This window comes from Nomascus leucogenys, chromosome 18, assembly GCF_006542625.1.
Source record: "Nomascus leucogenys isolate Asia chromosome 18, Asia_NLE_v1, whole genome shotgun sequence".
NCBI lineage: Eukaryota > Metazoa > Chordata > Mammalia > Primates > Hylobatidae > Nomascus > Nomascus leucogenys.
The window spans coordinates 100,424,211-100,546,106 of record NC_044398.1 but is presented as its reverse complement, the minus strand read 5'-3'; the positions used below and the strand labels follow the sequence as shown (position 1 = coordinate 100,546,106).

The 121,896-nt window shown below is 52.7% G+C and overlaps 2 protein-coding genes across 5 annotated transcripts; one reads left to right on the top strand and one right to left on the bottom strand.

The window, feature by feature from the left end:
- The first annotated feature begins 1,628 nt into the window (after positions 1-1,628).
- On the top strand, positions 1,629-73,428 carry LOC100593010 (3-phosphoinositide-dependent protein kinase 1). 4 transcript variants are annotated; one of them, XM_030798915.1, is made up of 16 exons: positions 1,629-1,799; positions 29,183-29,443; positions 32,981-33,023; positions 33,271-33,408; positions 37,337-37,481; positions 38,141-38,238; positions 49,516-49,591; positions 53,375-53,443; positions 53,687-53,783; positions 55,511-55,684; positions 58,786-59,003; positions 68,351-68,408; positions 69,708-69,860; positions 70,237-70,253; positions 70,601-70,809; positions 73,062-73,428. In XM_030798915.1, exons 1-16 carry the CDS (start codon positions 1,776-1,778, stop codon positions 73,148-73,150), a joined length of 1,869 nt encoding a protein of 622 aa, XP_030654775.1. In that variant the 5' UTR covers positions 1,629-1,775; the 3' UTR covers positions 73,151-73,428. The 4 variants fall into 4 exon arrangements, with proteins under 4 accessions (XP_030654775.1, XP_030654772.1, XP_030654773.1 ...); XM_030798912.1 differs by lacking the exons at positions 70,601-70,809; positions 73,062-73,428 and having other exon boundaries at positions 70,237-70,563; XM_030798914.1 differs by lacking the exons at positions 1,629-1,799; positions 70,601-70,809; positions 73,062-73,428 and adding an exon at positions 15,960-16,041 and having other exon boundaries at positions 70,237-70,502.
- Positions 73,429-88,516: 15,088 nt separating this feature from the next.
- LOC115831277 (putative 3-phosphoinositide-dependent protein kinase 2) lies at positions 88,517-115,699 on the bottom strand. The gene is given in 11 exon segments (XM_030798916.1): positions 88,517-88,749; positions 88,751-88,956; positions 90,677-90,773; positions 91,016-91,084; positions 94,863-94,938; positions 106,223-106,320; positions 106,980-107,124; positions 111,060-111,197; positions 111,445-111,487; positions 115,011-115,089; positions 115,091-115,699. Coding segments are annotated over 11 exon segments (1,161 nt in total). The 5' UTR covers positions 115,210-115,699; the 3' UTR covers positions 88,517-88,658.
- Between the last annotated feature and the right edge of the window lie 6,197 nt (positions 115,700-121,896).

Genomic DNA, 121,896 nt, shown 5'->3' with positions numbered 1-121,896 from the left:
GCACCCCTGTTCCCTCCCTTGTGCCATGAGCGTTGTAGAGGCGAGTGAGGAATGCGTAGACGCAGCACAGTGCCACACACGAGGCAGCTTTCCAGCCACTCCCGGGATGGTTGTGGTCATTTTCTTGCCCCTCCCTGGATAGACCATGACCTCACAACGTCAGGCCAAGTTATTGCATTCTTGGCCTCAGGTCATCCATTGGCCATAGACAGAGGTTCTGGGTAGGAAAGGGTGAGATAAAGAGAGGGGTCAGTCTCCTTCCTCCAGCCTAGGTCGGGAGAACCGTGCTGAGCCAGGTGAGACATCCGCTGTCTGTGTGGTGTCCTGGGATGAGCAGTTGGACCTGACCCAAGGGGAGATTTGTCTGTGTCGCCAGAGGGCGAGGGGCTTCCTGGTCTAGCTTGCCTTGGACTTGGCCAAGCATGCTGGCTGCCACTGGGGCCCCCAGGACAACTAAGAACTGTCCTTTCTTCCTTGACCTTCAGCTGCTCCTCTCTCCCCTGCTCCCTGGTGCCTGCTGAGATGCTTTCTTGTTGTGACCCTTGACCCTTGGCTCCTGCCCCTGAGGCTCCTCCACGCCGGGCTCTGTGTTCTAGAGTTCACCGTGTACTAGTTCCTCAAGCTGTTTGTCCTTCACTGCTTCCGTTTTTTCTGTGCATTACTCAAGAACTGCATGGGCATGTGTCAGTATAAAAAAAGTTGGCCAGGCGTGGTGACTCACGCCTGTAATCCCAGCACTTTGGGAGGCGCAGACAGGCAGATCGCTGGAGTTCGAGACCAGCCCCTGGCCAACATGGTGAAACCCTGTCTCTACAAAAAAAATACAAACATTTGCCTGTGCGTGGTGGCACATGCCTGTAAGTCCCAGCTACTCGGGAGGCTGAGGCAGGAGAATCGCTTCAACCTGGTAGGCGGAGGTTGCAGTGAGAAGAGATCGAGCCACTGCACTCCAGCCTGGGCAACAGAGCAAATTCCCATCTCAAAAAACCCCAAAACCCAAAACAAAAAATCCACAAAAACATCACCGACATTAGCAACTACAAGGCGCCTGGCTAATTTTATATTTTTAGTAGAGGCGGGGTTTCTCCATGTGGGCAGGCTGGCCTCGAACTCCTCACCTCAAGTGATCCGCCCGCCTCGACCTCCGCCTCCCAAAGTGAGCCACCGCGCCCGGCCATGAATGTGACTTTATAGCCCAGATTTCCTTCCGTGAACGCTTGTTAGTTGTGAAACTAGCAAAGTTGCGCCTCTGAGTTTACGCAGAGCCGGCTCCGGAATCCGAGTTCCGGGTTCGAGCACAACTCCGCCGCTACCTCGGGCGTGACCTTGGCCGGAGCCTGGTCCCTTCTGAGCCTCAGTTTCCCGGTCTGGGATCCCGGAATGACAGCTCGCCCCCTGCCTCGCCCAGCCCCGCCCAGCCCCGCCCCGCAGGCCCTGGGATTGGTTCGCGCGAGGTCCCCCTCCCCAGGCGGGGCCGGGCCTCTCCCGCCCGCCAGGCCCCAACCCGGAAATGCAGCTGGGGCGGAGGCGGGGCCCACTGAGGCCGCGGCGGAGCGACGATGGGCGCGGCCAATGGGCGCGGGCGTCGGCTGCGGCGCGACGGAAGTCCTGCCCGGCGTCGCGCGGGGGCGGGGAGGCGCCGGGGGCGGCGGGCGGCGGGGCGGGCGCAGGATGAGGGCGGCCATTGCTGGGGCTCCGTTTCGGGGAGGAGGACGCTGAGGAGGCGCCGATCCGCGCAGCGCTGCGGGGGAGGTGCCCGCGCCGACGCGGGGCCCATGGCCAGGACCACCAGCCAGCTGGTGAGCGCGCGGCGGCGGACTGGGCGCGCCGGCTTGTTACCATGCCGGGTCCGGCGGCCGCCCGGGTCCGGCGAGGCGGGGCGGCCCGGGGTCCCGAGGGCCGGGTGCCTCCTCACCTGCAGCCGGGCGGCCGGGCCGCGGATGGCGGGCGCCGGCCGAGGGCGCTGCTTGGCTGTGGCAGGGAGCCCGGGCCTGGGTTGCGGCGAGCGCCGGCCTGGCCGGGGGCGCTGACAGACGCGCGGAGGGCGGGGGAGGCCGGGAGGTGTCACCCGGCCCAGCGGGGTGGAAGTGCCTGGAAAGTTTGTTTTCGGCTCGGCGCAGCCTGGAGCCGAGCCTCCAGGGTTACCTTTCGGTTCTGTCTGTAGAGGAACCGCCCTGGGCTTCCACCTGGAACGGGGTCCCTGCGTCTCCGCCTGCGAGAGAAGCAGAAGGTGCAAGTTCTTGCTGAAAGCACCTGATGCTACTGGGCCCCCGTTTCCAGATTCTTGATGACAGTGGTCGGGAAAACTCTCCTTTCACGGCCCGGCCAAGGGGCATTTGGGTGCTTTTCCTGCCCGTGGCTGTGCTCAGCGTTGTGGGAAGCCCCTGGGAGGCCGAATGTGCAGGATCACCGAGGGGAAAGTGAGCTTGACAGGTAGGAGGGATTTTAGGGGAAGGACCAAAACAAACCACTTGTTGGGTGAAATGTTTTGCTGAAAGTGTCGCTGATGTTTCTATATTTTCTCTCTGTCGCTAAAAGTATCCCTTGTGTTTTTATGTTTTCCATATGCTAAGTTCTACAGTCTGGGGACGATGGTTTAAAAATTTATGCCTTGTATGCGATGTGCAGTGGTGGGTGATGGAAGAAAGTCTACATAGCTTTAAAATTTGATTTAAAAGGCAAATATTTTAAACGAAGGAAAACCCAAGAAATTTAATTGATCCCTTATCTTCAATTTTTGATGGAGTCTTGCCCCCGACGCGCAGGCTGTAGTGCAGTGATGCGATCTCGGCTCACTGCAACCTCCACCTCCCGGATTCCAGCGATTCTCCTGCCACAGCCTCCCGAGTAGCTGGGATTACAGGCGTGTGCCACCATGCCCGGCTAATTTTTGTATTTTTAGTAAAGAAGGTGTTTCGTCATGTTGGCCAGGCTGGTTTCGAACTCCTGACCTCAAGTGATCTGCCCGCCTCGTCCTCCCAAAGTGCAAGGATTACAGGCGTGAGCCACCACGCCCGGCAGATGTGGCTTTTTGATAGGCGTTCTTGATCTTTTTTTTTTGTGGGGGTGGGGGTTGTGAGTCTGTTTGAGAACCTGAGGAAAGGTATGGGCCCTCTTCTGAGAGAAATGCAGAGTGACACTGAATTTTCTAACTACGTCAGGAGGCTCTTGAACTTTCTGCAGCTCACTCCTGGACTTTGTAGAGATGAGTGGTAATCTGAAGTGTTAAGGAAGAAGGTTCAGTTGAGAAAAATGTTGAAGGGTTGAAAGGGATGCCTTTCGCTATTTCGACATGTGTGGCTGTACCCCAGAGTGGCCCGGGTAACATAAAAACATGAATTAGGTGGCTTGGCGAGCTCAGTGGAGGCTGGGGCCGAGAGTCATGGCGAAGTTTGTGAGGTTAACCTGCACCCAGTGACAGTCATGGCGAAGTTTGTGAGGTTAACTCGCACGCAGTAACGCTGTTGCAATGCAAGGTGTGTATTTGGTGTCATCCACGGGAAGAGGAAAGAGCAAATTTTCTCATGGCCTTGGCAGTTCCACGTGATGGACATTTAATATCTGCAGTTTTCTTCGCATAAGACGGCTTTTTTGCACAGAAACACTGGAATCCAATGAGCAAGAATGATAGAATACAAGATAGATTTCCACATGAGGAAGTGTCACGAACGAGGCTTTTGCCTCTCTGTCAGCTGGATTCCCCCATGTGTACGTGTGTGAGAACATGCCATGTTTCCTGTCCGTAATGGTAGAGGCAGCCCTGATACTGGATTTTCACCTGAGGATGGATAGACCTTCAGGATTCCAGTGGGTTTGCATCTGGACTTCAGGGTGGCCCTGTAGGCCCTTTGTGAGAAGCCCCCTTCCCAGTGAACTTTCCCGCGTGTGTACGCGTGGACAGCCAACAGGGGGAGCAGTGCGAGCGTGAAGGCAGACAGTGGCCTGGCCCAGTCTGTTGCTAAGTGGGCCGGAGGCAGTGAATACCATTTCTTGAGCTGACTGCTCAAGACAGGCGCTTCCCTAGGTACTTTCACACCTCATTGTGAGGTAGGTGTTGTTCCCATTTTACAGGTGCAAAAGCTGAGCTGCAGAGGCGTTAAGTACCTGCCTCATAAGTGGTAGAGACCCTGCCCCTCACGTTCGGAGCCCCTGAGGGAGAGTCTGCCGGGCAGCTCAGCCCAGCACTCTAAGGAAATCTTCAGTGCCACTGCCCAGGATGTCTTCCCGGGGATTGGGCCTGAATGTCTTGACCATGCCATGTTGGAGGCAGGAGGGGTGTCTTCATATGGAAGAACTGTACATATTTCTTTGGCAGATGGCTGAACTCTGTGACCCCGGGGCCTGTTTCAGCCTCCTGCTGTCAGAAAGCAGCTGTTTGGAAAGAGGCTGTGATTTGGCCTTGTTTGAGGGCCGATACGCTGAATGGGTGAGGCTTGGAATCCTCCCTTTGGAACAAAGAAACATGTAATGATTTTGCTGAAGGTAGAATTGGGGGACTAGGCAGAGTGGCCTCCTGCCCTCCCTAGGGTGGTTCTGTCTTTTGCAAAGGTGGCTGCATCCTTAGGGGAAGGTGAGGGGAGAAGCAGGGAGCATGGAGAGAAGTGGCTTTCGATTTTCTCCCTCCTTTTGGGGAGTTCCTCCTTATGTGGCTGGTCTGGTGCATAGTGTGATGTATTCGTGTCCCCAGCAATGCCCCGACAGCCAGTCCAAGCTGAGTCCAGAGCTGGCAAGGTGAGGTCCCAGTAGTAAGAGGGAAGTGGTTTGTTCTGCTCTTCTGAGATGTGTTCTTCTGAGAAGGATCCAGCAGCAGCCTGCAGAGATGTGGGGCCTGAAAAGAGGCCTTGGGCAGCTCTTCTTGACAGGTCTTGGCCCTCTAGACCGCGTTCAGCACAGTTTTGGGGAGAAACAGGGCGTGTTCCTTTTTCATTCTATGTGCTCATCCCCCGAGGCGCCTGACCCGGGGTTGAGATGCTCCAGGGCAGCTGATTGACACCGGTGGGAGATGGAGTCCGGCAAGCAGGTGATGAACTGGGAAGCGCTGCAGAAATGAGGGGGCAAGCGTGGCCAGTCCCTTCTGAGAGGATGTGTTTGGAAGAGAGTGGGCACTGGCGTGGCACTTTCCCCTTCTGAAGAGGCACCTTCTGTGGAAATGGACTTGGACAGGATGCCACATGGTGCTGCAGTTCTGTGTGGGGCAGGTTGTGGCTGCAGAGAAGCACTGGGTGCAGAAACAGTCCCCCAAGCAGGTGCGAGGGCCAGGGTGCTGTGTGCTGCTACACACCTGCCGTGCGATGACATGTGGCCACCAGGCTGCCCAGCACAGTTGTTTAGAAAGCAGGTTCAAAGGGCAGTGTGCCGGGAGGAAGTGCTGGTGTGGAAACTGCAAGTTTTGGACATGAATTGCTCAGGTCTTTTCAGCCGTGCATTCTTCTGTAACAGAATTGCATTATTCACTTGCTCAGTGTGATCCCATGTCCTTTAAAAAATTATTTGAATATTGAGAACAGGTTGTATGTTCCGTCTTTAGCTGTTAGATCACAGGCAGGGCACATTTTCTCAAAGAGTAACGGGGCATGGGTTCTGTCTGTTCTCTTCTCTCTTAGTGAGGAGAAAGGCCTGTTTGGGTTCATGGTGATTGTTGGGGTCTCTTTTCTGTACCTGATGTTGGTTGCACAAAGTCCGTTTCCATTCTCTTAGTCTAGACAATTTTCGTGATATTTAAACTGGAATTTTTGCTCCAAGAAATTCCAGGTCATTTAGAAAGTGTTAAGCTTGTGTTTCTGGGCTACACATCCCTTGTAAGAGTGCCTGATTCTGGTTTCTGTTTGTTTATTTATTTTTTCGAGACAGTCTCGTTCCATCACGCAGGCTGGAGTACAATGGCATGACTTCGGCTCACTGCAGCCTCCGCCTCGTGGGTTCAAGTGATTCTCGTGCCTCAGCCTTCCAAGTAGCTGGGATTACAGGCACGCAGCACCTACATTATTTATTTATTTAATTTATTTATTGAGATGAGGTCTTGCTATGTTGCCCAGGCTACTCAAACTTCTGGGCTCAAGGGATCCTCCCGCCTCGGTCTCCCAAAGTGCTGGGATTACAGGCACGAGCCACCGCACCCAGCCTGTTTTCTGTTTAAAGAGTTGGATTATACAGGGGCCCACGGAATTGAGAACTGACAGTACTGTAGAGCCTGTGTGTGAAGAAGATGGACAAGCCTGACATTAGCAGCTCACTGTTGAGCACACGGCCCCCTGCAGAATAAACAACTATGTGGTTTCCATCTGATGAAGGTGGGCATGTAGTTCCTGGACAGTCCAGTGACTTCTGTCATTCCACAGACAAGATCAGATGCCGTCTCTACCAGCCACTGTGCTGGGGACCGGCCCAATCTGTGTTTCAAATCAGCTTGTAGCACGCAGGGATTCGAAATATTTAAAGATGAGGTTGGAAGGTATGTCTGGAGACCAAAGACGTTAGTTCTGGAGGTCCCCGTCTCCTGCGTGTTTGCCGAGCTGGTGACAGTGCCCCCTGCCCGTGCTGGAGAGGGCTGAGGAGAGGCTGTGTGTCTCAGCAGGATGCCAGTCAGGATTCTTCTGGCTACGGGCTTATTTTTTACAATAAATTCATCGTTAAAGTCCCATTCTTTAACCTGTTTTTTCCCTTTTGGAATTAATTTGACTGCAGTAGGAGGGGTTGTAGCTGAAAGTGACCGCTGTGCATTGAATGCCATCAGAAAAGGCTGATGAGATTTGCAGGGAAGACTCGAAGCCTCCCTGAAATGCTCCTGGTGTGCATTGACCTTTGCAGTGGAACATGTGGGAAAGGGGCCCGCACTCACTGTTCAGTTCTGCCTCGGTGATTCTAGGAGCCGCAGGGTTGGGAGCGGGGACAGGACCTTGCTCCTGAGTCTTAGGTGTGGTGTCTCTCGCCCCTTGCTGCATTGGTGGGACCCTCAGTGCTGTGGCCTCAGTTGCATGGCGGCCAGGGCTGCTCCGTGACGGAGGCGCTCACTCCATGGAGCTGCAGGATGCTGCATTCTCCTCACTCTGGCCATTGCCGCTGTCCTTCCTGCTTCCCATTTTCTGGTGAGGGAGGGCTCTAAGGACTTGCTGGCTGGTCCCTGGGTGCCAGTACTCCTGCACCTCCCCCTCCTCTCCTGGCCTGTCACTTTGTTCCTCCTCCATGAGGGGCCCAGGCTCGGGTGCCCTGCCAGGGCCTCTCTTTCCAGCCTGTGCGGCCCAGGTGGGTCCAGGATGTTCCCTGCTGCCCAGTTCTCAGCAGTTCTTGTCTTCTTCAGGCTTTTCCTCCTTGCCTGGAGAAATTTCCCTACATGGAAACCCCTGTGGCTGTACAGTCTTTTCTGACCAATCTGCTGGGTTTTTTTTTTTGTTTGTTTGTTTTTGAGACAGAGTCTTGCTCTGTCTCCCAGGCTGGAGTGCAGTGGCACGATCTTGGCTCACCGCAACGTCCGTCTTTCAGGTTGAAGCAATTCTCCTACCTCAGCCTCATGAGTAGCTGGGATTACAGACACATGCCACCACACCCGGCTAATTTTTTTTTTTTTTTTGTATTTTTAGTAGAGACTGGGTTTCGCCATATTGGCCAGGCTGGTCTCAAACTCCTGACCTCAGGTGATCCGCCCACCTCGGCCTCCCCGAAAGTGGTGGGATTACCGGCGTGAGCCACTGTGCCCAGCCTGCTTTACTATACTCTTTAGGGAATAATGACAATAAAAAAAAGTCTGTGCATGTTCAGTACAGATGCAATTTCTTGTATTTCCAATATTTTCTATCCACTGTTGGCTGAATCCATGCATGTGGAGTCAACCTATGGATCGGGAGGGCGGGAGGGCGGACTGTACTTTCCTGACAGGTGGTTACAAGGTGTTTCTACCCGAAGAGACCTGGTTGCAAAGCAGCATGCCCAGGGTAACTTTCCTCAGGCCCAGGAAAAAGCTTGGAGGGAGGATCCCGCAGAAATATTAGCAATGGTTCCCTGGGCCAGTGGGATGAGGACCACGCATTGAGCTAGCAGTGGAGAAACAGTGGTGAATAAGGTAGGTCTGGCTCTGTCTCCTGGAACTTACTGGACTGAAGATGAACCTTTCTCCACTAATTTTTATTCTGAAAAATTTCAAAACTAAAGAATAGTTGAAAGCATAGTACCATGAATATCCCTAGCCCTTTCACCTGGATTCTACCAGTTGTTAACCTTTTCCATATTTGCTTGTATATGTTACCCCTCACCTCCCAAAAATTTTTTTTTTTTTTTTTTGTTTTTGAGACGGAGTCTCGCTCTGTCGCCCAGGCTGAAGTGCGGTGGCGCGATCTCAGCTCACTGCAAGCTCCGCCTCCCGGGTTCACCCCATTCTCCTGCCTCAGCCTCCCGAGTAGCTGGGACCACAGGCGCCTGCCACCACACCCGGCTAATTTTTTTGTATTTTTAGTAGAGGCGGGGTTTCACCGTGTTAGCCAGGATGGAGTCGATCTCCTGACCTCGTGATCTGCCCGCCTCGGCCTCCCAAAGTGCTGGGATTACAGGCATGAGCCACCGTGCCCGGCCCAAAATTTTTTTCTATTATTTTTATTATTTGAAAGTAAGTCACACACATGATTGCATTTCACCCCAGAATCCTTCTCCAAGTGCCTTCTGAGCTCAAAAGCTGTCTCCTGTACAACCTCTATCACATCTGAGATAGCATTAACATGGCATGTTTTTTTTCTTTTGTTTGAGATGGAATCTCATGCTGTTGCCCAGGCTGGAGTGCAGTAGTGTGATCTTGGCTCACTGCAGCCTCCGCCTTCTGGGTTCAAGTGATTCTCCTGCCTCAGCCTCCCAAGTAGCTGGGACTTACAGGTGTGTACCATCAGTCCTGGCTAATTTTTGCATTTTTAGTAGAGACGGAGTTTTATCATAACATGGCATGGCATTTTCTAATGCAAAGGTGACATGCAGCCTTCCTCAGTGGTCACCCGTCCTCCTCAAAGCCCTTTCTTCTTCTTCTTCTTTTTTTTTTTTTAGAGACGGAGTTTTGTTTTGTTGCCCCAACTAGAATGCAGTGGCATGATCATAGCTCACTGCAGCCTTGAACTCCCTTGGGCTCAGCCATTTTCCAGCCTTAGCCTCCTGAGCAGCTGGGACTATAGGCCTGTGCCACCACACCTGGCTAATTTTTTTTTTTTTTTTGAGACGGAGTCTGGCTCTGTTGCCCAGGCTGGAGTGCAGTGGTGTGATGTCGGCTCACTGCAGCCTCTGCCTCCTGGGTTCAAGCAATTCTCCTGCTTCGGCCTCATGAGTAGCTGGGATTACAGGTGCCCACCGCCACACCCAGCTAATTTTTATATTTTCAATAAAGACGTGGTTTTACCATCTTGGCCAGGCTGGTCGCGAACTCCTGATGTCATGATTCACCCGCCTTGGCCTCCCAAAGTGCTGAGATTACAGGCGTGAACCACCACGCCCAACACTGGCTAATTATAATTTTTAAAATCTTTTGTACAGATGGGGTCTCGCTTTGTTGCCCAGGCTGGTCTTGGACTGGATTAGAGTTATCCTACCACCTGCTCCTCCCAAAGTGCTGGGAATACAGGCGTGAGCTACAGCAACTTGGCTGGCATTTCTTAAAATACGAGACTAGTTGTCTCGTATTTTGTATAAATACAGGATTCACAATCTGGATTTGTCTCATTGTTTCCTCGTGAGATTAGGTTCAGGCTAAGTATTTACGGCAAGAATACTGCTTAGGAGATGATGAGCTAAAGGTAATTTTTTTTTTCTTTCTTTTGTTTTTTTTTGAGATGCAGTCTCACTCTGTCACCCAGGCTGGAGTGCAGTGGCGCGATCTCGGCTCACTGCAACCTCTGCCAGCCGGGTTCAAGCAATTCTGCTGTGTCAGCCTCCTGAGTAGCTGTGATTACAAGTGCCTACCACTGCGTCCGTCTAATTTTTGTATTTGTAGTAGAGACGGGGTTTCACCATCTTGGTTAGGCTGATCTTGAACTCCTGACCTCGTGATCTACCCACCTCAGCCTCTGAAAGTGCTTTGAGACAGAATCTCGCTCTGTCGCCCAGTCTGGAATGCAGTGGCACAATCTTGGCTCACTGCAATCTCCACCTCCCGGGTTCAAGCGATTCTCCTGCCTCAGCCTCATGAGTAGCTGTGATTACAGGCTCCTGCCACCATGCTGGGCTAATTTTTGTATTTTTAGTAGAGACGGGGTTTCACCATGTTGGCCAGGCTGGTCTTGAACTCCTGACCTCAAGCCATCTGCCTCGGCCTCCCAAAGTGCTGGGATTACAGGCGTGAACCACCATGCCCGGCCTTCCTTAGTGGCCCTTCTAACCTTAAGCTACTTTTCCTTCCTGACAGCAGGGCCCTGGTCTCATAGTCTCTTTCCTGCTTGGGCAAGGTGCCAGGGGGCTTTTTCTAGGCCTTGACTTTGCTCTAGTTTCTAAGGTGTCCTGTGGTGGTAAAAGGGACGTGTGCTCTGTGGGTAGGTGCAGCCACCTGTAGAGCTGCAGCTACATCCCCAGGATGGTTGTGTGACTGATGGTCCTTGGGGAGCCCAGCAGTGAGGATCTGAGGAGCCCACCTGTCTTGGGGTCCCCGCTGTGCACCCAGGCCCAGGCCCAGTGCTCAGTGAGTGAGAGCTCTCCGACCTCGGGGGTGGGCGGGACTAACTGACCTTCAGACCCACCGTGTGCCACTGCTGGCTGGCACACAGCACTGGTTGGACCTCCCCTGTGGGAAAGGATGGGGATAGATCAGTCTTTGAGTGCTGGCTTTACTCAGCCCTGTTCTTTGGAAGGTTTGATCTGGAGAGCTGCAGCAGCCAGACCTTGGGGAGGCAGGTTAGTGAGCAAGCTCCCAACTTAGGAGCTAGGAAGCCTGACGGCTGCTCATTTCCCCGCATGTGGACATCATTGGGGGTCCTTCCTGAGGGTGAGCACTAGGTTCATCTGCGTTTCTCTCTCCCAGTTGGGCCTGACTCTGGACGCGAGGCTGAGGGAGTACACAGCTCCTTCAGAGCACAGGCTCAGACGCTCAGATGCTCAGAGCGCTTCCGGCTGCTTTTCCATTGGTAACTCACGTGTTCTTCCTGCAGGTTGGCATTTTTCTTTCATGGGTTTTTTTCATTGGTCAGAATTATAGTCTTTTGGTTGTATGTACGTAGCTGGCTATTATCAGATATATAGTTTTAAAATGTGCATCTAAATACAGATTTTATTGGTGAATGCATTGTGTTCTCATTCCGTAAAAAGTCTCAAGCTCAAAATGATGCTTAAAAAAAAAATCTTAGCAAGCTCTCCTGTGCAGATGCTGCTGGCGCTGAGCTTTGTGTCTGGGGCAAAAAGGGTGAGGACGGGCCCCGACTGGTTTAGGAGAAGTGGTTATGTACAGAATGGGCCCCATGCTCCTGGCCCAAGGAAATTCTTGTGTGAAAAAGGTTGCTTCTGCAGCTTGAAGGGGGACAGTCCACCTGATGCTCCTGTCCCTCTCTGAGCCCCAGGGGCAGAAGGGAAACAGTCAACAGCACGGCCATTGCAGATGGTGCCCAAAGAGGGAGGGTAGTTAGTGTCTGAGCAGGAGAGGGTGGCCGGCCTTTGTGGGGCTGCTTCAGAGAGCTGGGCAGAGTCTGGGCCCCAACGCGGACTAGCAGGGGAGGAACTCTCCTGGCTGGGGTGGCCACTCGGGGAGGTCTGGGTTGCCTGAGCAGGGAATCAGCCTCCTGTGGGGGAGGTTCTGAGTGGGAGGCGCTCTTCGTGTGGGCCTGGAGGACCTCCAGGCGGCCTGCACTCGCCTGATACAGCTGGCTTCTGCTGGGAGGCTGGGTTTGCATCCAAACTCTGAGACCTTTTGGACAAAACATGCCAAAGAAGTTGGTGGTAATAAGAAATTCATACTAAACTTGTTCTGTTAGGGCTTTTTTCCTTTCAAGTATATTATTTCCCTTCAGTAGCCCTACATTTTGCAAGTTAATGTTGTGCATTGAGTTAGAGTCAGGTTTTGAATGACATAGGATGTTTTCAGATCCTGTGAGTTTACTTGAAGCTCTCAAAATAGCCTCCTAACAAAATTATTTAAAACATAAACTATTTTGGAATACTTTTAGGTATGTAGAAAAATTGCAGACAACACAGAATTTGCATAATTTCCCCCAGCCAGCTTTCCCTAATGCTATGACATGACCATGATACCTCTGTCAAAACTGGGGTGTTCACACGCACCACACTACTCACCGAGCGACAAGCCCGTTTTGGATTTTATCAGTTTTCCCCCTGATGTCCTTGCTGTCCCAGGACCCCGCCACCGGTGCCGCATCGCATCGCGTTGTCCTGTCTCATTCTCCCGCTCTGGTGTAGGATAGCTGCCGTCCTTCCCTGTTTGTCATCACCTTGGTACTTTTGAAGAGTCCTGGTCAGGTATTTTGCAGAATGTGCCTTCATTTGGGTTTGTTTGATGTCTTGTGGTTGGACAGGTTGTGGGGTTAGGAAGAATCCCACAGAGATGAGTTGCCCTTAGTGTGTCGTATTGGGGTACATGACATCCACGTGACTCATCACTGGTGACGGTAAACAAAATTACTTACAAAAGTTTTAAAAAATTATTATTGTTTGCTTTAGAGATGAGGTCTTGCTCTGTCATCCGGGCTGGAGTGCAGTGGTGGGATCATAGCTCACTGCAGTCTCCAACTCCTGGGCTCAAGCGGCCCTCCCACCTCAGCCTCCTGAGTAGCTGGGACTACAGGTACACTCCACTGTGTCTGGCAAAATTAGTTTTACTTTACTAAAAGGAGGCACGTAAGCCTGCCCTGCCCTCTGCTACTTGCGGGTTTTGTGTCATAGATTGTAGGACACTCGCGGTAATTTAATTTCGGAAGGGACCTTCTTGCTCACCCAGTTGGATCCTTCCAGTTTCTAAATGAAGACACTTGGGACCTGGAGGCCTTCTGACTTTTGGTTCAGAGCTGGCATGGAGTCCAGGCACCTGCTGCTCTGACCACTTTCTGCAGGCATGGATGCTCCTGGGACACTCTGCAGGGACAGAGCCGTCCCCAGCAAGGCAGACTGACAGGGCTGGTTTCCAGTCGGGTGGGGCCGCATCCCTCCAGGGGATGTGAGGCAGGTTTGAGATGAGTTTGCTCCCCTTCTGCCTGCTGCGCCTGTCTTTTTTTTTCTTTGTCTTTTTCTTTTTCTTTTTTTTTTTTTTGAGACGGAGTCTCACTCTTTTGCCCAGGCTGGAGTGCGGTGGCGCGATCTCAGCTCACTGCAACCTCTGCCTCCCGGGTTCAAGTGGTTCTCCTGCCTCAGCCTCCGGAGTAGCTGGGACTACAGGCATGTGCCCCCACACCCGGCTAATTTTGTATTTTTAGTAGAGACAGGGTTTCTCCATGTTGGTCAGGCTGGTCTCCAACTCCTGACCTCAGGTAATCCACCCGCCTCGGCCTCCCAAAGTGCTGGGATTACAGGCGTGAGCCACCGCAACTGGCCTAGGAGTAACTTCTCAATGAATGTTTTAGTAATATAAATCTTGGTCTGAATTTCTGACTGTGTTGCCTAGATGCCATGTAGGGGAATTGGCAGGAAAGAGGGTGTGGCCTGTGGTGTGGCGAGGCACTGAGGATTAGGTGCTGCAGTTTTCCTCCAGCCCCTCCTGGTTCCCTGGTGAACACACATCAGCCTCACATGGGCGACCCCCTACTCACAGGAGGGCTGGGAGTGTGGGCTCTGTAGTTGGATTCTGCTTCAGAATTGCGCGTGACCTCACTGTGGAGTGTTTGACTGGACAAAAGCCGGCTGTATAGTCAGTGTCCCAATCTGTAGAAAGGATGCTGATGGTACCCACTCCCAGAGTTGTTTTGAGGACTAACCACGATAATACATGTAAAATGCTCAGAAGAATGTGTGGCAAACAGCAAGCAGTTAATAAATGTTTTTTTCTTAGTATAGAAAAATGGCATTTTATTTATTTTAAACAACACCATTTAAAGTTATATCTATAAGGGGCACACAGAAGATATATGGAGAGTCTAAAGAATGAAAATAAACTCACATGTGCCCACCACCCTACCTGAAAAACAGGATTTTACCAGAAGGCTCGAGTGGCCCTCCAGACTGTAGTTTCTGGCCCCTCCCGTTCAGAGGTAACTGGCATCCTGGTTTTCATGTTGATCAGTGGTGTTTAAAGTATACCTGTAGGAAGCTCCAAAGTGCAGGAAGTGAACAAAGCCTCCTTGCGGAGAAATCTTGTACTTTTGGTGTTTCATCATATGTTTGTGTGACAAGTGTACAAAGTTAATGTTGAAGATGTGGGTTAGTGAAATTGAGACCTGGCGCTTCCTGAGGCTGGCAGCCCGTTTGAGCCTGAGGACTAGACTTGAGGCAGTTGGCAGTCCCCGCCTCGTTGCCCTCTGTCTGCCCTGGGTAAGTGAGAGGCTCCTTGGGAGGCCAGTGGAGATGGCTGTGGGAGGACAGATTGAGTAGCTGTCCTTGGAGCTGCTCCTCCCTCCCTTCGTGGAGAAATAGAAACAGCTTTCCTCCGGCCCTCACCTGTTGCCAGGGCTCCACGCTGGTGGGGGCGAGCTGCGTTTTGCTGAGTTGCACCGCGGGAGAGCATTGGTGAGCACTTGCCTGCTGTGGGCCAGCTCCCCGTCTGCCCGTGGTCAAGGACCAGCGTGGGCAGAGCCTTTGGGCACGGGTTGCTGGTACGAGCACACCAAGAATCCCCTCCGCCACAGGGCCTGCCCTGTGAGCTGCCCGCCAGACTCCACAGAGTGCTTCATACTCCTGTCTGGTGTGGGTCCCGCAGCCCTTGCGAGTGGGCCCATGTCATTAGCCTCATTTTATACAAGAGTCTTGATGGGTCAGAGAGCAGTGGCTTACCCACAGGTAAGCTGTAAGCCTGGAACTCGACTGGGGCATCAGTTTTGCTAGTCCACCACAGTTGTCCTTGGTGGTGGCAGCCTGAGGGGTAGGGGAAGGTGGCGGCTGTCCCTCCCCAACACCCCCTTCCTCCACGTGGTTTTCTGTGCTGGGCCTAGCTTTGGGGAGTTTTCTGGGGTGAAAGGAGGTTTTTACCAGACTGTTCTTTGCCAGTGAGCACAGCTGACCTGAGGGCAGTATCCCTTTGGAGATGAGCTGGGTGGATTGTGGCAGCCTCCCACAACTTTGGTCCGGGGGCCTGGAGAGAGCAGTTCCTACTTGCCGCGTGTGAGAGTGTGCGGGCGCTGGCTGTACCTGTCGCACTGCATTCCCAGGCTCCAGAGCACACACTGCCATTTAAAGGTAGCTTAGCTTTCTGTTTGGGATCCTTTCTCTTGCTGGCTAAAGTGTTCATCTGCGTGACAGCATCTTGACCATAGGAGGCGCCCTGATTTCCATCTTTTTTGAGACAGAGTTTCGCTTTTTTTACCCAGGCTGGAATGCAGTGACGCAATCCCTGCCCACTGCAACCTCTGCCTCCCGGGTTCAAGCGATTCTCCTGCCTCAGCCTCCCGAGTAGCTGGGATTATAGATGCGCGCCACCACACCCAGCTAATGTTTGTATTTTTAGCAGAGGTGGGGTTTCGCCTATTGGCCAGGCTGGTCTCAAACTGCTGATCTCAGATGATGCGCCTGCTTTGGCCTCCCAAAGTGCTGGGATTACAGGCATGAGCCACTGTGCCCGGCCAAGACAGTATCTGTTTTTTTTACTTTAAAAAAGATGGGGTTCTTAAAAAGAGATGGGGTCTCACTGTGTTGCCCAGGGTAGTCTTGAACTCCTGGCCTCAGGTGATTCTCCTGCCTCAGCCTCACTGGTAGCTAGGACTGTAGGCACACGCCACTACGCCTGGCTACTTTTTAAATTTTTTTTTGTAGAGATGGGGTTTCACTATATTGCACAGAGTGGTCTTGAACTCCTGGACTCAAGCCATCTTCCCACTTCGGCCTCCGGAAGTGCTGGGATTACAGGCATGAGCCACTGCGCCCTGCCTGATTTCTACTTCTGAGAGATGGAGACTGCTGAACTTCATACCCAGAAAAGTTAAAGAAATTGAAACTGTAAGTTCTTATATACATATTTTATGAAACAAAATCCTCAGAAAATGCCCAGTTTACCCATGGGCTACATTTTTACAAGTTTCAATTTGTTTAAAACTCAGGTTCGTTTTCCTATCAGAGGTGTGGTTGGGGGCTCGGGCTCGGGCTGGGGCTGGCTGAAACCTGAATGCCTGCTCTGGAAAAGAGCAACAGGACCCGCACCTGGTGGTCCCATCTGCCTGTGGGAATAAGTAGGGGGCAGTGACTCGTCATTGAGTGGCGTGGGGGGATGTGAGAGCCCCTCTTCCAGAGACTTGAGGGATGGCACCTGGTAGCTTTAAGGACCTAACCTGTTGATGGTGCTCATTCTCCCAGCCACATTCCATTTAGAACATTGGCCCTTCCCTGTTCTCAGTAGACCTGTGCCATGGCACGTCTTTCACGTTTCTCAGCACTGATGAAGTCACAGGAGCTTGTCTCGACAGTGGTGTAGAAGAGGACAGAGGGGGTCCTGTCCTGAGTGGGGAGATTGATTGATTGCCAGGACTGAGAAGGGGGTGTGGAAAGACGTGGTTGGCAGGAGGCTCCTGGTGGGAAAGAAGCCGCACTGACCTGGGCAGGCCTTGGCCACGAGGAGCCCCAGGGAGCCAGTGTGCGAGGCTGCTGGCGAGGCAGGCCACAGCTCCCCGCCTTCCCTTGGGTGTGGTGCATGCACCTGTGTGTTTGTAGGAAAGCCCAGTGATCAGATCATAACCAGGGAGTGGGGGCCTTGCGTGGTGACCCCACACCTGTGGGGTGGGCACTGGTGTTTTTGGTGGACTTCTCTTGTGAGGAGCTCCTTTTTTTTTGTTTTGTTTTTGAAGATAGAGTCTCCCTCTGTGGCCCAGGCTGGAGTGCAGTGGCGCAATCTTGGCTCACTGCAAGCTCCACCTCCCAGGTTCATGCCATTCTCCTGCCTCAGCCTCCTGAGTAGCTGGGACTACAGGCGCCCGCTACCACGCCCGGCTAATTTTTTGTATTTTTAGTAGAGATGGGGTTTCACCCTGTTAGCCAGGATGGTCTCGATCTCCTGACCTCGTGATCCACCCGCCTCGGCCTCCCAAAGTGCTGGGTTTACAGGCATGAGCCCCTGCACCCGGCCAAGCTCCTTTAAAAAAAAAAAAAAGAGAGACAGAGAGAGAGAGAAAGAGCCTTGCTGTGTTGCCCAGACTGGAGTACACGGTCTCGATGATAGCTCACCTCAACCTTGAACTCTCAGCCCAAGTGATCCTCCCACCTCAGCTGTAGGTGGAACCACAGGTGCACACCACCGTGCCTGGCTCTTTTTTTTTTTTTTTTTTTGGGACGGAGTCTTGCTCTGTCGCCCAGGCTGGAGTGCAGTGGCGTGATCTCGGCTCACTGCAAGCTCTGCCTTCCGGGTTCACGCCATTCTCCTGCCTCAGCCTCTCCAAGTAGCTGGGACTACAGGCGCCCGCCACCACGCCCAGCTAATTTTTTGTATTTTTAGTAGAGACGGGGTTTCACCGTGGTCTCGATCTCCTGACCTCGTGATCCACCCGCCTCGGCCTCCCAAAGTGCTGGGATTACAAGCGTGAGCCACTGCGCCCGGCCTCTTTTTTTTTTTTTTTTTTTTTTTAATTTTTACTTCTTTTTTAAAAAGAGACAAGGTTTTGTTCTGTCACCCTTGCTGGAGTGTGGTGGTATGACCATGGCTCACTGCAGCCTCAGCCTCCTGGGCTCAAGTAATTCTCCCACTTTAGCCTCCCTAGTAGCTGGGATTACAGGTGTGCGCCACCACAGCCAGCAGATTTTTTTTTTATTAGAGGTGAGGTCTCGCCATGTTACCCAGGCTGGTCTCCCAACACCTGGGCCCAAGCAGTTCTCCTGCCTTGGCCTCCCAAAATGGGGGATTACAGGCATGAGCCACCACGCCTAGCCCATTGTATTAGGAAAAGGATAGTAGACAGGTGCACCTAGGGTCTTATTGCTGTAAATCGTTCCAGAGATTTAAATTTCAGAAGCCATTGAGTAACCGGAAGTGTTTACTTGCTACAATTTGGGGTCACCAAGTGGGTGGCAGATTGATTGGGCTGTGCAGGGGCTGAAGGACTCAGCTCCAGGCCCAGAGTCGCTGGCCTCCTTGAGGCTGTGCTGCCTCCATGGGACTGAGTGCTGGGACGGGGCATTTTGGGAGCCTGGCAGGACCCTACCCTGCACGTGGGCCCTGGCAGTGCGTTTCCTCCAGATCATGGCAGGCGGTCTCGGGATGCTGTTAATGCAGTTTAATCACCACCTAAAAATGCTGCCATTTACAACAATAGTAGTACAAATAAATATTTAGACACTTCACACTCAAAGAGGGCTTTTGCTCGGGCTTTTTATTTCACAATTGATGCTTAAAAGTGCTTTAAAAGGTAATACTGCAACTATCTATTTATTTTTTTTTTTTGCTGCAGAAATAAAGTTATTTATTAAAACACACCCATGGTAGCAAGTTCTGATGGGCCTGAAGAGGAGGCAGGAGCACTGTGTTGAGCTTCTAAACATCGTCCTGCCAGGGAGGGACCCTGACAGGTTCTTGGCTGACATGCTGTGGCCGAGGCAGGAAGGAAGTTGCAGAATTCCACGAAGGCAGAAGACTACCAGTAGACAGGCCCCATGTCATCACACCCATGAGAGTGGCAGTGGTCCGGTGGCCACAGAGATGTCTGACAGCGTAGGTCTGGAGCCGGCGATTGGCTGGCTTTGAGAGGCTCCTTCGGGAGGTGCCTGGGCCCTGATGGACAGCCCCAGGCCTCACACTTCCCCTTTGAGGTTTGCAGAGGGTGCCAGAAGTGACCCCAGAAAGGGTACTCTGAGGTGCTGCTGTCCCTACCCAGCAGCCAGGGGCTCTGTCTGGAAGTGGTCGTGTGGTGGCCGTGCTGAACAGCTGTGAGTCCAGAGCTTCCCCTGCCTCCTCTGCTCTGCCGGGAAGGCTCTGGGGCTCTGCCCACCGTCTCGAATCTTTGCTCAGATATCACCTTCCCAGCAAAGGCTGTCTGATTATTTGAATTTGCACCACCCTCATTCAAACAGTCCTGTCTCTTTGCCTGCTTTGTTGTTCTCTTAGTAATCATCAGCATCTGACACGCTGTGCATTTTCCTGCTCTGTGTTTTGAAGTCTGTCTGTCCCGCTGGAATGCAGGCTTCTGTAGGGCATGGTCTTGGTTTCGTTCTTTGCTGTACTTCCAGCGCCCAGGACAGTGCCCAGCATGGAGTAGCTGCTCAGCCAATGCTGTGGTCTTGATGGGACTGCATTCGCTTTACATGATTGAAGCTCCTGGCGTGGAAGCTGTGCCGTGTCATGTAAAGCATGCGGTGGGGTGGGGGCGTCTTTGTCTGTATTACATCATCTGTTATTGCCGTTTCAAAAATCCAGAGGCCTTTCTGCACTTCACTTGGATGTTGATTTCAAAATGACTGATGTTTCTTTCTGGCTCGTGAAGGCTGCTGTCTTTGGAATCTGACATTAGGGGGAAGCAAAACTTTACAATGTGTGGGGCAGCCTGGTGTGGTGGCTCAGGTCTGTAATCCAGCACTTTGGGAGGCCAAGGAGGGCGGATCACTTGAGCTCTGGAGTTTGAGGGCAGCCTGGGCAACATGATAAGACCCCATCTCCACAAAAATACACAAATTAGCTGGACACGGTGGTGCACACCCGTGGTCCCACTACTCAGGAGGCTGAGGTGGGAGGATCGCTTGAGCCCAGGAGGTTGAGACTGCAGTGAGTTATGATCATGCCACTGAAGTCCAGCCTGGGAGACAGAGTGAGACCCCGTCTCAAAACAGAAAAAAGTGGCCAGGCATGGTGGCTCATGCCTGTAATTACATCATGTTGGGAGGCTGAGGCAGGCAGATCACTTGAGCTCAGGAGTTTGAAACCATCCGGGACGACAAGCAAAACCCCATCTCTATTATTTTTAATTTTATATATATAAAATTTTTATATGAAAACTGTGTGGTACATGTTTAGCTGTTTTATGTTTCACTTTCTGGACATAAGTGTGATCCTCCCTGCTCTTACGGTGCCATCTAAGCCGTCATCACTTTTCCTGGGTGAGTGATGCAGCTCCCCAACTGGTCTGTCTGACCCCCTGGCCAGCCACGGGGCTGCCCTTGACTCTCCCAGCACCTGCCCATCTCTGCATAGCCACGCCCACCACTTTAACTGCATGGTTCTGTAGTGAGGTCAGGCTGGACATCAGCTTTCTGTGGGCAGGGACCATGTCCTCTTACTGGCTGAGTAATTGGGTCCATAGTGTAGTTAAGTCACCTCCTTTAAGAGACTTTGGTAAACAAAATAGTGAATATATTCTTTTTATTTATTTACTTATTATTTTTTTTTTTTTGAGGCAGGGTCTCCTTCTGTCATCCAGGCTGGAGTACAGTGACGTGATCTTGGCTCATTGCAGCCTCGAACTCCCTGGGCTTAGGTAATCCTCCCACCTCAGCCTCTCAATTAGCTGGGACCACAGGCACATGTCACCATGCCTGGTTAATTTTTATATTTTTAGTAGAGATGGGGTTTTGCTGTGTTTGCCCAGGCTGGTCTTGAACTCATGGGCTCAAGTGATCCACCCACTTTGGCTTCTGCGCCCGGCCTATTTTTTTTTTTTTTTTGAGATGAAATTTCACTCTTGTTGCCTAGGCTGGAGTGGAATGGCGTGATCTCAGCTTACTGCAACCTCTGCCTTGCAGGTTGAAGCGATTCTCCTCCCTCAGCCTCCGAAGTAGCTGGGATTACAGGCATACGCCAACAAGCCCGGCTAGTTTTTTTATATTTTTAGTAGAGACGGGATTTCTCCATGTGGTCACGCTGATCTCAGACTCCTGACCTCAGGTGATCCACCCGCCTCTGCCTCTCAAAGTGCTGGAATTAGGGGCATGAGCCACTGCACCCGGCCTTTTTTTTTTTTCTTTTTTGAAGACAGTTTTGCTCTGAGGCCCAGGCTGGAGTACAGTGGCATGATCTTGGCTCACTGCAACCTCCACTTCCCAGGTTCAAGTGATTCTCCTGCCTCAGCCTCTCCAGTAGCTGGGACCACAGGCACATGCCACCATGCCTGGTTAATTTTTATATTTTTAGTAGAGATGGGGTTTTGCTGTGTTTGCCCAGGCTGGTCTTGAACTCATGGGCTCAAGTGATCCACCCACTTTGGCTTCTGTGCCCAGCCTATTTTTTTTTTTTTTTTTTTTTGAGACGAAATTTCACTCTTGTTGCCTAGGCTGGTGTGCAATGGCGTGATCTCAGCTCACTGCAACCTCTGCCTTGCAGGTTGAAGCGATTCTCCTCCCTCAGCCTCCCAAGTAGCTGGGATTACAGGCATGCACCAACAAGCCCGGCTAGTTTTTTTGTATTTTTAGTAGAGACGGGATTTCTCCATGTGGTCAGGCTGGTCTCGAACTCCTGACCTCAGGTGATCCGCCCGCCTCAGCCTCCCAAAGTGCTTGGCTTACAGGTGTGAGCCACCACACCCACCCTCTTTTTAACTTTTGTTTATTTTGAGATCATGTCTCACTGTGTCACCGAGGCTGGGGTGCGGTGGTGCAATCTCAGTTCACTGCAACCTTGACTTCCTGGACTCCAGCAGTCTCCGTGCCTCAGCCTCCCAAGTAGCTGGGACTACAGGTGCACACACTACACCTGGCTAAGTTTTGTGGAGACGGGTCTCACTGTGTTGCCCAGGCTGGTCTTGAACTCCTGGGCTCAAGTGATCCCCCCCACCTTGGCCTCCCAAAGTGCTGGGATTATAGGTGTGATCTACTGCGCCTGGCTAGATTGACTATGTTCTTACGGCTTTGGAGAGTGTGTTGTGCTGCAGATGTCACTGCACGTCCTGCACTGTGTGCAACTGAGCAGGATAGAGCCTCATGTCTCCCCATAATGCCTCCAAGACTGTGGACTTGGGGTTGCCAGATAGGCCGCGAGCTGTGCGAACAACACAGATGTGCCTGCCTGGTGGGGGCGGATGCAGGGGCTGGAGAGGGTCCTGAAGTGAAGACAGTGGGGTCCTGGGAATTCAGGTGGAGGGCTGTGGAGTCTATGCTGGAGGCGCTGCCCATCTGGTGGTTGTGAACTTGTCATCTTCTCCATGCCCCTTCAGCTTGGCCCGGTCCCCCGCATCTCCCCCATCCCTGCATCTCATGAGTACACACCCTCTGTCCTCTGACTCTGGCTGAGCCTTCTAGCTCATATCCACCAAATCAAAAGCAGGCCAGGGCTCAGCTCAGGCTCCAGGTCATTGTGCACCTGCCCACTGCATGCTTATGGTTTCAGACAGGTGTGCACAGCAAAATAAGACAAGTAAGTGTTTATGTTGATGTGTCCTCAGGTGGCGGGTACTCCTGTGGGGAGAAGCTTATTCACACCTTTGAGTCTTTTGGGCTGGTTGATGTGGCCAGTCATCTTTTAAAAATAAGATTTAGAGCTGGGCCCGGTGGCTCACGCCTGTAATCCCGGCACTTTGGGAGGCCGAGGCACGTAGATCAGTTGAGGTCAGGAGTTCGAGACCAGCCTGGCCAATGTGGTGAAACCCCATCTCTACTAAAAATATGAAAATTAGCCGGGTGTGGTGGTCGGTGCCTGTAGTCCCAGCTACTGGGGAGGCTGAGGCGGGAGAATCACTTGAACCCCAGGAAGCAGAGGTTGCAGTGAGCCAAGATCATGCCACTGCACTCTAGCCTGGGCAACAGAGGGAGACTCTGTCTCAAAAAAAAAAAAAATTTAGCATTAGGTGCATTAATGTTTACAGATAGGAAAAAACCTGGCTTAAACCTTTCTCTTGTGACAGGCTCTGGGAAGTAGATAGAACACAATGTTTTTCTAACTACTGTCTCAAATCACCGATCCGCCATGGGGTACAGTGCTAAGAATATACCCAGGGTGCGGGAGGTGGAGCTTCATGCTCCTTTATCTGCTGCTGGGGTGGGGTGCGTGGGGGTGTGGCTCCTTCCGTGAAAGATGACACTATCTCCTAGCCCGGCAGGGAACAGGCTGTAGGTCAGATACACCCAGCGGATCTTGTTTCCAGTGCTTTCCTGGCCGGAATGGCTCTCGCTCTGCAGTTGCGTGCTGCACCGCAGAAGAAACAAGGCGTTCTTCATGGCAGTCAGACCTGGCTTGCTAGATGTGTTTTTCATCCCACTTCTGTGCTGAGAGTTTGCTTAGTTAGTTAAAAAAAAAAAAAAATCAGAGAAATTACTGGGTATAATCCCACAGCAAGTGAAATGTCAAAGGCTGACATTTGGAAACAGCATTGTCAAGCAGAGTTTTAGCCAAAACCTGTGCTGTGACAGCTGAGCCCGGAGTCCAGAAGAATCTACCAGGGGGAGGCGGCACTTGCTGCCGGAGTGTCCGCCAGTGTCTGCGAGGAGGATGGATCGCGGGCACCTCTCACCAGGAAGATGGGCTTCTGCCCGGATGTCGGGATTAGTGGCATCGTCCCACAGTAGGGGTCTCACCCTCTGCTGCTGAGGAAGTAGCACTGTCACCCCGTAGGGGTGTGTCCCCCGCTCCTCTCATTTTCCATGCACTGGCCAGTCTGCGCTGCTTTCCTCCCCAGACGCCCTCCGTTCCCTTCGGCCCCTTAGCTCCTGTCTGCCGTGGACTCACTGTTCCATGGGGCTCTTGGTCCCGCTCCAGTACAGTTTTCTCCATTTAAAGTCACGTCGCCTTGTGGGGAATCTCACTGCCGTTTCACACTGTGTGTATTGTGGAAATAAGGTTCTTCCTGTTGCCCAAACATAGCATGAGGATTTTAAACTACGCTTCTTCAGCCTGGGCCCTTCCCCCTCTGTCCCAGGCTCCCTGTGCCCGTGCCTGTGTTTCTGTCCTCCCCCGTCCCAGGTGAGGCTGCAGGGCCACGTTGCACACGTGGCCCACTCTGTGCTGAGCGCTTGGAGGGAGGCCACTAAGACTTGGTGGGTTTCTTTCTGATGTGGGGGTAGAGTCTATGAAGACAGAGCAGGGTTTCTCAGCCGGGAGTGGTTGCCCTGTGGCCTGGGTCCCTCCGTTGTGTGGAGACCTGTTCCTGGTAGCATGTTGAGCAGCACCCCCACCTCTACCCAGCAGGTGCCAGTAACGCTTTCTCTCCTGCCCCGGTTATGACAACCAACAAGAAGCAAAACTTAGACATTGCTAAGTCTCCCTGGGGTCACAGTCGCCCTGGTGAGAGACACCAGGATAGACTGTGTGCCAGGGCCCTGCGTTCCCCAGACTGGGCACCCACGCTGTGGGTCGGGTGTTAGCGCGGCCTCGTGGCCAGCAGCTCCCAGAAGGAGCCCACGTAGAGGCAGCCACACGACGCTGCCTGTGACTGGCCCAGCCAGCGGTCTGTTCTCACACTGCTGTGGACACGACACATCGGGAGGAGCTTTGATACCACATGTGAGCTGACCAAGTGTTTTGGGGACTGGGCTGGGAGTCCTCTAGTGCCACAAGGGATGCTCAGATGCACGTCTGCAGCGGATCTTCTGACTCATTTATGTCTCCCTCTGACACTCCATAGCCGACAACACTAGTACTAGCAAAGCACACACTTCCTGTCCTTCAAAACTCAGTCCTCAGGGCGCCTCCTGTCTCCTCTCACACCTGCTCAGGTGGCCTGGGCGGCCTGCGTAGCCCTTGGGGTCCCTGTGTGTGGACGGTGTTGAGGGAGTGAAGAGACTTGTCCACACGATGCTCCACGTCTCCCTGAGCTGGGGGACAGGGTGGCTCAGTGTCACAGGGTCCAGCGGTCAGGTCGAGTCTTGTCGTGATAGCCTGTTGGCTTCCAGTGTGCCTCGTGGTCTGCCTGGCAACCGCCATGCTGCCCAGGAGCCGCAGGCCATACTGCCTGGCTGGTGTCTGGAGCAGGGGCTGGGTCAAGAGCAAACTTGTACTTTCCAAGGGGCAGTGCTCCCCTTTGAGCATCTGCCTGGAGACGGTTTAGTAACCACGGAGACCGCTTCGATGAAAAAGAAAGGTCTCCAGAACACACGTTTGAATGAGTGTCGTCAGACTTGACCTCAGTCGTCTGTTGTTTGGGGGTCGGCTCTTCAGGAGCTGAAACTCTTCTCCAGTTAGTGGTTGGGAGGTTTGAGCTGAAGGTAGCTTTTCTTGGAAAGTGTTCCTGACGGCCCTGGCCGCATGCTTTGCTGTTTTGTGTCCCTCAGGCAGTGCTTGATATCAAGGTCCCCTTTCCCTAGAGCAGCCCATTAGATGGGGTGTCAGCTTCCCTTGCGTTCTGTGGTTGTGGACTTCTGGTACCTCCGTGGCCCTCCTCAGCCATGGCGCTGACTAATGGGAAACCCAGCTGTTCTTGAGTGTGGCTTAACGGCGCCTCTCAGGTGAGGTCCTTTTCACCGTGGAGAAACAGTGCTGCCCCACTGCCTGGCCAGGAGCTTCTGAGTGACAGCTGTGTCGGCACCTTTGCCGGACTTGTTGGGTCTGGAGGAAAGTCAGTGTACAATTATGTTTTTCCAGGCCCATGAATTAGCCTCTCACATTTTGTCATTTAAAAAAGCATTCGTGGGCCAGGCATGGTGGCTCATACCTGTAGCCTTAGCAACTCAGGAGGCTGAGGCGGGAGGATCACTTCAGCCTAGGACTTTGAGATCAGCCTACGCAACGTAGTGAGACCCCATCTCTACAAAATATTTAAAAAGCAGCTGGGAATCCCAGCACTTTCGGAGGCTGAGGCAGGCGGATCACAAGGTCAGGAGATCGAGACCATCCTGGCTAACACGATGAAACCCCGTCTCTACTAAAAATACAAAAAATTAGCCGGGTGTGGTGGCGGGCGCCTGTAGTCCCAGCTACTCGGGAGGCTGAGGCAGGAGAATGGCGTGAACCCAGGAGACGGAGCTTGCAGTGAGCCGAGATGGCGCCACTGTACTCCAGCCTGGACGGCAGAGCGAGACTCAGTCTCAAAAAAAAAAAATGTAGCTGGGTATGGTGGTGTGTACCTGTAATCCCAGCTACTTGGGAGGCTGAGACAGGAGGATCACGTGAGCCTGGGAGGTCGAGGCCACAGTGAGCTGTGATTGCACCACTGCACTCAGCCTGAGCAACAGAGCGAGACTTTTTTTTTTTTTTTTTTTTTTTTTTTGAGACGGAGTCTCGCTCTGTCACCGAGGCTGGAGTGCAGTGGCACGATCTCGGCTCACTGCAAGCTCCGCCTCCCGGGTTCACGCCATTCTCCTGCCTCAACCTCTCTGAGTAGCTGGGACTACAGGCGCCCGCCACCACGCCCATCTAATTTTTTTGTATTTTTAGTAGAGACGGGGTTTCACCGTGGTCTCGATCTCCTGACGTCGTGATCCGCCCGCCTCGGCCTCCCAAAGTGCTGGGGTTACAAATGTGAGCCACCGTGCCCAGCCAGAGCGAGACTCTTATTCAGTCAGTCAGTCAGTCATAAATAAATGAATGAAACTAAAAACATAAAATTTGTTCACGTATGAGATTTTACTCAGTGGCTCACTTGTCAGTTTTTAATAAAGCAGTGTGTTCCCTTGAATCTCTGCTGAAATTGAAGCATGTCATGCGTGCTGTCCTCTGGCTGGCCTCTAGCTCTGCACCCCACAGGTGCTGCTCTGCATCTGGCCTTGGAAACCAGGTCTGGGCTGGCGCCTGCCTCTGGTGGACACGCAGCTGGAGCCCACCTTGCCGGAGGCCAGAGTTTGCCACTGTCCTGTACTCCCCTCTTGCTGTGTCCTTGATCTGTGCTTGGGGGCTGGGCACACAGATGAACTTACGCCCACGTTGATCAGATGCACATGGTGGTGGGACAGGTGTGGGGGGGATGGCGTGGCAGAGACAGGTGGTGCTCTCCCCTCCCCGACCTGTGTAACACTGATGGCCGCTTATGGGAGCGGCCAAGTTAATTTGCAGCAATGCTGTGGTGCCTGGGACGGTGCAGTGTGAAGTGCCGGCTCCTCCTGTCTCCCTTCCCTTGCGCGGATCCCTACAGATCAGTGCAGTCCTTCTGTTCCACAGTCCAGGGCAGCCTCGGAGCCCCTGTGCTGTGTCCAGGTACGCCCATGGCTAGCCAGCCTTGCGAGGACAGCCCAGGCCCATTACGGTTCTTGCTGGCCCCGAGCCTGGTGATTATGACCTTTTTCCCACTGAGTCTTGATTCAAGAGTTTACTTTGTTCTTTGTGAGCCTGCGAGGCTAGAGGGTTCCGTGCTTCAGGGAAGCCAAAGCCTGGTGCTTGCTCCGGCTGCTCAGCCAGCCTCTCGGACACATGAGAACGTTTCTCCACCCTCAGGGCTGCAGCCCACCTTCTATAGAGCTGGCAACCTTAGGCTTCACGTTATGTTTAGCCTGGATTTGTGTCATAGCTGGGCTCGATGGTGCAAACTTGTAATCCCAGCACATTGGGAAGCTGAGACCAGAGGATTGCTTGAGCCCAGAAGTTCGAGGCTGTATTGAACTACGATCGATTGCGCCACTGCACTCCAGCCTTGGCAACAGAGCAAGACCTTGTTTCCCCGCCTCCAACAAAAAAGTTGTCATAAAAGAAAAATCCATAATCCCGATACTTTAATGACCATGGTTTCATGTTGTGGTTTTCTTGTCTCTTCTGTAGCCATGCCTGTAACACTTTTCCAATGTTAGTATCTGTAACAGTTTTGTATTTTTGTTTGTTTGTTTGTTTTGAGACAGAGTCTCCCTCTGTCACCAAGGCTGGAGTCGAGTGGTGTGATCTCGGCTCACTGCAACCTCCGACTCCCGGGTTCAAGTGATTCTCCGGCCTCAGCCTCCCGAGTAGCTGGGACTACAGGCATGCGCCACCACACCTGGCTAATTTTTTTTTTTTTTTTTTTTTTTTTTTTTGGGATGAAGTCTTGCTGTTGTCCTCCAGGCTGGAGTGCAGTGGGGCGATCTCAGCTCACTGCAACCTCCGCCTCCCAGGTTCAAGCGATTCTCCTACCTCAGCCTCCTGAGTAACTGGGATGACAGGCGTCCGCCACCATGCCCAGCTAAATTTTGTGATTTTAGTAGAAATGGGGTTTCACCATGTTGGCCAGACTGGTCTTGAACTCCTGACCCTGCCTTGGCCTCCCAAAGTGCTGGGATTACAGGCATGAGCCACTGTCCCGGCCCAATTTTGTATTTTTAGTATAGAAGGGGTTTCTTCATGTTGGTCAGACTGACCTTGAACTCCTGACCTCAGGGGATCCACCCGCCTCGTTCTCCCAAAGTGTTGGGATTACAGGCATGAGCCACCACGCCCGGCCGTTTTTAGTGTTTAAAAGGATTGCAGCTTGGCTCGTGACAGTCCCTCTGTCCTGGCACAGACGCAGGAGGAGACCCTGTGTCTTCAGACATAGCATGGACTTCAGGACCCTACTGAGAGATGCAGTCAAGAGCTCTCCAGGGTTCTGAGTGGGGAGTTGTATCAGAAACCACCATCAGCGCACCTGAGCTCGCCTTGCGTTGTTCTTCTGTAGTGCTGGGGGCCACTGCCACCACCGTGAGGACACGTTGGGGTCTGGGGAGGGATTGTTGTGGCTGTGGGTGCACCTTGCACGTCTTGCCGACCTAGCTTTGCATGCTGATCTTCCCTCCGTGCCCGCTTACATTGTTAACTGGGTTTCTGCCCTCCCTCCTCTCCTTCGTATTTCTGTGTCTCATTGACAACTGTTCTGTAGTCGCTTTGTTGACAGTTGCCAAACTGCTTTCCAAAAACATTTCCACTGCAATCCCGGTTTTTGGTGCCAGCCGCAGTGGTGTGAGTATGCTCGCTTTCTTATAGTCTTGCCAGCACTGGGCGTCTCTGTGTATTGTAAACACATGCGATCATCACTCTTATCTCTCCATCCCCCCCACAATTAAAGATGTGCCGTGCTATCTCTGCTTAGGTTACCTTGGCCTTGGGATGAGTTGGCTGGAGGCTCAGGCAGCGCAAGGGAGAAGAGGAGGGCGAGGCGCTGCCCGGTGGAGTAGCGGGCAGCCATGGCGCGGGCAGGACTCGGGAGAGGAGGCCGGCAGCTCACAGCGGACTGCGGGGCTCAGCTGGCCTGCCCTGTGCTTGGGGTTTGTTTTTGAGCGTTGAGATGAGGTCCTTACACCTTAGTCCGTGCATTGAGAACAAGGCAGCTGCCTTGAGCCTTACCTCCTTTTCCTCTTTTTCGCCTAGTATGACGCCGTGCCCATCCAGTCCAGCGTGGTGTTATGTTCCTGCCCATCCCCATCAATGGTGAGGACCCAGACTGAGTCCAGCACGCCTCCTGGCATTCCTGGTGGCAGCAGGCAGGGACCCGCCATGGACGGCACTGCAGCCGAGCCTCGGCCCGGCGCCGGCTCCCTGCAGCACGCCCAGCCTCTGCCGCAGCCTCGGAAGAAGCGGCCTGAGGACTTCAAGTTTGGGAAAATTCTTGGGGAAGGCTCTTTTTCCACGGTGAGTATTTGCTGCTGCTGGGTGTCAGACGCATGTGATTTCCTTGGGGAGGCTCACCTTCCTCGGGGCTTGCCGGAAACTACAACCAAGGCTGGTGTCCTTCCCGGCAGGAGGTCTCGGGCCCCTTGAGGGGTGTCACCTGTTGTGAACGCCACTTGAGTCTTTGGGGGCTGGGTACCCCCCAAGCAGATCACGTGATGAGTGGCTAAATATTTAACCCGGTTTTGTAGATGAGAACGTTAGACACATCTCTTGATGGTCTGCGGAGGTTTTTTCTAATGTAGTTAACTTCATTTTAACCTGGCATCAGCAGGTTACATTCTGTGTCCTTGTGTCTCACTGGCAGGGCCCTGGGAAGCTGTTCTTGTTCTTAGATTGAAAGTTAATATCTCTCCAGAGGTTTTTGGGGACATTTATTGACCTTTTTTTATTTCTCTGTTTTGTTTTTTTAAATACATAAAACAGTACGCTCTGGACATTTGCTGGAGACACAGCCTCCAGATTCTTGTGTCCCGAGTTTCACGAACAGAAGTATTGTCGTAGTACTGTCAAGTCACACTTGTTACCTGTCTCGGGGTGTTTTTTCCTCTGAAAGCAAAGAAATGAAGGTTCAAAGCAGCTGACATGGGACGTTTTGCTGACGTGGGACCCATGAAGCCGTGTGTGGTTGTGGATTTAGTGAAGGTTGTAACAGGTTCAGGGGAGGCCTGAGCAACTCGGGGTGCACTGTCTCCATCTGGGCCTCTATAAAGAGACAGAGTCCCGTGCTGCCACAGTCGCGTGGTCGCCAAGGTGGCCACCATGTGTGTGTGCTAGGGCCATTCCAGGGAGCCCTGGGGGCACCTCGCTCTGGAGAGCCTGGGTGAGTTCCTGAATAATTCTTTCTTGCCTGGCCTTTGTGAAGAAACTATATGTGAGGTTTATTTTCCTTTTTTTCTCTTTTTTACATATATGAAATTTTGCACAATGCAAAGAAAAACATGAAATATAGCTTACCCATATTCCCAACATATTGTTTTAATTAACGTTAACTTTTGCTGCCCTTACGCTTTAGATTTTTTCAATTGTAGGTTTTATGAAATAATTTTTTTATAAAAGGATTATGCCCTCATGAAAAGTCCCTTAACCATGAGACTAGTCCCCAAAGTGTGGGGACTCAGATCCTTTCAGAAAGAAGAAACTCTTTGGAAAACCTTGGGCACTGTGCATGGCTGCTTACAACCACGCAGTGAAAGAGGAGGCCTCCTCTTTTCTCAGCTTTACTTGTTTTTTGAGACAGAGTCTTGCTCTGTCGCCCAGGCTTGAGTGCAATGGCATGATCATAGCTCACTGCAGCCTCGACTTCCTGGGCTCAAGTGATCCTCTTGCCTCAGCCTCCCAAGTAGCTGCAGTTATAGGAATGCACCACCGTGCCCAGCTAATTTTAAAATTTTTTGTAGAGACAGGGTCTCACTTTGTTGCCCAGACTGGTCTTGAACTCCTAGGCTCAAGTGATTCTCTCTCCTCAGCCTTGCAAAGTGTTGGGATTACAGGTGTGAGCCACTGTGCTTGGCCTCAGTTTTACTTCCATATATTTCTCTCTTTAATTCAACTTTATTTTATTATGTATGTATTTATCCTTTTAGAAACAGGGTCTTGCTCTGTCACCTAGGCTGGAGTGCAGTGGTGTGATCATAGCTCACTGCAGCCTTCACCACGTGGGCTTAAGCGATCCTCCTGCCTTAGCCTCCTGAGTAGCTAGGACCACAGGCATGTGTCACCATACATGGCCCTTACATGTATCTCGACTGAAAAAGGAAGACTCATTTGTGAAACTGCCTGTTTCCCTGGGTTCTGGAGATGGGTGGAGAGCAGGCACTGTCCCTCCAGAGGCTGTGGTCCGTGTCTTTCTGAACCTGCACCAGGGAGGTGCCCGGGAGAGCACGGTGAGCCGGAGGCTCCTCCATGGGGCTGTTTGGAATCCACAATACTGGGTCTCAGATTACATGTGCTACCCTCAGTTCTTTCTCAGCTTTCCTGAAATGGAGATCACATTAAAGTTGATTTCCAGGGGAGGGGAAAGGACAGTGATAGTTAGGAGGCTGGGCAAGAGCCAGGTGCAGCACCGGAGAGCCGGGAGGCCCCCTGAGAACGGTCACAACCTCCAGGGAGGGACACGTCACGCGCCATTCTCTGGAAGAGGATCCTTCCTTCCTGTAGGAAACCTGCTTGTGAAGTGTTGAGTTTAGACAACAGAAAGATGACATCAGTATCCCCTTAGAAAGCGTTCCACTAAATATCAGTGCTCGCTCACAATTCTTTCTTCCTTTTTTCTACTTATGAAGCTAGCACGTGCTCTTGTGGAGAAATGTGACCTCCCAGAAACATGAGCTAGAGAGGGGAGCCCTGCCTGGCCCACTTCCCCTTTCTCCCCGGCAGCTGAGAGCCATCCATGTGTGGCGTATTCCTCTGGGAAGATCTTGAGTACGTAGAGTCCCCAGAATCCAACTTCATTCTTCTTGAGCGCCGCAGGGCGTCTCACTTGGTGCTTTCCAGGATCTCTTCTGACGTGTCCGTCAGGAGTCCTGCCCCGGATTGCAGCTCACAGCCCGGAGCCAGGTGGACCTGGCCCTGTGGCCTCCTGAAGGTCTTCCTGCCAGCTCCCAGGAATGTAACAGGGCGGGTTTCCTCTGTTCCCTGCTCCATAGGCTGTCCCCCTGTGGGTGTCTTAGGAGACACTTGTGTACCACTTGGTGGTGGTGGGGCCTCCCTGGCACAGCTGTCTCATGCGCTCTGGCTAAACTTGGCTAAACTGTGGGCCCACCAGGAATTTCCAGTCTGGTGCCTCAGGGTGTGCCCCAGGCTAGTCCGAGTGGAGGGTCTCTCCGCTGTTTGGGATGCCTGCCCTGCTGGAGTGCTGTGTCTGGGAGGTGGGGTTTGAGTGCAGGGCTCAGGGGTGCTAAGGAGAGGACAGGGCAGGAGGCCTGCTGCATCCCGGGAAGGTGGCTCCCTCTTGTGGGCACGCAGGGCCATGCATTGTTGGTTTAGCTCCCTGCGTCCTTTACACCCAGGCTCTCTTCATGGTATCCGCAAGCGCCCTCATACGAAATGTGTGATAACAATTATTTCCAAAAATGAAAATTCAGGGCAGCCTTTGCAATGAATGTATACTAGTAGGACAAATTGTTTTCAAAGAAGCCCCTGTGCCCTACCACTTGTGGTGACACCACTGTGTTCCTGCTGTTCGTGAAGAGCGTGGCAGTCGACGAGGCTCCTGAATTTATACTTGTGTTGCACCGTTAGGACTCTCAGCAGCTGATCAAGAAGCTTCTGAAAACAATGGAGAGATGGATATGTTTTCTCTTAGCTATTAGAACACATTAACACGAGCATTGGCTTTTAGATCTACTTGTCAGTACAAGACCCAAAATATTTCACTGTAGATTCAAGCCTTCAGTGGGGACAGGAAGCGTGCGTGTGGGGCAGAGGGACTTGTCAGACCCAGTGTCCTGGTTATCACATTGCGTGTTTCTTTTTCTCCTTTTCTTTCCAAACCAGGTTGTCCTGGCTCGAGAACTGGCAACCTCCAGAGAATATGCGAGTGAGTATGGGCTGCAGGGAGCTGTGCGTCTGGGAGCAGGGCCAGCGGCGCCGTGCAGGGCAGCCGGGGTGGCAGGGCCGGGGTTTCTGCGCTGATTTCTGGGTACAGGACACTGTTGGCTTTAGAGACCACCAGGCTGGTGTATACAATGTTTGAAAGGCTGTAATTTGTACCAGTTACTTTGTGAGTCATGTCTTTAGTGTTTTTTGTTGTTTCTGATAGTAACTCACTTCTCTCTCACCTGAAGTTAAAATTCTGGAGAAGCGACATATCATAAAAGAGAACAAGGTCCCGTATGTAACCAGAGAGCGGGATGTCATGTCGCGCCTGGATCACCCCTTCTTTGTTAAGCTTTACTTCACATTTCAGGACGACGAGAAGCTGTGTATCCTTTGCGTGGTCGGTGCCGTCTGAAGCCACACCAGTCACCCCTCTCCCTTGGAATCAGACCTTGTGTGTTCCCACAAGCAGCCCCGGCTCCCTGTCGAGTGCGGTCCCTCAGGCCGCTGACATTCAGGGAGGCAGCCGAGGCAGCCCCAGGGTGTGGCTGTGAGTCTGCACAGGACGTTACCTCCCGGAGAAGCCATTGATGTGGCTCCAGCACAGTCCCCTCTGCTGCGGCTTGCTTGGTCGGTGTCCCTTGCTCCCCTAGAGCGCCATCTTTTCTGTTATTAAACCTTGGGTCAGGAATCCGGGAGGCAAGGCCCGGTGGAAGTTGGGGTGGGCCCCACCTCTGCCCCATCCAGCTGACCTGTGGGCCTGCCAGTGGCTGGGCTGGCCACGCCACACCGTTATCGCCCCCAGCAGGTGCAGTCTGCACCTGCTCTTTTCCTCCCCTGCCACCCTCCAATCTGGCCCAAGTGTCGTGGCCTCCCCATCCTGCCTGGGGAGGGTCCTGAGTCCTCCCACCTGTCCTCCCCGTCTCTCCCGAGCACCAGGCTCTTCTGTATTAGAGCTTTGTTCTGGCCTGCTCCCACTCTTAGCACCATCCTGCAGCTCCTTCAGCTGCCGGCGGAGTGTGTGTGCTCTGTTTGTTTGGAGGTGCTTGCCAAGTGCAGGTTGATGGGTGATGGGGATGTGCTGGTATGCCGGTTGGCGTCTCTGCCCTCGAGAAGCTTCGATTTTGGTGGAGGAGCTGGACAAGCACTGACTATCCATGTCAGAGGCTTCCTGGCAGCAAGATGTGCTGCCAAGAGTCTTAGGGCTGGGTAACAGTGTGGGGCTCTTTAAACTCCTGGGCAGGAGTGTGGGGGGGGCATGAAAGGCTGTGGTGGGCTGGGCCCCTGAGCCGCGGCAGCCTGGCACTGACTCTGGACGTCCTTCTTTTTTTTTTTTTTTTTTGAGGCGGAGTCTCGCTTTCTTGCCCAGGCTGGAGTGCAGTGGCGCGATCTCCGCTCACTGCAAGCTCCGCCTCCTGGGTTCACGCCATTCTCCTGCCTCAGCCTCCCGAGTAGCTGGGACCACAGGCGCCCGCCACCACGCCCAGCTAATTTTTTGTATTTTTAGTAGAGACCGGGTTTCACTGTGTTAGCCAGGATGGTCTCGATCTCCTGACCTCATGATCCGCCCGCCTTGGCCTCCCAAAGTGCTGGGATTACAGGCATGAGCCACGGCGCCCGGCCTGGACTTCCTTCTCTTTGTGGCAGGGAATGTGGGGTTTGCTCTGGCTGCTCCTAGGCCAGGTGGGAGAATGGGCACCAGAGCAGGGGCAGGGGCAGTGGTCGAGGTCTTACGAACAGACTGGTCAAGAGAATGGAGTCAGGGGCGGCTCCTGGGAGTTTGCCCTCGAGCCTAGTGCACAGCGGTGTCTGCTGCTGAGCTGGGAGAGACCGGGGCGGGTGCTGGGCTGGCATTTCATGCATCCGCTGGTGCCGCCATTCAGGTCTGAGTGGGCACTTAGGTGCTGCCAGCAGAACTCCAGGAGGAGTCAGGGCCGTGAGGACTTTCACAGCGAGCTGGCAGGCTGCCCAGAGGTTGGCTCCTCTGTGAGTAGAGCCTGGGTTCCCCCAGTGCAGGGGTGAACACGAGGAGGGGCCCACCGAGGAGAGGAGATTGTGATGGGGTCTTGCTCCTGAGTTCGAATGATGGAGACCCAGAGGCCACGGGATCAAACGGTTTCTGATGGAGGGTGCTGGCTGCCCACCCAGGGGCTATGAAGCGGTCGGGTGCACACAGCCTGACCCGTGGATCTGCCCTGTGCCAGTTGTTGATGGGGGGTAGGCAGTTTCTTGGGGAGACTGTTCAAGGAAGAATAAGAGGTGAGAAAATGGAGACGACGCAAGGTGCTTCCCTGGGATGTTGCCTAGAGAGGAGCAGGGCAGTGGCTGGGCAGCTGCTAGGCACGTGGCCCGGGGCGGGCTTTGCTGTTGGTCTGTGGAAGGATTTAGAGAATGCTGGCCTCCAGGCAGGCCTGCTGTCCTCCAGTGTCATCCCTGTTCCTGCCTCTGTCCCCCGCTCTCAGTGGCTTCTTCACGGTATGTTCTGTCTCTCACCTTCATGTGCCCCGGGGCCCTGCATGTCTCTGCCCCCGTTTGAGCCACGGGAGTCCCTCTGGGCTTCCCGCAGAGCCCTCGGAACACGGCTGCTTGTTGGTTGTGAGGCTGCAACAGAATTGCACACCCTTGACCTCTCCCGTCCTCTCCTCCTGGGGGCTCAGAGTCCAGAGGAGAGCGAATCTTGCTGACTGATTTCCAAATGGGATTGGCCAGAGCAGTGCAGGTAGTGGGAACTCCAGGTCTTTGTCCAGTGATCCATGTTGCCCTTCGTCATTAAGTCAAATTCCAAAGCCGCGGGAGGTTGTGAAGGTTCACTCGCCCCTGACAGGAACGAGACCCAGGGACTTCTGCCCCACCAGGCATCCTCGGTGTGGGTTGCATTTAGAGATGGGCCTGGACAGGGGCCACTTTGGGCAGCCTTGGTTGCAAGTCCCTTCCCTTCTGGGTTTCTCCTCGTTGCCCTGAAGCTTCAGGTTCATCCTTGGTGGGAGATGATGGTACCCTGGCAAACAGAAGCCAGAACTGAGCAGGCAGGCTAGCCTGGCTCTGAGCGTGAGCCCCCCTTCCTGGCCTCGAGAGCCACTGCTCAGGGCAGGCAAGGATTTGGGTCCCCGTGTCCTGGGCTGCCAGTAAGTGTGAAGTATCTGGAGGTTTCCGGTAATGGGGATGGACGTTTGCCGCTTTCAGGGGACTCTGCATCTGGGATCCATTTATTGTCGGTCTTAAGTCGTCTTGGAAAAGGAGGCTACAGATGGAGCCCAGAGGAGGGGGCCTCCCAGACACACTTCATGAGTGTAGAAGTGCACAACATGGCTTTTGTCTTACAAAATGTGTCACTTGGCCAGGTGCGGTGGCTCAGGCCTGTAATCCCGGCACTTTGGGAGGCCGAGGCGGGCGGATCACGAGGACAAGAGATGGAGACTATCCTGGCCAACGTGGTGAAACCCCATCTCTACTAAAGATACAAAAATTAGCTGGGCGTGGTGCCTCGTGCTTGTAGTCCCAGCTACTCGGGAGGCTGAGGCAGGAGAATTGTTTGAATCCGGGAGGCGGAGGTTGCAGTGAGCCGAGGTAGCGCCACTGCACTCCAGCCTGGCGACAGAGCGAGACTGCATCTTAAAAAAAAAACAAAACAAAATGTGTCACGTTATCCGCGGAAGGAGCCTGCATGGAAGGGGCAGTGCCACGCGTGGATGCGCAGCACATAAAGCCGGGGCCTCAGGGCAGGGGCTGCCGCGCTCTCCGACCCTGCTCCGCTGGCCCCCAGGATCTTTGTGCATTGAAGCCTGCACGTGAGTTATACGCGCTTTTTGGTCGGGGTCCGTAGGCCCTGTCTCCAGCGGTTCCCTTTCACTGAGGCTGTAGACACGGCCAGGGGCCAGAGGGGCAGTCGGGCTGAGAGGCTCTGTTCCTGTTTCCTCGAGACCGTGTAATGGTGTTCTTGATGAGAAACCCCTCATCATGCTGGTGCCTCGTCTTGGAGCTGGGGCCTGGGATGCCCGTCAGATCCAGTGACATGACTGTCTTGGGCCGCAGGTACTTTCAGTTTGCATTTAATTAAAAATTCTTATCAGACTTTTAAGGTTAGTTTTCAAAAAATGACTTTTACAAAAAAAAAAACACGAGCCAGGCGTGGTAGCGCGTACCTACATTCCCAGCCACTTGGGTTGGTTAAGGTGGGAGGATCGCTTGAGCCAGGGAGGTTGAGGCTGCAGTGAGCTATGATTGTGCCCCTGCACTCCAGCCTGGGCAAGGGAGTAAACCTGTTCCAAAACAAAACAAAAGATTTTTACACTTCCTTAACTGCACAATATTCAGATTTCGGCCTTAGTTATGCCAAAAACGGAGAACTACTTAAATATATTCGCAAAATCGGTTCATTCGATGAGACCTGTACCCGATTTTACACGGCCGAGATTGTGTCTGCTTTAGAGTACTTGCACGGCAAGGGCATCATTCACAGGTAACCTCGGGGGTGGCTGGGTGGGGTTTGCAGGACGTCAGTTTAATGATCAGGGCCAGTGACCGTTTGGCTCACAGGCCACAGCTGATGCCCAGATGGCCCCCGCCCTTGAGGTCAGCCTGGTTGGAGTGCTCCCTGGATGGGTGTGACTGAGATGCCTGCCTGTGCCACAGCCTGAGTGCCAAGGCGAGGCCACACGTCCGTGGAGCGCTGACGTGGAGAGGCTCTCCTGCAAATACCACATCGAATGGTTGCGTGTCTTTCCTGGCGAGCTAATGATTCTTTTCACCATCTTGACTGATGCTTGTTATCTTTTTCAGTTGTAGCTTCTGTGTGTACTTCTTTCTGGTCTCATTTTTCATGAGTTTCTGATAAAGTCAGCTCAGAAGTGTGCATAGCTTTCATTTTGTGCGTTAAAGATGATAGATTTTACTTCATTAAAAAGCTAGTTAGAATGACACGGAGATGTGAGGCGGTGAATCCCCACTGTGTACAGTCCACACTTGTTGCTTGTGAGCTTTAGGCCTGTAGCCCTGGTTGTCAGTCTGTAAGGATCATACGCAGTCATTCGTTCATTTTGTTTTCAGCAAAATTTAGAGTATGTAATAATGTTGCTCTTCTAAGTATTTCTTCTCAAATGTGAAAATCTACTTTTACAGGGACCTTAAACCGGAAAACATTTTGTTAAATGAAGATATGCACATCCAGATCACAGATTTTGGAACAGCAAAAGTCTTATCCCCAGAGAGCAAACAAGGTGTGTGAGTTTTATTTCTAGCAGAGCCTGGCTCTGTGCTTAAGATGGAAAGCGACTTCTGAGGAGTGTGTTGCATTGTGTCATCTTCATCAGCGACTGAGGTGGGGACACCGTGGCTGTTCTCAAACAGATCTTGAACTTTCTCTGGGCAAGACCCTGCCATGCCAGCAGGTCTTCCTGGGGGCCCCAGGCAGTGTGTGTTGGTGTAGAGCGGGAGGTCACTGGTTCTCCTCGGCGCCTGCTCTGCTTCATCCTCCCCTGCTTGTCTTCTGGACAGTGCGGGGGCCACATGCGTACCCAGCCACCCGCGTGCAGGACGTGGAGCCGGTGTGGTCAGCTCCTGGCTCCTCCTGCCTGTATTGCAGGTAGTATCCGGGGGCGCACATCCCTGTACCTCAGTGCCCTCCCTCCGTTACCTGTCCCTGTGTCTCCCTGCTGGCCATGTGCATGTTTGTCATCACAAAGCCTCCGAGTCCTGCTCCCAAGGGTACTTTCTAGCCTTGGACCATGTTGTGACAACTCCATCGGAGATGTTGCTGAAAGTCCACTTGGGCCAGAGAAGTGGCCTGGGTTGTCTTAGCCGGCCAGGGGCGTCTCGATGCCCTTCAGGTGCTTATTGGGTAGAAATCACAAACTCCGGAGACGTAAAGAAAGGCAGTTGACATTCTGAAGACTGCTCCGGAGTGCTGGGTAGAGAGAAGATAAAGCCTTGGGATGAGGTTTGGGGAAGCTGAAGGCTGTTGTGTGCATTATAAGTGACCTTGAAGATGAACCTCGGGTGATTGCTGGAGTCTGTCTGGGTCAAGAGGCTGGGTCCAAGGGCCTCCAAGTGGTGCATGGGCCTCTGCCTGGGCTTGGGGTGCCCGTCAGAGAAAGGCCTCCATAGAGGGCTCTGTGGGGGTGAGAGGTGCTGGAGCCCGGTTTGGAGGGACGTGAGTGCAGGTTTGTTGGTGGAGGAAAGATTCAGACAGAAGTGACCATGTTGTCGTAGCTGCTCTCGTGTGGAAAAGGGGAACCGTGAGCATCGAGCGGTGGTGGTTCCGGCCTCGTCTCCACAGACGGCCAGCTGGCCCCCAGTAGCTGGAGGAGAGCACAGCTGGGTGGAGAGCAGGCCCTTCAGCAAGGCAGGCACTCCGGACTCAACTCGGCTTTTCTGTTTCTTAGGAATTGGCCCTGTATCTGTGTGCTGGGAGGCACCCAGCTGGTGCCTGTGGGGCCTCTCTTGGCACCTTGAGGTAGTTGCTCCTTTCCTCCACCGGGCCTTATCTCTCCCTTCTGGGCGTTTCCAGCCCTGTGTTTTCACACTCAGGGCTCTGGCTAAGATTCTGCCAGTTGGTGCTTTCATCTCTGCACAGTCGTGGAGGCCCTAAGGCCTTGTCTTGGATCTGGGAACTTCTCTGAGAATCCTCAAACATCACCCTGGCTGTGCATGGGGACTCACACCTGTAATCCTAGGCCTTTGGGAGGCTGAGGCAGGAGGATCGTTTGAGGCCAGGAATTCGAGGCCAGCCACTGGTCAACGTGGTGAGACTCCATATCTACAAAAAAGCCAAAAATCATCCTGGTGTGATGGCACCCACCTGTAGTCCCGGCTACTCGAGAGGCTGAAATGGGAGATGGATGATGCAGTGAACTAGGATGATCCCACTGCACTCCAGCCTGGGTAACAGAGCGATCAACTGTTAAAAAATAGTGGCAATAAATACAAAATAAAAGAAGCCTGTGATCCCAGCACTTTGGGAGGTCGAGGCGGGCGAATCACGAGGTCAGGAGATGGAGACCATCCTGGCTAACATGGTGAAACCCCGTCTCTACTAAAAATATAAAAAATTAGCTGGGCGTGGTGGTGCGCGCCTGTAGTCTTAGCTACTCAGGAGGCTGAGGCGGGAGAATCGCTTGAACCCGGGAGGCAGAGGTTGCAGTGAGCCACGATCGTGCCACTGCACTCCAGCCTGGGCAACAGAGTGACACTCCGTCTCATAAATAACTAAATAAATAAAACACATCACCCTTTTGGGGCTAAGATTGAAACTAGCAGTCAAGCCGGAGCCTCTTGTTTTCTAAGGTGGCTTAGTTCTGCTGCCATCCGCTGCCTTTTGTAGCCCCGCTCCCCTCCCCGTCCAGTGCCATGCCAGAATGCGCACCTCCCGCCCAAAGCTGCACAAAGCCAGGGCGGTCTTCCTGGCGTCTCAGACGTGCCCTGAAACCTTGATGTGTTTGACTCATTCCTGTTAAATAGTAACCGTCTTACTGACGGGTAATCCTACTTCTGTGTACACAGTGTAACCTCATATCCCTCAGTGTTGTCTGTGACAAAGTTGAACCAAACAGGAACTTCTCTCTCGTAAGCTTTCTTAGGATCTGTCCGTGTCCTGCTGTCCTTGTGCTGACTTCCTGCCCAGAGATGAGCCCACAACATTCCGTGGGGTCAGGAGCGCTGCGGGCTGGCTCTGCCCACAGTCAGTCCCGGGAACCGCTCTCTGGGCTGTGCCCGCAGTCAGCCTCAGGAACCACCTCCCAGGGCTCTTCCCTTCATGTGGATTTTCTTTTTTTCCCCCCTCCCTTATTCCAAGGCTTTATTTATTCATAATTGCAACTTTTATTTTAGATTCAGGGGATCCACGTGCAGGTTTGTTATGTGGGTAGATTTTCTTTAGAATCTGGTGTTTGGCACAGGGATAGTCTTGTTGCCCTGTAGCCACTTAAAAAAAATAGGCATCGAAGCGCGCTGATGAAATAGGGAAACAGCTTGGGCACAGCGGCTCACCTGTAATCCCAACACTTGGGGAGGCCGAGGCAGGTCGATCATCAGCGCCCAGGAGTTTGAGACCAGCCTGGGGAACACGGCAAAACCCTGTCTCTACATAAGATAAAAAACAAAAATTAGCTGGGCGTGGTAGAGCGTGCCTGTAGTCCCAGCTACTCAGGAGGCTGAGGTGGGAGGATCACCTGAGCCTGGGAGATTGAGGCTGCAGTGAGCCGTGATCCTGCCACTGCACTCCAGCCTGGGCGACAGAGCAAGAGCCTGTCTCTGGAAAAGAAAGAAGAAACCATGAAATAAACCTTTGCTTTTTGGTAGCAGGAGGCTAAAAGTCTTTACATCGTTGTAAACCAGGGCCAGTTGCTTGTGTGTATAGATGACTTGGTGGTTCTTTTCCCTTTCTTTGAGGAAAAGGAAAAAACTATAATTTATGTGGAGGATTAATTTTAGTAACATTTTCTGTTTGAGGTAGTTCCGTATCTTGGAAGGTATTCCTGCGTAGACTTCTTTTGTGCAGAGATGGCTTCCCCAAAACATCTTCAAATCTAGAATAAAAGTGTTGACGGGAGCAAGGCATAGCGAGGTTCCTTACCTGTGCAGCAGCTGTGCCACGCCCTCCTCCTAGAGGGAGGCAGGTTTTCCCATCATTCCTGTGAGGTGGGTAGGGTGGCCCCCGTATCTGCAGGGGGAGGTGGTGGGAGATGGAGCAGGGCAGTGGTGTGGGCTTGGGAGATTGAGGAGGACCTCCTGGCAGAGAGGTCTTCTGCCTCCTCTCCGTGTACAGGAGCCTGTGGATGTAACTTGGTGAGGGCAGCTGACTCAGGGTAAGCTTCCCACCTGGGCTGTCTCTGGCCTGTGCCCTCTATGCAAGAACCTCGGGGAGCTCGGGGTGTCCCTGGAGGTTCAGACTTGGGGTGGGGTTTGGAAACCTGTGTTCTGACCTGTGCAGGCCTCTCTGTACGCAGCCAGGTGTGGAGGCACGACTCACCAAACAGGAAGGAGAGGAAGGCCACAGGTGTGGGAGGGCTGGGTGGACAGGGTGGACGCTGTGGGTTTCAGGTGTGGGCGGGGCTGGCTGGAGAGGGTGGATGCCTTGGGCTTCAGTCACTACAGTGGCTCCTCTGTCCCCATCTGTGCATGGCCATCGTCCAGACCCTCAGACTAGCTGCCATTGCGCTTCCCACTGTGCCGTGGACTCCAGACGCTCTCCTGAGGGCCACGGCTGCCTTGAGCTTGCCGCCATTCTAGCTTAGGCTGGATCACCCACCCCCGGCACAGAGAGGAGCTGCCTTCAAAATGGATTTTCCCGCATGATGGAAAGTGGAATTTGCATAATAAAAGAGAGAGTCCCCATTCTCCCATCACCAAGAGCAGCTCTTCCCCTCTTCACATGGTTTATTTTGGTGTTTTCCAGGTTGGCATTCATTTAGGATTGGTTATGATGCATGGGGCTGGGGAGAATTACTGCTTATTGTAAAAAATTCACTCCGTACTGGTGACCTGATGCCCAGCATCCTCAATCGGTTTTCCCTGTAAAAATTCCAGTATGTATCCCTAAAATACAAATCTTTTTAAAAGCGTACCCACAATACCATACTGTTTGATACATAGAAATGAGCAGTAATAGCTTAATATCTCAGTGTCCAGTCAGTTATCTTTCCAGTTGTTTCATGTACATCATCATGTTTTGTTGCTCACTTGAACAGGATTCAAATAAGTTTTGCGCAATTTCATTTTTTAATGTTTTCTTTTTATTTTGCCATTAAATACTCTCCTATCCAAACCCATTTATTTTAATCTGTAGCTTCCCCCATTTTAATTTTTTCGCTTGCAGTTTGTTAAAGAAACAGGTCATTTGCATCTGTGTGGCGTTGTTGAACGTGGTCCTCTCTCCTGGCCACTGCATCACATTCAGAGTTGATTCTCCCCTCCCTGTTCAGAAACTGGTGGTGGGTGTTCTTTATCTGGCATCTCCCTGTGACAGCAGCAGCATTGATGGCCATAACTGGCCTAAATTCATTAACTCATTAGAGAGTGCAGAAAGGTCACACACAGCCTGATACATTCATGAGATGGAATTCATTAAAGAGAAACTTCTCCCCAGTAACTTTTGGGTTAACTCGTGGTATCATCTGGAAAGGAAAAGTAGGATAAATGCGTCTTTCCCCTTTTCATGCCATTTTTGAAAGCCACAAATTGGTTCACCATTCTTTTCCAATGATGATTAATTCATTAAAAAGTTATTACCCTTCCTCACACCATACACAAAAGCTCACTCCAGGACCAGGCGAGGTGGCTCACACCTGTAATCCCGGCACTTTGGGAGGCTGAGGCAAGTGGATCACCTGAGGTCGGGAGTTCGAGACCAGCCTGGCCAACGTGAGGAAACCCTGTCTCTACTAAAAATACAAAATTTACGGCTGGGCGCGGTGGCTCACGCCTGTAATCCCGGCACTTTGGGAGGCTGAGGCGAGTGGATCACCTGAGGTCGGGAGTTCGAGACCAGCCTGGCAACGTGAGAAACCTGTCTCTAAAAAATACAAAATTTTGGCTGGGCGCGGTGGCTCACGCCTGTAATCCCGGCACTTTGGAAGGCCGAGGCAGGCGGATCACCTGAGATCAGGAGTTCGAGACCCGCCTGACCAACATGGTGAAACCCTGTCTCTACTAAAAATACAGGTGTGTTTTTAGCTAGGTGTGGTGGTGCATGCCTGTAGTCCCAGCTACTCATGAGGCAGGAGAATAACTTGAACCTGGGAGGCGGAGGTTGCAGTGAGCCGAGATCCACGCTATTGCACTCCAGCCTGGGCAACAAGAGCGAAACTCCATCTCAAAAAAAAAAAAAAAAATTAGCCAGGTGATTCCTGTAATCCCAGCTACTTGGGAGGCTGAGGCAGGAGAATCGCTAGCACCTGGTAGGCGGAGGTTGCGGTGAGCCAAGATCACGACACTGTGCTGCAGCCTGGGCAACAGAGCAAAACTCCATCCCTGCGCCTCCCATCTCCCCGCCTCACCAAAAAAACAAAACAAAAAAAGTGACTCCAGGCCAGGCGCGATGGCTCACGCCTGTAATCTCAGCACTTTGGGATGTTGAAGCTGGTGGATCACTTGAGGTCAGGAGTTCGCGACTAGCTGCCCATCTCTAGTAAAAATACAAAAATTCGCCAGGCATGGTGGTGTGCGCCTGTAATCCCAGCTATTTGGAGTGGGGGCTGAGGCAGGAGACTCACTCGAACCTGGGAGACGGAGGTTGCAGTGAGGCGAGATCGCACCACTGCGCTCCAGCCTGGGTGGCGGAGTGAGACTCCATCTCAAAAAAAAAAGTTCACTCCGAATGCATTAGAGGTCTGAATGTAAGGGCGAAAACTATGACACTCTTAGAAGAAATTATAGGATTAAATGTGACAATTGGGTTAGGCAATGTTTTCTTAGATACACTGCCAAAAGCATAAGCAACCAAGAAAAGGATGAGTTAGATTTGTATCAAGTTTAAGCACTTTTGTGCTTCAAGTGATATCACGAAAGTGAAAAGACCCACCGAATAGGAGACACGATCTGCTACTCGTCTATCTGATAAGGCACTTGTATCCAGAATGTAAAGAACTCAGAGGGAGAAAAAAAAAATAAAGCACGGAACAAAGGGTATTATTAGACATTTTTCCAAAGGAGAGATACACAAATGGCCCATAAGCACATGCAAAGTTCCTCAACATGATTAGTCATTAGGAAAATGCAAATCAAAACCACAGGGTGATAGATACTACCTCACACCCACTAGGATGGCTGTGATCAGAAGACAGATAATAACAAATGTTAGCAAGGATGTGGGGGGATTGGAACCCACGTATGCCGTGGGTGGGAATGTCAGATAGTACAGCTACTTTGGAAAACAGGCTGGCAGCTCCTCAAAAGGAAATAGAATTACCATATGACCCTGCAGTCCCACTCCTAGGTATGAGCCCAAAAAAAGTGAAAATACACATTCAGACAAAAACAGGTGCTAGAATGCCCATAGCATTATTCACAGCAGCCAAAAGGTGGAAACGACGCACTTGTCATCAGATGAGTGGATGAGTGAGTGGCGTGTCCACACAACGAGGGAATCTTCTCCAGCTCTAAGGAAGGATGAGGCACCCATGCACGCTGCCATGCAGATGGGCCTTGAAAAACACTGCCCTCAGTGAAAGCCTGCCGGGATGAGAAGGGATGGCGTTGAGTCTAGAGATGAGCTTACGAGGCGTTACCATTGTTAACCCATGTTAAGTCTTCTGAGCTATCAACGTGGGATGTCTTTCTGCTTATTTAGATCTTTCTTTCAAAAACACTTTGTAGTTTTCAGAGTATAACCTTTATGCTTCTTTTGTTACATTTATTCTTATTTAATGTTATCCTAAATAGAATTATTGGCTGGGCATGGTGGCTCACACATGTAATCCCAGCACTTTGGGAGGCCAGGGTGGGTGGATCACCTAAGGTCAGGAGTTGGAGACCAGTTGAGGTGGGAGGATCGCTTGAACCCGGGAGGCGGAGAAGGTTGCAGTAAGCTGACCTCACACCACTGCACTCCAGCCTGGGCAACAGAGACTTTGTCTCGAGAAAAAAAAAAAAAAATAGAGTTGTGAATTTTCTTCCCTTCTTTTTCTTTTTCTGTTTTTTTTTTTTTTTTTTTTTTTTTTTTTTTGAGACGGAGTTTCACTCTTGTTGCCCAAGCTGGAGTGCGTGGTGCGATCTCGGCTCACCGCAACCTCCGCCTCCCAGGTTCAAGCGATTCTCCTGCTTCAGCATCCCGAGTAGCTGGGATTACAGGTGCACACCACCACACCTGGCTAATTTTTTGTGTTTTTAGTAGAAACGGGGTTTCACCACGTTTACGGATAAGGTGGTCTTGAACTCCTGACCGCAGGTGATCCGCCTGCCTCGGCCTCCCAGAGTGCTGGGATTGTGAATTTTATTTTCAGATTGCTCCTGGAAATTGTGTGGAAATGCAGTTGGTTTTTCCTGCCCTGCACCCTGCTGAGCTCTCGTTAGTTGTAATAGCTTCTCAGTGGAGTCCGCAGGACTTTGTACACACAGGATCCTATCATCTGTGATTCGAGCTAGTTTTATTTCTTCCCTTTCAACCTGGCTGCCTTTTGTCTTCTTCCTTAATTGTCCTGGCTGAGACCTCTCTCTAGTTTGGTGTTGGCTGGATGTGGTGAGCCGGGCACCCTGGTCTTAGGGAGAGCGTGCAGTTTTTGGCCATCGAGCACGATGTTGGCCGTAGGCCGTGCGTGCCCTTTGTCAGACTCTGGGCCCTCCCTTCTCTGCCTCGGCTGTTCCATAGTTTTGTCCTGTAGAGGTGGGGAGTTTTTGTTAACTGCATTTTCTGCATCTATCGAGATGATCCTGTGTTTTCCTTAGTGCTTTATTGTAATGAGATGCAATGCATTGCTTTTTGTATTTTGAACCAGCCTTGCACTGTGTCATACATCCTCTGGGTCATGGTGCCTAGTCCTTTTTAGATGTTGCTGCATTTGGTTTGCTGGTGCTTCGTCCAAAGGGTAGTCACATTTTGTGGAGCGTTTTTCTGTGCTTCTTTGTGGGTTTATGGATAAGATGGCAGCCGGCACCCTTGGCTTTGAAGAGAGTGTGGGTGTCTTGTGAGCTCAGGATCACTTCTTCAGGTCTTCCCTCCCACTGCCCCTCCCAGTATGACTGGCAGATCTGGGGGACTATGGGTGGTCCATGGAGTTTCTTTGGTGAGGGTGGAGACAACAACCCAGCCGAAACCCCACTGTCTCTTTCCCCAGTGTCGGTAGCCCCGTGGCATGCGGGGCCAGCAGCGGCCAGTGCGGGGCTCTGGGCCTGAGTTTACAGCAGCTGGACAGGCGTGAGCTTGGCCGGTCTCTGAGCTTCCAGGGAGAAGTAGCTAGGTGGTCTCTGAGGTTTCCTAACGCTCTGTCTGGGGCTCTCAGCTCGGATGTCACAGATAGAAGTCAGGGGATCTCTGAGGCTGGATAGGAGGAAATTACTAATTTTCACTAACCCTTCAGCAAAGCGTACCATTTCCTTCCAATGAACATCAGCAACAAATGTCTGTCATCAGAAGTCACAGGTGTTCCCATGTCCTGCTGCAGGGGTCCCATCACGGTAGTGACACCATGCCAGTTGTGCCGAGCACCGCTGCCGGGTTACTGCGGCGTGACCTGCTGCTGTGTCATGCAGGTCACGTATTACTACATCACAGATCCATTACTTCAATAATTTGATACGTGTATTGGATTATAATTGCTTTCTCCTATAGTCCTGTGTATTTTATGCATTTGGAACATTACTCCGAGGGTAGCCATCTTCTCCACACTCTAGCGGCGCTGTTTGTCTCTAGATTAAACCAAGGACAGATGTCCTTTTCCAAGGGGATGACTGCGTATGCCCGGAGGCTTGGAGTCCCACCTTAAGGAAGGTGTGGCAGAGGAATCGAGGGTGAGGGTGGGCAAGCCCTGAGGAAAGAAGGGAGGGTGGGAAGACCCTGGGGGAGCTAGGAGCAGCTGAGGTTGGAGAGGGCAGGGAGGGATTCCGGGAGATCTGAGCCCATAGCTCGCTTGCAGGAAGCTTAGAACAGCAGCAGCAGCGAGCGTCCTAACAGCACGGCGGCTCACTATGCAGCGCTCATCGGAGAGATGGGGTGGGTGTTGGCCTCACAGATTTGCTTTGTGCGCACTGTGGCTGTTTAAAAGCACATACGGCTCTGTGTGCTGCACGACAACCTCAGTCATTGAATTATGCATTATATACATCTCTCCATAGGAGACAAACATATTTTCAGACTTTTTAATACTGGCATTTAAAAAAGTACAAGTCTCCTGGCTAACACGGTGAAACCCCGTCTCTACTAAAAATACAAAAAATTAGCCGGGCGAGGTGGCAGGCGCCTGTAGTCCCAGCTACGCGGGAGGCTGAGGCAGGAGAATGGCATGAACCCCGGGGGGCGGAGCCTGCAGTGAGCCGAGATCGCGCCACTGCACTCCAGCCCGGGGGAAAGAGCGAGACTCCGTCTCAAAAAAAAAAAAAAAAAGTACAAGTCACAAAAGCAACGCTCGATTATAGTAAAGAACGGAAACGCTGAACATGTAGATGGAGCAAGTGGCGTCCCGTCCCGCCAGCAGACGCAGCTCTCGTCGCTGTGCCACGCCGGACCCTGAAGGACAGAGCATGGAGAGGGAGCTGCAGGGTCGGGGAGGCAAACATCTTTGTGACTTCTGATGCTCATTGGAAAATTGCCCCCAGAAGCGATGCCATTTGACAGCCCCACCCGTAGCGCTGCGTCTGTCCCCTCAGATCCCTGCCAGCGCTATGTATTTTTATTCTTTTTTCCCTTTGCCAATGTGATAGGCTGTCGTGTTTGAATTTGCATTTCTTTGATTCTTTGCAGGGTTGAATGGCTTCGTTTGTTTTTGGCTCTTGGTTTGCTTTTCTTTCCTCTGGGCCGGCGGGGGCGGGGTGCGTGTTTGCGGATGTCCTTGGTGTTCTTGGCAGGATCATTGAGGGTCCTGGCAGGATGCAAATGCAGCCACAAAGTGTTTGTTTTTTGTCTATTATTTGAGACAGGGTCTGCCTCTATTGCCTAGGCTAGAGTACGGTGGCGCCATTGTGGCTGACTGTACCCTCAGCTTGCTGGGTTCAAGCGATCCTCCTTTCTCAGCCTCCCAAGTAGCTGAGACTAGAGGTGCACCACCATGCCTGGCTAATTCTTGAAATTCTTTCTAGACACGGAGTCTCACTATGTTGCTCAGACTGGTCTCAAACTCCTGGCCTCCAGCAGTCCTCCTGCCTTGGCCTCCCAAAGCAGTGGGACTGCAGGCGTGAGGCACCGCACCTGGGCAGTCATGAAGTCCGCAGAAAAGCCATTCGCTGAAGGGAATGAGTCCCCGCAGCAGAAGCTGTGAGGTTCTCTCAGCCTGGCCGGAGGAGGGCAGGTGGAAGGGACAACTCGGAACCGGCCCACGGGCAGGGCCGGTGTGGGCAGCAGCTGCGTGGTGGCCCCGGGCCAGCTCGTGCTGTGGCTCTGCTCCATCACAGCTCCTCTATGGAGGAAGGCCCTTGGGCTGGAGGCCTGAGTCTTGTTCCCTTTGTAGCGCCTCAGCTCCCAAGCTGTTTGTGATGGAAAGGAGGTTGTTCTGGCCTGCAATGTTTATTGTGTGCCTGGGCACGTTTGGATACCCCAGGTCCTGCAGTGAGCCAGCCAGCGCCGTGTCCTCATGCCCTCCGTTGAGCGGGCGCCACCGGAAGAATGTACTGGCCATTTGTTTGCAGCTCGCTGTCCAGGCGCGTGTCGGATGGGGGCACCAGGGTGCAGGGCGCCGGTGTCCAGGGGTCAGGCAGGCGTCTTTGAGCCGGTGAGCCGTGAGCCAGCCCTGGGGTGCCCTGGACAAGTCTGGCTCCTGGGGGTGCGTGGTCCGCCATGTGCGACACCCACCGCGCAGCCCTTGATTGTCACAGATCGTGAGTCCGAGTGTGACCTTCTCTCTCCTCTGCAGCCAGGGCCAACTCATTTGTGGGAACAGCGCAGTACGTTTCTCCAGAGCTGCTCACGGAGAAGTCCGCCTGTAAGAGGTAACCACTTTCATCTAAGCCGTTCTTCCCTTTTCTTTAACATAGAAATTAATATTTGAGAGAGTGAATTTTGTGGCCTTTAAGTAGCTAAGCGTACTTGGAAAGAAATTAGCATTTCGCATTTTAAAGCGTATTTTTCGTGGCTTACATACACGTGATACGTTAGTGTTGTATTCTAAGCTTCCTGGGTTTGCTGATGCTTTCTGGTTGCAGATTGAATCGTTTGGGTTTTTTTTTGTTTTTGTGTTTTTGTTTTTTTGTTTTTTGAGACGGAGTCTCGCTCTGTCTCCAGGCTGGAGTGCAGTGGCGCGATCTCGGCTTGCTGCAACCTCCGCCTCCCAGGTTCAAGCAATTCTCCTGCCTCAGCCTCCCGAGTAGCTGGGACTACAGGCGCCCGCCACCACGTCCAGCTAGTTTTTGTATTTTTGGTAGAGACGGGGTTTCACCATGTTGGCCAGGATGGTCTCGATCTCTTGAGCTCGTGATCTGCCCGCCTCGGCCTTCCAAAGTGCTGGGGTTACAGGCGTGAGCCACCACGCCCAGCCTAATCGTTTCTTTGGGAAAAACTAGAGTGAGGAAAGCGTGGCTGCCGTGGCTTCCTTGGTGCTGCCCCCTGTCGGGGTGGAGGGCAGGGAGCCCGGCCTTTGGGTTGCTCGGCCACACACCAGCGGCAGTGGGACGGGGTCCCGCAGAGCGCAGGGAGGCCCTGGAGGGTGCGAGTATGGGAGGGGGGAGGCGTCCAGCAGGCATGAGGGTCTTTGAGAGACATAGCTGGGCCTTGGTGGCAGCCTCCGTAGTGAAAATGAAAAAAGTGCAGATGGTACAGGGGCTGCAGGGCCGGTGCAGGTCAGGGAAGGGGAGAGCGGAGAAGCGCCAGCCAGGGGACCACCGGCGGTGTGGGGGAGGATGTCCAGGGAGCTGACGACAAGGGTTGGTGAGAAGTCTGAGGTGCTGTCTAGGGTGGCTGGGAGGCAGGCGGCAGGCTGAGAGGCAGCATCAGAGTCTGGAGTTTCAAGTCTAGGGAGCAGTTTTGTGGAATGAGGGTGGGGCTGGGGTTCCTCCTGTCCCGGGCCAGGCAAGTGCTGCTGAGGGCTGGCGTCAGCTTCGGCTGCTGGTGCTCTCGTGAGTCGACAGGACCACAGGAGTCCCACGCTGCCACTCTCCTGCTCCGCCGGGTTACAAGGGGCCACCTTCCTGGAGTGAAGTGAGCCACTCTGAGAGAATGAATGATTCTGGGGACGGCAGTTCCCAGACGGATTTCTGAGCTGGACAGCTTCAGGAAAAACTGTGGGAGGTGGGGCCGTGGCACAAACGTGATGGGAGGGTGGAAGCACTCTGAGCACTCACTCAGGGTCTCGGCTGTCTCCAGGCTTTCTCGGTTTTGTTCTTTTAACTTTTTTCAACCAGCAGATACTGAGTTCTCTTTTTATTATTATTCAGTTATTTTTTAAAATGGAGATGGGGTCTCGCTGTGTTGCCCGATCTCGTCTTGAACTCCTAGGCTCAGGTGATCCTCCCATCTCGGCTTCCCAAAGTGCTGGGATTACAGGCGTGAGACATGGCGGCCAGCCAGATACTGAGTTCTTAGCGTGGCCGGACACTGCTTTAGGTCAGAGCTTCCCAGCTGGAGTGATTCTGCTCCCCAGGGGACACTTGGCCCTGTCTGGACAGTTGTAGTTGTCACAGCTGGAGCAGGGGTATGGCTGGCATCCAGCAGGGGAGGCGAGGATGCTCAGCATCCTGCGACGCAGAGGACAGTCCCTCCCGCAGGTGGGGGGCGCGACGTACCCGGCTTTCATAGTGCGTGTCGTCGCCACCTAAGAGCCAGCGTTTCCTTGTTTGTGGATTTTACTTTCAGAGTGGAGGCCACTTCAGCATTGGTGCAGAAAGATCTCCAAGCTCTACGAACATACGCACAGGATCCTGCCCTCCGCGAAAAAGGAGGAATCTGTGTTCACGTTTTCTCATTTGCGCGTTTCAGGTTCTCTGAAGGGATAGACACTGAACGGATGATGGTAGTTGTCTATGGGGTGAGGGAACAGGATTATGAGGAAGGCATTTCTGCATCTCTTTTTATGCTTTTGAATTTTTTAATCGTGTGATATTAAACATAGTTAAGAACTTTTATTATAAAGAATTGAAAGAGGCCAGGCGTGGTGGCTCACGTCTGTAATCCCATTACTTTGGGAGGTTGAGGCTGGCAGATTGCTTGAGGCCAGGAGTTCGAGACCAGCATGGCCAACGTGGCGAGACCCTGTCTCTACTAAAAGTAACAACAATTAGCTGGGCCTGGTGGCGAGCGCCTGTAGAACCCAGCTACTCAGGAGGCTGAGGCAGAGGCAGAGGCAGAGGCAGAGGTTGCAGTGAGCCGAGATTACGCCGCTGCATTCTAGCCTAGGTGACAGAGTAAGACACTGTCTCAGAAAAAAAAAAAAGAAAGAAAGAAAGAAAAAAGAAAAATTAATTATGAAGAGTTTTTAGAAAATAAGTCTCCAATCCCACTTATAGTCACAGATAGTAATTGGACGCACAGGTATATGTCTTTCCAGTCATTTTTTCTATGCATTTTGTAGCTGTTTGCGTGGCTTTTATGCCATTTGAGTCATATTGGACAAGCGGTTTTGAGCCCTGCATGATTATATAATGGGCGCTTCCCCAGGTCATTTGAATGACTTGTGGGTGTCTTGATCAGTGTGTGGTTTTGTGTCGCATGAACAGATTGTGGTTCATGGGCCTGTTTCTGTACTGTTGTGCGTTGAAGGGGTTTCCATTGATTCACACACTGGCATGTGTCTGATGTGCCACCCAACCTGCACGGGCAGGAGGAGGTCTCTTTGCCTGGGGTTGGGGTGGGGGTGTCCTGTTGTCCCTCTAGTGGGCGAGACGGGGTGTGCTGGGCTGAGTGAGGGGCCGCCCTAAATTCCTCGGTGTGGAATTCGGGAAGCGGCATGACTTGGTCGAACTGAACGTTTATTTGATACACCCTTGGTACATGTGTTTTCCAGAAGTGTAATACTGGCTTCCCCTTCTATTTTGTATCGTATTAAAAAATACATAAATTCTAAAGTAAGTGTTTATGATAAAACATCCGATAATTCACAGAGGTGAAAAGCTACCCCCAAAATCCCTTTCTGCTTAAATTCCACGCTCTGGAGGGGACCCCGTGAAGGTGCCAGGCACAGCTCTGCCCCCGGCACCCCTCTTCTCTCTGCTGCTTCCACACTGAAAGGCGGAGGCTCTGCTGCCTGTTTTCTTTTGTTGCTCCCCATTTGAACTAAACACTGAAGGAAGTCAAGTGTGAATGTTAACGGTCATTCATTTTGCCTGTGCCGCACTTTCCTGCCCCTGGCGAGCCCTCCACCAGCACTGACCGGAGGGCGCTTCCTTCAGCTTTCTTGGTTGTCTTACTGGAACAGGGTCAGCCCCATCCTCTCCCATCCTGCCCCCTGCCTGGTCTGTAGCCACGTGGTGCCAGGAGTGAGCTCTGCTCTGCTTCAGGATGACAGGTGTATGTAGATGTTGGTAAGCCCTGTTGGAAGCGGCGAAGCTCTGGGGACAGCTGAGCGACCGCCGGTGCCTGTTGCGTGCAGACCCTCTGGGCCCAGGCCGCAGGGAGGCTTCTCCAGAGGGCGGGCTCTCCACCCTCACACCCAACTGGTCTTAAAGGTCTAGAAGTGCGTTAGAGGTGAAACTGGGGCCGTGGAGACAGAGTGGAAAATGGACTGGGCTTGTCGCTTATATTTTACACATGTCTTTGTTTGTTTGTTTTCCCCTACCTTAAAGTTCAGACCTTTGGGCTCTTGGATGCATAATATACCAGCTTGTGGCAGGACTCCCACCATTCCGAGCTGGGTAAGGAGACAGCGTTGCCTGGGCCTTGGAGCCTGTTGGGGTGCACCCCACCGGCCGGCAGTCCCTCCCAGCAGCGAGGTGGGTGGGGGAGGGCAGCACTTGGTGCCGTGCCCAGGTGGGGGGCTCTCGGCGTGCAGGGCCGGGGTGCGTTTGCCATGCTGCGAGGCCGGGGCGCTCATCCCTGCGTGTGGAGGCTTCTGGGACCCTGCCTGGGATGACTTTTTTTTTTTTTAAATTTTACAGAAACGAGTATCTTATATTTCAGAAGATCATTAAGTTGGAGTATGACTTTCCAGAAAAATTCTTCCCTAAGGCAAGAGACCTCGTGGAGAAACTTTTGGTAAATATTGTGAATTTCCTTTTGGAAAGGTGATCCCGGACACCCTGAGTCCTCTGAAACTGCTTTCTGAGTGGCTTTCCTGGAGGCTCCTGTGTTCACAAAAAATGGTGTTCTTAGGGTTAATAGTGAGTGTAGATAATTACATCTCGTCTCGCCAGGCACATTGGCTCACGCCCGTAACCCCAGCACTTTGGGAGGCTGAGGCAGGCGGATCACCTGAGGTCAGGAGTTTGAGACTAGCCTGGCCCATATGGTGAAACCCCGTCTCTACTAAAAATATAAAAATTAGCCGGGCACGGTGGTGGGCACCTGTGATCCCAGCTACTTGGGAGGCTGAGGCAGGAGAATGGCTTGAACCCGGGAGGCGGAAGTTGCAGTGACTCGAGATCGCACCACTGCACTCCAGCCTGGGCGACAGAGCGAGGCGCCGTCTCAAAAAAAAAAAAAAAAAAAAAAAAAAAAACCAAAACCAAAAACCCAAAGTTTTGAGTACTTATTTTCACTTCTCAGTATCTGCTGGAGAGTACCCGGTACCGTTCCCCATCCCCCCGCCCCCTCCATCCACCACAGAGCAACTGGACGGGGAGGCAGACCCTGGGATCCTGTGCTGCCTCTCAAGGCTCGGCCCCTTTCCTCACACAGGTGAAAAGGAATCTCAGTCTCAAAATACAATGAACAGCAGCAAGGATTCTTTTACAGTGTATAGTTAAAAATCCTAAAACAAGAAAAATTGAGTAATTAACAAAGAGAGCGAATCATCACTGGGACCAGCATGCTCCTGCGGTTGTGGAGTGGGTGTTGCTGGGACCCTCGAAGGCCGCAGAGCTGTCTCCTCCAGGGACTGATCAAGCCCACACCACAGCCCAGGGGAAAGAGGTGAGACAGGTTGGGAGAAGCCAGTGGCTGTGGAGCCTAGCGATCCTGGGGCCACCTGCAGGGGCAGGACTGACCCCGCTCCCAGAGTCGTGGTAAGGAGGGATGTCCAGGGCCAAAAGCACAGGAAGGTCAGGAAACTTCTGTTTCTAGAATATAAACTGATACACCTTTCCCAGGCTAACCTCTCTTCTCTGTTTTACCTGGGCCGGTCTTTCAAATTTTCCTGTAGCTGACTCTAAAGCTGAACTGTACAGATGTCACGAACTGGGGTCTACAGCCATCTGCACCGTCATAACCCCAGTCGCTCCGGCATCAGTAACTTAAAATGCTGTGCAGTGTTGAGCAAATGCTAAATGGTACAGTAATTTCCGTTTATTTTAAAATATTACTTTCTTTTATTATTCCTGCTACAGTAATTTCCTGTCAAGAATCAGGCACTTGGAAATTGAAAGAGACTTATAATGAGATGAGATAAATTTTTTTTTTTTTTTTTTTGGAGATGGAGTTTTGCTCTTGTCGCACAGGCTGGAGTACAATGGTGTGATCTTGGCTCACTGAAAATTCTGCCTCCCAGGTTCAAGCGATTCTCCTCCCTCAGCCTCCCGAGTAGCTGGGATTACAGGCGTGGGCCACCACGCCCAGCTGATTTTTATATTTTTAGTAGAGACGAGTTGTCACCATGTTGGCCAGGATGGTCTCGAACTCCTGACCTCAGGTGATCTGCCCGCCTCAGCCTCCCAAAGTGCTGGGGTGACAGGTGTGAGCCACCACGCCCGGCTACCAGGTTTGGGTTTCTTTGGTCAGAATCACGTTTTCACCCTGGCAGTGACTTGTCTTGATTGTTACTTAAGGTTTTAGACGCCACAAAGCGATTAGGCTGTGAGGAAATGGAAGGGTACGGACCTCTTAAAGCACACCCGTTCTTCGAGTCCGTCACGTGGGAGAACCTGCACCAGCAGACGCCTCCGAAGCTCACCGCTTACCTGCCGGCCATGTCGGAAGACGACGAGGACTGCTATGGCAATGTAAGCTGGCCGGGATGGCGGGCGAGGCGGGTGGCTTCATGCCCGTGCGCCAGACCCACGTGTGATTTGTAGCCGAAAGGGGAGGGTGTCTCTGCCAGTGCGGCAGGCCTGTTGGTGGTTGTAGTCTTTGCTGCCGTGAGGCAGTGGCGGGTGAGGTGCTGGGTGGGTCGTTTTTTCCTCATTTCCGTGGCCGGGAACAGGCTAGTGAGTTTCCACGCAGAGGGTGCTGCTAGAACCGGACACCGAGCACCCCCGGCACTGGCCCCGGCGTCCCAGGTACGGGGCCTCCTGCCCGGCCTGTCGCATCTGCGCTTGGCTTGGTGCTTGTACAACTGTGCGTCCAAGATGCTCCAGAACACTGCCTGTCTTTCCACAGAAACCCCCGAGTGTTGTGTGCTTGAACTTCTGGGACGTGGCGTTGGCGGGGACACTGGCACCGTCTGCTTCAGTGCTGAGTAGGCTCTGAGGCTGCTGGTCTCCCAACTTGACCACAGCCATGGCGTCTTCAGCACGCTTTGCTCTTTGAGCTTCTTGTAGAGAACGTGGACCGTGTGCCCAAGGGACCGAGGGTGTTGTGAGAGGCAGGCATGTCGCCCATTTCAGCCTTGTTTCCTCTGAGTTCCTCTTGCCACCCCCACCGTGACCTCCTCATACTTAAGTGTTGTTATCATGAGATCCATTTTTCTGGTTTGACTTCTGTCACCATGGCTTACTCTAACTGGCACCGTGTACGGAGTTCCACTTTCCATGACTGAGGAAGTCCAGATTTTATTTATTTATTTGTTTTGAGACAGGGTCTTGGTCTGTCACTCAGGCTGGAGTGTAGTGGCGCGATCTCGGCTCACCGCAACCTCTGCCGCTCTGGGTTCAAGCGATTCTCCTGTCTCACCCTCCCGAGTAGCGGGAACTGCAGGTGTGTGCCACCATGCCCGGCTAATTTTTGTATTTTTAGTAGAGACAGGGTTTCGCCACATTGGCCAGGCGGGTGTGGATCTCCTGACCTCAAGGGCTCTACCCGCCTTGGCCTCCCAAACTGCTGGGGTTTTAGGCATGAGTTACTACACCCAGCTGGGAATTGTAGATTTTATCTAAAAGTCATCCACAGCTAAATTTCTGCTAGTGTCAAAGTTTCCCAACGCCCCTACCTGCTGTGTAACGCCCCTCATCCTCCCGACATCCTTTGAGCCCAAACTCTAAGGGAGCCAGGCTTGGGGAGCAGAGTCTGTGCTGCCTGACGTGGCCACCTGCAGCTTTCATGTATGCAGAGGTGTGGGAGCCCCGAGGCCCTCGCCCCCACCCTCTGTGCCACCCAGCTGCTCCTGCATGGTCTTTGGTCACGGCTGGCAGGTGCCGTGGGGCTGCAGTGCTCCTCCTGCTGGGCCTGCTGTTGCTGCAGAGGTTGTGCTCGGGACTGGCTGGTGGCTGTTCTCCCGTGGGCTCTGTGCTCCTTTCCTCCCAGGGAGGTAGCTAGGCTCTGAAGGAGCAGCACAGGCATCAGTTGTCTCCATTCTCAGTGCCTGGGGAGCTTTTCTGAATGTGGGGGTGTGTGTGCTTACACTTGCTGCATACCTGCGCAGGCCCCTGTGCCTGGGCCTACGGAGAGCTGGGGCTGCTTGATACGTGGCTTCTGTTGCTGTCTATGAAGTTGGACTCCATGTGTTGGCAGCTGACTGTTAGATGGCCCATCCTTAGCTCTGAACAGCTGTGTGGTTTGAAAGCCTTGGAGTGGGTCCAGACAGGGAGCTCCCAGGCCAGACCTCACACGGGGACAGTGAGTGAGTCTTGGCAAAGGGTGTCAAGCATGGAAGGAGACTTCAGGGCTGTACCTCCTCCTCCCTGCAGGGCCGCACCCCCTCCTTCATGGGGAACGGGCACTGGGTGTCCCCTTCAGCCAGGGGTTTGGCCGTGGTACCTGCCCTTGGGTCATGGCGGGAGGAGAGCAGGTGGTTCGTTGGCTCCTGCTCTCCTGAGGTCCTGCACGTGCCAGGGCGGGGTGACTGTTGGACAGTGTTGGAGACAAGCAGGCTGGGCAGGCCCACGCCCCGTGAAGGGGTCAGCGTGGAGGGGCCAGCAGCGTCAGCCGTTTCCACCATGCCCGTTGGCGAGCACCTTGCTCCAGCCCAGCTGGGTGCGAGGCTTTAGGGCTGTGGGGCGCGGCTATGGTGCAGCTCTAGGAGTGTGAGCACATGGGGGGCGCTCCGTGTGTGGAGGGTTGTGTGGGGCTGCAGACAGGCTGAGCTCTATGGGACAGCAGCCAGGGCCTGCGTCTGGAGGCACGGAGGACGTGGAAGGTCATGCCGCACTCTTATCCCAGCCATTGCTGATGGTGCCATTGCTGGTGGCACCTTTTCTTTCCCCTTGTCCGTGGCCTCAACAGAGCTCAGATGTGGGGCCTGTAGCCGGGGAGGTGGCTGCCCCTGCCCAGGGACTCTCTGGCCTTGGCAGCGTCAGGAGCGTGTTAGTGCACAGGCTGTGTCCGCTTGGCACGTTTATGAGTGAGTTTCCGTTGTCGACACTAGTTTGTCATTTTCCTAGAGTGACAGCGTTGTCTACAGTAAGTTCGGTTTATTTTTGCTGAGATTAAAAGGAATGTCGTTTAAACAATTGAATGTGTTTAGTCAAATCAAAATATTTAGCATCTACTGCAGACTCAGACTCCTAAGACACCTGGGGCCCAACGAGGTCTTGCTGGAGGCCTGCCTGCCAGCCGGTGCAATGGATCTGCCGCCAAGCCTCCTGGGGCCCCTTCTGTTTCCAGCAGGCATCCCAGCCCCCACCTCTGGGGGGCAGCACTGGCATTCACGGGGCCCGCAGGGTAAGGGCCCAGGTCCCCTCTTCCTGGAGAGGAAATCTGAGGCTTCGCCCCTCTCTGGCCCTGATTCCCATGGGAAGAGGAGCCCGACCAGGCAGGATCCAGTGAGGCCTCGGTTCTGTGGCCAGGTGTCCCATGGAGGAGAATCAGGGCTGCCCACCCTGTCACCTTGCGCCTTGCTGTGTGTGAGCTCCCGAGGCCTGACAGCAGCGGTGCCAGGAGGGGCTGGGGTTTGAGGACTGTAGAGGCAGGTGAAGGTGCGGTTCTCACTTTTCCTTCTTCTCTGCAGTATGACAATCTCCTGAGCCAGTTTGGCTGCATGCAGGTGTCCTCGTCCTCCTCCTCACACTCCCTGTCAGCCTCGGACGCGGGCCTGCCCCAGAGGTCAGGCAGCAACATAGAGCAGTACATTCACGATCTGGACTCGAACTCCTTTGAACTGGACTTACAGTTTTCCGAAGATGAGAAGAGGTTGTTGTTGGAAAAGCAGGCTGGCGGAAACCCTTGGTAAGAACTTACGGACATAAGCAATGCTCTTTGCAGAATTGCAGCGTGAACACGTGGGGGCTTATGGTGGGTGCCTTTGCCTTGTCACGGCCTCCCTCAGCAGCTTTGGGCGCTTGGCCAAGGAGCACATTGGGAGTGCACAGTTGGAAATGGATGCGTAGGAGGCAGCCGGCCCAGGGGCTGAGTGGGTTGTGACCGCCGGGCGCTCCCCCCCTCTGCCGGGCATTTGGACCTGCTGCTTGTGGCTGTGGAGTCACTGTGGTGTGGACAGACGCGGCCTGGACCTGGCCACTTGGGAGTTTATGAGGTTCACTGTTGTAGCCCCTCTTTTCTACATAGCTTTCCGTACTTGTCCATTTATGTCTTTTAAGGTGAGTGCCAGGGGCAGCGTGTGATCGAGGGCGTGCATGTTTTCAGGGCTGGGGATCTGTCCCGGGGGTGCCAAGAGTCTGCCTTTCCCAATGTTCTTGCCTGCCTGAGAGTGTTTTGTTTGATGCTCCAGAAACAAACTTGTGAATTTCTGTTTTATTCCTATTGAGGCAGATGTCTCCTGTGTTCATGACCATTTGTGTTTCTTTTTTGAGGTACTTTGTGTCCTTTGACTATTTTTTCTTGTTTTTTTTTTTTTTTTTTTTTTTTTTTTTTTGAGACAGAGTGTTGCTCTGTCACCCAGGCTGGAGTGCGTGGTGCGATCTCAGCTCACTGCAACCTCTGCCTCCTGGGTTCAAGCAGTTCTCCTGCCTCAACCTCCCAAGTAGCCGGAATTACAGGCGCCCGCCACCACACCTGGTTAATTTTTGTATTTTTTGATAGAGACAAGCTTTCCCTGTGTTGGCCAGGCTGGTGCATCTTTTTAACATGGATTTTTAAAAGCCGTGTGTATGGAGACTATTCCGTGTTGTATGTTTTGCAAGCATTCTTCAGTTTCTCTCCAGTCTTGATACTGTGTGTTTGTATGGAAGCTGCAAATTCTTACCAAATCCATCCTGTCCCTATTTATATTTTCTGTTTTCCATCTTAATCTGGTAAGAAGGACTTCCCTCCTAATATTTTTACCTGCTTGTCCCTTTTGCGTGGGCAGAGAGGAGCCCAAGGGGGTGGGGAGAGGGCCCTGCAGGAAGGCATGCTGGAGTGGAAGCCCAAGGCGAGGGGGAGTTGAGGGCCTGGCCAGGCAGGGACAGGACACATGCGACTTGAGAGACTTGTCGGCAGGAATGAGAGGAAGGAGCTGAGCTCTGGGCCACCCCAGCAAGTGGGGAAGACCACGGCTCTGTGCGGTTCGCCACACCTGTCTCTAGAAAACCTGTGCAGAGATGCTGGCAGGCAGCAACAGTCTATAGCTAGGGGCTCTGAATCATACCTAGTGTGATTGCTAGGGATGTTAATGTGTGCTGAGCAGGAGAGGAGGGCTTTTGATGGGAGCAATCTGAGCAGCGCTGTGCTGCGCAGCTCCAAGCAGCAAGGAGGTGTGTGCCTGGCTATGCAAGGAGCTTCCCGGGCTCGTAGGTGCTGGGGTCCCCACGAAGGGCTGCTGTGGTCACTCCAAGTACTTGGCCAGGAGCGCTTTCTCTGCAGAGCCCAGCTGAGAGGTGCTGTCTGCAGGTGTGTGTGTGTGTTTCAGCTCCTTTGGTGACTCCCAGAAGAGGTCCCTCTGCCTGGGGCTGTTCTTAGAGGGCCTTGGGGTCCGTCTGGGTACCTTAGCCTGGTGATGGCGGCAAGTCAGGGTACACGTTCTCCTGCCTGCTTCCTTTGTCTTCAGGGTTCTCTTTCCCCTTCCCCCTTCCTTCAGATTTTAGGTCCTTTTGGGAAGCTGATGACTCCTGAGATCTTGCAGGATCTGTCTGGCTGCTGGGAGGTCGTCCAGCACCTGCTCTTTACAGTAGTGGTTCGCATTCTCAGTGTGTGGCCACCAAATCCCCGAGGTCAGGACAGGTTTTTTTGTAATACTAAGATGTTATTTGCCTTTTTGCTGTCCTTCTCTGTGTGTATGGTGGAGTGTTGCAGTGACCACATGCTGTAGAATGGAATCTGTGTGCTTTTGGTCTTTTCTAAGGTCATAGGTTTTTGGTATCAATATGTGTTTTTTTTTGTTTTTTGTTTTTTAAAAAGAGAGTCTTGTTCTGTCGCCCAGGCTGGAGTGCAGTGGCATGATCTCTGCTCACACAACCTCCGCCTCCTGGGTTAAAGTGATTCCCCTGTCTCAGCCTCCTGAGTAGCTGGGATTACAGGTACATGCCACCATGTCCAGCTAATTTTTGTGTTTTTAGGAGAGATGGGGTTTCACCATGTTGACCAGGCTGGTTTTGAACTCCTGACCTCGAGTTATCTGCCCACCTCGGCTTCTCAAAGTGCTGGGATTTCAGGCGTGAGCCACCATGCCAGCCAATATATGCATTTTTTGAGATTAATAAATTTTCAGTATTTCTACTGAGCTCTTACTAGCTCTTCATTTATACCTGCTATAGCCTCTGTAATTTTATCATCCACTGAATCATTATTTTGAAATCCTGAAGTTTTCCTTGTGCTTACATGAGAATACGGTAAGTTCAGGATCACACCTGTTACCCCAGCACTTTGGAGGCCAAGGTGGTGGATCACTTGAGCCAGGAATTGGAGAGCAGCCTGGGCAACATAGTGAAACCCTGTCTCTACAAAAAATACAAAAATCAACCAGGCATGGTGCTGCACACCTGTAGTCCTAGCCGCTTGGGGAGGTTGAGGTAGCTACGAGGATTACCTGAGCCTTGGAAGTCGAAGCTGCAGTGAGCAGAGATCTTGCCACTGCTCCCCAGCCTGGGTGACAGAGTGAGACCCTGTCTCAAAATTGAAAAAAAAGAAAAAAAAAAGGTAAAAGGAATTTTTTAATTTACATGGAATAGTTTACACTTAGAAGGAACATTTTAAAAATATATATGATGAGCTCTTTAAAATCCACTGTTGTTTGTTAACAGCTTTTCAAACAATAAAGAGTCACTGAAGCTCTTAGAAACTGCATTGTAAAGGCTGGAGAGGCCACGCAGTAGCTGAGAGACAAAGTCTCCGGCTGCAGCACAGCCTCAGGCTGGGTCATCCTGTGCTGCCACAGTCCACAACGCAGTCGAAACTTGCTGGATTCAAGATACGACTGCAGGCACGAAGAGGGAGTTGACATGTCTGCTGCTGAGTTGTGCTTTTGCCTCACAGTGGATGAGTCTGCAGACAGCCTGGACCTGCCGCTTGGCCTGTGTCCCCCGGCTTCTCATCACGGACGATGTTCTTTTTTTTTGAGACGGAGTCTCCCTCTGTCGCCCAGGCTGGAGTGCAGTGGAGTGATCTCTGCTCGATGCAACCTCCACCTCCTGGGCTCAAGCAGTTCTCCTGCCTCAGCCTCCCAGGTAGCTGGGATTACAGGTGTATGCCACCGTGCCTGGCTCATTTTTGTATTTTTAGTGAAGACGGTTTCACTATGACTTGAGGCCATGGCACCAAGCAGTGCCAGGGCAATAATCATATCCTCACAGCACTCACCCACAGGAAGAGAGAGAGGAAAGAAACCAGTTTCGCTTCTGAGCGTTTGTTAAAAATGATGAATGTTATGAATACTTTGTGGGATGAAGTGGGAAGTATGCAGAAAGGCACTCAGTTCTGCCGCAAACACGAGTGTGCAGCTGCCTCAGGGAGACACACTTGTGACTGTGGGCCTGCTGTCCTCGTGGAGCGTCTGAATGACGGGCAAACTGCCGTTATGCAGACTTAGCTATTTGGCCAATATTTTTCTTGAAAATGATTGGAATGAGCTTGTTACTTTAAGGAATACAACTGCCCATATTTATATCAATGATAAAATTGAAACCTTCAAGTGAAAATTGGAATTTTGGAAAACTTTATTCATTACTGTGAGCTTGATACCTTCCCAATAAAAGACTTTTTTTAGCTGTTTTTTTGTTTGTTTATATTATTTTTTAAAAAGAAATAGAGACAAGATCTCACTGTGTTACCCAGGCTGGTCTCGAACTGCTCGGCGGAAGCATTCTTCCCGCTTTGACTTCCCAAAGTGGTGGGATTACAGGCGTGAGCTACTGCACCAGGCCAAAAGTCTTTTTTTTTTTTTTTTTTTTCTGTTATTGAAACGGAGTCTCATTCTGTCGCCCAGGTTGGAGTGCAGTGGCACAAGCTCGGCTCACTACAACCTCCACCTCCCAGGTTCAAGTATTTCTCCTGCTTCAGCCTCCTGAGGAGCTGGGATTACAGGCGTGCGCCACCACACCTGGCTGATTTTTGTATTTTTAGTAGAGACGTGGTTTCACCATATTGGTCAGGCTGGTCTCAAACTCCTGACCTCAAGTGATTCACCTGCCTCAGCCTCCCAAAGTGCTGGGATTAGAGGCCAAAAGTCGTTTGATACATAGTGATATCCATGAATTGATCTGTTGAAACCGTAGAATGAAATTTGTCAACATTTGGAAGCTTTACATAATTCAGCCCCAATGTATGACCTATAAAATCACACGAGGATAGAAGAACCACTAGTGAAGGGTAGATTGATGGTTTTTAGGGTTACGGTGTATGAAAATTTATTGTTATGAATCAGATTTCACATTGCAACTAAGCTTTAAGCAGCCACCACTTTCTGAATTGCAGTGTAGTATCCAAGAAGAATATCCACAAATATCTACACTTATTCTTAGCCAAAAGGCCAGGAAGTGACACCAATCTCTAAAAAGGCTGAGTATACTCCTCCCTTTTCTAGCTGTTTATCTGAGTGAGGCTGGGTGTTTGCCGTGTCCTTCCACCTGAACACAGATCTCAGCAGAGTATGGGCGCAGGTGGATTTGGGGACCCTGTACTCTCCTTATCAGCCGAACAGGAGAGGCCTGCGCAGCGCACAGAGTGGCACACTCTCCTCATTCATTATTTTTGTTTTGGAAAGTAGTTATTTTAAAAATAAAAGTAAGGTATGTTAATAATAATGGCTTTATTGTTTTTTAACGAATTAAATATTTGAAAATGTCTCAGTTTTAATTTCCTGCGTAGTACGTATCAGTTGATCTGAAAGCTCTTTGGGGTCTTCCACAGAGGTAAAGAGTGTGAGGGGCCGTGGGACTGGAAGGTGGGAGAGGAAACCTGGGGCCCGTCGGCCATTGCCACTGGCTCCCTCCCTTACTGGCAGTGAAGCTGAGCCTGGAGAGCCCTCCCAAGGTGTTGGAAAAGCCTCCAGCGGGGCTCTGGCTCCTTTCTGGGGCTCTCCTGGGCGTGGCAGGTGCTTTGCCAGTGGCTTTGGGTTTGGATCCTTGACAATGCTCTTTTTGGGGTCTGGGTGAGGGAGGGTGGAGGAGGTGGCAAGAACCCGCGCTGTGGCATCAGGAAAGGGGGTTTTCTGTGGTCACCCCTTGTGGATTGCCCTGCATCCTCCTCTGTGCGGAGGTGGGGAGAGGTGTCGCCTGTTTTGAGGGAGCCAGGATGGCGGTGTATGAGAGTGAGGCACCTCCGGAAAGCCCCGTGTGCATGGCGAGGAGTTAGGCGTGTCTCCAGGTCTTCAGCTCTCGCCCAGCCTCCCAGGGAGGAAAGGGCTCTCAGGGCGGGGGATTTTCTGCAGGAGATAGTAAAAAATCGAAGTAGAAAGTCAAGGTGATTCCAGCCTGGCCAACATGGTGAAACCCCGTCTCTACTAAAAATACCAAAAATTAGCTGGGCCTACTGGTGGGCACCTGTAATTCCAGCTACTCAGGAGGCTGAGACAGGAGAATCGCTTGAACCCAGGAGGCAGAGGTTGTAGTGGGCCAAGATTGTGCCATTGCCCTCCAGACTAGGCAACAGAGCGAGACTCCGTCTCAAAAAAAAAAAAAAAAAAATCAAGGTGATTCCTGGAAGTACTGACAGCAAGGAGCTCTTTCCTGTTGTGAGCTGGCAGGTGAATCCGCTGAACACCTGCTCTGCTCTAGATGCCGCCAGTGGAGCTTTGCCCGCAGTCTCTGTCCATGCACCCTGGGCCACTGGGGAGTGGCATTGTCCGTTTCATTGTCTCTCGCAGGTGATGCTGGCGCGGGGGTGGGTGGTGCCTGTCCGTGGGGCCCTTGCCTGCCTCCCCGAGGTGCTGGCGTGTTCTGTCGCTGAGCCACTCTGGGCCTTCAGTGTCCCTGACATGGGTGACACTGCTGGGAGTGTCTCTGGGAGCCTTGCCTGTGGCCTTTTTTTTCTCAGGATGGATTTCTGGAAGCGAGGCTACTTCTCAGCACTGTTTCCGAATCGCTTCCCCAGTGAGTCCTCCCCAGGCTGCAGGTGCCGAGCGGGAGCAGCACTGCTGCACGCCCATGCCTGTGGCATGCCCAGATGATCAGGGCGGAGCGGCCCAGCTCAATTTCTTCATTTAGGGCCATTGAGAGTTTCTTGTGTCACTGAATTCCTCTTCTGGGAATTTTTAGTTTGTACCATTTTCCTGAGTTTTCTGTTGAGTTCCATGCCTCTCGTGGCACTGTGAATTTGCCGTGGGGTGCAGGTGACGGCCCATGGTGGCTGTATCTGGAAGTCCTTTCCTGCCCCAGCTGTGGTCCTGGTGGCTTTTTAGGTGGAGGTGGTTTCGTCCTCTTGCCATGGCTCCCGCAGCTCAGTGCTGGGCTGCGGTTCTCGCTCTCAGCCAGGAAGGCGGCGCCTCCCACATAGGTTGCAGGGATAGGCCGCTGTGTTCTTCTGGTTTTTCTCTCCTTCGAGTTGATATTTTAAACCATGTATCTCATCACCTCTTCTGGCACTTGCTGGCGTGTGGTGAAAGCTGAGGATGGGGAGAGGCCATGGGGCCTTCTCCGTCCTCACCTGCCTGCAAGAGCTCTGACCAGCCTGGGCTCAAAGGGACCCTGTGCCTCCCACGCTGCCTGCCCCGGTGTAATTTATTATGAATTTTCCTGTTATTCCTCTGCGCTGTTGCCTGGTCACAGGCCTGTCTGTCAGAGTGCCTTTCTGCCGGCTCTGTGGTCCCTCCAGGCATTTCTGTGCTCTGTGCTTTCTGTGCTGTGGTGGGTCTTCCTCATCACATGTATGTCCTTTTCAGGAACCTCCTTAATCTGTTTCTCTTTGTTTTAATCCCCACATTGTGTGTGTTTGCTGGTGAAGTCCCTGGTGCGAGAGGAGGGCTGCACTTGCCCGCATGCCACACACTCCTCTTGCTTCAAACCCACAGGGTGGGGTGTGTGTGTGAGGCCAGGCCCTGGGTCCTCCCTCTTGGGGCAGGCCTGGGTGCTGATCTGCCCAGGTCTGGGTGGGTCAGATGGTGGGGCTGGGTAAGCCCTGGGGGAGGATGCTGTGCCCCCAGCTCGGCCAGTCCAGTCTTCTTACAAGTGCTGTTGGCCTTGTGTGCAGCCAGGCAGGCATGTGGATGTGCTGGATATTGATTTGATCATCTTATTCCTTCTTCAAATATAAAACATATTATTGGCCAGGGGTGGTGGCTCATGCCTGTAATCCCAGCACTTTGGCAGGCCTAGGTGGGTGGGTCACAAGGTCAGGAGACCATCCTGGCTAACACAGTGAAACCCCGTCTCTGCTAAAAATACAAAAAATTAGCTGGGCGTGGTGGTGCGCACCTGTAGTCCCAACTACTTAGAAGGCTGAGGCAGGAGAATCAATCACTTGAACCCGGGAGGCAGAGGTTGCAGTGAGCCGAGATGGCGCACCACTGCATTCCAGCCTGGGCAAAAGAGCGAGACTCTTGTCTCAAAACAAACAAACAAACAAGGAAACCACATATTATTTCTATAGTAGAACCTCAGACAGGAATTTCAGTAAGATCAGACAGGACACAAACCAGTAACTGTTAGCTTTAACCAAATGAGGTAAACTGCAGACATTAAAATAGTATCTTGGGGCCGGGCGCAGTGTCTGATGCTTTGGGAGGCCAAGGCAGGCGGATCACTTGAGGTCAGGAATTCGAGATCAGCCTGGCCAACAGGGTGAAACCCCGTCTCTACTAAAAATACAAAAAAAGTAGCCTGGCGGGCACAGTGGCTCACGCCTATAATCCCAGCACTTTGGGAGGCCGAGGCGGGTGGATCACGAGGTCAGGAGATCCAGACCATCCTGGCTAACACGGTGAAACCCCATCTGTACTAAACATACAAAAAAAATTAGCTGGGCGTGGTGGCGGGTGCCTGTAGTCCCAGCTACTTGGGAGGCTGAGGCAGGAGAATGGCATGAACCAGGGAGGCGGAGCTTGCAGTGAGCTGAGATCGCGCCTCTGCACTCCAGCCTGGGCGACAGAGCGAGACTGTCTCAAAAGTAAATAAATAAATAAATTAGCCTGGCATGGTGGCATACATCTGTAGCTCCAGCTACTCAGGAGGCTGAGGTGGGAGAATCTCTTGAACCCAGGAGACAGAGGGTGCAGTGAGCCGAGATCACACCACCACACTCCAGCCTGGGTGGCAGAGTGAGACCCTGTCTCAATCATTCAATCAATAAAATAATACCGTGGCCAGGTGTAGTGACTCATGTCTGTAATCCCAGCACTTTGGGAGGCTGAGGCAGGAGGATTGCTTGAGCCCAGGAGTTCAAGGCCAGCCTGGGCAACATCAGAAAGACCCAGTCTCGTAAAAAAAAGAAAAAAAGCCGGGCATGGTGGTGTATGCCAGTGGTCCCAGCTATTCGGGAGGCTGAGGTGGGAAAATGGCTTGAGCGCAGGAGTGACAGAGCAAGACTTTGTCTCTAAAAACATAAATCTCTTGAACTCTTAGGAATCAAAAGTGAGGTGTGCTTGCTAATAATGTATATTAAATCAAAGCCTCTATGTGAATCTTGCTCTTTGCATTTCTGCCGTCTCTGAATAAAAGTGTTTTACTATGATGGAAAAACCAGAGGAGGTGTTCTTACGTCCAACTTGGTCTTTCAGAGCTTTGTGATTATAAACTACTCTGTGGGTCCCGAGCACTGAATCGGGGGCCCCAGCTTGTGGGGTAGGTAACTTGAGGGCGATCGTCTCATCCAGTTGTTGACTCCGCGGGCAGCCACCTTTCGGGAGGCAGTTCTGCGCCTCACCACAGCTTTGTTAAGGCAGCAGTGGCCTGTGTCACCTGCTCGTTTCTACGGCACGGTCATCCCCCACCTTTTCCCTGCTGTGTGGATGCCACTGGCAGTGAGGGGGCAACAGGCACTGTTTCTGGTATCTGCAGGCTCCGTTGCAAATGCGGATTCAGGCTGTCTGCATGGCAATGCTGTGTGTGCTGGGTTGCATGTGGCGAATGTTCTCTGCTCATCCCGAAGTGAGGCTGGCTCTGTGAGGGGCAGGCCGAGGCTACAGGGGGTTCATGTGGCAGGAAGAGTGTGGAGAATTTCTGTTTGTGATTCTCATGGGAGCATCTCTTTCTTGTTTCTTTCCACAGGCACCAGTTTGTAGAAAATAATTTAATACTAAAGATGGGCCCGGTGGATAAGCGGAAGGTGAGTGGTCAGTGGTCCCGCTGCTCCGCAGGCACACCTGCATCTTCCCCGACTCCAGCTCAGGGGAGGGCAGCTTGATGGCGTGGAATCCTTCCCTCTCTTGATTTTCATCAAACATCATCTCTAGATTTCATAGCTTGGGAAGGCCTAAGCCCCTTGAGAGAAGCCACGTGAAGCCACACACGTAGGCGGTTAGGGCAGAGCAGAAGCAACCTCGCACACTCCTGGGAGCCTGGGGCTGCCCGTTTTGAGGTTTCCGTCAAGTTGAAGAGGCCACATCTGATATCTTAGCCAGTGGTCTAATATTTCTTCAGAAGTGTTTCAAAACCATTTAAGGGTTCTTTATTTTTTTATTTTTATTTTTTTTTTTGAGACGGAGTCTCGCTCTGTCGCCCAGGCTGGAGTGCAGTGGCGCGATCTCGGCTCACTGCAAGCTCTGCCTCCCGGGTTCACGCCATTCTGCTGCCTCAGCCTCCTGAGTAGTTGGGACTACAGGCGCCGGCCACTACGCCTGGCTAATTTTTTTGTGTATTTTTAGTAGAGACGGGGTTTCACCATGTTAGCCAGGATGGTCTCGATCTCTTGACCTCGTGATCCACCTGTCTCGGCCTCCCAAAGTGCTGGGATTACAAGCATGAGCCACCGCGCCCGACTGGGTTGTTCTTTATTTTATGGGTTAAACGGATCCAGCACTTAGCAAGTGGTCTGTGTGGAGCCAGGCAAGTGTGTGGATGTGCTCAGATATTTGTTTGGTCATCTTGTACCTTTTTCAAATATAAATCATATTACTTCTATAGTAGAACGTCAGATCAGGAATTTCAGTATGATCAGACGGAACACAAACCAGTAACTGTTAGCTTTAACCCTTGGTTAGAAAATATTCAGCTCCAGGTGCTCACAGGGCCACTTCCAAGCGCAGGCTCCTGGCCTGTGTTCCTGGCCATATGTCCTCCGCAGGCAAGGATCTCGGTGCAGGTGGGTGGAGGCTGGCTGCTGAGAGCAGGCTCCTGTCCCAGGCAGAGCAGAGGGGCCACGGGAGCCATGGGCCTGATCTGGATGGGCTGTCTGCGCCAGCTCAGCAGCAGAGGCCTGTGCTGCAGCCCCTGCGACCTTAGAAACTGGGCTCAGTGGGGCAGGAAGTACCCTGCCTCTAGGTGAGTGCACAGGTGGTGGCAGTGGCCCTGTGTCCCGAGCATCTCCGAGGGGCCGCCCAGCCCTCTAGGCTCCAGGAGATGCCATCAGCACTGGCCTCTGAGGCCTGATAAGCATGGCCTGGTTTTTTTTGTATTTTGGTGTCAGGGTTTATTTGCACGACGACGACAGTTGTTGCTCACAGAAGGACCACATTTATATTACGTGGATCCTGTCAACAAAGTCCTGAAAGGTGAAATTCCTTGGTCACAAGAACTTCGACCAGAGGCCAAGAATTTTAAAACTTTCTTTGTCCACACGGTGAGTCTGTTCCCAGGGATCCCTGGGTGCGGGGTAATGGGAGGGCTTTGCACCACGTGGGAAGCAGCCACAGGCCTTGGCCAGAGGGAGCAGCGGGGATCGGGGCAGCCGCCTCGCCCTTTCCCACATCCCAGACGCCCACACTAGTGGCTCAGTCCTAAGGGGCCAGGGGACCCCCTGTGCTTGTTTTTCAGTTTGGTGGTGACGGCGGAGGGGTGGTCATCAGCCTGTGTAGTTGCTTTCTGCTTGTGTGGAGAACCACCACACCCATGTGCTTCCAGGACTCGGAATGGCTGATAGCAGGCAGCTCACCAGGTTGGGGTGGGGGTTTTGGTGGGACTCCCTCGAGAACACTAAATGGCTTCTGTCTTTGCAGCCTAACAGGACGTACTATCTGATGGACCCCAGCGGGAACGCACACAAGTGGTGCAGGAAGATCCAGGAGGTTTGGAGGCAGCGATACCAGAGCCACCCGGACGCCGCTGTGCAGTGACGTGGCCTGCGGCTGGGCTGCCCTTCGCTGCCAGGACACCTGCCCCAGCGCGGCTTGGCCGCCATCCGGGACGCTTCCAGACCACCTGCCAGCCATCACAAGGGGAACGCAGAGGCGGAAACCTTGCAGCATTTTTATTTAAAAGAAAAGAAGAAAAAAAACACCCAAACACACAAAGAACAAAACCAGTAACAAACACAAAGGAATTCAGGGTCGCTTTGCTTGCTCTCTGTGCTCCGTGGAGGCCTCCGTGTGCCCTCGTTGCCGTGGGGACCCAGCTCCGTGCACGTCAGCCCAGTCCCGCCCAGACTAGTGGACAGACCTGGTGTCACCAGCTTCTCCTAGCATCAGTCCGAACCATGTGCCCGCCCTGCCCCAACTGTGTGCTGGTCCTGCTGTGGCCGAGGGGACCGGGTGTGTTTGGCTCTTTATGCCCCTCCCGCTGTGGTCCTGGAAGTCTTCACCGGGGAGGGAGCCTCTGCAGCCCTGCAGGGGGGCCGCATCTCTCTGTGGAGGGAGCCTCTGTGCTTCTGTCACGTGCTCCCTTTCTTGCGTCTCCCTGTGATTGGCCCTTAGGCCTGGCTGGGCCCATTGCGTATCCCTGTGGTGGCTCTGGTGGCAGGCTTTCTGTGGCCCCTGCTGTGTTGGCAGGCAGATTTGCGTGGTGAGGAGCAGAGGGGTTGGAGTGGTGCAGGAGCAGGCTGCCGAGTGGAGGGTGCCATCGAGGGCTCCAGATCCCTTGTCCTACTTAGCGGTGTTGGTCTTTGGGGCTGGAAGCCGAGCGCATGCTGGGAGCGGTACTGTCAGAAGTGAGCTGGCTCACTGCACGAGAGAGTCCTGCCCCAAGCCCTAGGTGGGGCCAGGAGGTGTCTTGGAGAATCCAGCCAGAGCAGAGAGGGCCTGCTGACTTCTGTGTGGATGAGAGAGGCCTGAGGGCCTCCTAAAAGGTTTAAATGTCCACGCCTCCCCAGTTGCTGAAGTAGGGTCTGAGAGAACCCTGGCATCAGCAGACCCAGGGTGCTTCTGTCTCCTGCAGACCACACCAGGGAGTGCAGACACCACCATCACACACGCCCCTTTTGTGTTGTGGTTAAAATTTCTCAGAGCCCACTCAGAGTTTCTACATCTCTGCATGAGAAATCTCACAGCCTTCTCATGCTACCGGCTCATCTGGTCCCATAAAGAGTGGACTTTGCCAGTTGCTGTTGCACTGGAGGCGAGAACAGCGCGCTTCAACCCCAGCTTGCTGGTCGGCTTCCCCCTGTAGGGAGCCGGTTTTGGGGCCGTTTCCCTTTGATGCTTTGGTGGCCTTGCCCTGCTCTACAGCACAGACAGGCCAGATGCATTTGTCCTTTGCCTAGTTACTCCCCAGGCAGAGAGTGCTCCTGGTAGCCTGGCAGGTCTGGGCCCTTCTCTCCCTGCCCAGGTTGTCCCTGGAGGGCAGCCCTCAGTCCCGTTGGGGAAGAGGCAGACATTGCTGCCCACAGACCTGCCTCTGACTCAACTGTGTCCACCTTCCCTGGTCCCTACCCTCAAGTCACAGATGACTCAGCAGTGACCCTGTGTGCCAGGCCAGATCCAAACTGAGAGGGAAGGTGTCCTTTTTACACTGCTAATGACGAGAGTGGCTCTTTTTAGCTAGGCGAGTGCAGATGGGGGCCTGGGAGGGGGCAGAGATGTTCCCCAGGCTCTGCCTGCGGTTCCTGCCTGGGCCTTGGCTGCTGCTGTGTGAGAGCTGCATGTGAGCCTGTGACTGTGAGCTGGGGTGAGCTGGGCCGCACTTGCCCTGGGGTGCCAGGGAACAGGACGCTCAGGGGCCCAGCACGTTGCCCTGGGCCTGTGGCTGGAGTCGGAGTCCTCTCTCCTCCTCCTGGCTTTGGGAAAGGCTTGGCTGTATTGGGAAGTCTCTCTTAGCCCTTTCAGAAATTTCTGTTCAGGCTTCCTCCTCCTCATCAGCTATTTTACCCATCTCAGAACGTCCTGTGTCTCCATGTAGGAGAGTGGCTCTCTCAGGGCGTCTGGTTATAGGGAAACAAGCGGAGCAGGGACGTGGCTTTGATTGGAGCACTCGGCTGGGCTGCTTGGGGAGACTCTTCCGTGCGTTCTTCCTCTGGATAGAACCACCACCTCCTGGGCGCCACTGACAAGCTCCGTCTTAACCTCCAAAGCCACAGAACTACGGGCTCAGAGCCAAAGCTGGCAGCCGACAGCTGAAATGATGCCATTGCCTGAGCTAATGACAGCCAGGCTCTTCTGTGGGTCACCTTTCTCCTCACCCAGCCCCTTGCTCTTTTTAAAGGCCCGTGTGTTTTCTTTCCTTAGCCTGTGCTTGCTCATGTCTACTCCAGTTTTATCTAGCACATCCTTAGAGCCATCACCTGACATGCAGGCCCCTTCCATTCTACGGGAGAACGTGGGGTACCGTGTGTGCACACAGACACACTTATGTGGAATTACAGTTGTGGGTTTATCCAAGATGAGGAAGATTTCACTTGCTGTTTAATAGACCTGGGGCCAGGTGCCTCCCCACACGTGGGCAAGGACAGGTGGAATGTCAGGACCACACTGTGCGCGGCCTCTCGGCACAAAGTGGAGGGAGGCTGTGGTTGCTGCCGGCCTAGGTGCCCCACGTGCCCTGCCTTTCTGTGGGACACAGTTGGGGGCCGGCTTCTGAGGGACTCTTTTCTCCCCTCTTTGTGTGGCCCCAGCCAGGGCGGTGGGCAGTCGTGGTGTAGAGCACAAGGCTCTCCACCCTAGCGAGAGGGCTCTGTACCACGGCTACCATGTGGAACCTTAACTTGCAGAAAACTTGTTAACAATTGTTTTGAGAGAGATGGCTGGTCATGCCACAGCTGCTGGGGACTCTGCCTCCTCCAGCCCTCTTGGGACACACTGTGGGATTTGTGGCCCTCCCCAGAGGAATTGTGGAGACTGTCCCATGGCACAAATCCCCAGGCAGCAGCACAGGGCTCTGGGTGACTCAAAACTAACATTTGTCTCTGACAAGATCAGCTGTAGGCTCACCGGCCAGAGAAGACCACTGTGAGCATTTTGCCCTATATCCTGCCCTGCCATTTGTTCACTTTTTTTTTTAAGTTTTTTTTTTTTTAATCAATATTGGCCAGGTTGGCCTCGAACGTGTAGCCTCGCCTCCCCGAGTGCCAGGGCAACCAGCCTGAGCCACAGCGGCTCCCATTTGTTCACTTTTTAAACTAAATTGGGAACATCCGACACACACTGTTTGCATCGTCTTCTCCCTTGATATTTTAAGCATTTTCCCATGTCATGAGTTTCTCAGAAACATGTTTTTAACAATTGTAGTGTTTAGTCATTGTCATTTACTATCATTTATCTGACCATTTCCCTGCTGTAAAATACTTAAGATGGTTTCCGATTTTTCCACTATTTAAATAATGCTGTGATGAATATCCTTAAAATCTTCTGATTTCTTACTTTTTTTCCCCTTAGATGCCTAGAAGTGGTATTTTGAGGTCAAAGAGTTTGTTCATTTTAAAGATATTTCTGTCTCTCTCTCGATCTGATGTTTAGATGCTCAGAGTTCCAGTGGCAGAACCACTTTAGTTGTGTCTTACAGATTCTGAACAAATCAGTTTCTGATAAGCCGTGTGTTCCAAAGAATGCCTGAGTAAGACCGCTCTTTATTTAAATGCTAAGAGGATGTCATTACTGCAATCCATTTGTGGCCGATTTTTTCCAAGAGCCAATTTCCTTGTTTTGGTTGCGAGAACCTGGCTCCGCCTGCATGTCAGCTCTCTGCCATCCCTGCTGCGGTGGCTTTCAAGCGCTTGGCGATATTTTCAGAATCTTGTACTTTGTGTCCACAATGGTACTGAATTTGCATCTGTACAGTCAGCAGAGATAACGAGTGTTGAACTGACCTTGCCACATGCTTAGTGAGTGATTTGTAATTAAGTTTATAGACTCAGAAAGTACATTAGGCCATTTAGAATCAGTAGCAGAGCAAAGCCTCTACTTGAAAAAACCACGTAGCTGATTGGGTTTTACAAGACTGCATTTGTCTCCCCCTTCCGCCTCCCTTCAGGTCTTAGTGGTTCAGAAGAGCCCAGCAGCCAGGCTGGCTTTTTCATTGTAGGGCGTGGTTGTCCCAGCTGGTGTAGATTTCAGGCCGCCTCCCCCTAACTCCCTGCCCAGAGTGTTGCAGATTGCCTGGCTGGTGGCAAGTCCAGACCACCCAAGTTTGGTTGGATTCTTCATTTCTCCGCGTTAGTTGGGGTCCATTGATTGTGCAGGGGAACGTGCGGGGGGTTTTTCTAGGCACCGCGTTCAGTGCTGCTTCACTCTACCAGAGATTATGGCCAAATTGCATGGAATTTGGTTTCTTGCCCTCCTCTGAAGCCTGCGGCCCCCTGGCCTGGCTGGTTGACAGACCCGGGGTGCTCACTGCTGAGACTTCGGAGATCGCAGCTGCTGTGAGAATACGGTGAAGGTACTATGTTCTGGAAGATGTTGTCCTACACTTTTCCCCAGTTATTTTCAAACCTGACAGGAACCTATGTTGACTCACTGGGTGGGGTCCCTTCTTACGCAGCACACGTGGCAAGTGCCTGAATCGGTGCTGGAGGCACTTCAGAGCCTCTGAGGAGCCACCACTTCTGGCCCAAAATTGCAGGGTTGTAGATGAGGCTGCCTGTGGAGAACTGGTGTGAGGAGGAAGCTGTTTCCAACAAAGAGCACTTTTATCTGTTGAGATGGCTGTGGTGAGCAACTGAACGAGCCTCCGTGTGTACCTGAATTTTCCCCATAACTCATTTCTTCCATTTGAAGAAACACCAAACTATGCACAGATAACTTTTTACAAAAGCAGACCTTTTTTAAGCTGTGTAACCCGCATAGCCTAACCATCTGGCAGAATGACTACGAATAGGGGTCATTGTGCTGGTAAAAGCCTCTATTATGACTGTAAGTTGGACGTTGGCAAAATTAAATGGTTACAGTATTTAGAGCTGCTGTAGCTGTTCCTTCACAACATAAACTAGGATAAATGACTAGTACATCTTTCAGGTGGGTGGCAGTCAGAACGTGGGTAATATTCTCCACCTGGTCTGTAGCTGTAACTGATGTACAGGCAAAGCAAAAATTAAAAGAATTATGAAAACAAATAATGCAATGATATTAGGATATACTCTTTTGTATTTTTATTCTTATATAAGGTTATTTGCTGGCAATTGTTGGCCTCTAGTTCAGTCTGTGTTATTTAAATTCTAATATATGAATTATTTGGATTGAATTCATGTTTGGGGCCACGTTGTTGTATGTATTGATGTACAGCCTTGAATGTGAATAATTATTGTAAACTATATTTTACAACTTTTTTTCTGGCTTTATTATATAAATTTTCTATTGGGTCAGTGATTTAATCATATAATTTAATGAATCTGTTTATTCTTTTTTTTTTCCCAAATATTTGTGCTTTAGGTGTAGTTACCAGATGAATTTTCCTCGTATGCTCAGTAGTCTTGTAATAAAAAGCATGTAGAGTGTAGAGGTTTGCTGCCGTGGCTCTTCCTTTGACCCCGCCACGGAATGGGGGCGCGGTTGGGGGCGGGTGTCTGCCACTGCCCACTAGCGTTGGCGCCCGAGGCTCGGTTTCACTCCCTCCGGAAGTGTAACCAGCCGTCTGCTTTTCTCGGACGGAACTTCCGCCTTCCATGTGACGCTATGGCGGGTGTTCTACAAGGGCGGACCTGTGGGCGGGACAGAACGCAAAGGGCGCTATTAATTGCCGGACTCTTCCGGTGGAGCGGAGGTGTGGCGGGGCTTGTTGGGATCATGGCGGGGAATCACTGCGAACTCCTGCTGCCGGCCCACGGCAGCCTCGGAGCGGGGTTGGGGTGGCTTCCTGTGCCGCCCTTAAAGCGTGGGGCTCAGCGTCCTGGCCCTGCGCCCCGGCAGCGTGTCCAAGTGGGTCCGCCTCTACAGCGGCGGCACCTACTTCCTCACCACTGGGCAGACGATGTGCCGGGACCCGAAATCCTGTACCGCGTGTGCCAGACCGACCCCGACCCGGACTCGGACAAGGTGAGGGCCGCGCCGGCCAGCCGAAAGGGTCTGGGCCGTCCCGGCCTGTGGCCGCCGCACCCGCCCTGTTACGCGCCGAGGAGACCTCAGCGGGAGCGGGCGTCTCCTCGGGCTTCGAGCCACGCGCTCCCTTGTCGCCAGCTCGTCCCCAGCTTGCCCCGACCCCCTACCCTGGGAGGGGAGGGCGAGGATGGCGCCCTGGCGTCCACTGCCTTTGAGGATTCTGAGTCGCTTCACCTTGGGGTGCCTGTTCGTTGCCCTTTTTGCTCTTTGGTGGAGGAGGATTCCCAGACCCCGGACTTTGCTGTGATTCTACTTTCTTCTTCTCACTAGGTTCTTTTGCCCAGGGTGTGTGAACGCCTTCTCTGTCTCAGGGTGCTTGCTGGCTCTGGAAACAGAACCCTTGGCGTTGGTCTGTCCTTTCACATTCTGAATGTTTGAATTAACGCTGGCCTGGGGGTTGGTATGGGCGGCCCTTTTTTTCCCCGGTGACTTGCATTTAGAGAATTGGTGCTCCATCCTTTCCATCCGTAGCACGCAGCACCCACTCAGCACCTCTTAGAAGATGCGTCCGTAGTATATAGTATGATTTTTCAAAGGGGATTTTGTTCATATTAGGGGTTGCTTCAAGGATGTCCCGGAAGGGCCAGGTAAGGAATCTTTCAACCTGCTTTCTAATTGGCTTAGGTTTCCCACTGTCTTCGCAAAAGGACAGGAATTTCCTGTCCTTAAGGACAGGTTAGTTTGCAGCTTGTCTTTCATCAAGCGAAATGCTCATGCTGTTGGGCAGATGGTAATAGAAACCTTTTATTACCTTTATTTATCAAGAGCTGCGGAGCCGAGGAACTGTCTGGGAGTTGTGCAGGATCGAAACTCACAAAAAAGCCTGTTTGAAGAAGTTGTTACCTATATTTACTGAAGGCAGTTCACAAGCCTTGTACTAACTTTACTGGGTCTTTCAGTTGAGCTTATATGATTGCATTTGGCTTTGTGCGTTGGCAGCCAACATTTGCCATGCATGAGGCTTCCCAGAAAGGTTCGGATCCCTCTTGAAGTTTGAGAAGCCTGACTGCGACCATTCTCAGCATGGCATGACCGTGATCAGGAAATGAGAATCTGGAGTTACTGCTAAGGCAGCCTTGTGGGTGGAAATGAGGGTTTGAGATGCCAACACTCCTGTGTCTCCCCACAACTTCCAACTGTTTCCATTGCTCATTTGACCAAGCCCTCTACTCAGAATTGACCTCCCAGGAAATGACAGTCATCTCCAGGATAGAAATAGGCTTTTGTTAGCTGTGATTTTCCTTTTATAAGTGCTGGTGTATGATTTACTGTTTGGTTTTTCTTTTTAAATAACAGGGCTTAGTGGTCACTCCCTTGCCTTTCTACTCAAGCATTCCTGTTTTGTATATGAAATTGGAGTTTAAATTGCTCTTGTCCATTGGGTTCTTTGAGGCAATGGTTGTCTATTCAGCACTGGAGCACTTGACTCGCAGTTGATGAGCTTTAGCACAGTTAAGGTGGTTTGATCCCTTTGCTTTACTGTTCCTTAAGACTTTGTTAAAAATTATGGGCTGGGCGCGGTGGCTCACGCCTGTAATCCCAACACTTTGGGAGGCCCAGGCGGGTGGATCTCGTTCGAAACCAACCTGGCCAATATGGTGATGCCTGGTCTCTACTAAAAATACAAAAAATTAGCCGGACGTGGTGGCACGTGCCTGTAGTCCCAGCTACTCCACAGGCTGAGGCAGAAGAACCGCTTGAGCGCGGGAGGCAGAGGTTGCGGTGAGTGAAGATCATGCCACTGCACTCTAGCTTGGACGACAGAGCAAGACTCTTGTCTCAAAAAAAAAAAAAAAAAGAAAGAAAATGCTTTACTGTAGGAATCAGTTCTTTGGGCGAGGGGTAATTAATCTTTCCAAATATATCTGTGTTATACTTGCTATTTTCATCATCATCCATTTAACCAGGTTTGATTTCCAAATGGTAAAAGTCAAATTCAGAACATGAAGGTAAAGTAGCAGATACAGTCTCTGTCTCATAAAATAATTGGAGTAGGGGCCGGGCATGGTGGCTCACGCCTGTAATCCCAGCACTTTGGGAGGCTGAGGCGGGTGAATCACCTGCGGACAGGAGTTTGAGGGCAGCCTGGCCAACATGGCGAAACCCCATCTCTACTAAAAGTACAAAAAAATTAGCTGGACGTGATGGCGCGTGCCTGTACTCCCATCTACTTGGGAGGCTGAGGCAGGAGAATCGCTTGAACCGAGAGGCAGAGGTTACAGTGAGCTGAGGTTGCGCCACTGCACTCCAGCATGGGCGACAGAGTGAGACTCTGTCTCAAAAAAAAAAAAAAAATAGAAAAGAAGAAAACAATAATCAGAGTAAATAAGGTTAGTTTTAGTGACAGATAATTTGCCAAAAGTGTAGTGCTAATTCATATTAGTCACGTTACTAAAGTGTTTTTTGTCAAATGAGGAAAAGTGTAAAATGCTTCCTCTTAGTTTTGTCTCCAGTGGCTCTGATGAAAGAATGTCCCAGGAGATTCCTCCTAATTAAATGCTGAGTGAGGAATCTGAGGAGGAGGGGAAGGGGTGTCAGGAGTGGGAGGCCATTAATTACACATTGGAAGACAAACAGGATGTTGATTCACCTGTAAAGATCTCCAAGGCCAGACCTCAGAGTTGAGATTAATGAAAGAATATTCCTAGAGTTGGACTTAAGCATGGATCTGGTGGAAGAGTCCCTGCCTGGATTATTAGACTAGTGTGGAGTGAGCACCTGGGCTTGCAGAATGTGGGGGTCTGGAGAGGAGCTGGGTGGGGAGATTTAAGGGGGAGGAGTTCCCAAGAAACCACAGAAGCTTTGGGTGCCTGGGAGGTTGGGAGAGCACCCTGCTAAAGCATCCTATCTGAGGGAGGGGAGCTCTTGACAGACGGGTTGTTAGGGAGGGTGGTGAAAGCCTGAAAGCCACGCCCATCAAGGGGCTGACTTGATTGCCCTCTGGCCCCCCATCTAAGCTTCTGGGCTGTGACTGCCCCCAACCAAGTCCTCAGAGCCCAGCTTGAGACCCACCACCCGCCATACTCCATGCTCCCAAGCCCTTACTGTGCTGTCCCAAGGGCCCACTGCTGCCACAAAGTTCTTTTTCTAGACAGCCCGGTGTGAATTCTCACTTCCTCCTGGGACTTCCTCCAGCAGGACTGTGGCTGTGTTGTGCATTTCAGCATCTGCTCATCTGCTGTTCTGTCATTTTTCTCTTCCATGGTGTCTTCAAGGGCAGGCCAGGTGAAATAACGGCTTCCCAAAGACTCGATTCATTTTGGTTAGGTCTCTTTATTGCATGGCCCCTGGCCCATAGGCATTGTTGAAAACAAAGTCGAGTTTGTTGTTTCCAGCTAAACCAGCCCCTGCTTTAGTGTGGAGATACTTCAGGAGTTAAAAGGAAACAGGAAATACTACTGCTTTATGGTTGGAAACCACTCAGATGGAGGAGGATTTGGGGAGGCTTCGGTTCCTGCAGCTGAGGCGGCCCTGGAGAAAACTGCATGTGAACTTTTGCCCTTTGAACAGGGCCGTTGTCCCGGCTTGAGGGTTGCAGGTGTGGTGGCATGAGATGGGTCTTTGAGGGGTGGGGCAGTCAGGGTGCCTCTAACAGTGTACTTGGTGTTGGCAAGACCTCGGGGGTGGAAAGTTATGAAAGGAATTGTTCAGACAGGGCTCAGTGATGGGGTGTGGGCTAGAGTACCGTCTTTGAAGCCGCTTGGCAAGAGAAGTGGGGATCACGTGGAGTGGGGATGGCAGATGATATTCTGCGTAGCCAGCACTGGTGAGGGACTGTGCCCACCCCGGGCCTGCCTCGTGACTTCGGGTGATTTCCCGTCCCCTGTGAGCTGTAGTTTCTTGCTCTGTAAGGTAAGGGTGACGTCCTCCCCCTGAAGATGACAAATGTGGTGCCCCCGCCCTGTGCCTGGCACCAGGTCAGTGCAGTCAGGAGAGGCTGTGCCTGCCGGTCTCCATGTCTGTACTTTTTTTTTTTTTTTGAGATGGAGTTTTGCTCTGCTGCCTAGGCTGGAGTGCAGTGGCGCGATCTCAGCTCACTGCAAGCTCTGCCTCCTGGGTTGATTCTCCTCCCTCAGCCCCCTGAGTAGCTGGGACTACAGGCACCCGCCACCATGCCCGGCTAATCTTTTTGTATTTTTAATAGAGATGGGGTTTCACCGTGTTAACCAGGATGGTCTCAATCGCCTGACCTCCTCATCCACCTGTCTCGGCCTCCCAAAGTGCTGGGATTACAGGCATGAGCCACCGCACCCGGCCTGTACTTGGTTTTTGTTTTAAAATATTTATTTGAGACAGTCTCGCTTTATCCCCCAGGCTGGAGTGCAGTGGGGTGATCTCGGCTCACTGCAACCTCTGTCTCCGGGGTTCAAGAGATTCTCTGGCCTCAGCCTCCCAAGTGACTGGGATTACAGGCACAAGCCGTCATGTCTGGCTGATTTTTGTATTTTCTGTAGAGACAGGGTTTCTCCATGTTGGCCAGGCTGGTCTTGAGCTGACCTCAGGTGATCTGCCCGCCTCAGCCTCCCAAAGTGCTGGGATTACAGGTGTGAGTGTACTTTGCTTTTAGAAAGGGTATGCTAAGAATGCTTTTCCCCTCCTGCAGCCGCACTTAATTTCTGTTAATGTTGAGCTCTGACAGCACTAAGCCCTGTCAGCCTCGGGTGATGCGCCGGAGGCCCCTGAAGGCAGCATGTGTGGCCAGGAATGTCTCCCCCGCCAGTCCCCCTGCTGCCACCCAGAGCTCTGGCTGACCCTAGTAGGACAGGCCCCCACAGAGTGGGTCTCCACCTCTGGGCACTGGACCCTGCACTGTGGGGAGGGCAAGGGCTTCCTGGGCAGCCCCCAAGTTTTCTTGCAAGAAACCTGAGACCCCTGCTGCTGAGACGGCTCCAGTTCCTGCCGAGCAGAGCAGGACTCTCTGCAGTGACCTGGGCTTGGCAAGACCCCCCGTGGTTCACCTGAAACATGTTTCTTCCCCGAGAAGCCGCAGGACCTCCTGTGAGGGGCCAGGTCGTGAGTCCCACACGTCTGCTTCTCACTAAGCTTTGAGTCATGTGTGGGGCACGGACCTCCCAAATTCCAGTTTCTATGCTGGGTGAGGCCGAGAAGCAATGGAAGGGAGGGGTGGTGGGCAGGCAGCAGGCCTGGCGACCAGGGCGCAGGGGCCCCACCCTGCTCTCCAAATCTGGGCGCCTTGGACAAGCCTCCTTGGCCTCTGGCCTCAGTTTCCCCATTAGTAATTGGTGACATCAAAGGCCTCTTGTGGGCCAAAGATACGACACATCTGCATAAAACAAAACAGAAGAGAGAATAGAGGTGAAGGTTTTGTGTGTGAAACAGAGTCACTTGAAATGGATAATTTCAGAGTAAAACCTAAGTATTTCTAATTAGGTTGATTGCAGATGTTGGTGCACAGGAAATTCTATGCCTTCGCGTCTAGATTTCTGTGGGGCAATTTGACAGAGTTTATCTCCTGGATTGGCTCAGGGCACTGCACCTTCTTGATTTCATTCCCCTCTGGTGGCACATGTCTCCGAGCACTGGGAGTGACTCTGTTCGGAGCTGTGGGAGGGGCGGGCGGCAGCAGGGTTATGTTGAGTTCAGAATCTGGAGTGAGAGCCTGGCAGTCTCCACCCTCGTTCCTCACTGCCGTTTTCTTTTTTTTTGAGGCAGAACCTTGCTCTTATCAACCAGGCTGGTGTGCAATGTACAATCTACAATCTCGCCTCACTGCAACCTCCAGCTCCCGGGTTCCAAGGATTCTCCTACCTCAGCCTCCCTAGTAGCTGGGATTACAGGCACCCTCCACCATGCCTGGCTAATTTTTGTATTTTTAGTAGAGACACGGTTTCGCCATGTTGGTCAGGCTGGTCTCCAACTCCTGACCTTAGATATTCTGCCCGCCTTGGCCTCCCAAAGTGCTGAGATTACAGGCGTGAGCCACCAAGCCTAGCCCTTCACTGCCATTTTCAAGGCTGATGGTTGCATTAGGACCTGTCCCTCGGGGCTGGGGAACCCCCACCTTGCCCCTAGTGCTTTGCTTGCTGGGTAACAGCATGGGCGGTAGAGAGCTGCAGCCAGTCTGGTGAGATGAGCAGAGTGGGCAGGCTCGTTACCAGCCTTCGCTGAGCGCTGCTCTCCTAACCAGACATCCGTCTGTGGTTGTCCTGTGGACTTGGGGAGTGGGCAGTCAGCCAGCTCTGTGTGTGGGATCTTCTTCCACCTCCCGAGACTGTGCGCCCTGGCTTGGCGCTGCCTCCCGTGCACTCCTCTCCAGGAGACAACCTTGGCTGCTGCTCTTGGTGTGGCCAGGATCCCTCTTCTCCTCTATGGTTTGGAAACCGCCCTGCCTGGCCTGCGGCTGGTGGCTCCGGCTGAAGGTTACGACCCCTGGAGATGGGTGGGTCAACTCAGCCTGCTGAGCCCACCCAGTGCCAGCTTGCACCCGGCCACAAGTAGGTCAGATGCCAGTTCAGCGAGGTGTGGGGAAGATGAGGGAGATAACTTGCTAAGAAAAGTCTTAATTATGGCTTTTTTTTTTCAGACGGAGTTTTGTTCTTGTTGCCGAAGCTGGAGTGCAATGGCACAATCTTGGCTCACCACAAGCTCTGCCACCTGGGTTCAGCGAGTCTCCTCCCTCAGCCTCCCGAGTAGCTGGGATTACAGGCACGTGCCACCACACACAGCTAAGTTTTATATGTTTAGTAGAGATGGTTTCGCCATGTTGGCCAGGCTAGTTTCAACCTCTTGACCTTGTGATCCGCCCACCTTGGCCTCCCAAATTGCTGGGATTACAGGCGTGAGCCACCGCACCCAGCCAATTAGGGCTATTTTACAAAAAAAACCACCACGAACCTTCTTGAGAATAGAGCGCAGCCTGTGCTGCTTGTGTAAGCCGTGGGACACACGGGAAAGCCAGGAAGAAGAGCAGCCCCACGCCCGGCCCTGGCCATCTCTCCTTACCCATCTGAGAGGTGTGACCGGGCTGGGACATCTTTCCCTCCTTGGGCAGGTGCTGCTGATGGCCTTGTGGGCAGCACAGGGGCCCTACCTGGGTTGCCTCAGGCACTGTTCTAAACATCCTTGAGGTGACCTTGCTTCCTTTGTCTCCGTGAACCTAGGAGTATATCCTGAATTTTTTATGTTTTTGTATTTCCCATGTTCCGTATTTTTGTTTCTGCATCAGGGTGGAGGCTATTGAGCCGCATCCCCGACACCAGCAGTGAGCTGCCAAGGCCCTTGCGCCTGAGCTGGGCACTGTCTGGGCCTGGGCTAGTGCCACGAGTAGACCCTGCACGCACTACGCCGACCTGGAGCACGTGGCTCACGCGAGCTCAGAGCACTGAGACCCTGCATGTACATAGATGCGAGTCAGGCCTCAGCAAGACCTGAACCCTGGTGGGATTCGGGAGTCTTGGTTTCAGACCCCAGCACTTGCTGTGGATGTGGGAACCACCCACTGAAAGCCTCAAAAGAGCACAGTGGTGAGAGCAGTACCAAGCCCAATGCCAGTACACCCAGCGCCCTGCCGGGTCCTCAGGCCTGTTCCTCTGTCCTGCCTTGTGGTTTTAACTGATGGCCGTCCTCGCTCCGCCCTCCTTCCCTCCTGCCTTTGTCCTTCCACTTGCGGGGCTGGGGCTGCCTTGTGTGTCTGGGGGCGCCCAGCACGCTTCCTTCTCCTCTTGCACCGGCCCAGGGACCAAGAAGCGCATGTGGGTTGTCCTGGTCTAGAGGTTACGGCTCAGTGCCCAGGTCCTGCCACAGATTGGGTGCCCTGGCACTCATGGCGGCCACGAGCTACATGAGCTGGTCACCCCCACATTTTCCTCATAAAGAAACTGAGGCCTGGGGTGGCCTGGCCGTGAGCCTGCAGTCTGACCACTGAGGCCAGGCCTGGAGGCCTCCATGGCTGAGAGGGGGCGTCTCTGGGGTTGTGCTGGGCAGAGGCGAGCCTCGGTGTGCAGATGTCATGTGGCCAGCATTCTCTCTCTATGGGGGTGGGTTAGGCAGGGGCAAGCCCAGGAGGCAGGGCCTGTGGGGTGGGCAGCTCTGGCTGGAGTGTTCTGGGGGAGGGTGGGGAAGGAGGATGGGGTCAGGTCTGTGTGGAGTTGGGGTCACCCTAAGGAGTAGGGGGGCCACTGAGGCTCCGGGTCCAGCGCCCCCGTGCCCAGAGCCCTAATTGATTTCATCTCAGCTACAAAACTCAGTTTAGTCCCCGTGATCTAAAACGAGCAGGTTGTTGCAGGTTTGCAGTGGTGAACTTTGGGAAAATCTCTTGAGACCACTAGGTCTTAGCACTCAAATGGCAGGATTTGTCCATGGATGAAAATAGGGTCCTAGCGTGGCCCCGGGCTTTGTGGTGGAGACACCTTCGGCCTCCCCGTATCTCCGAGCCTGGCGTTCCCGTGGCCAGCACCTGCCCACGGCCCCACAGGAGCCACCATGTGGTGAGGGGCTGCTCCTGCTCCGACTGGGGTGTGGGGTTGCTTCCCTCTCCAGTGCTTGGCCCTGGGCCTTGCCGGGGAGGCTGCCAGTGTTTCTGAACGGAGGCCTCAGCTCCCCGCCCTCCAGGGCGCCCGCAGGCACCAGCCCCTGTGGGAGTGACTTGCAGGTGGGAGCAGGACCCCTGCAGGTGTGTGGGGGGAGGCAGGAGCTGCCCCAGCAGAGCCACACTGAAGGTCTGAGTCTGTGTGGAAGACGGGCTGTGCCAGCGCGGTCCCCGCATCAGATGTGTAGCTGACAAGACAGAAACTGCCTCTTCCGTCTCCCCCATGGGGGCTGCCTGGGGCGCCTGAGTGCCCGTCCTGTGCTCACAGCTGGGCCACTGGGCCTCTTGTGCTTTGTGGAAGGGGCTACAAGGTGTGATGTGTGGGGCACCCCGGGCCTCAGAGGGCATCTGCCCACATTGAAGTGACCGTGGTAGCAGCAGGGGCGGTGCCTCTCAGGCGTCCCTCCAGCCAGGTGCGTGGGGACACTTTCCGAGGGGTCTGTTGTGTAAACATCTCGGCCTCCGTGAGCACTGAGCCGGGGCGAGGGCTTTGTGTGGTGGGTGATGATCTTGGGGAAAGCCCCGGATGCTGCTGAGTGCAGGTCACTGTGGGCCTCCCTCGCTGCTGGCTCGGGGCCTGTTGGGCAGCCGCCCCTGCTGAAAGGTGCCCTCTCCACCCCTGGCAGGAAGCCCCTGTCACCCCGACCCCCAGTCCTGGATATTGACTGGGGAGGACCTGGGCACAAGGAGGGCAGGCCCAGGCTGGTGGCCATCAGGGGTGTCCTTCAGAGGCTGAGCCCTAGGCCCCTGCCCTGCCCGCGAGGGCATCCCAGAGAGAGGATCTGGGTGAGGTTTTCGTGTGTGTTTTCCTAGAGGTCTTGCAGTTGTGAGGACAGAGGTCCAGGGCACAGTGGCCTCACCTGGGAGTAACAGAGCCAGGCTGTCTCCATACGGAGAGACTTAAACTCACTTAGACCTGGGGTGGTGGCTGGTCAGGGTTAGGCTGTAGGCGGCAGGATGTGGCCACACCGTCAGGGGTTTCCTGAGATGCCGCAGGCTCAGGTCTGTTGGGGAGAGGCCTGGGTAACCTGGTGCCTCTGAAGCCTCCTGAGGTGGCCGGGCCTTGGTGGACCTGCAGGAACCTTCGGCTTCTCATGGAGGACTCAGCGTGCTCTGCTCTCTTTAGGATGAAACAGGCGCCTATTTAATCGACAGAGACCCCACCTATTTTGGGCCCGTGCTGAACTACCTGAGACATGGCAAGCTGGTGATTAACAAAGACCTTGCGGAGGAAGGTAAGCCAAGTTTTGGGCACAGGTGCCTTAGCTTTGGGGGCAAGGGCCCGACGAAGGTGCCAAGGGCTCCACTTAAGACACAGATGCCTGAGGAGCAGGCCCTGTACTCTGAAGCTGGGGCCGACGTTCTGGTGCTGAGGCCACGGGCAGAGGCACCGCTGCCGGACAGGGAGGCCTGGGGACCCTGTGGGTGTGGGGTCCTCCCTGGCTGCAGCTCCTTGGAGGGCTCCCTCTGTCCAGGCTCCGGCTGGCGACCCAAGGGGTGTGAGGGGCTCCTCCCTGCTGTGACTGAGGTGGTCTGAGCGGGTGTGTGAGGCACGTGCCCGGTGATGCCCACAGTGTGCCTCAGAGCCCTGGTTCCCTGGCCTGCTCTCCCTCAAGGACAGCCCAAGGGTGGTGAGTGTCTCTGTGCCATCACCTGGACTGTGCCTGCTGCTGCCAGCTGCCGTGTTCCATTCTGAGTGGTCGTGGTGCAGGGACGGCGCCCACACGCATTGGGCCCAGGCTGGCCTGCCTGTGTGCTGCAGTGCTGGCTTGGCTCAGAACAGCCCGAGGCCTCACCGTGAAGGCTGAGGGTTTCTGGGCACCTGCGTGCGGGCGTGGCCCTGCTCCCCCGGGTCCGTGTCTGCGCATCGGTCTGCACTGGGCAGCATCTGACTCCATTTTTGTTCTGGGCCTGTGGGCCTCGGCATCCGCCCGCCTCCTCCGAGTTCACGCAGGTCGTGGAGTGACGGGGGCTGTGGCTCAGCCCTGCCGCTGCTCTGAGGTTGTGACCCATGCTGCCCACTCCTGTCTGTTTGGCAGGAATGTCCTTCACATGCACTCTCTCTGGCCGCTTAGGCAACCGTTGATGTCCTGTCATGGAGCCACTCGAGTCGAGGCTTCGCTTTATCTCAGTCTGCCCCTAGTGGGATTGGCTCAGAAACGGGCGCTAGACACAGACCAAGGCCCTGCCCGCCCGGACTCGCCAGTCTACCTCTAGCCCGCCCCTGATGCAGCCACTCACGCCCTCGGTGCTGGAGAAGGGGGCTGTGCGGGACCCATGCAGGGCCGGGAAGCCTGTGTCTCTGAGGCCCTCGTCTCGTCTCCTCGTCTCTATCCTGTGTGGCCTTGTCCCATGTAGGTGGCTGGGTGTTGTCCTGAGCTGCCATGTCCCATATGTGGGTTCCTCTGGGGTCCTGGAGGAATGAAGACCACCCATGAGGAAGGCCTGAGGCAGGACCTGTGGAATCTGCTCTTAAGCCTCTTAAGGGAGGTTTGCAGTCCCTAAATGCTGCAGGTGGCCACGTCAGGCAGCATAGACTCTGCTCCCCAAGCCTGGCTCCCTTAGAGTTTGGGCTCAAAGGATGTCGGGAGGATGAGGGGCGTTACACAGCAGGTAGGGGCGCTGGGAAACTTTGACACTAGCAGAAATTTAGCTGTGGATGACTTTTAGATAAAATCTACAATTCCCAGCTGGGTGTAGTAACTCATACCTAAAACCCCAGCAGTTTGGGAGGCCGAGGCGGGTAGAGCCCTTGAGGTCAGGAGATCCACACCCGCCTGGCCAACGTGGCGAAACCCTGTCTCTACTAAAAATACAAAAATTAGCCGGGCATGGTGGCGCACACCTGCAGTTCCCGCTACTCGGGAGGGTGAGACAGGAGAATCGCTTGAACCCAGAGCGGCAGAGGTTGCGGTGAGCCGAGATCGCGCCACTACACTCCAGCCTGAGTGACAGACCAAGACCCTGTCTCAAAACAAATAAATAAATAAAATCTGGACTTCCTCAGTCATGGAAAGTGGAACTCCGTACACGGTGCCAGTCAGAGTAAGCCATGGTGACAGAAGTCAAACCAGAAAAATGGATCTCATGATAACAACACTTAAGTATGAGGAGGTCACGGTGGGGGTGGCAAGAGGAACTCAGAGGAAACAAGGCTGAAATGGGCGACATGCCTGCCTCTCACAACACCCTCGGTCCCTTGGGCACACGGTCCACGTTCTCTACAAGAAGCTCAAAGAGCAAAGCGTGCTGAAGACGCCATGGCTGTGGTCAAGTTGGGAGACCAGCAGCCTCAGAGCCTACTCAGCACTGAAGCAGACGGTGCCAGTGTCCCCGCCAACGCCACGTCCCAGAAGTTCAAGCACACAACACTCGGGGGTTTCTGTGGAAAGACAGGCAGTGTTCTGGAGCATCTTGGACCCACAGTTGTACAAGCACCAAGCCAAGCGCAGATGCGACAGGCCGGGCAGGAGGCCCCGTACCTGGGACGCCGGGGCCAGTGCCGGGGGTGCTCGGTGTCCGGTTCTAGCAGCACCCTCTGCGTGGAAACTCACTAGCCTGTTCCCGGCCACGGAAATGAGGAAAAAACGACCCACCCAGCACCTCACCCGCCACTGCCTCACGGCAGCAAAGACTACAACCACCAACAGGCCTGCCGCACTGGCAGAGACACCCTCCCCTTTCGGCTACAAATCACACGTGGGTCTGGCGCACGGGCATGAAGCCACCCCCCTCGCCCGCCATCCCGGCCAGCTTACATTGCCATAGCAGTCCTCGTCGTCTTCCGACATGGCCGGCAGGTAAGCGGTGAGCTTCGGAGGCGTCTGCTGGTGCAGGTTCTCCCACGTGACGGACTCGAAGAACGGGTGTGCTTTAAGAGGTCCGTACCCTTCCATTTCCTCACAGCCTAACCGCTTTGTGGCGTCTAAAACCTTAAGTAACAATCAAGACAAGTCACTGCCAGGGTGAAAACGTGATTCTGACCAAAGAAACCCAAACCTGGTAGCCGGGCGTGGTGGCTCACACCTGTCACCCCAGCACTTTGGGAGGCTGAGGCGGGCAGATCACCTGAGGTCAGGAGTTCGAGACCATCCTGGCCAACATGGTGACAACTCGTCTCTACTAAAAATATAAAAATCAGCTGGGCGTGGTGGCCCACGCCTGTAATCCCAGCTACTCAGGAGGCTGAGGGAGGAGAATCGCTTGAACCTGGGAGGCAGAATTTTCAGTGAGCCAAGATCACACCATTGTACTCCAGCCTGTGCGACAAGAGCAAAACTCCATCTCCAAAAAAAGAAAAAAAAAATTTATCTCATCTCATTATAAATCTCTTTCAATTTCCAAGTGCCTGATTCTTGACAGGAAATTACTGTAGCAGGAATAATAAAAGAAAGTAATATTTTAAAACAAACGGAAATTACTGTACCATTTAGCATTTGCTCAACACTGCACAGCATTTTAAGTTACTGATGCCGGAGCGACTGGGGTTATGACGGTGCAGATGGCTGTAGACCCCAGTTCGTGACATCTGTACAGTTCAGCTTTAGAGTCAGCACAGGAAAATTTGAAAGACCGGCCCAGGTAAAACAGAGAAGAGAGGTTAGCCTGGGAAAGGTGTATCAGTTTATATTCTAGAAACAGAAGTTTCCTGACCTTCCTGTGCTTTTGGCCCTGGACATCCCTCCTTACCACGACTCTGGGAGCGGGGTCAGTCCTGCCCCTGCAGGTGGCCCCAGGATCGCTAGGCTCCACAGCCACTGGCTTCTCCCAACCTGTCTCACCTCTTTCCCCTGGGCTGTGGTGTGGGCTTGATCAGTCCCTGGAGGAGACAGCTCTGCGGCCTTCGAGGGTCCCAGCAACACCCACTCCACAACCGCAGGAGCATGCTGGTCCCAGTGATGATTCGCTCTCTTTGTTAATTACTCAATTTTTCTTGTTTTAGGATTTTTAACTATACACTGTAAAAGAATCCTTGCTGCTGTTCATTGTATTTTGAGACTGAGATTCCTTTTCACCTGTGTGAGGAAAGGGGCCGAGCCTTGAGAGGCAGCACAGGATCCCAGGGTCTGCCTCCCCGTCCACTTGCTCTGTGGTGGATGGAGGGGGCGGGGGATGGGGAATGGTACCGGGTACTCTCCAGCAGATACTGAGAAGTGAAAATAAGTACTCAAAACTTTGGGTTTTTGGTTTTGGTTTGTTTTTTTTTTTTTTTTTTTTTTTGAGACGGCGCCTTGCTCTGTCGCCCAGGCTGGAGTGCAGTGGTGCGATCTCGAGTCACTGCAACTTCTGCCTCCCGGGTTCAAGCCATTCTCCTGCCTCAGCCTCCCAAGTAGCTGGGATCACAGGTGCCCACCACCGTGCCCGGCTAATTTTTATATTTTTAGTAGAGACGGGGTTTCACCATATGGGCCAGGCTAGTCTCAAACTCCTGACCTCAGGTGATCCGCCTGCCTCAGCCTCCCAAAGTGCTGGGGTTACGGGCGTGAGCCAATGTGCCTGGCGAGACGAGATGTAATTATCTACACTCACTATTAACCCTAAGAACACCATTTTTTGTGAACACAGGAGCCTCCAGGAAAGCCACTCAGAAAGCAGTTTCAGAGGACTCGGTGTCCGGGATCACCTTTCCAAAAGGAAATTCACAATATTTACCAAAAGTTTCTCCACGAGGTCTCTTGCCTTAGGGAAGAATTTTTCTGGAAAGTCATACTCCAACTTAATGATCTTCTGAAATATAAGATACTCGTTTCTGTAAAATTAAAAAAAAAAAAAGTCATCCCAGGCAGGGTCCCAGAAGCCTCCACACGCAGGGATGAGCGCCCCGGCCTCGCAGCACGGCGAACGCACCCCGGCCCTGCACGCCGAGAGCCCCCCACCTGGGCACGGCACCAAGTGCTGCCCTCCCCCACCCACCTCGCTGCTGGGAGGGACTGCCGGCCGGTGGGGTGCACCCCAACAGGCTCCAAGGCCCAGGCAACGCTGTCTCCTTACCCAGCTCGGAATGGTGGGAGTCCTGCCACAAGCTGGTATATTATGCATCCAAGAGCCCAAAGGTCTGAACTTTAAGGTAGGGGAAAACAAACAAACAAAGACATGTGTAAAATATAAGCGACAAGCCCAGTCCATTTTCCACTCTGTCTCCACGGCCCCAGTTTCACCTCTAACGCACTTCTAGACCTTTAAGACCAGTTGGGTGTGAGGGTGGAGAGCCCGCCCTCTGGAGAAGCCTCCCTGCGGCCTGGGCCCAGAGGGTCTGCACGCAGCAGGCACCGGCGGTCGCTCAGCTGTCCCCAGAGCTTCGCCGCTTCCAACAGGGCTTACCAACATCTACATACACCTGTCATCCTGAAGCAGAGCAGAGCTCACTCCTGGCACCACGTGGCTACAGACCAGGCAGGGGGCAGGATGGGAGAGGATGGGGCTGACCCTGTTCCAGTAAGACAACCAAGAAAGCTGAAGGAAGCGCCCTCCGGTCAGTGCTGGTGGAGGGCTCGCCAGGGGCAGGAAAGTGCGGCACAGGCAAAATGAATGACCGTTAATATTCACACTTGACTTCCTTCAGTGTTTAGTTCAAATGGGGAGCAACAAAAGAAAACAGGCAGCAGAGCCTCCGCCTTTCAGTGTGGAAGCAGCAGAGAGAAGAGGGGTGCCGGGGGCAGAGCTGTGCCTGGCACCTTCACGGGGTCCTCTCCAGAGCGTGGAATTTAAGCAGAAAGGGATTTTGGGGGTAGCTTTTCACCTCTGTGAATTATCGGATGTTTTATCATAAACACTTACTTTAGAATTTATGTATTTTTTAATACGATACAAAAATAGAAGGGGAAGCCAGTATTACACTTCTGGAAAACACATGTACCAAGGGTGTATCAAATAAACGTTCAGTTAGACCAAGTCATGCCGCTTCCCGAAATCCACACCGAGGAATTTAGGGCGGCCCCTCACTCAGCCCAGCACACCCCGTCTCGCCCACTAGAGGGACAACAGGACACCCCCACCCCAACCCCAGGCAAAGAGACCTCCTCCTGCCCGTGCAGGTTGGGTGGCACATCAGACACATGCCAGTGTGTGAATCAATGGAAACCCCTTCAACGCACAACAGTACAGAAACAGGCCCATGAACCACAATCTGTTCATGCGACACAAAACCACACACTGATCAAGACACCCACAAGTCATTCAAATGACCTGGGGAAGCGCCCATTATATAATCATGCAGGGCTCAAAACCACTTGTCCAATATGACTCAAATGGCATAAAAGCCACGCAAACAGCTACAAAATGCATAGAAAAAATGACTGGAAAGACATATACCTGTGCGTCCAATTACTATCTGTGACTATAAGTGGGATTGGAGACTTATTTTCTAAAAACTCTTCATAATTAATTTTTCTTTTTTCTTTCTTTTTTTTTTTTTTTTTTCTGAGACAGTGTCTTACTCTGTCACCTAGGCTAGAATGCAGCGGCGCAATCTCGGCTCACTGCAACCTCTGCCTCTGCCTCTGCCTCTGCCTCTGCCTCAGCCTCCTGAGTAACTGGGTTCTACAGGCGCTCGCCACCAGGCCCAGCTAATTGTTGTTACTTTTAGTAGAGACAGGGTCTCGCCACGTTGGCCATGCTGGTCTCGAACTCCTGGCCTCAAGCAATCTGCCAGCCTCAACCTCCCAAAGTAATGGGATTACAGACGTGAGCCACCACGCCTGGCCTCTTTCAATTCTTTATAATAAAAGTTCTTAACTATGTTTAATATCACACGATTAAAAAATTCAAAAGCATAAAAAGAGATGCAGAAATGCCTTCCTCATAATCCTGTTCCCTCACCCCATAGACAACTACCATCATCTGTTCAGTGTCTATCCCTTCAGAGAACCTGAAACGCGCAAATGAGAAAACGTGAACACAGATTCCTCCTTTTTCGCGGAGGGCAGGATCCTGTGCGTATGTTCGTAGAGCTTGGAGATCTTTCTGCACCAATGCTGAAGTGGCCTCCACTCTGAAAGTAAAATCCACAAACAAGGAAACGCTGGCTCTTAGGTGGCGACGACACGCACTATGAAAGCCGGGTACGTCGCGCCCCCCACCTGCGGGAGGGACTGTCCTCTGCGTCGCAGGATGCTGAGCATCCTCGCCTCCCCTGCTGGATGCCAGCCATACCCCTGCTCCAGCTGTGACAACTACAACTGTCCAGACAGGGCCAAGTGTCCCCTGGGGAGCAGAATCACTCCAGCTGGGAAGCTCTGACCTAAAGCAGTGTCCGGCCACGCTAAGAACTCAGTATCTGGCTGGCCGCCATGTCTCACGCCTGTAATCCCAGCACTTTGGGAAGCCGAGATGGGAGGATCACCTGAGCCTAGGAGTTCAAGACGAGATCGGGCAACACAGCGAGACCCCATCTCCATTTTAAAAAATAACTGAATAATAATAAAAAGAGAACTCAGTATCTGCTGGTTGAAAAAAGTTAAAAGAACAAAACCGAGAAAGCCTGGAGACAGCCGAGACCCTGAGTGAGTGCTCAGAGCGCTTCCACCCTCCCATCACGTTTGTGCCACGGCCCCACCTCCCACAGTTTTTCCTGAAGCTGTCCAGCTCAGAAATCCGTCTGGGAACTGCCGTCCCCAGAATCATTCATTCTCTCAGAGTGGCTCACTTCACTCCAGGAAGGTGGCCCCGTGTAACCCGGCGGAGCAGGAGAGTGGCAGCGTGGGACTCCTGTGGTCCTGTCGACTCACGAGAGCACCAGCAGCCGAAGCTGACGCCAGCCCTCAGCAGCACTTGCCTGGCCCGGGACAGGAGGAACCCCAGCCCCACCCTCATTCCACAAAACTGCTCCCTAGACTTGAAACTCCAGACTCTGATGCTGCCTCTCAGCCTGCCGCCTGCCTCCCAGCCACCCTAGACAGCACCTCAGACTTCTCACCAACCCTTGTCGTCAGCTCCCTGCACATCCTCCCCCACACCGCCGGTGGTCCCCTGGCTGGCGCTTCTCCGCTCTCCCCTTCCCTGACCTGCACCGGCCCTGCAGCCCCTGTACCATCTGCACTTTTTTCATTTTCACTACGGAGGCTGCCACCAAGGCCCAGCTATGTCTCTCAAAGACCCTCATGCCTGCTGGACGCCTCCCCCCTCCCATACTCGCACCCTCCAGGGCCTCCCTGTGCTCTGCGGGACCCCGTCCCACTGCCGCTGGTGTGTGGCCGAGCAACCCAAAGGCCGGGCTCCCTGCCCTCCACCCCGACGGGGCAGCACCAAGGAAGCCACGGCAGCCACGCTTTCCTCACTCTAGTTTTTCCCAAAGAAACGATTAGGCTGGGCGTGGTGGCTCACGCCTGTAACCCCAGCACTTTGGAAGGCCGAGGCGGGCAGATCACGAGCTCAAGAGATCGAGACCATCCTGGCCAACATGGTGAAACCCCGTCTCTACCAAAAATACAAAAACTAGCTGGACGTGGTGGCGGGCGCCTGTAGTCCCAGCTACTCGGGAGGCTGAGGCAGGAGAATTGCTTGAACCTGGGAGGCGGAGGTTGCAGCGAGCCGAGATCGCGCCACTGCACTCCAGCCTGGAGACAGAGCGAGACTCCGTCTCAAAAAACAAAAAAACAAAAACAAAAAAAACCCCAAACGATTCAATCTGCAACCAGAAAGCATCAGCAAACCCAGGAAGCTTAGAATACAACACTAACGTATCACGTGTGTGTAAGCCACGAAAAATACGCTTTAAAATGCGAAATGCTAATTTCTTTCCAAGTACGCTTAGCTACTTAAAGGCCACAAAATTCACTCTCTCAAATATTAATTTCTATGTTAAAGAAAAGGGAAGAACGGCTTAGATGAAAGTGGTTACCTCTTACAGGCGGACTTCTCCGTGAGCAGCTCTGGAGAAACGTACTGCGCTGTTCCCACAAATGAGTTGGCCCTGGCTGCAGAGGAGAGAGAAGGTCACACTCGGACTCACGATCTGTGACAATCAAGGGCTGCGCGGTGGGTGTCGCACATGGCGGACCACGCACCCCCAGGAGCCAGACTTGTCCAGGGCACCCCAGGGCTGGCTCACGGCTCACCGGCTCAAAGACGCCTGCCTGACCCCTGGACACCGGCGCCCTGCACCCTGGTGCCCCCACCCGACACGCGCCTGGACAGCGAGCTGCAAACAAATGGCCAGTACATTCTTCCGGTGGCGCCCGCTCAACGGAGGGCATGAGGACACGGCGCTGGCTGGCTCACTGCAGGACCTGGGGTATCCAAACGTGCCCAGGCACACAATAAACAGTTGCAGGCCAGAACAACCTCCTTTCCATCACAAACAGCTTGGGAGCTGAGGCGCTACAAAGGGAACAAGACTCAGGCCTCCAGCCCAAGGGCCTTCCTCCATAGAGGAGCTGTGATGGAGCAGAGCCACAGCACGAGCTGGCCCGGGGCCACCACGCAGCTGCTGCCCACACCGGCCCTGCCCGTGGGCCGGTTCCGAGTTGTCCCTTCCACCTGCCCTCCTCCGGCCAGGCTGAGAGAACCTCACAGCTTCTGCTGCGGGGACTCATTCCCTTCAGCGAATGGCTTTTCTGCGGACTTCATGACTGCCCAGGTGCGGTGCCTCACGCCTGCAGTCCCACTGCTTTGGGAGGCCAAGGCAGGAGGACTGCTGGAGGCCAGGAGTTTGAGACCAGTCTGAGCAACATAGTGAGACTCCGTGTCTAGAAAGAATTTCAAGAATTAGCCAGGCATGGTGGTGCACCTCTAGTCTCAGCTACTTGGGAGGCTGAGAAAGGAGGATCGCTTGAACCCAGCAAGCTGAGGGTACAGTCAGCCACAATGGCGCCACCGTACTCTAGCCTAGGCAATAGAGGCAGACCCTGTCTCAAATAATAGACAAAAAACAAACACTTTGTGGCTGCATTTGCATCCTGCCAGGACCCTCAATGATCCTGCCAAGAACACCAAGGACATCCGCAAACACGCACCCCGCCCCCGCCGGCCCAGAGGAAAGAAAAGCAAACCAAGAGCCAAAAACAAACGAAGCCATTCAACCCTGCAAAGAATCAAAGAAATGCAAATTCAAACACGACAGCCTATCACATTGGCAAAGGGAAAAAAGAATAAAAATACATAGCGCTGGCAGGGATCTGAGGGGACAGACGCAGCGCTACGGGTGGGGCTGTCAAATGGCATCGCTTCTGGGGGCAATTTTCCAATGAGCATCAGAAGTCACAAAGATGTTTGCCTCCCCGACCCTGCAGCTCCCTCTCCATGCTCTGTCCTTCAGGGTCCGGCGTGGCACAGCGACGAGAGCTGCGTCTGCTGGCGGGACGGGACGCCACTTGCTCCACCTACATGTTCAGCGTTTCCGTTCTTTACTATAATCGAGCGTTGCTTTTGTGACTTGTCCTTTTTTTTTTTTTTTTTTTTGAGACGGAGTCTCGCTCTTTCCCCCAGGCTGGAGTGCAGTGGCGCGATCTCGGCTCACTGCAGGCTCCGCCCCCCGGGGTTCATGCCATTCTCCTGCCTCAGCCTCCCGCGTAGCTGGGACTACAGGCGCCCGCCACCTCGCCCGGCTAATTTTTTGTATTTTTAGTAGAGACGGGGTTTCACCGTGTTAGCCAGGAGACTTGTACTTTTTTAAATGCCAGTATTAAAAAGTCTGAAAATATGTTTGTCTCCTATGGAGAGATGTATATAATGCATAATTCAATGACTGAGGTTGTCGTGCAGCACACAGAGCCGTATGTGCTTTTAAACAGCCACAGTGTGCACAAAGCAAATCTGTGAGGCCAACACCCACCCCATCTCTCCGATGAGCGCTGCATAGTGAGCCGCCGTGCTGTTAGGACCCTCGCTGCTGCTGCTGTTCTAAGCTTCCTGCAAGCGAGCTATGGGCTCAGATCTCCCGGAATCCCTCCCTGCCCTCTCCAACCTCAGCTGCTCCTAGCTCCCCCAAGGTCTTCCCACCCTCCCTTCTTTCCTCAGGGCTTGCCCACCCTCACCCTCGATTCCTCTGCCACACCTTCCTTAAGGTGGGACTCCGAGCCTCTGGGCATACACAAAGTCATCCCCTTGGAAAAGGACATCTGTCCTTAGTTTAATCTAGAGACAAACAGCGCCGCTAGAGTGTGGAGAAGATGGCTACCCTCGGAGTAATGTTCCAAATGCATAAAATACACAGGACTATAGGAGAAAGCAATTATAATCCAATACACGTATCAAATTATTGAAGTAATGGATCTGTGATGTAGTAATACGTGACCTGCATGACACAGCAGCAGGTCACGCCGCAGTAACCCGGCAGCGGTGCTCGGCACAACTGGCATGGTGTCACTACCGTGATGGGACCCCTGCAGCAGGACATGGGAACACCTGTGACTTCTGATGACAGACATTTGTTGCTGATGTTCATTGGAAGGAAATGGTACGCTTTGCTGAAGGGTTAGTGAAAATTAGTAATTTCCTCCTATCCAGCCTCAGAGATCCCCTGACTTCTATCGGTGACATCCGAGCTGAGAGCCCCAGACAGAGCGTTAGGAAACCTCAGAGACCACCTAGCTACTTCTCCCTGGAAGCTCAGAGACCGGCCAAGCTCACGCCTGTCCAGCTGCTGTAAACTCAGGCCCAGAGCCCCGCACTGGCCGCTGCTGGCCCCGCATGCCACGGGGCTACCGACACTGGGGAAAGAGACAGTGGGGTTTCGGCTGGGTTGTTGTCTCCACCCTCACCAAAGAAACTCCATGGACCACCCATAGTCCCCCAGATCTGCCAGTCATACTGGGAGGGGCAGTGGGAGGGAAGACCTGAAGAAGTGATCCTGAGCTCACAAGACACCCACACTCTCTTCAAAGCCAAGGGTGCCGGCTGCCATCTTATCCATAAACCCACAAAGAAGCACAGAAAAACGCTCCACAAAACGTGACTACCCTTTGGACGAAGCACCAGCAAACCAAATGCAGCAACATCTAAAAAGGACTAGGCACCATGACCCAGAGGATGTATGACACAGTGCAAGGCTGGTTCAAAATACAAAAAGCAATGCATTGCATCTCATTACAATAAAGCACTAAGGAAAACACAGGATCATCTCGATAGATGCAGAAAATGCAGTTAACAAAAACTCCCCACCTCTACAGGACAAAACTATGGAACAGCCGAGGCAGAGAAGGGAGGGCCCAGAGTCTGACAAAGGGCACGCACGGCCTACGGCCAACATCGTGCTCGATGGCCAAAAACTGCACGCTCTCCCTAAGACCAGGGTGCCCGGCTCACCACATCCAGCCAACACCAAACTAGAGAGAGGTCTCAGCCAGGACAATTAAGGAAGAAGACAAAAGGCAGCCAGGTTGAAAGGGAAGAAATAAAACTAGCTCGAATCACAGATGACAGGATCCTGTGTGTACAAAGTCCTGCGGACTCCACTGAGAAGCTATTACAACTAACGAGAGCTCAGCAGGGTACAGGGCAGGAAAAACCAACTGCATTTCCACACAATTTCCAGGAGCAATCTGAAAATAAAATTCACAATCCCAGCACTCTGGGAGGCCGAGGCAGGTGGATCACCTGCGGTCAGGAGTTCAAGACCACCTTATCCGTAAACGTGGTGAAACCCCGTTTCTACTAAAAACACAAAAAATTAGCCAGGTGTGGTGGTGTGCACCTGTAATCCCAGCTACTCGGGATGCTGAAGCAGGAGAATCGCTTGAACCTGGGAGGCGGAGGTTGCGGTGAGCCGAGATCGCACCACCGCACTCCAGCTTGGGCAACAAGAGTGAAACTCCGTCTCAAAAAAAAAAAAAAAAAAAAAAAAAAACAGAAAAAGAAAAAGAAGGGAAGAAAATTCACAACTCTATTTTTTTTTTTTTTCTCGAGACAAAGTCTCTGTTGCCCAGGCTGGAGTGCAGTGGTGTGAGGTCAGCTTACTGCAACCTTCTCCGCCTCCCGGGTTCAAGCGATCCTCCCACCTCAACTGGTCTCCAACTCCTGACCTTAGGTGATCCACCCACCCTGGCCTCCCAAAGTGCTGGGATTACATGTGTGAGCCACCATGCCCAGCCAATAATTCTATTTAGGATAACATTAAGTAAGAATAAATGTAACAAAAGAAGCATAAAGGTTATACTCTGAAAACTACAAAGTGTTTTTGAAAGAAAGATCTAAATAAGCAGAAAGACATCCCACGTTGATAGCTCAGAAGACTTAACATGGGTTAACAATGGTAACGCCTCGTAAGCTCATCTCTAGACTCAACGCCATCCCTTCTCATCCCGGCAGGCTTTCACTGAGGGCAGTGTTTTTCAAGGCCCATCTGCATGGCAGCGTGCATGGGTGCCTCATCCTTCCTTAGAGCTGGAGAAGATTCCCTCGTTGTGTGGACACGCCACTCACTCATCCACTCATCTGATGACACGTGCGTCGTTTCCACCTTTTGGCTGCTGTGAATAATGCTATGGGCATTCTAGCACCTGTTTTTGTCTGAATGTGTATTTTCACTTTTTTTGGGCTCATACCTAGGAGTGGGACTGCAGGGTCATATGGTAATTCTATTTCCTTTTGAGGAGCTGCCAGCCTGTTTTCCAAAGTGGCTGTACTATCTGACATTCCCACCCACGGCATACGTGGGTTCCAATCCCCCCACATCCTTGCTAACATTTGTTATTATCTGTCTTCTGATCACAGCCATCCTAGTGGGTGTGAGGTAGTATCTATCACCCTGTGGTTTTGATTTGCATTTTCCTAATGACTAATCATGTTGAGGAACTTTGCATGTGCTTATGGGCCATTTGTGTATCTCTCCTTTGGAAAAATGTCTAATAATACCCTTTGTTCCGTGCTTTATTTTTTTTTTCTCCCTCTGAGTTCTTTACATTCTGGATACAAGTGCCTTATCAGATAGACGAGTAGCAGATCGTGTCTCCTATTCGGTGGGTCTTTTCACTTTCGTGATATCACTTGAAGCACAAAAGTGCTTAAACTTGATACAAATCTAACTCATCCTTTTCTTGGTTGCTTATGCTTTTGGCAGTGTATCTAAGAAAACATTGCCTAACCCAATTGTCACATTTAATCCTATAATTTCTTCTAAGAGTGTCATAGTTTTCGCCCTTACATTCAGACCTCTAATGCATTCGGAGTGAACTTTTTTTTTGAGATGGAGTCTCACTCCGCCACCCAGGCTGGAGCGCAGTGGTGCGATCTCGCCTCACTGCAACCTCCGTCTCCCAGGTTCGAGTGAGTCTCCTGCCTCAGCCCCACTCCAAATAGCTGGGATTACAGGCGCACACCACCATGCCTGGCGAATTTTTGTATTTTTACTAGAGATGGGCAGCTAGTCGCGAACTCCTGACCTCAAGTGATCCACCAGCTTCAACGTCCCAAAGTGCTGAGATTACAGGCGTGAGCCATCGCGCCTGGCCTGGAGTCACTTTTTTTGTTTTGTTTTTTTGGTGAGGCGGGGAGATGGGAGGCGCAGGGATGGAGTTTTGCTCTGTTGCCCAGGCTGCAGCACAGTGTCGTGATCTTGGCTCACCGCAACCTCCGCCTACCAGGTGCTAGCGATTCTCCTGCCTCAGCCTCCCAAGTAGCTGGGATTACAGGAATCACCTGGCTAATTTTTTTTTTTTTTTTTTTTTGAGATGGAGTTTCGCTCTTGTTGCCCAGGCTGGAGTGCAATAGCGTGGATCTCGGCTCACTGCAACCTCCGCCTCCCAGGTTCAAGTTATTCTCCTGCCTCATGAGTAGCTGGGACTACAGGCATGCACCACCACACCTAGCTAAAAACACACCTGTATTTTTAGTAGAGACAGGGTTTCACCATGTTGGTCAGGCGGGTCTCGAACTCCTGATCTCAGGTGATCCGCCTGCCTCGGCCTTCCAAAGTGCCGGGATTACAGGCGTGAGCCACCGCGCCCAGCCAAAAATTTTGTATTTTTAGTAGAGACAGGGTTTCCTCACGTTGGCCAGGCTGGTCTCGAACTCCCGACCTCAGGTGATCCACTCGCCTCAGCCTCCCAAAGTGCCGGGATTACAGGCGTGAGTCACCGCACCCAGCCGTAAATTTTGTATTTTTAGTAGAGACAGGGTTTCCTCACGTTGGCCAGGCTGGTCTCGAACTCCCGACCTCAGGTGATCCACTTGCCTCAGCCTCCCAAAGTGCCGGGATTACAGGTGTGAGCCACCTCGCCTGGTCCTGGAGTGAGCTTTTGTGTATGGTGTGAGGAAGGGTAATAACTTTTTAATGAATTAATCATCATTGGAAAAGAATGGTGAACCAATCTGTGGCTTTCAAAAATGGCATGAAAAGGGGAAAGACGCATTTATCCTACTTTTCCTTTCCAGATGATACCACGAGTTAACCCAAAAGTTACTGGGGAGAAGTTTCTCTTTAATGAATTCCATCTCATGAATGTATCAGGCTGTGACCTTTCTGCACTCTCTAATGAGTTAATGAATTTAGGCCAGTTATGGCCATCAATGCTGCTGCTGTCACAGGGAGATGCCAGATAAAGAACACCCACCACCAGTTTCTGAACAGGGAGGGGAGAATCAACTCTGAATGTGATGCAGTGGCCAGGAGAGAGGACCACGTTCAACAACGCCACACAGATGCAAATGACCTGTTTCTTTAACAAACTGCAAGCGAAAAAATTAAAATGGGGGAAGCTACAGATTAAAATAAATGGGTTTGGATAGGAGAGTATTTAATGGCAAAATAAAAAGAAAACATTAAAAAATGAAATTGCGCAAAACTTATTTGAATCCTGTTCAAGTGAGCAACAAAACATGATGATGTACATGAAACAACTGGAAAGATAACTGACTGGACACTGAGATATTAAGCTATTACTGCTCATTTCTATGTATCAAACAGTATGGTATTGTGGGTACGCTTTTAAAAAGATTTGTATTTTAGGGATACATACTGGAATTTTTACAGGGAAAACCGATTGAGGATGCTGGGCATCAGGTCACCAGTACGGAGTGAATTTTTTACAATAAGCAGTAATTCTCCCCAGCCCCATGCATCATAACCAATCCTAAATGAATGCCAACCTGGAAAACACCAAAATAAACCATGTGAAGAGGGGAAGAGCTGCTCTTGGTGATGGGAGAATGGGGACTCTCTCTTTTATTATGCAAATTCCACTTTCCATCATGCGGGAAAATCCATTTGGAAGGCAGCTCCTCTCTGTGCCGGGGGTGGGTGATCCAGCCTAAGCTAGAATGGCGGCAAGCTCAAGGCAGCCGTGGCCCTCAGGAGAGCGTCTGGAGTCCACAGCACAGTGGGAAGCGCAATGGCAGCTACTCTGAGGGTCTGGACGATGGCCATGCACAGATGGGGACAGAGGAGCCACTGTAGTGACTGAAGCCCAAGGCATCCACCCTCTCCAGCCAGCCCCGCCCACACCTGAAACCCACAGCGTCCACCCTGTCCACCCAGCCCTCCCACACCTGTGGCCTTCCTCTCCTTCCTGGTTGGTGAGTCGTGCCTCCACACCTGGCTGCGTACAGAGAGGCCTGCACAGGTCAGAACACAGGTTTCCAAACCCCACCCCAAGTCTGAACCTCCAGGGACACCCCGAGCTCCCCGAGGTTCTTGCATAGAGGGCACAGGCCAGAGACAGCCCAGGTGGGAAGCTTACCCTGAGTCAGCTGCCCTCACCAAGATACATCCACAGGCTCCTGTACACGGAGAGGAGGCAGAAGACCTCTCTGCCAGGAGGTCCTCCTCAATCTCCCAAGCCCACACCACTGCCCTGCTCCATCTCCCACCACCTCCCCCTGCAGATACGGGGGCCACCCTACCCACCTCACAGGAATGATGGGAAAACCTGCCTCCCTCTAGGAGGAGGGCGTGGCACAGCTGCTGCACAGGTAAGGAACCTCGCTATGCCTTGCTCCCATCAACACTTTTATTCTAGATTTGAAGATGTTTTGGGGAAGCCATCTCTGCACAAAAGAAGTCAACGCAGGAATACCTTCCAAGATACGGAACTACCTCAAACAGAAAATGTTACTAAAATTAATCCTCCACATAAATTATAGTTTTTTCCTTTTCCTCAAAGAAAGGGAAAAGAACCACCAAGTCATCTATACACACAAGCAACTGGCCCTGGTTTACAATGATGTAAAGACTTTTAGCCTCCTGCTACCAAAAAGCAAAGGTTTATTTCATGGTTTCTTCTTTCTTTTCCAGAGACAGGCTCTTGCTCTGTCGCCCAGGCTGGAGTGCAGTGGCAGGATCACGGCTCACTGCAGCCTCAATCTCCCAGGCTCAGGTGATCCTCCCACCTCAGCCTCCTGAGTAGCTGGGACTACAGGCACGCTCTACCACGCCCAGCTAATTTTTGTTTTTTATCTTACGTAGAGACAGGGTTTTGCCGTGTTCCCCAGGCTGGTCTCAAACTCCTGGGCGCAGATGATCGACCTGCCTCGGCCTCCCCAAGTGTTGGGATTACAGGTGAGCCGCTGTGCCCAAGCTGTTTCCCTATTTCATCAGCGCGCTTCGATGCCTATTTTTTTTAAGTGGCTACAGGGCAACAAGACTATCCCTGTGCCAAACACCAGATTCTAAAGAAAATCTACCCACATAACAAACCTGCACGTGGATCCCCTGAATCTAAAATAAAAGTTGCAATTATGAATAAATAAAGCCTTGGAATAAGGGAGGGGGGAAAAAAAAGAAAATCCACATGAAGGGAAGAGCCCTGGGAGGTGGTTCCTGAGGCTGACTGCGGGCACAGCCCAGAGAGCGGTTCCCGGGACTGACTGTGGGCAGAGCCAGCCCGCAGCGCTCCTGACCCCACAGAATGTTGTGGGCTCATCTCTGGGCAGGAAGTCAGCACAAGGACAGCAGGACACGGACAGATCCTAAGAAAGCTTACGAGAGAGAAGTTCCTGTTTGGTTCAACTTTGTCACAGACAACACTGAGGGATATGAGGTTACACTGTGTACACAGAAGTAGGATTACCCGTCAGTAAGACGGTTACTATTTAACAGGAATGAGTCAAACACATCAAGGTTTCAGGGCACGTCTGAGACGCCAGGAAGACCGCCCTGGCTTTGTGCAGCTTTGGGCGGGAGGTGCGCATTCTGGCATGGCACTGGACGGGGAGGGGAGCGGGGCTACAAAAGGCAGCGGATGGCAGCAGAACTAAGCCACCTTAGAAAACAAGAGGCTCCGGCTTGACAGCTAGTTTCAATCTTAGCCCCAAAAGGGTGATGTGTTTTATTTATTTATTTATTTATGAGACGGAGTGTCACTCTGTTGCCCAGGCTGGAGTGCAGTGGCACGATCGTGGCTCACTGCAACCTCTGCCTCCCGGGTTCAAGTGATTCTCCTGCCTCAGCCTCCTGAGTAGCTAAGACTACAGGCGCGCACCACCACGCCCAGCTAATTTTTTATATTTTTAGTAGAGACGGGGTTTCACCATGTTAGCCAGGATGGTCTCCATCTCCTGACCTCGTGATTCGCCCGCCTCGACCTCCCAAAGTGCTGGGATCACAGGCTTCTTTTATTTTGTATTTATTGCCACTATTTTTTAACAGTTGATCGCTCTGTTACCCAGGCTGGAGTGCAGTGGGATCATCCTAGTTCACTGCATCATCCATCTCCCATTTCAGCCTCTCGAGTAGCCGGGACTACAGGTGGGTGCCATCACACCAGGATGATTTTTGGCTTTTTTGTAGATATGGAGTCTCACCACGTTGACCAGTGGCTGGCCTCGAATTCCTGGCCTCAAACGATCCTCCTGCCTCAGCCTCCCAAAGGCCTAGGATTACAGGTGTGAGTCCCCATGCACAGCCAGGGTGATGTTTGAGGATTCTCAGAGAAGTTCCCAGATCCAAGACAAGGCCTTAGGGCCTCCACGACTGTGCAGAGATGAAAGCACCAACTGGCAGAATCTTAGCCAGAGCCCTGAGTGTGAAAACACAGGGCTGGAAACGCCCAGAAGGGAGAGATAAGGCCCGGTGGAGGAAAGGAGCAACTACCTCAAGGTGCCAAGAGAGGCCCCACAGGCACCAGCTGGGTGCCTCCCAGCACACAGATACAGGGCCAATTCCTAAGAAACAGAAAAGCCGAGTTGAGTCCGGAGTGCCTGCCTTGCTGAAGGGCCTGCTCTCCACCCAGCTGTGCTCTCCTCCAGCTACTGGGGGCCAGCTGGCCGTCTGTGGAGACGAGGCCGGAACCACCACCGCTCGATGCTCACGGTTCCCCTTTTCCACACGAGAGCAGCTACGACAACATGGTCACTTTTGTCTGAATCTTTCCTCCACCAACAAACCTGCACTCACGTCCCTCCAAACCGGGCTCCAGCACCTCTCACCCCCACAGAGCCCTCTATGGAGGCCTTTCTCTGACGGGCACCCCAAGCCCAGGCAGAGGCCCATGCACCACTTGGAGGCCCTTGGACCCAGCCTCTTGACCCAGACAGACTCCAGCAATCACCCGAGGTTCATCTTCAAGGTCACTTATAATGCACACAACAGCCTTCAGCTTCCCCAAACCTCATCCCAAGGCTTTATCTTCTCTCTACCCAGCACTCCGGAGCAGTCTTCAGAATGTCAACTGCCTTTCTTTACGCCTCCAGAGTTTGTGATTTCTACCCAATAAGCACCTGAAGGGCATCGAGACGCCCCTGGCCGGCTAAGACAACCCAGGCCACTTCTCTGGCCCAAGTGGACTTTCAGCAACATCTCCGATGGAGTTGTCACAACATGGTCCAAGGCTAGAAAGTACCCTTGGGAGCAGGACTCGGAGGCTTTGTGATGACAAACATGCACATGGCCAGCAGGGAGACACAGGGACAGGTAACGGAGGGAGGGCACTGAGGTACAGGGATGTGCGCCCCCGGATACTACCTGCAATACAGGCAGGAGGAGCCAGGAGCTGACCACACCGGCTCCACGTCCTGCACGCGGGTGGCTGGGTACGCATGTGGCCCCCGCACTGTCCAGAAGACAAGCAGGGGAGGATGAAGCAGAGCAGGCGCCGAGGAGAACCAGTGACCTCCCGCTCTACACCAACACACACTGCCTGGGGCCCCCAGGAAGACCTGCTGGCATGGCAGGGTCTTGCCCAGAGAAAGTTCAAGATCTGTTTGAGAACAGCCACGGTGTCCCCACCTCAGTCGCTGATGAAGATGACACAATGCAACACACTCCTCAGAAGTCGCTTTCCATCTTAAGCACAGAGCCAGGCTCTGCTAGAAATAAAACTCACACACCTTGTTTGCTCTCTGGGGATAAGACTTTTGCTGTTCCAAAATCTGTGATCTGGATGTGCATATCTTCATTTAACAAAATGTTTTCCGGTTTAAGGTCCCTGTAAAAGTAGATTTTCACATTTGAGAAGAAATACTTAGAAGAGCAACATTATTACATACTCTAAATTTTGCTGAAAACAAAATGAACGAATGACTGCGTATGATCCTTACAGACTGACAACCAGGGCTACAGGCCTAAAGCTCACAAGCAACAAGTGTGGACTGTACACAGTGGGGATTCACCGCCTCACATCTCCGTGTCATTCTAACTAGCTTTTTAATGAAGTAAAATCTATCATCTTTAACGCACAAAATGAAAGCTATGCACACTTCTGAGCTGACTTTATCAGAAACTCATGAAAAATGAGACCAGAAAGAAGTACACACAGAAGCTACAACTGAAAAAGATAACAAGCATCAGTCAAGATGGTGAAAAGAATCATTAGCTCGCCAGGAAAGACACGCAACCATTCGATGTGGTATTTGCAGGAGAGCCTCTCCACGTCAGCGCTCCACGGACGTGTGGCCTCGCCTTGGCACTCAGGCTGTGGCACAGGCAGGCATCTCAGTCACACCCATCCAGGGAGCACTCCAACCAGGCTGACCTCAAGGGCGGGGGCCATCTGGGCATCAGCTGTGGCCTGTGAGCCAAACGGTCACTGGCCCTGATCATTAAACTGACGTCCTGCAAACCCCACCCAGCCACCCCCGAGGTTACCTGTGAATGATGCCCTTGCCGTGCAAGTACTCTAAAGCAGACACAATCTCGGCCGTGTAAAATCGGGTACAGGTCTCATCGAATGAACCGATTTTGCGAATATATTTGAGTAGTTCTCCGTTTTTGGCATAACTAAGGCCGAAATCTGAATATTGTGCAGTTAAGGAAGTGTAAAAATCTTTTGTTTTGTTTTGGAACAGGTTTACTCCCTTGCCCAGGCTGGAGTGCAGGGGCACAATCATAGCTCACTGCAGCCTCAACCTCCCTGGCTCAAGCGATCCTCCCACCTTAACCAACCCAAGTGGCTGGGAATGTAGGTACGCGCTACCACGCCTGGCTCGTGTTTTTTATTTTGTAAAAGTCATTTTTTGAAAACTAACCTTAAAAGTCTGATAAGAATTTTTAATTAAATGCAAACTGAAAGTACCTGCGGCCCAAGACAGTCATGTCACTGGATCTGACGGGCCTCCCAGGCCCCAGCTCCAAGACGAGGCACCAGCATGATGAGGGGTTTCTCATCAAGAACACCATTACACGGTCTCGAGGAAACAGGAACAGAGCCTCTCAGCCCGACTGCCCCTCTGGCCCCTGGCCGTGTCTACAGCCTCAGTGAAAGGGAACCGCTGGAGACAGGGCCTACGGACCCCGACCAAAAAGCGCGTATAACTCACGTGCAGGCTTCAATGCACAAAGATCCTGGGGGCCAGCGGAGCAGGGTCGGAGAGCGCGGCAGCCCCTGCCCTGAGGCCCCGGCTTTATGTGCTGCGCATCCACGCGTGGCACTGCCCCTTCCATGCAGGCTCCTTCCGCGGATAACGTGACACATTTTGTTTTGTTTTTTTTTTAAGATGCAGTCTCGCTCTGTCGCCAGGCTGGAGTGCAGTGGCGCTACCTCGGCTCACTGCAACTTCCGCCTCCCGGATTCAAACAATTCTCCTGCCTCAGCCTCCCGAGTAGCTGGGACTACAAGCACGAGGCACCACGCCCAGCTAATTTTTGTATCTTTAGTAGAGATGGGGTTTCACCACGTTGGCCAGGATAGTCTCCATCTCTTGTCCTCGTGATCCGCCCGCCTCGGCCTCCCAAAGTGCCGGGATTACAGGCCTGAGCCACCGCACCTGGCCAAGTGACACATTTTGTAAGACAAAAGCCATGTTGTGCACTTCTACACTCATGGTGTGTCTCGGAGGCCCCCTCCTCTGGGCTCCATCTGTAGCCTCCTTTTCCAAGACGACTTAAGACCGACAATAAATGGATCCCAGATGCAGAGTCCCCTGAAAGCGGCAAACGTCCATCCCCATTACCGGAAACCTCCAGATACTTCACACTTACTGGCAGCCCAGGACACGGGGACCCAAATCCTTGCCTGCCCTGAGCAGTGGCTCTCGAGGCCAGGAAGGGGGGCTCGTGCTCAGAGCCAGGCTAGCATGCCTGCTCAGTTCTGGCTTCTGTTTGCCAGGGTACCATCATCTCCCACCAAGGATGAACCTGAAGCTTCAGGGCAACGAGGAGAAACCCAGAAGGGAAGGGACTTGCAACCAAGGCTGCCCAAAGTGGCCCCTGTCCAGGCCCATCTCTAAATGCAACCCACACCGAGGATGCCTGGTGGGGCAGAAGTCCCTGGGTCTCGTTCCTGTCAGGGGCGAGTGAACCTTCACAACCTCCCGCGGCTTTGGAATTTGACTTAATCACGAAGGGCAACATGGATCACTGGACAAAGACCTGGAGTTCCCACTACCTGCACTGCTCTGGCCAATCCCACTTGGAAATCAGTCAGCAAGATTCGCTCTCCTCTGGACTCTGAGCCCCCGGGAGGAGAGGACGGGAGAGGTCAAGGGTGTGCAATTCTGTTGCAGCCTCACAACCAACAAGCAGCCATGTTCCGAGGGCTCTGCGGGAAGCCCAGGGGGACTCCCGTGGCTCAAACGGGGGCAGAGACATGCAGGGCCCCGGGGCACATGAAGGTGAGAGACAGAACATACCGTGAAGAAGCCACTGAGAGCCGGGGACAGAGGCAGGAACAGGGATGACACTGGAGGACAGCAGGCCTGCCTGGAGGCCAGCATTCTCTAAATCCTTCCACAAACCAACAGCAAAGCCCGCCCCGGGCCACGTGCCTAGCAGCTGCCCAGCCACTGCCCTGCTCCTCTCTAGGCAACATCCCAGGGAAGCACCTTGCGTCGTCTCCATTTTCTCACCTCTTATTCTTCCTTGAACAGTCTCCCCAAGAAACTGCCTACCCCCCATCAACAACTGGCACAGGGCAGATCCACGGGTCAGGCTGTGTGCACCCGACCGCTTCATAGCCCCTGGGTGGGCAGCCAGCACCCTCCATCAGAAACCGTTTGATCCCGTGGCCTCTGGGTCTCCATCATTCGAACTCAGGAGCAAGACCCCATCACAATCTCCTCTCCTCGGTGGGCCCCTCCTCGTGTTCACCCCTGCACTGGGGGAACCCAGGCTCTACTCACAGAGGAGCCAACCTCTGGGCAGCCTGCCAGCTCGCTGTGAAAGTCCTCACGGCCCTGACTCCTCCTGGAGTTCTGCTGGCAGCACCTAAGTGCCCACTCGGACCTGAATGGCGGCACCAGCGGATGCATGAAATGCCAGCCCAGCACCCGCCCCGGTCTCTCCCAGCTCAGCAGCAGACACCGCTGTGCACTAGGCTCGAGGGCAAACTCCCAGGAGCCGCCCCTGACTCCATTCTCTTGACCAGTCTGTTCGTAAGACCTCGACCACTGCCCCTGCCCCCGCTCTGGTGCCCATTCTCCCACCTGGCCTAGGAGCAGCCAGAGCAAACCCCACATTCCCTGCCACAAAGAGAAGGAAGTCCAGGCCGGGCGCCGTGGCTCATGCCTGTAATCCCAGCACTTTGGGAGGCCAAGGCGGGCGGATCATGAGGTCAGGAGATCGAGACCATCCTGGCTAACACAGTGAAACCCGGTCTCTACTAAAAATACAAAAAATTAGCTGGGCGTGGTGGCGGGCGCCTGTGGTCCCAGCTACTCGGGAGGCTGAGGCAGGAGAATGGCGTGAACCCAGGAGGCGGAGCTTGCAGTGAGCGGAGATCGCGCCACTGCACTCCAGCCTGGGCAAGAAAGCGAGACTCCGCCTCAAAAAAAAAAAAAAAGAAGGACGTCCAGAGTCAGTGCCAGGCTGCCACGGCTCAGGGGCCCAGCCCACCACAGCCTTTCATGCCCCCCCCCCACACTCCTGCCCAGGAGTTTAAAGAGCCCCACACTGCCGCCAGCCCCTACCCAGCCCTAAGACTCTTGGCAGCACATCTTGCTGCCGGGAAGCCTCTGACATGGACAGTCAGTGCTTGTCCACCTCCTCCACCAAAATCGAAGCTTCTCGAGGGCAGAGATGCTAACCGGCATACCAGCACATCCCCATCACCCATCAACCTGCACTTGGCAAGCACCTCCAAACAAACAGAGCACACACACTCCGCCGGCAGCTGAAGGAGCTGCAGGATGGTGCTAAGAGTGGGAGCAGGCCAGAACAAAGCTCTAATACAGAAGAGCCTGGTGCTCGGGAGAGACGGGGAGGACAGGTGGGAGGACTCAGGACCCTCCCCAGGCAGGATGGGGAGGCCACGACACTTGGGCCAGATTGGAGGGTGGCGGGGGAGGAAAAGAGCAGGTGCAGACTGCACCTGCTGGGGGCGATGACGGTGTGGCGTGGCCAGCCCAGCCACTGGCAGGCCCACAGGTCAGCTGGATGGGGCAGAGGTGGGGCCCACCCCAACTTCCACCGGGCCTTGCCTCCCGGATTCCTGACCCAAGGTTTAATAACAGAAAAGATGGCGCTCTAGGGGAGCAAGGGACACCGACCAAGCAAGCCGCAGCAGAGGGGACTGTGCTGGAGCCACATCAATGGCTTCTCCGGGAGGTAACGTCCTGTGCAGACTCACAGCCACACCCTGGGGCTGCCTCGGCTGCCTCCCTGAATGTCAGCGGCCTGAGGGACCGCACTCGACAGGGAGCCGGGGCTGCTTGTGGGAACACACAAGGTCTGATTCCAAGGGAGAGGGGTGACTGGTGTGGCTTCAGACGGCACCGACCACGCAAAGGATACACAGCTTCTCGTCGTCCTGAAATGTGAAGTAAAGCTTAACAAAGAAGGGGTGATCCAGGCGCGACATGACATCCCGCTCTCTGGTTACATACGGGACCTTGTTCTCTTTTATGATATGTCGCTTCTCCAGAATTTTAACTTCAGGTGAGAGAGAAGTGAGTTACTATCAGAAACAACAAAAAACACTAAAGACATGACTCACAAAGTAACTGGTACAAATTACAGCCTTTCAAACATTGTATACACCAGCCTGGTGGTCTCTAAAGCCAACAGTGTCCTGTACCCAGAAATCAGCGCAGAAACCCCGGCCCTGCCACCCCGGCTGCCCTGCACGGCGCCGCTGGCCCTGCTCCCAGACGCACAGCTCCCTGCAGCCCATACTCACTCGCATATTCTCTGGAGGTTGCCAGTTCTCGAGCCAGGACAACCTGGTTTGGAAAGAAAAGGAGAAAAAGAAACACGCAATGTGATAACCAGGACACTGGGTCTGACAAGTCCCTCTGCCCCACACGCACGCTTCCTGTCCCCACTGAAGGCTTGAATCTACAGTGAAATATTTTGGGTCTTGTACTGACAAGTAGATCTAAAAGCCAATGCTCGTGTTAATGTGTTCTAATAGCTAAGAGAAAACATATCCATCTCTCCATTGTTTTCAGAAGCTTCTTGATCAGCTGCTGAGAGTCCTAACGGTGCAACACAAGTATAAATTCAGGAGCCTCGTCGACTGCCACGCTCTTCACGAACAGCAGGAACACAGTGGTGTCACCACAAGTGGTAGGGCACAGGGGCTTCTTTGAAAACAATTTGTCCTTCTAGTATACATTCATTGCAAAGGCTGCCCTGAATTTTCATTTTTGGAAATAATTGTTATCATACATTTCGTATGAGGGCGCTTGCGGATACCATGAAGAGAGCCTGGGTGTAAAGGACGCAGGGAGCTAAACCAACAATGCATGGCCCTGCGTGCCCACAAGAGGGAGCCACCTTCCCGGGATGCAGCAGGCCTCCTGCCCTGTCCTCTCCTTAGCACCCCTGAGCCCTGCACTCAAACCCCACCTCCCAGACACAGCACTCCAGCAGGGCAGGCATCCCAAACAGCGGAGAGACCCTCCACTCGGACTAGCCTGGGGCACACCCTGAGGCACCAGACTGGAAATTCCTGGTGGGCCCACAGTTTAGCCAAGTTTAGCCAGAGCGCATGAGACAGCTGTGCCAGGGAGGCCCCACCACCACCAAGTGGTACACAAGTGTCTCCTAAGACACCCACAGGGGGACAGCCTATGGAGCAGGGAACAGAGGAAACCCGCCCTGTTAGATTCCTGGGAGCTGGCAGGAAGACCTTCAGGAGGCCACAGGGCCAGGTCCACCTGGCTCCGGGCTGTGAGCTGCAATCCGGGGCAGGACTCCTGACGGACACGTCAGAAGAGATCCTGGAAAGCACCAAGTGAGACGCCCTGCGGCGCTCAAGAAGAATGAAGTTGGATTCTGGGGACTCTACGTACTCAAGATCTTCCCAGAGGAATACGCCACACATGGATGGCTCTCAGCTGCCGGGGAGAAAGGGGAAGTGGGCCAGGCAGGGCTCCCCTCTCTAGCTCATGTTTCTGGGAGGTCACATTTCTCCACAAGAGCACGTGCTAGCTTCATAAGTAGAAAAAAGGAAGAAAGAATTGTGAGCGAGCACTGATATTTAGTGGAACGCTTTCTAAGGGGATACTGATGTCATCTTTCTGTTGTCTAAACTCAACACTTCACAAGCAGGTTTCCTACAGGAAGGAAGGATCCTCTTCCAGAGAATGGCGCGTGACGTGTCCCTCCCTGGAGGTTGTGACCGTTCTCAGGGGGCCTCCCGGCTCTCCGGTGCTGCACCTGGCTCTTGCCCAGCCTCCTAACTATCACTGTCCTTTCCCCTCCCCTGGAAATCAACTTTAATGTGATCTCCATTTCAGGAAAGCTGAGAAAGAACTGAGAGTAGCACATGTAATCTGAGACCCAGTATTGTGGATTCCAAACAGCCCCATGGAGGAGCCTCCGGCTCACCGTGCTCTCCCGGGCACCTCCCTGGTGCAGGTTCAGAAAGACACGGACCACAGCCTCTGGAGGGACAGTGCCTGCTCTCCACCCATCTCCAGAACCCAGGGAAACAGGCAGTTTCACAAATGAGTCTTCCTTTTTCAGTCGAGATACATGTAAGGGCCATGTATGGTGACACATGCCTGTGGTCCTAGCTACTCAGGAGGCTAAGGCAGGAGGATCGCTTAAGCCCACGTGGTGAAGGCTGCAGTGAGCTATGATCACACCACTGCACTCCAGCCTAGGTGACAGCAAGACCCTGTTTCTAAAAGGATAAATACATACATAATAAAATAAAGTTGAATTAAAGAGAGAAATATATGGAAGTAAAACTGAGGCTGAGCACAGTGGCTCACACCTGTAATCCCAACACTTTGCAAGGCTGAGGAGAGAGAATCACTTGAGCCTAGGAGTTCAAGACCAGTCTGGGCAACAAAGTGAGACCCTGTCTCTACAAAAAATTTTAAAATTAGCTGGGCACGGTGGTGCATTCCTATAACTGCAGCTACTTGGGAGGCTGAGGTAAGAGGATCACTTGAGCCCAGGAAGTCGAGGCTGCAGTGAGCTATGATCATGCCATTGCACTCAAGCCTGGGCGACAGAGCAAGACTCTGTCTCAAAAAACAAGTAAAGCTGAGAAAAGAAGAGGCCTCCTCTTTCACTGGGTGGTTGTAAGCAGCCATGCACAGTGCCCAAGGTTTTCCAAAGAGTTTCTTCTTTCTGAAAGAATCTGAGTCCCCACACTTTGGGGACTAGTCTCATGGTTAAGGGACTTTTCATGAGGGCATAATCCTTTTATTAAAAAATTATTTCATAAAACCTGCAATTGAAAAAATCTAAAGCGTAAGGGCAGCAAAAGTTAACGTTAATTAAAACAATATGTTGGGAATATGGGTAAGCTATATTTCATGTTTTTCTTTGCATTGTGCAAAATTTCATATATGTAAAAAAGAGAAAAAAAGGAAAATAAACCTCACATATAGTTTCTTCACAAAGGCCAGGCAAGAAAGAATTATTCAGGAACTCACCCAGGCTCTCCAGAGCGAGGTGCCTCGAGGGCTCCCTGGAATGGCCCTAGCATACCACCTTGGCGACCACACGACTGTGGCAGCACGGGACTCTGTCTCTTTATAGAGGCCCAGATGGAGACAGTGCACCCCGAGTTGCTCAGGCCTCCCCTGAACCTGTTACAACCTTCACTAAATCCACAACCACACACGGCTTCATGGGTCCCACGTCAGCAAAATGTCCCATGTCAGCTGCTTTGAACCTTCATTTCTTTGCTTTCAGAGGAAAAAACACCCCGAGACAGGTAACAAGTGCGACTTGACAGTACTGCGACAATACTTCTGTTCGTGAAACTCGGGACACAAGAATCTGGAGGCTGTGTCTCCAGCAAATGTCCAGAGCGTACTGTTTTATGTATTTAAAAAAACAAAACAGAGAAATAAAAAAAGGTCAATAAGTGTCCCCAAAAACCTCTGGAGAGATATTAACTTTCAATCTAAGAACAAGAACAGCTTCCCAGGGCCCTGCCAGTGAGACACAAGGACACAGAATGTAACCTGCTGATGCCAGGTTAAAATGAAGTTAACTACATTAGAAAAAACCTCCGCAGACCATCAAGAGATGTGTCTAACGTTCTCATCTACAAAACCGGGTTAAATATTTAGCCACTCATCACATGATCTGCTTGGGGGGTACCCAGCCCCCAAAGACTCAAGTGGCGTTCACAACAGGTGACACCCCTCAAGGGGCCCGAGACCTCCTGCCGGGAAGGACACCAGCCTTGGTTGTAGTTTCCGGCAAGCCCCGAGGAAGGTGAGCCTCCCCAAGGAAATCACATGCGTCTGACACCCAGCAGCAGCAAATACTCACCGTGGAAAAAGAGCCTTCCCCAAGAATTTTCCCAAACTTGAAGTCCTCAGGCCGCTTCTTCTGAGGCTGCGGCAGTGGTGTGCTGCAGGGAGCCGGCGCCGGGCTGAGGCTCAGATGCAGTGCCGTCCATGGCGGGGCCCTGCGTGCTGCCACCAGGAATGCCAGGGGCTGTGCTGGACTCAGTCTGGGTCCTCACCATTGATGGGGACGAGCAGGAACATAACACCACGCTGGACTGGATGGGCACGGCACCATACTGGGGGAGTGTAAAAAGTAAACTAGAGGTTCTTCTTCAAAGACTTTCCTCCCCATTTAATTAGGAATAAATAGTAACTGCTCTGAGAAGCAAAATGTATTCAAAGACCTGTGCTAACACTCTTAAATATTGACTAGCCGTGACAATCAATGTACTTTGTATTCTCAGCCTCACAATTTAGCCTAAGTATTTGCCCTAACATGCTGATACTGGTCCAATCAAATATTAGGTCCATAGTCTGTTCGTCTTCCTTGTTTGAAAGTGTTTTTACCTTTCTCAGCATTCCACAAGTTACTTCCTCCTTCCTTTGTTTTCCTCTACCTTTGCCTCTTTTAGAAGTTCTAAGTTGCCAGCCAATCAGGACAAATACAGAATGTGAGGTCCCATTCCAGCCAGTGGAAACCAGACACAGCAGTAGGGTGGACGCATCAGGTTATAAATGACCCTGTCTCCTTTGTTCAGTGTACTCTCGTGGCAAAACTGCTGGTGAATGTACCCTTTCCGCAGGAAGTAAAAATGGCCTTACTAAATAAATTACATTTATGTTCAAGTGCTATTTCTTTACGGTACCAGGGAACAATCATTTCAAACAGGACAAAGAGGAAAAGGAGGTAAGGCTCAAGGCAGCTGCCTTGTTCTCAATGCACGGACTAAGGTGTAAGGACCTCATCTCAACACTCAAAAACAAACCCCAAGCACAGGGCAGGCCAGCTGAGCCCCGCAGTCCGCTGTGAGCTGCCGGCCTCCTCTCCCGAGTCCTGCCCGCGCCATGGCTGCCCGCTACTCCACCGGGCAGCGCCTCGCCCTCCTCCTCTCCCTCGCGCTGCCTGAGCCTCCAGCCAACTCATCCCAAGGCCAAGGTAACCTAAGCAGAGACAGCACGGCACATCTTTAATTGCGGGGGCGATGGAGAGATAAGAGTGACGATCGCATGTGTTTACAATACACAGAGACGCCCAGTGCTGGCAAGACTATAAGAAAGCGAGCATACTCACACCACTGCGGCTGGCACCAAAAACCGGGATTGCAGTGGAAATGTTTTTGGAAAGCAGTTTGGCAACTGTCAACAAAGCGACTGCAGAACAGTTGTCAATGAGACACAGAAATACGAAGGAGAGGAGAGAGGGCAGAAACCCAGTTAACAATGTAAGCGGGCACGGAGGGAAGATCAGCATGCAAAGCTAGGTCGGCAAGACGTGCAAGGTGCACCCACAGCCACAACAATCCCTCCCCAGACCCCAACGTGTCCTCACGGTGGTGGCAGTGGCCCCCGGCACTACAGAAGAACAACGCAAGGCGAGCTCAGGTGCGCTGATGGTGGTTTCTGATACAACTCCCCACTCAGAACCCTGGAGAGCTCTTGACTCCATCTCTCAGTAGGGTCCTGAAGTCCATGCTATGTCTGAAGACACAGGTTCTCCTCCTGTGTCTGTGCCAGGACAGAGGAGCAGCAAAGCCTTTTTGATGGGACTGTCACCAGCCAAGCTGCAATCCTTTTAAACACTAAAAGCAGCCGGGTGCAGTGGCTCAGGACTGCAATCCCAGCACTTTGGGAGGCCAAGACAGGAAAATCCCTTGGGGCCCGGAGTTCAAGACCAGCCTGGGCAACACAGTGAGAGGTGACAGCGTGCTGGCAGTCCTCACAGCCCTCGCTTGCTCTCGGCGCCTCCTCTGCCTGGGCTCCCACTTTGGCGGCACTTGAGGAGCCCTTCAGCCCACCACTGCACTGTGGGAGCCCCTTTCTGGGCTGGCCAATGCCGAAGCCGTCTCCCTCAGCTTGCAGGGACGTGTGGAGGGAGAAGCGCGAGCAGGAACCGGGGCTGCACGCGGTGCTTGCAGGCCAGCTGGAGTTCCAGGTGGGCGTGGGCTTGGCGGGTCCTGCACTCGGAGCAGCCAGCCGGCCCTGCCAGCCCCGGACAGCCAGCGGCTGCGGAGGGTGTACTGGGTCCCCCAGCAATGCCAGCCCACCGGCGCTGCGCTCGATTTCTCGCCAGGCCTTAGCTGCCTTCCCGTGGGGCAGGGCTCCAGACCTGCAGCCCGCCATGCCTGAGCCTCCCACCCCCTCCTTGGGCTCCTGTGCGGCCCGAGCCTCCCCGACGAGTGCCACCCCCTGCTCCACGGCGCCAGTCCCATCGACTACCCAAGGGCTGAGGAGTGCAAGCGCACAGCGTGGGACTGGCAGGCAGCTCCACCTGCAGCCCCGGTGGGGGATCCACTGGGTGAAGCCAGCTGGGCTCCTGAGTCTAGTGGGGATGTGGAGAACCTTTATGTCTAGCTCAGGGATTGTAAATATACCAATCGGCACCCCGTGTCTAGCTCAGGGTTCATGAGTGCACCAATCGACACTATCTAGCTACACTGGTGGGGCCTTGGAGAACCTTTGTGTCGATACTCTGTATCTAACTAATCTGATGGGGACGTGGAGAACCTTTGTGTCTAGCTCAGGGATTGTAAACGCAACAATCAGTGCCCTGTCAAAACAGACCACTCAGCTCTACCAATCAGCAGCACGTGGGAGGGGCCAGATAAGAGAATAAAAGCAGGTTGCCTGAGCCAGCAGTGGCAACCCGCTCGGGTCCCCTTCCAAACTGTGGAAGCTTTGTTGTTTCGCTCTTTGCAATAAATCTTGCTACTGTTCACTCTTTGGGTCCACACTGCTTTTATGAGCTGTAACACTCACCGCGAAGGTCTGCAGCTTCACTCCTGAAGCCAGCGAGATCACAAGCCCACCGGGAGGAACGAACAACTCCAGACGCGCCACCTTAAGAGCTGTAACGCTCACCGCGAGGGTCCGCGGGTTCATTCTTGAAGTCAGTGAGACCAAGAACCCACCAATTCTGGACACATTTTGGCGACCCAGTTGGGACTTTTGCCCATTGCCAAGTGGTGAGACAATCGCTGAGCGGTGAGACCATCGCCTATCGCAAAGCAGTGCGTACCATCGGACCCCTTTCACTTGCTATTCTGTCCTATTTTTCCTTAGAATTCGGGGGCTAAATACCAGGCACCTGTTGGCCAGTTAAAATTGACTACTGCGGCTGCCGGACTAAAGACACAGGTGTCAGGCTTTCCGGCAAAGGGCTCTCTAACAACCCCAGACTATTTGGAGTTGGGACCATTGGTTTGCCTAGAACCAGCTTCCGCATTTCCTGTACTTCTGGGCTGAGCCGAGGGTCGACAGAGAGGAAAGCCATGCAGCTCCGGGGTCCCAACAACATGTTGCTTGACCCTGCGGCCATGAGCAGAACTCTCAAAAGCATGTCGCCCAAGCGAGACTCACCCATCTATCCTATCTATCTTGACCCTTGCCCCCTGGGTCCTAATGCCTGCCAGACAAACTTCCTCCCGCCTCTCATTTCTGAGGTTAGACCCACTTCTAAAAATTGCTACCTGTTGGCCGAGCACAGTGGCTCATGCTTGTAATCCCAGCACTTTGGGAGGCCGAGGCGGGCGGATCACAAGGTCAGGAGATCGAGACCATGGTGAAACCCCGACTCTACTAAAAATATAAAAAAATTAGCCAGGCGTGGTGGCGGCTGCCTGTAGTCCCAGCTACTCGGAGAGGCTGAGGCAGGAGAATGGCGTGAACCCGGGAGGCGGAGCTTGCAGTGAGCCGAGATCGCGCCACTGCACTCCAGCCTGGGTAAGAGAGCGAGACTCTGTCTCAAAAAAAAAAAAAAATACATAAAGAAAAACAAAAATTGCTACCTGTCTCTGGTGCTTTTCTAGTTTCCTCCTATAAGAATGATTTCTAGTATAAACTCCAGGACTCTGTTACCTTCTTTAGACACCTGGGCTCACCAATCAGAAAGACATATTTTTTGCCCAAAGCTCCGTCGTAGTGGGGACTACCTGGAATTTTAGGATCCCTCCTCAAACTAACAGGCCTAACAAAAGCTACTCCTGAAGCTAGGATATGGGGAGCCTCAGAAATTGTATCGTTCCTATTCATTTAAGTGAGGACAAAAGGTGTCACTCTTCCAACCCTGAAGATCCCTTCCCTCCCTCAGGGTATGGCCCTTCACTTCATTTTTGGGGCATAAAATCTTTATAGGACAGGGGTAAAATCTCAATACTAACAGGAGAATGCTTAGGACTCTTTAACAGGTTTTTGAGAATGCGTCGGTAAGGGCCACTAAATCCGATTTTTCTTGGTTGGTCCTCCTTGTGGTCTAGGAGGACAGACAAGGGTGCAGGCTTTCGAGAATGTGTCGGTAAGGACCAGTAAATCCGACTTTCCTTGGTCCTCCATGTGGTCTGGGAGGAAAACTAGTGTTTCTGCTGCTGCGTCGGTGAGTGCAACTATTCCGATCAGCAGGGTCCAGGGACCATTGCGGGTTCTTGGGCAGGGGGAGAAACAAAGTAAACCAAAACTGCAGGCGGTTTTGTCTTTCAGATGGGAAACAGTCAGGCATCAACAGGCTCACCCTTGAAATGCATCCTAAGCCATTGGGACCAATTTGACCCACAAACCCTGAAAAAGAGGTGGCTCATTTTTTTCTGCAGTACGGCTTGGCCCCAATATTCTCTCTCTGATGGGGAAAAATGGCCACCTGAGAGAAGTACAAATTACAATATTATCCTGCAGCTTGATCTTTTCTGTAAGAGAGAAGGCAAATGGAGTGAAATACCTTATGTCCAAGCTTTCTTTTCATTGAGGGAGAATACACAACTACGCAAAGCTTGCAGTTTACATCCCACAGGAGGACCTCTCGGCTTACCCCCATATCCTAGCCTCCCTATAGCTCCCCTTCCTATTAATGATAATCCTCCTCTAATCTCCCCTGCCCAAAAGGAAATAAGCAAAGAAATCTCCAAAGGTCCACAAAAACCCCCAGGCTATCTGTTATGTCCCCTTCAAGCTGCAGGGGGAGGGGAATTTGGCCTAACCTGGGTACATGTCCCCTTCTCCTTGTCTGATTTAAAACAGATCAAGACAGACCTGGGGAAGTTTTCAGATGATCCTGATAGGTACACAGATGTCCTACAGGGTCTGGGGCAAACCTCTGACCTCGCTTGGAGAGATGTCATGCTACTGTTAGATCAAACTCTGGCCTTTAATGAAAAGAATGCAGCTTTAGCTACAGCCTGAGAGTTTGGAGATACCTGGTATCTTAGCCAAGTAAATGATAGAATGACAGCCAAAGAAAGGGACAAATTCCCTACTGGTCAGCAAGCCATCCCCAGTATGGATCCCCACTGGGACCTTGACTCAGATCATGGGGACTGAAGTCGTAAACATCTGTTGACCTGTGTTCTAGAAGGACTAAGGAGAATTAGAAAAAAGCCCATGAATTATTCAATGATGTCCACCATAACTCAGGGAAAGGAAGAAAATCCTTCTGCCTTCCTCAAGTGGCTATGAGAGGCCTTAAGAAAATATACTCCCCTGCCACCCGAATCACTTGAGGGTCAATTGATTCTAAAAGATAAGTTTATTACCCAATCAGCCGCAGATATCAGGAGAAAGCTCCAAAAGCAAGCCCTGGGCCATGAACAAAATCTAGAGGCATTATTAAACCTGGCAACCTCGGTTTTCTGTAATAGAGACCAAGAGGAACAGGCCCAAAAGAAAAAGCGAGATCAGAGAAAAGTCGCAGCCTTAATCATGGCCCTCAGACAAACAAACTTTGGTGGTTCAGAGAGAACAGAAAATGAAGCAGGCCAATCACCTGGCAGGGCTTGTTATCAGTGTGGTTTACTAGGACACTTTAAAAAAGATTGTCCAATGAGAAACAAGCTGCCCCCTCGTCCATGTCCACTATGCCGAGGCAATCACTGGAGGGTGCACTGCCCCAGAGGACGAAGGTTCCCTGGGTCAGAAGCCCCCAACCAGATGATCCAACAACAGGACTGAGGGTGCTTGGGGCAAGCGCCAGCTCATGTCATCACCCTCACTGAGCCCTGGGTATGTTTAACCATTGAGGGCCACGAAATTGACTTCCTCCTGGACACTGGCGCGGCCTTCTCAGTGTTAATCTCCTGTCCTGGATGACTGTCTTCAAGGTCCGTTACCATCCGAGGAATCCTAGGACAGCCTGTAACCAGGTATTTCTCCCACCTTCTCAGTTGTAATTGGGAAACTTTGCTCTTTTCACATGCCTTTCTTGTTATGCCTGAAAGTCCCACACCCTTATTAGGGAGGGATATATTAGCCAAGGCTGGAGCTATTATCTACACGAATATGGGGAACAAGTTACCCATTTATTGTCCCCTACTTGAGGAGGGAATCAACCCCGAAGTCTGGGCATTGGAAGGACAATTTGGAAGGGCAAAAAATGCCCGCCCAGTCCAAATCAGGCTAAAAGATCCCACCACTTTTCCTTATCAAAGGCAATATCCCTTAAGGCCTGAAGTTCATAAAGGATTACAGAATATTGTTAAACATTCAAAAGCTCAAGCCTTAGTGAGGAAATGCAGCAGTCCCTGCAACACCCCAATTCTAGGAGTACAGAAGCCAAACGGTCAGTGGAGACTAGTGCAAGATCTTAGACTCATCAATGAGGCAGTAATTCCTCTACATCCAGTTGTACCCAACCCCTATACCCTGCTCTCTCAAATACCAGAGGAAGCAGAATGGTTCACAGCTCTGGACCTCAAGGATGCCACCTTCTGTATCCCCTGCACTCT

Coding starts and splice junctions, on each gene's coding strand:
- LOC100593010 (XM_030798915.1), top strand. CDS start 1,776: ATGGCCAGGACCACCAGCCAGCTG. Junction 33,024..33,270: donor AACCTCCAGAGAATATGCGA/GTGAGTATGGGC, acceptor TCTCACCTGAAG/TTAAAATTCTGGAGAAGCGA. Junction 53,444..53,686: donor CTCCCACCATTCCGAGCTGG/GTAAGGAGACAG, acceptor TAAATTTTACAG/AAACGAGTATCTTATATTTC.